At 39.0% G+C, this 131,343-nt stretch overlaps 1 protein-coding gene, 2 long non-coding RNA genes and 1 other non-coding gene across 5 annotated transcripts; 2 read left to right on the top strand and 2 right to left on the bottom strand.

Moving 5' to 3' along the window:
* The first annotated feature begins 18,318 nt into the window (after positions 1 to 18,318).
* LOC123594718 lies at positions 18,319 to 116,457 on the top strand. 2 transcript variants are annotated; one of them, XR_006710851.1, is made up of 7 exons: positions 18,319 to 18,625; positions 27,764 to 27,840; positions 106,028 to 106,110; positions 106,553 to 106,739; positions 107,718 to 107,928; positions 108,840 to 108,903; positions 109,024 to 116,457. It is a non-coding gene; the product is annotated as an uncharacterized LOC123594718 (long non-coding RNA). The 2 variants fall into 2 exon arrangements; XR_006710850.1 differs by lacking the exons at positions 108,840 to 108,903; positions 109,024 to 116,457 and having other exon boundaries at positions 107,718 to 108,099.
* BEX4 (brain expressed X-linked 4) lies at positions 43,278 to 43,637 on the bottom strand. Its single transcript, XM_045471621.1, has one exon. It carries the CDS (start codon positions 43,635 to 43,637, stop codon positions 43,278 to 43,280), a length of 360 nt encoding a protein of 119 aa, XP_045327577.1.
* LOC123595608 lies at positions 104,474 to 104,580 on the bottom strand. Its single transcript, XR_006711276.1, has one exon. It is a non-coding gene; the product is annotated as a U6 spliceosomal RNA (small nuclear RNA).
* A 1,927-nt stretch (positions 116,458 to 118,384) lies between the features above and the next one.
* On the top strand, positions 118,385 to 119,361 carry LOC123595095. The gene is made up of 3 exons (XR_006711036.1): positions 118,385 to 118,400; positions 118,452 to 118,455; positions 119,241 to 119,361. It is a non-coding gene; the product is annotated as an uncharacterized LOC123595095 (long non-coding RNA).
* The last annotated feature ends 11,982 nt before the right edge of the window (positions 119,362 to 131,343 follow it).

Genomic DNA, 131,343 nt, shown 5'->3' with positions numbered 1-131,343 from the left:
CTGACACATTGGAGTGCTTGGGTGCCAAATCCCACTCAATTTCCTGGAGTCCTTACTGGGTTGAACCTCCATTCTTTTCTGAAGCCTGTCTGCTTTATAGTGACCCTTAACACAGGTGAGACTGCTCTAGGATTGCTTGAGCTACAGTGTCTTGCAGAGTTTTTAGCAAAACAGCTCCTTTTGTTTTTAATCCCAGGACCCTTCCTCTAACTAGGAGTCAGACATGATGAGGTTATTTTGGGAGTAGGACCAAGGTATAAGTATGAGTAAAAAAAGTGCTGTAGTCAGAGTTGCTGCTTTAGGTCTGAGGACTAACTAAAGTTTTGTCTTCCTTCTCTTGTGAGATAATCTCTCCCTGAAGGCGCCTGGCAGGCTTGTCCTACTGGTTCAGAAGACTGAATATGCATAAATTGCACAAAACAATACAGGAAACCGATCTAAGGGAATAGTTTCCTTCACCCCATCCCATCCCCAGTTGAAATGTGAAAAAAGAAAAAAAGACTGGAACTGTATAAATGCACTAATAGAAAGGCTACTATGTAAATGTTCAGAATTTTATTTCCCCTACAGAACAAAAACTATCTTTTCTTCCTGACAGCTTCACATACTTGTGTTTAACTGAGACATCATGTTTTAATATTTAATTGATTTCCTGATTATTACTAAGGAGCTGGTGTTGTCCAAATTCTGCTATCGACTCAATAGTCTTCAACAAATCTTTTTATTTCTCTAGTATCATGGCAAGCAATTCCAAAACGAAAATGCATGATGTAGATTGCACTCCAAATGTTTTCTCAAAGTCTTGCATAATCACCTGCATTAGAATCACCTTGGAGAGCATCTTTAAAATAATGATTTCTGGGGCTGACCTAAGACTCATTGACTGGAAGTGGGCTGTAAAAGTAACAGCAAGTTCCTCTAGGGGATTATGATACACACTGAAGCATGAGGATGACTGGTATATACAGTATGCTTTATATTGTTTCAAATATGAACCCTAAAATAATTAGGAGACAATATGGATGAATTTTATTGAAATTCAGAGAGGTCTACAACAGTATTTATATTTTTAAGTATGAACTATGAAAAGATTGACAGATTTATACATAAAATTTAAAAGATTCCCCTTAACGAAATACAAGATAAAAAGACAAGGGAAGAAATGTAATATTAGATACATTTTTTCTTGACTGAACACCATGTTTGGCCATGCATTCACTCCTAATATGAGTTAAATATATTCAGGTTCCCTTTTTGTGGTCAGCACACAAAATGGTTAGCCAGTCCTATGCTTTTTGGCTTTGTTTTCATTTTTTCATTGTGATATAATTTGAGGGGGATCTTCATGTCTCCAAACTATTCAAAGTTGCAACAGCTGGATGGATGCTAGTTGGGCTCTACTCTGGTTGGAGTGAGATGAACTTCTATGTCCTCATTGCACCAGTTCTACAAGACAGGGTAAATCCATTCTCCTGGTTCTCAGAGGGGCTGTGCTCAGGTAGTCACTGAGGTAGACTTGGCTGTGCTCACCCAAGTCGCTCCTCCTGAGAGTGGCTCTGACTATGATTTCTCTGTTCCAGCCTGCAACAGGCACAGACTCTCTTAAGATGATGGCTGGCCTGCCCTGGACATACTTGGAGGACAACACCTGTCCTCATTGCAGATCAGAGCAGTTTACCTTTGCTTCCTTCTCTTCTTCTCTTTTAAGGAACTTTGTGTATGGGATGAGATAAAGCCCCAAAGATTCATAACCAGAAACATTGGTTTATGATCATCTTTGTCTATGCAATTGTCTGAACTGGGTTTCGCTAGGTAACTTGGAGATAAAGCTGAAGAGGTTGACTTTTCTTTCAGAGTCCAGTGAAGTAGCTCCCAAAACAATTGGGATGAAAATGGGTATAGATTTCAGGCAAGACCTCTATCATTCTCCTACTATCCAGCTTGCTCAGACTCCCAGAAGGCCTCGGTTGTGTCTGGGCCTGTTGGTGTGGTTCTGCAATAACTCTGTGTGTGTCTGGTGCAGTGCTTCTGATGTCTGTATCAGCCCTGGCTCAGGGATATAGGAAACCCCAGGTAAAGGAAGCTTACAAGAGTATGTGGTCCTACAGTTCAGGAGAAAAGGGGTGTCACCTCCTGTTTGAACAACATCCTTGCACTGTGGGCTCAGCCCCCAACTTGGGGGCCAGAGGAGTTAAGTCATAAGTTGGTATGAAGATGCTTTTGAAGGCATTGATGGTAGAGGAAACAATTGTTACCGTTGCTTTTTTGGTCTGTCATCTGAGGAATTATTACCACTTTTTATTTTTCATATCCTGAAAAACTGGTTGGGCAATAAGGTGAAGATAAAATTCAAGTTCTTGGGTTTAGGAAGCCAAAGTGGTTAAGTGTATGGCCATGGAGTCAGAAAAAACTTGGGTTCCAAGCTGGGCTCTTTCCCTTACAGCGTGTAACATTGCATTAATCACTTATCATTTTTTCTTGGAGGACACCTACTATCTTTGAGACTAGACCATTCATGGGCTCTCTGGAAATGGAACTCTTAGACCAAAGAGGAAATTTCCTCTCCATCACCATCACTGCTGTTACCATCATCATCATCATCATCATCATCAATGTCATTATCATCATCAAGGGATGGTATTGAGTGAATATTCAGTGGATTCCTGTTGGGTACAGGCCACATACTGTGAAGATTTCTAATGATCAATGAGCAAGCCCTGGAAACCTATCATCTGAAAAATGAGGCCAGTATAATGGAAAAGCAGTGGCTAGAATTGGATTCTCTATGTATAAAAAGTGTGAGCCCAGAGTGGTCCATTCATCTCTAAAATGAGTATGACTCTACATAAACCCACAAGACTGTTGTGGGAAGTAAGTGCAGAAAACTATGAAATTCCTGGCTTACAACAGGCCCTCATAGAACGTTAGATCTTTGATCATCATTATCAACATTATCATCATCATCATTATCATCATCAGGTGATGCTGAGATAATACTCAAATACAAACTCAGAAAGTCTGTGCTTCCTTGACTCCATATCACCCTTCCAAAGCAAAAGTCTATTCTTGTTCCTTTCATTCAACCTCATCCCTTGCATAAAAGAAGCAAATATTGCATAAACTAAATGGAATAACTGTCATTCATTTAGAATTATAAAATAAATAATTGAATTCCATATACATTTCCAGTATTTATGCACTCTGGTGGCATGTGTGAATTGTAGAACGAGAAAATTTCCCTTTTTACATTTCCATGTTATTTAGCTACCTGCCTTAAAATTTGAAATCATGAGGAAAGTCTTTCTTTCATGAATTACAAAATATGATGTAGAAACATCTCACTGACATGGAAAGGTATTTCTGACCATCATACTGTTTCATGAAAAAGCCAGCTGCAACACACACACACACACATACACACACAGAAAAAGAGAAATATTAAAATACTTCTAAATGGCATTATTATGGAAAATTTATAGCTTCCTCTTTGTTCTCTGTATTTCCAGTTTTAACTGTTTCAATGAGCATATGGATTTTTTATAATTAGAAAAGGATCATAAAGGTGAAAGTAGTATAATTCTGTTTCTCCTATCTCTTTAGCTGAGATAGGGCCTGATGGCTCTTCCAGTTCTTTGCATTCTGTTCCATCTTACTTCTGAGAAGAACCTGGTATAAGTGTTAGACCTCTGAGGGTACTGGCTGAGAAGCTTCCCCTCTCTGGGCCACTCTCCCTTGTGTGAAATGCTGTACTTCTGTCTTTGGTCACAAGGTGGCATTTCATAACTACTTTCTAAATATTCTACTACAAAGTGATATTAATTTTTCAAAAATAAAATAGCAATAAACATAATTTTCAAAGAACATTATGAAACTGATTCCTAATTCTGCTTTTAAAGATACACAGATATAGAAAAATACTGGTAGGATATACCTTCAGTTACATTTGCCAGAGCTTCCAAATTTACATTTCATTTATTTACTCATTCACTGGATGCCTACTGTGTATCAGACTGTGCTAGACAAAATCAGTTTATCCAACCCAGACTTTTCTCCTGAGACTCTATATTCAATTCCTGCTAATACTGGCCACATGGACTAAGATAAATGTTAACCGACAATATTGCGTAACTTTGTATGGACACATACTCATCACTTAGCGAATTTATCCCTTAATCCTGGAGGCTAACCACGTAAAGTGGAGGCAGTATGAAAAAAACTGGGAAAGTTTAGGTTTAGAGTAAGAAAATTTTCATTGAAATGGACATTTTCTTATTTCATAACACTTGTAATTGATCAAAAGGATTCTTAGTAACCTAGTAAATGGATTAATAATATAAGGTTTCAAATACAAGACATACCTTTACATCTAGGGTTGAAAGTCAGAGTCTATATTACACATTTGACAGCCATTGATGTAGATGATTTCCATGGTCTGCTTCCTTTCCTTCCTTTATTGAGCTCCTGCTAAGTGCCCTGTCCCTTGGCTAGGTCCTGAGACACAGCAGTGAACAAAAGAAAGTTCCTGCCTTTATGATGTGCATATTCAGATAGACACTCTTTCAAAAAAAATTGAAGTAAAACTTACATACAGTGAAATGCACAGATCCTAAGTGTATACAATTGTGTGTAAAATAGGACATTTCCATTACTCCAAAAAATTTTCCATCACTCCAAAAAGTTTCCTGTCCTTTTCCATAGTGTGAATATACTACAATTTGTTTATGTACTCAGATATTTTGAACATTTGTGTTATCTCCATTTTTGTCTATTATAAATATAGCTGCTATGAACATTCTTGCATAAGTTTTTTTTTTATGAATATGTGTTCTTATTTCTTTTGGGTAAATATCTAGTAGTATAGTTGCTGGGGTATAGAAAGAGCAACTGTTTGACATTGTATGAAATTGCCAGCAGTTTTCCAAATTGGTTGTACAACATTTTGTGCTCATACAAACAATGTATGAGAATTTCATTGCTCCACATTCCACCAAAATGTCAATGCCATGAAAGAATGAAGGTGAGAGAACTATTCTAGATTAAAAGAGATTAAAAGACATACCAACTAAATATAATGTTTGAATAAGGATGGTAGATAAGAAAATAGTATTACATTAATACTAAATTTCCTGAAGCAATCATTGTATTGTGCTTGTTTAGGAGACTGTCCTTATTGTTAGGAGATAAAATGCTGAAGTATTATAATATCTGTGATTAGCTTCAAAATGTTTCAACACGAAGAAAGAGAAAGTAAATATGTAGCATAAGAGAGAAAGCAATTGGCAAAATATTAATTGCTGAATCTAATTTAGATGAAGGGATTACAAGTATATGGACATTCACTTTATTATTCTTGAAATATTTTGGAGGTTTGAACTTTTTCAAAATAAAAAGTTAGTGAAAATGGGGGGAGGTGGTAGAAGAAAGCATAGATATCTGGTCAGCTCTCCAGAAGAAAAGGTGGCTAATGAGAATCTAGAGTCAAGATTGACAAATTCGGTTATCTGCAAACATGAGGTGATAGATTATGCAAATTTAGAGGAACACAAAGACAGGGGCAGCTGCTTGAACTCTGCTTGTGGAAATAGTTTAAGAAATCATTCCAGAGGCCAACTTGTTGGGACAGCCCACCACATGTCATCAAGACTTTTTTGTAAAAGTTAAAATAGCAGGGCACCTGGGTGGCTCAGTTGATTGATCTCCTGACTCTTGATTTTGGCTCAGGTCATGATCCCAGGGTTGTGGGATCAAGCCCATGTCAGGGTGGAGGGTGGGGTGGGGCTCAGCATGTAGTATGTTTAAGATTCTCTCTCTCTTTCTCTCTCTCTTTCTGCCCCTCTCCTCCTCTCACATGCTCTCTCTCTCTCTCTCTCTAAATTAAAAAAAATAGGGGCTCCTGGGTGGCTCAGTCAGTTGAGCATTGGACTTTGGCTCAGGTCATGATCTTGTGGTTCATGGGTTTGAGGCCTGAGTGGGGTACTGTGCTAACAGCTCAGAGCCTGGATCCTGCTTCAGATTCTGTATCCCCCTCTCTCTTTGCCCCTTCCCTGCTTGCTGTCTTTCTTTCTCTCAAAAATAAATAAACATTAAAAATTAATTAATTAAATTTAATTTAAAAATAGCAATATCTACACACCATGGATAGGATTAGATTATTGTGGGAGGAAGAGTGGAGCTTGAGAACATCTAAATATCCAATTAAAGGAAACGACCTTAGAGAGTTAAGACAAAAAATATATAGTTTAATAAGAAGAATTGAATATATTGTATGAGATATTGGTGATGTGAAAAGACTATGTGAACTGCTTTGCCAGCAGGGAACATATCAAAAAAGGGGAGTCACGGAGACCAAGGTTGGACCTATCCCATTCAGCCACCATCCAAAACAGGATGAAAACAGTGGCCAGAAGCCCTAGAGCAAGTGTTCACAGTCAGGAAGAAAATACAGCAATGGTAGGAATGGAGTAACAAGCGGTGTGAGGATGCAGCAAGGATGGGAGTAAAGCAAAAGAATCCAAAATAAGAGTAACGTAACCTGTATTTACAGCAAAGCCAAAGGTGAAACTGGACTCAGACTAGAAATATATCAGGACTATAGTATAGTGGTGTACATAAAGTTACCCTCCAAGAACAACATTTTATACTAATGTTCTAAACATTCCACAAACGGAGTTCATCTCCAATAACAGCTAAAAACTGATATGAAAATATATTAAAAAAATGTTTTTTATTTGTCAGGTTCTTCTTTGAGAATTCTGTAAAGGTAGAATGAAGATTTCCCAAAGTTATGCTGAATTCATAGAGCTGTTTAAGGATTATTGAATATGACATTCTGGAATCACCTTAAATTTTTTTTAATGTTTTTATTTATTTTTGAAGGAGAGAGAGACAGAGCATGAGCGGGGGAGGAGCAGAGAGAGAGGGAGACACAGAATTTGAAGCAAGCTTCAGGCTCTAAGCTGTCAGCATAGAGCCTGATGCAGGGCTCGAACTCACGAACTGTGAGATCATGACCTGAGCCGAAGTTGGACGTTTAACCGACTGAGCCACCCAGGCGCCCCTGGAATCATCTTTTTTTTTTTTTTAAGTATATTTATTTATTTTGAGAGAGAAAGAGTGAATGCCTGAGTGTGTGGGGTAGGGGCAGAGAGAGATGGAGAGAGAGAATGCCAAGCAGACAGTGTGGACCCTGATGTGGCTTGAATCCATGGATCATAAGATCATGACCTGAGCCGAAATCAAGAGTCAGACACTTAACAAACTAAGCTACACAGGCGTTCTTGGAATCAGCTTTTTGTAGGATAGGACAATACTTTAGGTGGGGAGCTCAGAAAGGAGGCTGTTGAGTAGTTTAAGGCAGGTACAATCAATAGGTTTTGGTAACTGATTGTATGTGGACACTAAGAAAGTCTGGTTTAGGAAGCTTGTTGAATCTTAGTGTTTTAATGTAACTTAATTTAATTTAATTTAATTTAATTTAATTAATTTAATTTATTTTATTTTAGACCAATATAGTTAACATATGGTGTTATATTAGTTTCAGGTGTACAATATAGTGATTCAACAATTCCATTTTCACCCAGTGCTCATCATGACAAGTGCACTCCTTAATTTGCATCACCCATTTACCCATCCCCCCCAATCACCTCCCTTCTGGTAACCATCAGTTTGTTCTCTATAACCAAGAGTCTATTTCTTGGTTTCTCTCTCTCTCTTTTCTACTTTGCTCCTTTTTTCCCCTTAAATTCCACATACGAGTGAGATCATATGGTATTTGTCTTTCTCTGACTCACTTATTTTGCTTAACATTATACTCTTTAGCTCCATCCATGTCATTGTAAGTGACAAGATTTCATTTTTTTCCGTGGCTGAATAATATTCCAATGTATATATCACTCCTTTATCCATTTATCTATTGATGGACATGTGGGCTGCTTCCATAATTTGGCTATTGTAAATAATGCTGCTATAAACATAGGGATGCATGTATACCTTTAATGAGGGTTTTGTATTTTTTGGGTAAATACCCAGTAGTGTCATTACTGGATTATAGGGTAATTCTATTTTTAACTTTTTTGAGGAACCTCCATACTGCTTTCCACAGCGGTGGCACAGTTTGTATTCCCACTAACAGTGTAAGAGGGTTCTTTTTTCTTCACATCCTTGTAAACATTTGTTGTTTCTTTGTTTTTGGCCATTTTGACAAGTGTGAGGTGATATTCATTGTAGTTTTGATTTGCATTCCCCTGATGATGAATGATGTTCAACATCTTTTCATGTGTCTGTTGATCATCTCTATGCCTTCTTTGGAGTAATGTCTGTTCATGTCTTCTGCCCATTTTTAATTGGATTATTTCGTTTTTGGGTGTATAGTTGTATAAGTTCTTTATATATTTAGGATACTAATCCTTTATCAGATATGTCTTTTGCAAATATCTTCTCGCATTTAGTAGGTTGCCTTCTAGTTTTGTTTCTTTCACTGTGCAAAAGCTTTTAATGTTGATGTAATCCCAATAGTTTCTTTTTGCTTTATTTCTCTTGTTTCAGGAGACATATCTAGAAAAATGTTGCTACAGCCAATGTCATCAGAAATTACTACCTATGCTCTCTTTTAGGATTTTTATTATTTCACACCTCACATTTAAGTTTTTAATCTATTTTGAATTTTTGTATATGGTGTAAGAAAGTAGTCCAAGTTGGGGTGCCTGGGTAGCTTAGTTGGTTAAGTGTCGGACTTCGGCTCAGGTAATGATCTCACAATTCGTGGGTTTGAGTCCCGTGTCAGGCTCTGTGCTGATAGCTCAGAGCCTGGAGTCTGCTTCTGATTCTGTGTCTCCCTCTCTCTTTGCTCCTCCCCTGCTCATGCTCCATCTCTCTCTCTCTCTCAAAAATTATTGAATAAACATTAAAAATTTTTTAGAAAGTAGTCCAGGTTAATTCTTTTTCATGTAGCTGTCTAGTTTTCCCAGCACTGTTTGTTGAAAAGACTGTTTTTTCCCCCATTGGATATTCATTCCTGCTTTGTCAAATATTAATTGACCATATAATTGTGGATTTATTTCTGGGTTTTCTATCTTCTTCTATTGATCTATATGTCTATTTTTGTGCCAGTACCATACTGCTTTCATTACTACAGCTTTGTTATATAACTTGAAGTCTGGAGTTGTGATACCTCCAGTTTTGATTTTCTTTTTCAAAATTGCTTTGGCTATTCGGGGTCTTTAAGGTTCCATAAAAATTTTAGGACTGTTTTTTCTAGTTCTGTGAAAAAATACTTTGTATTTTTATAGGGATTGCATTAAATCTGTAAATATCTTTGGGTGGTATAGACATTTTAAGAATATTTGTTCTTCTAACCCATGAGCATGGAATATTTTTCCATCTCTACATTAATTAAGATAAAGATCCCAGAGAGATTTTGGGTAGGGAGAGAGAACTGAAAGAGAAGACATGTAGTACAAGGTAGAGAATATAGGTGGTGAAGTCCAAAAGTAAGTTGAATAAAATAGCATGGAGCTCAAAAGAGAGATATATGGTAGAGACACAATTTTGGAAGTCAATGTTTATATGACAGTGTAAATCATAGGATCATTTGAACATTGTAGTAGGCTGAATATTGTTCACCAAGGATATCCAGTTTCTAAATCCCTGGAACAGGTAAATTTTACCTTACATGGTAAAAGGGATCCTGCTGATGTGATTAAGTTAAAAATCTTGTGATGGGGAGATTTTCTTGGATAATGCAAGTGGGTCCTAAATGTAATTGTAAGTGTCCTTATAAGAGAGAGGCACAGGGAGATTAGATTTGACTTCAGAAAAGGAAAAAGCAATGTGATAATGGAAGCAGAAAATATAGTGGCACAACCATAAGGCAAAGAATGTCAGCAGTCAACAGAAGCTGGAAGAGGAAAGGAATGGATTCTCTCCTGGATCCTTTAAAAGGAATCAGACCTGACAACACCTTGAGTTTAGCCTTGTAGAACTCAAAATTTGGAGTTCTGGCCTCCAGAATTCTAAGAGAATACTGTTATTTTAAGTTTGTGGTAATTTGTTGCAGCAACAATAGGAAACTAAACACTAAAACATTTTCGTTTTGAGAATAAAAAAAAAAAAAGTCTGTGAAAGAACTCAGATGGATACCAGTATTTCAGGGGGCCTATAGCTTACCGGCCCTCAATACAAGTGGTGGTGTCAAACGGATCTGGATTCAAATTCAGGTCTGCTCTTAGTAGCAGTGTGATTATGGGCAAGCTATTTAAACTATATACCTACGTTTCTCTGTAAAATTGAGACAATAACAGAGCATCTGTCAAAGATCTGTTGTGAGGATTAAAAGCAAATATCCAATTATGCCCCAGTGCATTGTAAGAACTTCATAAATGGTGATTTTGGAGATCCATATGTATAAGCATGAGTTACAGCTATTATTGTGTAGTTAGTAAACATTTTTAATGTGGAGATGAATCAACAATGCTATTTTTTTTTGGAAGAGTTGTATTACATTGTTCAGCTGAGTTCAACAATGTATGAGAGCATGTGGAGGCTTGGTGGCAAAGCTTGCACTGTTAATAAAAAGTTATTAACAGCATTCATTTAGACTGCTGTATGTGTGTGTTGCATATATATTTTTGGGAAAAAATAGGTCAAAATGCAACTTGTTAAGGATGTGAGATGGCATCAAAATCTTTTTCTACTTTAATAGTTACTTTTTCTATTAAGATCTCTCTCCTTCCTGGTCCCCTTAAAAATTTCAGGTATTTACACAGAAGTTAATTATAGTTACAATGCTAATGATAAGCTCCCTTTACATATGAACATAAACTTAAACTGATTTTTAAATTTCTTGCTTCTTTCTGTGGTGCCTGGGTGGCTCAGTTTGTCACATGGGCCCTCTCCATCCTCCAAAGAAAGGTGAGGTAAACTACCTAAGACCCTCTGCCTTTCCCCCTAAAGGGAGGTGATGTTGCCCGAAACAATCTTTTCTTTTGATAATAACTTCTTTGTCCCACCCTCATGCTTAATAAAGCCAATTTTATCTTCAAATTTATTAGGTTGATTTTTTTTTTAACACAGGTCAGAAGACTTACCTGAATATGTTAATTATAGAGTGGCACAGGATTTAAGTTCAAGCTAAAACATTACATTCCTTACTATATCCCACACAGTTTGTATCCCACAGATCAATCTATAAAGCTAAGTACTGTGTACAGCATCATTATTTCCCATATATTATGCCCAGTTAAAACAAAAACATCTTTTTTTTATCATGGTTTACTAAGTAGTGCCTAATAAGGTATATTACTACCTTGATATCATATACATATTAAGCAAACACCCCATCATGGCAGGAATATACTACTCTCTACCTTGGGATAAATTTTTTAAAAGAATCTTTCTTTTGATATTTGGCTCCTGTTCTTGTTATGGGACTGAATGCTTACTGTAATTTCATTACAGCTCTTGCAAGTTGTGGTAGCTTCACTACTTGCAGTAGTGGAGCATTGCAAGCTCCTCCTACCTTTCACGCTGTTTGGTGGACCAGCGACAAACGTGCTTGGAAATTTCCGTCTTACAAAAACATGTGAAAAGGTAGTAAGTACATAATGCCATTTTATTGGTTCTCAGGTCTGTTCTGATTGAGTTCTCATGAGCCAAGTGCTTCATATTTGTAACCTTCAATCTATTTCTTCTACTTTGGGATCCATTATGACCCTCATGCCTACAGCAGTGGTTTTCAAACCTTAGCGTACTCATAATCAAATGGCCGACTTGGAAACACAAATAGTTGGGCCCCACCTCCAGAATTCTGATTCATTTGGGCTGGAGTGGGGCCTGAGAATCTGCAATTCTAACAAGTTCTTAGGTGATGCTGCTAGTCTGACAACAATACTTAAGAACTACTGGCCTTAGGGGTCCCTGGGTGGCCTTGTTGATGGAGCATCTGACTCTTGATTTTTGCTCAGGTCATGATCCTGGGGTTGTGGGATCAAGCCCCACATCAGGCTGAATGTGGAGCGTGCTTCAGATTCTCTCTCTCTCTCTCTCTCTCTCTCCCCCTCTGCCCCTCTCCCCTGCTCATGCACACATGCTCTATCTTAAAAAACAAAAAACAAAAACAAAACAACTATTGGCCTTAAATAATAATTGGTAGGCACTCAATAAATTTCTTGAATAAATGAATCTTTTTTATGTTTATTTTTAATTTTTTTTAACATTTATTATTTTTGAGAGACAGAGAGAGACAGAGCGCAAGTGGGGGAGGGGCAGAGAGAGAGGGAGACACAGAATCTGAAGCAGGCTCTAGGGTCTGAGCTGTCAGCACAGAGCCTGCCATGGGGCTCGAATCCATGGACCATGAGATCATGACCTGAGCCAAAGTCGGATGCCTAACCGACTGAGCCACACAGGCACCCCTTGTTTATTTTTTTGAAAGAGAGCTAACGAGTGGAGGAGCGGCCGAGAGAGAGAGAGAGAGAGAGAGAGAGAGATTGAGAGACAGAGAGAAGATCTGAAGCAGGCTCTGCACTGACAGCAGAAAGCCCAATGTGGGGCTTGAACCCAAGAACCATGAGATCATGACCTGAGCCGAAGTCAGATGCTTAACCTACTGAGCCACCCAAGTGCCCCAAATGAGTCTTAACAGTAACCATTTGAAATAGATCAGAATTACCTTTTACAAATAGGATACCTGAGTGACAAAAAAGTTAAGTTAATTGTGTGTAGGGACCAAGGGCTGGCTCCCCCAAAATGTGCCACTTGAGTATATTGATTATTTTACTTTAGATTTTATTTTTAAGTAATCTCTACACACAACATGAAGCTTGAACTCACAATCCTGAGATCAAGAGTCACATGCTCTACCAACTGAGTCAGCCAGGTTCCCCTGCATATTGTATTTTAAATAAAAGGTACTTCAGAGATGGCCTATGCAGGAAGGTTCAGATCTTCCTCTGTCCATCCTGAAAGCAAGAAATAAATATCCCATGTGAAAGGCATTCTCCCTGTACCAGGAGACAAAGAGACATATTTATCACCAGAGATGAGAAATTTAGAACTGAAAAGGCTGTATAAACAACCCTTGTTACTTTTTACTAATTAACTACCTGAGTCCAAATTCTGTTTAGAATTCCTTACGAATTGAAGCTCCCAAAGTCGTTTTCTTTTTCCTGTCAATTCCTCACAGATTATTATTGTCTCCTTGTCTAAAAAGTATAAAAACTGCCCACCTTGGTTACTTCTTTAGGTGACAATTTCATTATTGGGGCTCTGTGCACACATAATAAAACTTTGTGGGTTTTTTTTTTCTGTTAATCTGTCATATGTAAATTTAATTCTTAGTCCAGCTGCAAGAACTTGATAGGCAGAGAAGAATTTTCCCTTACCTTCATGTGCAAGGTAAGAATTTAATCCAATTTGTCTAAATCCAAAGTCACGGTTTTTAACAACTATGTCATGTTGTATCCTCAGTGCCAATTCAATGGCTTTCACCTTAGAATATTAGAGAAGTTGTTACAACCACCAGTGTTTGAATATTTTTTTACTATTAATATGTTCAATTATTTTTTATTTTTCTTCTATGTACATATATTACTGCAATCAGAAAATTCCATGAAGATTATTATAAATACCTCAAAACAAAGTAATATTATAAAGCATGTTAAAATACAAATAAACAATGCAATGCAATATTTACAACATGTATTACAGATTTGGAATTAGCCTTAATATTTTAGTAGCTCTTATAACTCAATAGCAAAATGAAATGCCAACAAAGGAAAAAAATGGTAGCTACAAAATAAAATATATATACTTATTTGCAGTTTTTGGGATTGCAATCCAGGAAACACAGATATGAACAACATCAAAAGCATGCTCCAGAGAGACAAAGAAAGTTAGAGTTTTTGAAGAGGAATGAGGAGATTTATATAGGTTGTTTTGAAGAAAATGCAATTGGTGCTGGTATTGCTACAGTTACACTAATCTATGTTTGACTGGTTCCTAGGGCTAGTGTTAGGCAGAAAGTCCATTTATGTCCATTTTATCATATAGCAGATGCCTTGTCTTTTAGCTGAGTTGAGTAAAAATTCTGATAATTTGAGACAGAAGATGTGCATGAGCCCCACCTCTTCAATATCTTCCCAGCTGGCCCCATTTTAAATTATTCTCTTAGCAATGGTTACTCCATCTTATTCTTTTCATTGTCAGAACTAAAGATATGAACAGGAAATTTACAGTAAGGGAAACATAAAGGACCAATAAACAAGCAGAAACTGAATAGTGAAAGAAGTACAAATGAAAACAAAATAAACCCTTCCTTTCCCTATCAAATCAGAAAAGATTAGAAAGACTGATATGATAAGATTCTGTGTTTGGGTGTCAGTAAATAGGACTAGCACATGTTGCTGGTGGGAATAATGTATAATCACAATTTTTATAAAGGTGAGGTTTGTTTATGAATGTCAATTAGAACAATAATGATAATACTAAAACTTGAAAGCAACACAAATATGCATGAGTAGAGGATTAACTCAAAACATTATTAGACACATCGAAAGAAATAGTATACAGAAAATCAAAATAATTAGGAAGACTTCTGATTAAATGTTGTAAATTGACTACAAGCTTTTATCTTACCTTTTTCATAAGATCTCACAAGAATTAATTAAACTGAGACCTACATTAAAAAAATCTTTTTATTTTGGAATATTTTTTTAAATGTTTATTTCTTTCTAAGACAGAGAGAGACAGAACATGAGTTGGGGAGGGGCAAAGAGAGAGGGAGACATAGAATCTGAAGCAGGCTCCAGGCTCTGAGCTGTCAGCACAGAGCCCAATGCGGGGCTCGAACTCACGAGCTGTGAGATCATGACCTGAACCGAAATCAGTGGCTCAACCGACTGAGCCACCCAGGTGCCCCTATTTTGGAATATTTTACAAAAGAGTTACAACGATGGTAAAGAGAGCTCCTGTATACTCTTAATCCAGATTTCCCAAATATTAACATATTTCACCTGTTAAAATTAAGAAATTAACAGTCAACACTATTAACTAAACTAGACACTTTATACAAATGTCAACAAGTTTTCCCAAAAGTCCTTTTTTTCTGTTCCTAAGGTTTAATCCAGGGTACTAACTGTATTTATTTAACATGTCTCCTGATTCTACATTTTCTGAAAGTTGTTCTTTTGTTTCATAACCTTGATATTTTTTTGAAGAGTACTGTCAGCTATTTTAGAGGATGTCCTTCAGTTTGGGCTTGTCTGATGTTTTCTCATGATTATTGAGATTATGGGATTTGGGGAAGAATACTACAGAGGCAATGTGTCCTTTCCTGTGATGTTCTGTGATATGATTCATGTGATATGATATCAACATGATTTATTAGTGATGGTGTTAACTTTGATTCCTTGACTAAGATGATGTCTGCCAAGTTCTTCCTTTGTAGGATCTTTCTCCATTTTCATATTCTATTTCTTAGAAGTGAGTGAGTCACTAAGTCCAGGCCATACTCAAGAGAAGGGAAATTAAGCTTGACCTCCTGGGGGGAGAAGTATCAAATAATTTGTGGGTGTATTTTTTTTAAAAAAACATAGTAATTAATTAAAATTTGGAGAGGAGATACTTTGAGGCTATGCAAATATCCTGTTTCTCCTTAAAGTTTTACTCATTAAGTTTAGTATTCATCAGTAGTTCTTACATGCAACAATTACTACCTTGGTGTTCTAATGGTGATTTTCTATATCTCTCATACTGACTACATTTATTACTTGGAATTATTTAGTAAGGAAGTTCTATTTTATCTATTTTTCTATCTATTTGTCTATCATTTATTTATCTATCCATCTACCTATTTATCATCTACCTATCATCTATATATCTATTTATATCAGTGTGGATGTTGTTATTCTTTGTGATATAATTCAATAATATCTTTATTTTTTTCAAATGGATCCAGTTTTGGCCACTAGAAGCTTATTTGGATTGGCTTAAGTTCCTTTGATATGCCCAATGTGTTAAGCAGAATTTTCAAGACACCCCAAAGATTCCTGTTTTTTGGTTATCCAGTAAAACACCAATCTAGGTACTGCTGTAAGGGGATTTTTCAGATGTAATTTAACACAATAAGCTGACTTTAACCTTGGGAAATTTTCCTGGATTATTCTGGTTGGCCCAAAATAATCACATGAGCTGTTGAAGCATAGAATCTTCTCTAGCTGGTGGCAGAAGCGGAAGGCAGAAAAGAAAAGGAGAGAAAGTTAGGGATATTCAAAGAATGAAATGTATTTAATTTATCATTGCTGGCTTTGTAAATGGTGGTGGCCAAAAGTGAAGGAATATAGGGAGTCTCAAGAAGCTGAAAACAACCTGCAGCTAACAACCAGGAAGAAAACAGGGACCTCAGTCCTACATCTGTATGGAACTGAATTGTGTTAACAACTTGAATGAGACTGAAAGCATGTTCTTTCTCAGAGTCGCCAGACAAGAGCCCAAGCTGGTTGGCCCTTAATTGCTGTTTTTTTGTTTTGTTTTGTTTCATTTTTTTGAGACTGTAAGTAAAGAATCTAGTTGAACCCATCTGGACTTCTGTTTTAAGCCACTAACTTGATGGTTGTTATGTAGCAATAGAAAATGAATACACTTGCATACTGTTTTTAAATCACATCCTTACTTTCTGGTACTATAAGATGTTCCGGGTTAATCTTGTATTTTCCCTTCTCTGGCTCAAGAATCAGCTGTTTCTCTAAGATGTCCTGATTCCTTTTATTAGAAAGTGGTATTTAGAAGTGAAGATCTTGGCCTTACATGTGTTCATTGCTAGAGGGACAGCATTGTGTCTAGACCTTCTCAGTGGACAGAACTAGTAAATATATCTACACTACTCTGTGTACACACACACACACACACACACACACACACACACACAAGTTCATATTGATATCTCTAACTCTAAAACTTTCTTCTGTGCAACTTCTTTCTCTGACAGTGAGAAACTTGGCTCCCATTATCTATATTAACTTATTTGTTCAACCCTCATATGCATGCAATGTATTTCTATACATGTAATAAATTGCTATATAATATTCGGTGAGAAACAAATATACCAACTAGAGTATGGTTCTTTTTGTCTTTAGCTTTGCAGTAGTCAGTCAAAACACTGTTTTCCAAAGTTACTTAGGTCAGCTCCATTATTCTTCATCCACTTTAGTGAAGTGACGGCATACATTTTGCTATGGTCTGAATGTTTGTGTCCCCATCACCACCAAATTTATATGTTGAAATCCTAATGCCCAGTGTGATGATATTAGGAAGTAGGGCCTTTGAGAGGTGCTTATATCATGAGGGTAGAACACTCAAGAATGAGGTTTGTGTTCTTATAAAAGAGACTCCAGGGAGCTCCCTAGTCCCTTTCACCATGAGAGGACACAGTGAGAAATCAGCAGTCTGCAATGCAGGAAAGGGCCTTCGTCAGAATCCAAACATGCTGGCACACTTGTTCAAGCCTCTAGAACTGTGAAAAATAGATGTTTATTATTTATAAACTACCAAGTCTATAGTATTTTATTATAATAGCTCAAATGGACTAAGACACATTTATAATACAATTAAATGCATTTGTTACAGTCTGTATTCCATCCTGGTTCTTCTTACAGTCTGGCCGATTTAAAAAAATTTTCCATGCATATATCAAGGTTTCTCAACTTTGGCATTATTGACATTTTAGGCTTGATCATTCTTTGTTTGGATGGCTGCCCTGTGAATTGTTGGATGTTTATCAGTATTCCTGGCCTCTACCCACTGGATGCCAGTAGCACACACCTCCACAGTGTGAGAACGAAAAATGTCTGCAGACATTGCTAAATAACCCCTGGTGGGCAAAAAAGCTCCCAGTTGAAAAATACTGGCATAGGGAAAGAGTCACCTTTGGTGGTGGTGTATGTTCTATGGGTTTTAACATGTACATTAACTACAACAGTAACATATAGCAGAGTTTCACCACCCTAAAAATTCTCTTGTGCAGACTCTGTTATCAGTCACATCCATCACCCCCAGCTCCTGGGAGCCACTGAACTGATTCTGATTCTATAGTTTTTCCTTTTTCAGAATGTCATAAACTGTGATCATATTATATGTAGCTTTTTTTTTTTTTACTAAATTTTAATTTATTTTTGAGAGAGAGAGAGCACTAGTGGGGAGGGGGAGAGAGAGGGAGAAAGAGGATCCCAAGCAGACTCCAAGCTGTCAGCATGGAGCCCGTTGCGGAGCTTGAACCCACAAACCATGAGATCATAACCTAGGCTGAAACCAAGAGTTGTACCTTAACTGACTGAACCACCCAGGTGCCCGCTATATGCAGCCTTTAAGATCTGATTTTATTCACTAACATAATGCTTCAAATTTATTCATAAAACAAGAGTTTGTTTCTTTTCATTGCTTAGTAGTATTCCATTTAATGGATGTGCCAAGGTTTACTTATATATTCACTTGTTGAAGGACATCTGGATTGTTTTCATATTTTGGTGGTTATGAATAATACTATAATGAACATTTTGTGTACAGGTTTTTGTGTGAATACACACTTGAAATTCACTTGGACAAATATATACAACTGAGATTCCTGGGTCATATGGTAAGTGTATGTATGATTAACTTTATATTAAACTGTGGATATGTTATCCAAAGTAGCTGTATCATTTACATTTCTACAAGCAACGCATGGAAATTCCTCTTGTTACAAATCTTCACAAGTATTTGCAATTGTGGAGTTTTTCAATTTTATCCATTCCAATAGGTGTACACCGGTATTTCATTGCGGTTTTAACGTGCATTTCTCTAATGACTAACAATATCAAACATATTTTCATATGTGCTTAGGTACCATTTGGATATATTCAGATATTTTGACAATTTCTTAATTGAGTTTTTTTTCTTTTGGTGTGTTTTAACAGTTTTTAAAAATATTCAGGAAATGTGTTTTATAAAATATGTAATCTGAAAATATTTTCTCCCAGTGTGGCTGTCTTTTTACTCTTTTAACAGGTCTTTTATGTAGCAAAAGATTTTCATTTTGTTTAAGTTCCATTTATCATTTTTTTTCTTTTACGGATGTCATACATAAAAACTTTTCTTTTGTTGTCACACCTTAAAATTCGTTGCCAAAGTCAACATCACACAAATATCTCCTATGTTTTCTTCCAGAATTTATATTTTTTGCTTTACATTTACATTTAATACATTTACATATCTGTTTCATTTTGAGTTAATTTTTCTGTAAGTTCTGAGGTATGTGTTGCAGTTCATATTTTTGGTTATGCATTTCTAGTTGTTTTTGTTTTATTTATTCTTTTCCAATATCTGATTCTTGGGGTTTCCTACATAGAAAATAATGTCATCCACAAGAAGGAAACTTTACTTTGTTTATTTGTTAAAGTATAGTTGACACAGTGCTACATGGTATAATTTTATTTTTACATTCCAAACTACATGCTTTTCATTCCTTTTGTTGTTGTTGTTGTTGTTTTATTGCACTTGATAAGACTTTCATTATGATGTCAAAGGTGACTGCTGAGAGTGGATATGCTTGCCTTGCTCCCAGACTTGAGAGAAAATATTCAGTCCCTCACCACTACATATGTTACCTGGATGTTTTTGTAGAAGCCCTTTATCAGGTTGTGGAAGTTAACTTCTATTTATACTTAATTGAAAGTTTTTATCATTAATAGATGTTGTATTTTGTCAAAAGATTTCTCTGCATCTATGGCTATGCTCATAGAGTTTTTCTTGTTTAGATTCTTAATGTGGTGGGCTGATTTATTTTCAAATATTGAATTAGCCTTTCATTCTTGGAATAAATCCCACTTGGGGAGAGAGTGAGAGTGAGAGAGAGAAAGAGTGAGAAAGAGAGAGAGATTTAATCTGGTAATATAAGGGATACTACTCTTTGTTTTCTTTATTTGTACTATATTTCTCTGGTTTGGTTGTTGTAAAATGAGTTGGAACAGATTTCTTCCTCTTCTGTATTAGTTTTCTATTGCTGCCACAAAACATTACCACAAACTTAGGATATTACTTTAAATATAAAGGTTTTATATTATTTCACAATTATCTAGGTCAGAAGTCCGACATAGGTCTCATTTGCAAAAAATAATGATGTTGGCAGAGCTGTATTCCTTTCTGGAGGCTCTTGGGAAACATCTCTTTCTTTGCTCTAAAGAATTAAATTATTTTTATGCTTTCTATTGCTTTGCTCATAATTTCAGGTTTAATTAGTTTTTTTTAAGTTTATTTATTTATTTTGAGAGAGAGAGAGAGTGCACGAGCAGGTGGGGGCAGAGAGAAGGAGAGACAGAATCCCAAGCAGGCTTCATGCCCTCAGCACAGAGCGCCATGCGGGGCTTGAACTCATGAACTGTGAGATCATGACGTGAACTGAGATCAAGAGTCAGATGCCTAACCCACTGAGCCACCCAGGTGTCCATAATCACTCCCTTTAAAAGGAGAAAGATTTATATGACTGTTAACAAGTTAAAGTCAGAGAAATTCAATGCATGATAATGCTTGGATGCATTACCATTGCTGGCTTTGAAAATGGCATGGACCAAATGCAAGGATATCAGAGAAACCTCTAGCAGCTGAGAGCAATGCCCTGTCAAAAGTCAGCGAGGAAAAGTAAACAAAGGTATGGGGACATTAATCCTACCACTTCAAGAGATTGAATTCTCCCAACCACCTGAATAAAGTTTGAAGGGGATTCTTCCCCCTGACCCTCCAGATAAGAGGCTAGAACAATCAACACCTTCATTTTAACCTCATGAGATCCTAAACAGGAAACTAGCCAAGTCCTCCCAGACTATTGAGCTATAGAACTGAGAGTTAATAAAGAGATGTTGTTTTAAGATGCTGAATTCATGACAATATGCTACAGTAGTAGAAAATGAATATAACCACAAACATATTTTGTATACATTTCCCACAAAGACATTTTCCTACATAACCACAATATAAATATCAAAATCAGAAAATTAACACTGATGATATACTACTACCATCTAAACTCAGGCCCCAATAATTTTTTTGCCAGTTATTCAACAATATCTTTTACACTTGATCTTAGCCAAAAGGCCGAGAAGCGATCAACAATATCTTTTATAGCAAAATGACATTCTAGTTCAGAATCACCTGTTACATTTTGCTTTCAGATCTCTTTATCTCCTTCAGTATAGAATATACCCTCCATTTTTTTCTTGACTTTCATGAATCTGTAAGTTCATGAAGCTACAAGTCCAGTTATTTTCTACAGTGTCCTTCAATTTGATTTTGCCTGATCATTCTTCTAGAATGGATTCATATGTTATGCATCTTTGGCAGGAATATCACAGAAGCATTGCTTTGGTGTGCTGTTTATCCTATCAGGTGACACAATTTCAATTTGTTCCATTACTTACAATGTCTTCTTTGACCATTTGTTTAAGGTGGTGACTTCCAGACCATTCCAGTGTCTTTTCCCTTTGTAATTATTAAATATTTTATGGGTAGGTATTTTGAAACTATCTAAATGTTTATTTTTATATTTATTTATTTAGATACTGAATCATATTTTTTTTGATCCAATGGATTACACTATCTTCTATCATTATTTAATTTGATACTCATATTGTCCTTTATTTGATTTGTAGGAGCCTGTTAATACTGCCTTATATGTCCTTTTGGTATGCCATCATTTTTTTGCCACTTTGTTTTCTGGCATTGCAATATGTTCCAGGCTCATTATGTTCTTTACCTACCACAACCATGTAATCAGCCATTTCTCCAAGAGTTCTTATTCTTTTTATTCAATAATAGTATTTAAAAGACACGATGTGGACACTAGGTCTGTTTCTATTGGCATACTGGGCCCCTGGGCTCTCTCAGTGGAAAGAATTAGGCAATATTTGTATATACATGTACACACACAGACATAGGTACTCACACTTATATGCATTTACACACTTACATGTATATTTCTATATTTCTATATCTTTATCAATTGAGAGCCATATAGGTATCCTCTTCAGATTACTAGCAGGCTTCTGCATGGACATGTTTCTCACCCTGCTCAGATCTGAAATCCTGCTCAAGTCTGCCACATATTGCCTCCACATGGACACTCTCTTCAACCAAATAAAAAGAACCCAATGCTCCTCACCTGGATAGTTTCCTACCTAGGAAGCTCTCTTTACAGTCTTAGGCACTAAATCTTTACAATGAGTCTCTCTCCAAGGTTGCCCAGGTTGGATGTCTTCTTCACCCTGCTCAGGCCAATATAACTCTGTTCTCTCCTCTGGCAAAAACACCTATCTTCCTTTTCCCTATCTAATGGTGTTAGAACTGAATTGTCCAGGAAGAGAAGGGAAGGGCTGAGGAAAAGGAAAACAAATATATATTTTTGTTAAATAAAGTCATCAAATTTTTATTCATCATAATAAATGTACTCTTTAAAACCCATCACCTATTTCAGCCATCCTTCCATCCAATTCTCCTCTAGTAACCATCAGTTTCTTCTCTATAGTTAAGAATCTGTTTCTTGGTCTCTCTCTCTCTCTCTCTCTCTCTCTCTCTTATTTGATTATTTGTTTTGTTTCCTAAATCCCACATATTAGTGAGATCATATGGTGTTTGTCTTTCTTTGACTGGCTTATTTTCCTTAGGATAATCCTCTCTAGCCATGTTGTTACAAATGGTAAGATTTTATCCTTTTTTAATTTTTTTAATGTTTATTTATTCTTGAGAGAGAGAGACAGAAGAGTGTAAGCAGGGGAGGAGCAGAGAGAGATGGAGACACAGAATCTGAAGTAGGCTCCAGGCTCTGAGCTGAGAGCCCGACATGGAGCTTGAACCCACAAACCACGAGATCATGACCTAAGCTGAAGTCAGACGCCCAACCAACTGAGCCACCCAGGCACCCCAAGATTTTGTTCTTTTTTATGGCTGAAAATTATTCCATTCTCTCTATATAAACACCACTTCTTTATTCATTCATCAGTCAGTGCACACATGGGCTGCTTCCATAATTTGACTATTGTAAATAATGCTGCTATAAACAAACATAAAGGTGCATGTATCCTGTTGAATTAGTGTTTTTGTATTTTTTGGGTAAATACCCAGTAGTGTGATTACTGGGTCATAGAGTAGTTGTATTTTTAACTTTTTGAAGAAACTCCACACTGTTTTCCACAATGGTGGCACCATTTTGCATTCCCACCAATAGTGTAAGAGGGTTCTTTTTTCTCCACATCCTCACCAACACTTCCTATTTCTTGTGTTTTTTTATTCTATTTTAGCCATTCTGACAAGTGTGAGGGGATATCTCATTGTAGTTTTGGCTTGCATTTCCCTGATGATTATTGACGTTGAGGATCTTTTCACGTGTCTGTTGGCCATCTCTATGTCTTCTTTGTTCATGTCTGCCCATTTTTCAATTGGGTTATTTGTTTTTTGGGTCTTGAGTTGTATCAATTCTTTATATATTTAGGATACTGACTCTTTAATGGGTATGTCATTTGAAAATATATCCTCTCATTCAGTAGGTTGCCTTTTTGTTTTGTTGATTTTTTCCTTCACTGCGTAGAAACTTTTTATATTGATGTAATCCCAAAAGTTCATTTTTACTTTTGTTTCCCTTGCCTCAGCAGACCTACCTAGAAAAATGTTGCTATGGTTGATGTCATAGAAATTACTACCTGTGCTCTCTTCAAGGATTTTTGTGGTTTCAGGTCTCACATTGGTCTTTAATCCATTTTTTAAAACTCTTTAATGTTTATTTATTTTTGAGAGAATAGAGTGTGAGTAGTGAGGGGAAGAGATAGAGGGAGACACAGAATCTGAAGCAGGCTCCAGGCTCTGAGCTTTCATCACAGAGCCAGAAGCGGAGTTCGAACTCATGGACTATGGGATAATGACCTGAGCTGAAGTCGTATGCTTAACTGACTGAGCCACCCAGTTGCCTCAGTCTTTAATCCATTTTGAGTTTATTTTTGTGTATGGTAAAAGAAAGTGGCTTAGTTTCATTCTTGTATGTAGCTTTCCAATTTTTCCCAACACCATTGTTTGAAGAGACTGTATTTTTCTCATTGTATATTCATTCCTCCTTTGTCAAAGATTAATTGACCATATAATATTGGGTTTATTTCTATTTTTCTAATATTCTATTTGATTGATCTATTTTTATGCCAGTACCATACTGTTTTAATTACTACCATTTTCAATGATATAACTTGAAGTGTGGAATTGTGATGCCTCCAGCTTTGCTTTTCTTTTTCAAGGTTCCTTTGGCTATTTGGGGTCTTTTGTGGTTTTATACAAATTTTAGGATTGTTTGTCCTAATTCTGTGGAAAATGCTGTTGGCATTTTAATAGGGATTGAACTAAATGTGTAGATTACTTTGGGTAGTATATACATTTTAACAATACAGAAAAACCTTGGTTTGCAAGCATAATTCATTCCAGAAACATGTTTGTAATAAAAAGCACTTGCATAACAAAGTGAATTTCCCTATAAGAAATATAATACACAGTAATAAAAAATACAAAATATAAAAAAATAACAAATTAACCTGCATTTACCTTTGAAAAGCTTTGTGGCTGATGTGAGGGGGACAAGACAGAGGAGGTTATTGTGTATGATGAATTTCACTACCACTAATGTAATCACCGTTATCTATTGGCTCAATGGAATCTTTTTATTTTCATGCAGCTTTAACAAGGAATCTATCCAATGACACTTCCTTTTGCCTCCTTTTTAGGATTTCATGGAAATGTAACATTACTATGACGATCACCCAAAATCCTGCAGCGAGAGAGAGAAAGAAAGAGAACAGTTGTGATCAGAACCAGTTGTGATCATGTGGTGTTTGGCATCACGTATTAGTCCTATTGCAAGACATCGCTCATTTATCAAATTAAAATTTATTAGAAATGTTTGCTCGTCTTGCAGAACACTCACAGAACAAGTTACTTACAATCCAAGGTTTTGCTGTATTTGTTCTTCCAATCCATGAGCATAGAATGTCTTTCCATTTCTTTATGTGGTCTTGAATTTCTTTCATCAGTGTTTTGTAGTTTTCAGAGTAGAAGACTTTCACCTCTTTGGTTAAGTTTATTCATAGATATTTTATTGTTTTGGTGCAATTATAAATGAAATTGTTTTCTTAATCTCACTTTCCACTCCTTCATGGAAATGCAACAGATTTCTGTATAGGAATACAACAGATTTCTGTAAATTAATTTTGTATGCTGCAAATTTACTGAATTCACTTATCAATTTTAGTAATTTTTTTGGTGAAGTCTTTAGGATTTTCTATATTGAGTATCATGTCATCTGCAAATAGTAAAAGTTTTACTTCTTCTTTACCAATTTGGATGCCTTTTATTTCTTTATGTTGTCTGATTGCTTTGGTTAGGACTTCTAGTACTGTATTGAATAAAAGTGCTAAGAGTGGACATAGTTGTCTTGTTACTGACCTTAGGGGAAAAGCTCTAAGTTTTTCCTCACTGAGTACGATGTTCACTGTGGGTTTTTCATATAAGGCCTTTGTTATGTTGAGATATGTTCCCTCTAGACCTACTCTGTTGAGGGGTTTTATCACGAATGGATGTTGTACCTTGTTGAATGCTTTGTCTGAATCTATTGAAATGATCATATGGTTTTTATCCTTTCTCTTATTGATGTGACATATCATGTTGATTGTTTCATGAATATTGAACCACACTCTTAATTCTTTTTTATTATTGAATTGTATGAATACATTACCAATCTAAAACTATAAAATATGTTGTGTTTAAGTTAAACTCAAATGTAAATGGAGCTTATGTGCTGTGAAATTGTTCAGGACACAGCACCTGATCACAAAACAAGCACTTTCTTCATAATAAGGTGGGGATATCTTCTGCCAATAATTCCATTAATATGACGTTAATGTTGTCTCTGACTACATGTAAGCAGAATAAGCAGAAGAGGAGTCAGTAAAACTTCTGCTCCCAACTTTGTGTGGGCAGAAAGAAGGTGTAGTTGTAAGCCAATAAACAAATAGCTTCTTCTGAGCTTCCAAGATTTCTGGAGATGCACAATTTAAACATTAACAGAAGTCACTTAGGCAGAGTGAGGGTGGGCCCCTGCTGTTACCCTAGTACCTAACTTCCTGAGAAAGTAGCCCCTGCCTTCCACACACATACTAGAAAGAGGAAGAAGACAGACTATCCATTGTTAAGGACCATAAGAGTGGTTGAGACTCCATGTGCCTCAATGCCCATCAATGACAAAGATAGGAGAGTTCACTTCCAAGTAGCATGGTCTCAGATGCTGTGTTGTCAGTGCTAGGCCTTGAGGAATGAGCAGTACAAGGATTTGGGAGGAAGAGGAGATCAAAAGAAGGAAGGGGAAAAATTGAACTCTAATAGTAAGCCCACTTTCATTCCTTACTATGTCTTCCTTACCAAATTAGTTTATCTTCCCCTTTATGGGTGAGAGTATTCCTGCTTTGTTTGAAAACCTGTAACAGCCTGTCTGAAGGCACCTTCCAAGGGAGACCAATTGTCTTCATTCTTTCCCCATTGCCTTCAGTCACTCATTTTCTCTAAATCTATAACCCGGCATGCCAGGTGGGGAGGGAGGACACTATAATTATAAAAAATGAAATAGACAGCTCATACATCAGATGAATTGCAGAATTTTATTCTCTCTCTCTCTCTCTCTCTCTCTCTATATATATATATATATGTATATAAAATAACCTATTTCAGTCACATTTTTGGTTGAGGTCTCAAGATAATTGGTTTCCACTACTGTCAAATTCCAAAGTGTAAAACAAGGTGATAAAAACAGGTCATGCAAAGGACTTGGATGAATACTGAGTTGGTTACCCCTAGATAACTACACATTTTTAGCCTACAAAAGACATTTGAGAGGCCAAAAATATTGTCAGAGATTGAAGAGGATTTTTAGCGAGAACTATTGGCATTTCATGAGTGCTTCCACTGTAGAGAAGGAGTTGCTGATCTTCACTGTCACCTCAGTCCTAAGACAAAAAAGTCAATGGGTCTATTCAGTGTCCCCATAACTTGTTAACACAGTAGGTATCTAACTCATCCCTGAGAAATCTAAAAGGCAAGACTAATTTTTTTGACATTTCAAGAGAAGAGCAAGTAAGAGATTTTCAACAATGGAGGACGCCCTAGAGAACCAAAAAAGGGAACCACACAAGGGAAAGAGTTAACTTTAGATACCTTCAAAACATAGAAAGTGCCAGTACTATATGGCCATAATGGTACCAGTTAAACAAGTTATACAATTATACAATTGTTATTTCTTTTCTGCCTTAATTGAACGGAAACTATTTTGTGACTACAACTGACAGGAGGATATTTTTACTTACAGACATGCAGGGAAGTCATGGGACATACCCTAGATTCAACTCAAGGGACAGGAGAACTAGTGTGAAAAAGTAGGTTTACATAGACAGCAGGTAAAAAAAAATGTTTTATTATGGTATCCTACAAATCCTACTTTTTCAATTTATTTGTTACTTCGGCAAATCTTGAAAATATGTGTGAGAATATTAAAGCTGGGAAATGGCATAATTTTAGCTACTTTTTTTCAGGCATGCTTTCAATTCAGGTCCATTGCATTGCTTTTCCCTCTGATTGGAAGACTCTATCCTCAAATATCTGCCTAGATCACTCCTTTGCCTCCTTCAGATGTTTCCTCCTGAGCTTTGTCTTGTTTTTCCAACAGGAATTCAAGTTCTATGAAAACATTTTTTTGCTGTTTTGTTTAATGTTGTGATTCCCCAATACCTAGAACAGCACCAGGTATGTAGTACATGCTAAACAATTAAATTAATAAATTAAATTGAATTCATCAATATTTTTGCACATAGCAGAGATTCTAAATTCAATGTGTTGTCTCATGCAGCTAGATTCTTATTGTTTGCTCAGTTGGTTGACTGAACTACGGCCTCCTGATGGATGACACAAAATGTTGGTGTATCAGAAATTGCTTAGTATGATGTAAATAGTCTAAATAGTTATGGAAAAGGGAATGTTGGAGTGTGATTATCATGTATTACATACTCATCTACTTCCTAACTGTGTCCAAAACATACCTAGTAAATGGCAGGCCTGGGATTCAAGCTTATATTCCTTATTCTTAGATGACAAGACTGGTTGTTACGAACTTTTGTCATATGGTACCCCTGCTTTATCATGCATAGGTGGAAATTAACTTCTTAATAGGGAGGGATGTTGGAAATAAAATGCTTCCCCCTTGGGCTGAGAGGCCTAGTTCTGGGAGTTACATTAATTTGCTGGTTCCCAAGTTAGCATAACACAAAGAAATGAGAAAAATATATTGAGTGACACAGATTTCTTTTCAGAAAGAAAAGAACTTTGTCATATATATATGTCAACTTTGTCATATAGTAAAAGACTTCTTGATTTTTTGAGAAACTTCCATACTGTTTTTGAGAGCAGCTGCACCAGTTTGTATTCCCGATGAACTCTTGCCATGTGCAACAACATGGATGGAACTGAAGGTAATTATGCAAAGTGAAATAACTCAGTCAGAGAACGACAGATATCATGTTTTCTTTCATATGTGAAATTTGACACACTTAACAGAAGATCATGGGGGGAAGGAAGAGGAAAAAATAGTTTCAAACAGAGGGAGGCAAATCGTAAGAGACACTTAAATACAGAGAACAAGTTGAGGGTTGATGGGGGGGTGCAGGGAGAGGAAATGGGTGATGGGTATTGAGGGGGGCACTTTTTGGGATGAGCACTGGGTGCTGTAATGTAAGCAATGAATATAGGAATCTACTCCTGAAGCCAAGAGAACACTGTATACACTGTATGTTAGCTAACTTGATAATAAATTATATTAAAAAAAGACTTTGGGGCACCTGGGTGGCTCAGTCGGTTAAGTGTCTGACTTCAGATCAGGTCATGATCTCACAGCTTGTGAGTTCAAGCCCCATGTCGGGCTCTGTGCTGGCAGTTCAGAGCCTGGAGTCTGCTTTGGATTCTGTGTCTTCTTCTCTCTCTACCACTTCCCCGCTCACGCTGTCTCTCTCTCCTTCGAAAATAAATAAACACTAAAAAAAAAAAAGACTTCTTTTGCCTAAATATGTCCATGTTACTGTTTATATATTTTTGTTTTATTGGGAGATAATCAAACTGTTTTATTTATTAATAATAAATTGTTCCATCTGGTTATTGATGTTCTCCTTTTTAATACCCCAAAAGGAAACTTTATATATACCCTTTAGTAGTCAAGCCCACCCCCCACCCCCCACCAGCTACCACCGCTATTCTACTTTTTGTATCAACAGATTTGTCTATTCTGGGCACTTCATATAAATGGAATCATATAACACGTGCCCTTTAGGTTTGGTTTTCATTTAGATAGTGTCTTCAAATTTACCCACGTTGTAGCATTTATCAGGACTTCATTCCTTTTTATGTGTATTGAATATTTTATTACAAGAATATACCACATTTTGTTTATTGATTTGTCAGTTGATGGATATTTGGGTTGTTGGCACTTTTGCTATTATGAACATTTGTGTACAAATATTGTGAACATATGCTTTCAATTATTTTGAGTATATACCTACAAGGAAATCGTTAGGTCACATGGTAGCTCTATGTATAACTTTTGGAAGAATTGCCAAACTGTTTTCCATGGCAAGTGCATGGTTATACATTCCTATCAGCAATGTATGAAGATTATAATTCTCCACATCTTCATGAATACTTGTTATTGTTTGCTTTTTGATAATAGCCTTGCTAGTGGATGCAAAGTGCCTAAAGGACACATCTCCAGTGGTCCTGTTCTTATCTAACCTTTCTTCTGAAATTGGTCCTCCTGACTGATTTACTACTGGACCAGAGTCTGTCATTCACTTGGAAATGTTTGGCCTAATGGTCAGAAACCAGTTACATTTACATTGCTCTCTACATATGTCTTGTTACTTTCCAAATCAGTTCTTGGACCCTGGCATCCTTTTCAAATCCCCTTATCAGAAAGGACCTGAATATGTCATTTACATGAAGCTGTATTTGACTAGTTGTGATGATTGTGGGAAACTTCCAAGAATGAAAAAAGAGAGAAGATACCCTATGTGAAAGACACAGAGTTTTCAACTTCTTTCAGGGGCCTTGTCCTTTTCCTTGACTGCTGTGACAAGACATTTATTTGTGTTTTTCCTTATAAAAACACTGTCCCTAGTTGTAGATGGTATAAATGCTTATGTAAAAAGCTGCAGGGAATCTAGAATTAGCGACTAGAATTAATAAATGAATTTAGCAATGCCATAGGATATGAGATTAATATAGAAAAAATAAATTGTATTCTTATGTAGTAGCAGCAACAAACAATCGAGAAATTAAATTTAAAAATTCCATATATAGCAGCAACAAAACCAATAAAATATCTAGGAGTAAATGTAACAAAATATGTCCCTAAGACCCCCATAATGACAACTACAAAACGTTGCTGGGAGAATTTAATAAGATTTATGTCAATGGAAGTCATACCATGTTCACATATTGAAAATCTATTAATATAGTTATTCTCACCAAATATATATATATATATTCTCACCAAATATATATATATATTCAAAACAATCCCAATAAAAATTCTTGTAAGCTTAATCTTAATTGAGGTTGTGGGAAGATGGCAGCATAGGAGGATGCTGGGTTCACCTCGTCCTGCTGATCACCTCATAGATTCGATCCATATCTGCGTAAATAACCCAGAAAACCGCCAGAAGACTAGCAGAATGGACTCTCCAGAGCCAAGTGTAGACAAGAGGCCCACGGAAGAGGGTAAGAAGGGCAGAGAGGTGGTACATGCTACATGGACTGGCAGGAGGGAGCCAGGGCCTTGGAGGGGCAGCCCACCCGGCAAGGTGGAATCCCTGAGTCTGGCTTGCAAAAGCGGAAAGGCTGGACTGCATGAGTTCTGACAGCCAGCAGGACTTAATATCTGGAATGTTATAAGTCAACAGCTCTGTTCGGAGAGTGGGAGGGCGAGAGGACACCAGGAGGGAGAGGTGTTGAGCCCTGGAAGACAGAGCTCAGCTCGGCGGGGAACAAAGGTACTGGACAGCGCCATCTCCCTCTCCCGTCCCCAGGGGAAATTCCAAAGGGAACCAGTTCCCTTCACGTAACTTGCTTGCACCATGCGAAAACAAAATGCTGTGCTTCTGTGGATCCATCCCTCCAACGGGTGTGCCTCCTTCCCAGTGTTGCAGGGCCACTCCCACGGGGGACCACCGATGGCAAAGCGAGCTGTCCTCCTGTCCCTGTGCACCTTTCAGATCCACCCCGGCTCATACACCAATCAAAGTAGCCCCACAAGCCTGGCAGTGTGCAAGTAGCCCATACAGGGACCACACCACTCTACAGTGAGTCCTGCCTCTGGGAGACGGGAAGATAAGGTACACACCAGTCTGACTGTTGCCCCAGTGGTAGGCTGGGGACAGACATCAGGCCTGACTGCGGCCCTGCCCACCAACACAAGTAAATCCAGACAGCACAGGGGAAGAGCCCTGCAGTTCCCTGCCACACCAGAGAATATCAAAAATGATGAAACAGAAGAATTCTCCTCAAAAGAAACTCCAGGAAGTAGAGACAGCTAACGAAGTTATCAAAAAGATTTAAGCAATATAACGGAACAAGGATTGAGAATAACAGTAAAAAAAAAATTAGTCGCTTGGCTTCAAAAAAGTATAGAGGACAGCAGAGAATCTATTGCTACAGAGATCAAGGGACTAAGGAATAATCATGAGGAGATAAAAAATGTTTTAAATGAAGTTCAAAATAAAATGGAAGCAATCACAGCTCAGATTAAAGAAGCAGAGGAGAGAATAGGTGAATTAGAAGATAAAACTATGGAAAAAGACGAAGGTGAGAAAAAGAGAGATAAAAATATCCAGGAGTATGAGGGGAAATTAGGGAACCAAGTGATGCAATCAAATGGAACAATATCCATATAATAGGAATTCCAGAAGAGGAAGAGAGAGAGAAAGGGGCTGAAGGTGTAATTGAACAAATCATAACTGAGAACTTCCCTGATATGGGGAAGGAAACAATATTGAAATCCAATAGGCACAGAGAACTCCCTTCAGATGTAACTTGAATGGATCTTCTGCACGATATACCATAGTGAAACTGGCAAAATACAAGGATAAAGAGACAATTCTGAAAACAGCTAGGGATAAACACGCTCTAACATATAAAGGGAGAAACATAAGACTAGTGGAAGACCTATCTACTGAAACTTGGCAGGCCAGAATTTAATGGCAGGAAACCTTCAATGTGATGAACAGAAAAAAATATGCAGCCGAGAATTCTTTATCCAACAAGTCTGTCATTCAGAATAGAAGGAGACATAAAGGTCTTCCCAAGCAAACAAAAACTGAAGGAATTCATCACCACTAAACCAGCCCTACAAGAGATCCTAAGGGGCATTCTGAGTGAAATGTTGCAGGGACCACAAAGTACCAGAGACATCACTACAAGCATGAAACCTACAGACATCACAATGACTTTAAACCCATATCTTTCCATAATAACACTGAATGTAAATGGACTAAATGCTCCAACCAAAAGACATAGGATTTCAGAATGGATAAAAAAACAAGACCCATCTATTTGTGTCTACAAGAGACTCATTTTAGACCTGAGGACACCTTCAGATTGAAAGTGAGGGGATGGAGAACTATCTATCATGCTACTGAAAGTCACAAGAAAGATGGAGTAGCCATACTTATAGCAGACAAACTAGACTTTAAATTAAAGGCTATAAAAAAAATTAAAGGCTATAACAAGAGATGAAGGAGGGCATTATATACTAATTACAAGGTCTATCGATCAGGAAGAGCTAACAGTTATAAATGTCTATGCACCAAATACGGAAGTCCCCAAATATATAAAAAAAATCACAAACATAAGCAACCATATTGATAAGAATGTGGTAACTGCAGGGGACGTTAATACAACACTTACAACAATGGAAAGATCATCTAGACACATGGTCAATACAGAAACAAGGGCCCTGAATGATACACTGGATCAGATGGACTTGACAGATATATTTAGAACTCTGCATCCCAAAGCAACAGAATATACTTTTTTCTCTAGTGTACATGGAACATTCTCCAAGATAGATCATCTACTGGGTCACAAAACAGCCCTTCATAAGTATACAAGAATTGAGATCAGACCATGCATACTTTCAGACCACAATGCTATGAAGCTTGAAATCAACCACAGAAAAATGTCTGGAAATTCTCCAAAAGCATGGAGGTTAAAGAACACCCTACTAAAGAATGAGTGGGTCAACCAGGCAATTAGAGAAGAAATTAAAAAATATATGGAAACAAATGAAAATGAAAATACAACAATCCAAACGCTTTGGGATGCAGCGAAGGCAGTCCTGAGAGGAAAATACATTGCAATCCAGGCCTATCTCAAGAAACAAGAAAAATCCCAAATACAAAATCTAACAGCACACCTAAAGGAAATAGAAGCAGAACAGCAAAGACAGCCTAAATCCAGCAGAAGAAGAGAAAAAATAAAGATCAGAGCAGAAATAAACAATATAGAATAAAAGGAAAAAACTGTAGAGCAGATCAACGAAACCAAGAGTTGGTTTTTTGAAAAAAGAAACAAAATTGATAAACTTCTAGGCAGGCATCTCAAAAAGAAAAGAGAGATGACCCAAAATAGATAAAATCATGAATGAAAATGGAATTATTGGGGCGCCTGGGTGGCGCAGTCGGTTGGGCGTCCGACTTCAGCCAGGTCACGATCTCGCGGTCCGTGAGTTCGAGCCCCGCGTCGGGCTCTGGGCTGATGGCTCAGAGCCTGGAGCCTGTTTCCGATTCTGTGTCTCCCTCTCTCTCTGCCCCTCCCCCGTTCATGCTCTGTCTCTCTCTGTCCCAAAAATAAATAAATGTTGAAAAAAAAAAAAAAAGAAAATGGAATTATTACAACGAATCCCTCAGAGATACAAGCAATTAGCAGGGAATACTATGAAAAATTATATGCCAACAATCTGGACAATATGGAAGAAATGGACAAATTCCTAAACAACCACACGCTTCCAAAGCTCAATCAGGAGGAAATAGAAAGCTTGAACAGACCCATAACCAGTGAAGAAATTGAATCAGTCATCAAAAATCTCCCAACAAATAGGAGTTCAGGACCAGATGACTTCCCAGAGGAGTTCTACCAGATGTTTAAAGCAGAGACAATACCTATCCTTCTCAAGCTATTCCAAAAAATAGAAAGGGAAGGAAAACTTCCAGACACATTCTATGAAGCCAGTATTACTTTGATTCCTAAACCAGACAGAGACCCAGTAAAAAAAGAGAACTACAGGCCAATATCCCTGATGAATATAGATGCAAACATTCTCAATAAGACACTAGCAAATTGAATTCAACGGCATATAAAAAGAATTATTCACCATGATCAAGTAGTATTCATTCCTGGGATGCAGGGCTGGTTCAACATTCACAAATCAATCAACGTGATACATGACATTAATAAAAGAAAAGATAAGAACCATATGATTCTGTGAATCGATTCAGAAAAGGCTTCAACAACGTTCCTTAATAAAAACCCTCGAGAAAGTCGGGCTAGAAGGAACATACTTAAAGATGATGAAAGCCATTTATGAAAAGCCCACAGCTAACATCATTCTCAATGGGGAAAAACTGAGACCTTTTTCCCTGAGATCAGGAACATGACAGGGATGTCCACTCTCACCGCTGTCGTTTAACATAGTGTTGGAAGTGCTAACATCAGCAATCAGACAACAAAGGAAAACAAAGGTATCAAAATGGGCAAAGATGAAGTCAAGCTTTCACTTTTTGCAGATGACATGATACTATACATGGAAAATCCGATAGACTCCACCAGAAGTCTGCTAGAACTGATACATGAATTCAGCAAAGTTGCAGGATACAAAATCAATGTACAGAAATCAGTTGCATTCTTATACACTAATAATGAAGCAACAGAAAGACAAATAAAGAAACTGATCCTATTCACAATTGCACCAAGAAGCATAAAATACCTAGGAATAAATCTAACCAAAGATGTAAAAGATCTGTATGCTGAAAACTATAGAAAGCTTATGAAGGAAATTGAAGAAGGTATAAAGAAATGGAAAAACATTCCGTGCTCATGGTTTGGAAGAATAAATATTGTCAAAATGTCAATACTACCCAAAGCTATCTACACATTCAATGCAATCCCAAACAAAATTGCACCAGCATTCTTCTCGAAGCTAGAACAAGCAATCCTAAAATTTATATGGAACCACAAAAGGCCCTGAATAGCCAAAGTAATTTTGAAGAAGAAGACCAAAGCAGGAGGCATCACAATCCCAGACTTTAGCCTCTACTACAAAGCTCTAACCATTAAGACAGCATGGTATTGGCACAAAAACAGACACATAGACCAATGGAATAGCATAGAAACCCCAGAACTAGAGCCACAAAAATATGGCCAACTAATCTTTGACAAAGCAGGAAAGAATATCCAATGGAAAAAAGACAGTCTTCTTAACAAATGGTGCTGGGAGAACTGGACAGCAACATGCAGAAGAATGAAACTAGACCGCTTTCTTACACCATTCACAAAAATAAACTCAAAATGGATGAAGGACCTGAATGTGAGACAGGAAACCATCAAAACCCTAGAGGAGAAAGCAGGAAAAGACCTCTCTGACCTCAGCTGTAGCAATTTCTTACTTGACTCATCCGCAAAGGCAAGGGAATTAAAAGCAAAAATGAACTACTGGGACCTCATGAAGATAAAAAGCTTCTGCACAACAAAGGTAACAACCAACAAAACTAAAAGGCAACCGACGGAATGGGAAAAGATATTTGCAAATGACATATCGGACAAAGGGCTAGTATCCAAAATCTATAAAGAGCTCACCAAACTCCACTCTCAAAAAACCAATAATCCAGTGAAGAAATGGGCAAAAAACATAAATAGACACTTCTCTAAAGAAGACTTCCAGATGTCTAACAGGCACATGAAAAGATGCACAACGTCGCTTCTCATCAGGGAAATACAAATCACAACCACACTCAGATACTACCTCACACCAGTCAGAGTGGCTAAAATGAACAAATCAGGAGACTATTGATCCTGGTGAGGATTTGGAGAAATGGAAACCCTCTTGCACTGTTGGTGGGAATGCAAACCGATGCAGCCGCTCTGGAAAACAGTGTGGAGGTACTTCAAATAATTAAAAATAGATCTATCCTAGACCTAGCAATAGCACTGCTAGGAATTTATCCAAAGGATACAGGAAGTGCTGATTCATATGGGCACTTGTACCCCAATGTTTATAGCTGCACTTTCAACAATAGCCAATTCATGGAAAGAGCCTAAACGTCCATCAACTGATGAGTGGATAAAGAAATTGTGGTTTACATACACAATGGAATACTACGTGGCAATGAGACAGAATTCAATATGGCCTTTTGCAGCAATGTGGATGGAACTGGAGAGTGTTATGCTAAGTGAAATAAGTCATATAGGAAAGACAGATACCATATGTTTTCACTCTTACGTGGATCCTGAGAAACTTAACATAAGACAATGGGGGAGGTGAAGGAAAAAAGAAAAGGTTAGAGAGGAAGGGAGCCGAAACATAAGAGACTCTTAAAAACAGATCAGGGGCGCCTGGGTGGCTCAGTTGGTTGAGCGTCTGACTTTGGCTCAGGTCATGATTTCACAGTTTCGTGGGTTGGAGCCCGCATCAGACTCTGTGCTGACTGCTTGCTCAGAGCCTGGAGCCTGCTTCAGATTCTGTGTCGCCTTCTCTCTCTGCCCCTCCCCCGCTCACACCTTGTCTCACTCTGTTTCTCAAAAATAAATAAATGTAAAAAAATTAAAGAAAAAACTGAGAACAAACTGAGGGTTGATGGGGTGTTGAAGGGAGGGGAGGGTGGGTGATGGGTATTGAGGAGGGCACCTTTTGGGTGAGCACTGGGTGTTATATGGAAACCAATTTGACAATAAATTTCATATTTAAAAAATAAATTAATTAATTAAATTAAAAAAATAAATCTTAATTGAAAAGGAAAAAAAATTCTTGCAGGCTTAAAAATAGATCATTTACTGATTCTAAAACTTATATGAAAATTCAGGGGACCTAGAATATTGAAAGCAATTTTAACAGAGAAGAACAACGTTGCAGGACTTTCCCTACCTAATTTCAAGACTTACTCTAAGGCTACAGCAATCAAGACAATTTGATATTGGTGAAAAGATAGACATAGTGATTAGTAAAGCAGAATAGAAAGTACAAAAATACAGCTACATATGCATAAGTACTTGATTTTTGACAAAGATAAAAAAGCTATAGGATGGAGAAAGGAAAGTCTTCTCAACAAATGGTGTTGTATTAGTCAGATATAATATGGGAAAAATGAACACCAAGGTTTACTTCACATTCACACAAAAATTAACTTAAGATGGTTCATAAAACAAAATGAAAAGCCTAAAAAATATAAAACTATTAGAGTAAAATAGAGGAGAAAGTCTTTATAACCTTGGTTTAAGCAGCACATTATTTAAATAGAACACAATTATAAAAGGGAAAATTGATTAAACGGACATCATAAAAATTTAAAAGCTTTGGTCTTTGAAAGAAACAAGTAAATGAAAAGGCAAACCAAGACTGAGAGAAAAATTTACAACATATATATCAACAAAACTGAATACAGAATTTATAAGGAAATCTTGCAATTCAGCAGTAAGAGGATGAACAACCAAATTTAAAAATTAGCAAAATATTTGAACAATTTTTTTTCACAAAAGAAGCTAGATGAATGACTAATGAGTACATGAAAAGATGCTGAACATCACTAGTCATCAGAGAAATAAAAATTAAAGCCACAAGATACTATACACCCTTTAGAATGGTTAAAATTTCCAACAAAGACATGAAAATATGTTCAACATCTCTCATAATCAGGGAAATACAAATCAAAACTACAATGAGATATCACCTAACACCCATCAGAATGGCTAAAATCAAAACACAAGAAAGAACAGGTGGTGGTAAGGACGTGGAGAAAGAGGAACCCTCGTGCACTGCCAGTGGGAATGCAAACTGGTGCAGCCACTCTGTAAAATAGTTATGGAGGCTCCTCCAAAATTTAAAAATAGAACTACTTTGTGAGCCAGCTATTACAGTACTAGGTATTTACCCAAAGAATACAAAAATACTATTCAAAGGGATACATGCACCCCAATGTGTATATCACCATTATCTACAATAGCCAAACTATGGAAAGAGTCCAAATGTGCATCAAGTGATAAATGGATACAGAAGTGGTATATATGTAGAATGGAATATTACTCAGTCATAAAAAAGAATGAAATCTTGCCATTTGAAACAATGTGGATGGAGCTAGAGAGTATTATGCTAAGGAAATCAAGTCAGTCAGAGAAAGACAAATACCATATAACTTCACTCATATGTGGAATTTAAGAAACAAAACAAACGAGCAAAAGTAAAGAAAAGAGAGAGAGGCAAACCAAGAAAGAGACTCTTAACTATAGAGAACAAACTGATAGTTACCAGAGGGGAGAGAGGTGGTGGGATGGGTTAAATAGGTGATGGGGATTAAGGAGTGCACTTGTTGTGATGATCACCTGGTGTTGTATGGAAATGTTCAATCACTATATTGTACAGCTTGAAACTAATATTACACTGTATGTTAACTACCTGGAATTTAAATAAAAACTTTTAAAAATTAAAAATATTAACAAAAAAACCCTAACCACACCGAGTAATTATAAGGATGAGGAAAGTTGGCACTCTAATACTCTACTCATGGGAATGTAAAATGGTGAAACCACCTTGGAAAACAGTTTGGTAGTTTCTTTCTTAAAAATTAAACTTACAACTTCTATATAATGTTGCCATTTCATTCCTAGGTGTATACCCAAGAAAAATGAAGACACGTTTACACAAAAATCTGTGCATGCATATTCATATCAGCTTTATTTGTAACAGCCAACAACTAGAAATTATCTAAGTGCCCATCAACAGATGAAGGGATAAACATTCACCATATCATGAAATATCACTCAGCAGTAGAAAAGAATATGTTATTATTGCATGCAAAATCATTATATTGACTAAATGAGGTCAGAGAAAAATTAAAAAAAGTGTATGCTCTGTGATTAACTTTATATAAAAAATACTGCAAAAATCAAAATATAGTGACAGAAAGCAGACCAGAGTTTGCTTGAGGATGGAGGTGGAAGTGGGGGTAGACTACAAATGGGAAGAAAAAGACTTTTGGAGGTGATGTAAGTGCTTGCTATTTTCATTGTGGTTATGGTTTCATAGGCTTACATGTATGTAACACAGATCAAATTGCATAGTTTAGGTACTTTCTGAACTTTAGTTATACCTTAATAACGCTAACATAATTACTTACATGTAGACACAGACTGAAAAGAGTAGAAGTAATAACTTGTTTTGTGTTTTCTTCTCGTGATATTTCGTTTGTTTTTACTTTTTTTCGTTATAAGTTCAATTTTTTCCTTGCTGGCCTCTTTAAAGACTCCCTCAATGATATCTCAATTTTCTGTAATTTGAAGTTGACAGCATATGCTTCTGAAAGGCTCTACTCAGAGATATCTCCTTTTTCTTTTTAATTACTTAGCTTCTATCCTAAGCCCTGTTTCAAAATCTATAAAAATATACACATGTTCCTCAAGAAACTAAACATGAATATATAAATGACTGATAGGGATGAATGCCTTAGTCCTTTTTGTTGTTCCTAGTTGATTCACTTTTCTTTGGTTTTCATATTTCTTTTATTTTCTTACTGGCCTCTTTAGGGACATTCCCCAATGACATATTTCAATCATCACCTTAAAAAGTCAGAATGTACTGTCCACCAAGATTGACCCTCCCATGGGATGTATAAGTTAATGGAAGTGTTCACTACAGCAACTCAGTGCTCCTTCAATTGCCTTGTTACTCGGTAAATTTTACTTTTTCTCTTGGTTTTTATTTTTTTCCAGGAAGTTCTGTTCTCACTCTTTCACCCTTGCTGAAACACTCAGGAAAGCGTGCTTCCTTGTTTATCTTCAATCATGTTCTGATTATGATCCCTGAACTTTGCTGCTTCTAGAAGGTTCTATGCTCATACTACCTTGGGGGTGGGCTCCTGAATGGCTCAGTCAGTTAAGTGTCCGACTTCAGCTCAGGTCACGATCTCATGGTTCATGAGTTCGAGCCCCGTGTTGGGCTCTGTAATGACAGCTCAGAGCCTGGACCCTGCTTTGGATTCTGTGTCTCCCTCTCTCTCTCTGCTCCTCCCCTGCTCACACACTCTCTCTCTCAAAAATAAATAAACATTAAAAAAAAAGAAATACATTTTTAAGGCTATAATATTTCCTACAAGTAAAACTAAAACTAGTTTTTTAAAATAATTTTTTAAAGTTAATTTATTTTTTTAAATATTTTTTTTTCAACGTTTATTTATTTTTGGGACAGAGAGAGACAGAGCATGAACAGGGGAGGGGCAGAGAGAGAGGGAGACACAGAATCGGAAACAGGCTCCAGGCTCTGAGCCATCAGCCCAGAGCCCGACGCGGGGCTCGAACTCACGGACCGCGAGATCGTGACCTGGCTGAAGTCGGACGCTTAACCGACTGCGCCACCCAGGCGCCCCTAAAGTTAATTTATTTATTTTGAGGGGGGAGAGGCAGAGAGAGAGCACGAGAGAATCCCAAACAGGCTCCACACTGTCAGCACAGAGCCTGATGCAGAGCTGGATCCCACAAACCATGAAATCATGACCTGAGCTGAAATCAAGAGTCAGATGCTTAACCAACTGGGCTACTCATGTGGCCCTCAAAAATAATTCTTTTTTTTTTTTTAAGTTTATTTATGTATTTTGAATGAGAGAGACAGAGAGAGAGAGAGCAAGTGGAGGAGGGTCAGAGAGAGAGGGAGAGAGAGATAATACCAAGCATGCTCCACACTGCTAGCACAGAGCCTAATGTGGGGCTTGAACCCACAAACCATGAGATCATGACCTGAGTTGAAGTCGGATACTAAACCGACTGAGCCATCCAGGCACCCCTCAAAATAATTATTAATGCTACTGGATGATGGACTATGATGTTTTTTGTTCTTTTTTTTAATTTTAAGTTTAGTTTGAGAGAGAGAAAGGTAGCACAAGCAAGCAGGGGAGGGGTAGAGAGAGAGGGAGGGGCAGATAGAGAGGGAGAGAAACCCAAGCAGGCTCTGCGATGTCAGCCTGCAGCTCAACACAGGACTTGGTCTCAAAAAACGTGAGATCATGACCTAAGCCGAAATCAAATCTGATGCTTAAACGGCTGAGTCACTTAGGCACTCCCTAATTTGTTTTTTAAAATTGATTGTTGTGAGCCACAAAACTGATTTCAATAGCCATAATGGGTGGCTATTATCACCGTGAAGAAGACTGGGTTGTCAGGTCTTTAAAATTTCTTTCTGTTCTTTCAAAAAATTTAAAGCATCTACATTGAAAATATACAAAAATATTAAAAACACCCTCAATCTTACTGAGTCTCCCTGATACCCTCCTTAGCTTGTTATCAGTTACAAAAGTTAAATATTCTGTATTTCCATATAACAGTCTTAGAGAAAATGGCCCAAGCCAGTTATATAGCAGGGGGTAGCCTTGGTTCTGAACATCTCTGAACACCAGTACCCTCATCTGCCATTATCCCTACCACTCTTATACCGTTCTATTTTAAAGCCCTGTACTTTTCCTTTTTAATGTTTTTGTCCATCAAATTCAGGTGATATTCATCCTATTATTTTACTTTATTTTTCACACTTAATAATACAACACACACATATGTACTTAGATATATACATATATATGTATATATATATGTATATGTGTGTATGTGTGTGTGTGTGTATATATATATATATATATATATATATATATATATATATATGGCCTCAGTGTACATTAGATTTACGAGGAAAGCATGTTAAAAAATGAAGATTCTGGGGGCGCCTGGGTGGCTCAGTCAATTAAGTGTCGGATTCTTGATTTTGGCTCAGGTCATGATCTCATGGTTTGTGAGATCTAACCCTGCATCAAGCTCAGCACTGATAGATAGCATGGAACCTGCTTAAGATTCTCTTTTTCCCTCTTTGCCCTCCCCTGCTCACACACTTACATGGTCTCTCTCTCAAAATAAATAAAATAAAACTCAAAAACAAATGGAGATTGTGGCATGCCCATCTGTGAGTCTGGAGAATAGAAGCCAGCTGTTCTACATTAAAAAGCTTAAAAATCTCCCCTGGGATGCCTGGGTGGCTCAGTCGCTTGAGCATCCAACTTCAGCTCAGGTCACATGATCTCAGTTTGTGAGTTCCAGCCCTGCACTGGGCTTTGGATCTTCTGTTCCCCTCTCTCTCTGCCCCTCCCCCACTCTCTCCTTCTTAAAAATAAATAAATAAATAAATAAATAATAAAATATTAAGGGGCGCCTGGGTGGCGCAGTCGGTTAAGCGTCCGACTTCAGCCAGGTCACGATCTCGCGGTCCGTGAGTTCGAGCCCCGCGTCAGGCTCTGGGCTGATGGCTCGGAGCCTGGAGCCTGTTTCCGATTCTGTGTCTCCCGCTCTCTCTGCCCCTCCCCCATTCATCCTCTGTCTCTCTCTGTCCCAAAAAAAAAAAAACAAAAAAAAACAAAAAAAAAAACGTTGAAATAATAAAATATTAAAAAAGTGCTCCCCTCTCAAGGTGTTTTTTATGCAGGTGGTGGCCTCACTCTGAAAAACAGTAGGGCATACATTCTTAAAATAATATCAGATGTTATGAATATGATCCTTCCTTACTCATTGGATGGTAACAACAACAACAAAAAGTCAAAGACAGTTGTGGTTTTGAGTCTAGGCAGCTAGGTGAGGACAGATAGTAGCAAAAAATAAAGACTAGGGTGAAAAAGGAAGATTGCTTTTTAAACTGATTTATTCATTTCATATTATGAAAAGAATAGTTTTTCCTAAACCTGGGTGAAACTGCCCTACTGGACAGAAAGTTTTACACTGAGACAAAACAATATTTAATTACAAACTGCTAAGTGGAAACACCAACAGGTTTACCTAAAAACTAAATCACAAACTGCAAGCTTGTAGAGCAGAGGCCACATTATTAACCGCAGGGAAAACCTTACAATTCAAGGTATAAGGCAAAAGTCATAATGATTATCAGGTTCAGGAGTTTGGAAGTGCTTATGATGCCTCATTTGCTGGTCCTTAGTTTTTCTCCTGATTTCCATCATCTGCCCTAGGAACTTTTCCACATCATCTCCCACTTCATTATGATCAATATGCCTGTTGGGTATGGCCCATCGAAAATTAGGGACAAGTCGTCTCATTCGCCCCAGCCTGACATTTCGTCCATGCTTCTGGCCTTCACCTCCTCTCGAATTGTGTGCTTCCTCACCATTCTGTAGGAGGCCTTGTTCTTCTCCGTTTTCCTGCTGGGCATTTTCCATGTTGAGATTTTTCACCGTTTGTTTCTCTTTGGACGCCATTGCTCCTAGGAGATAAGAGACCAGAAAAAGGACTATTTTCTTGGGACGAGCAGCACCGAGGACAGAGGCCCTTACTACGCCTGTTCCAAAATTCAGAGCCTTGGATACCAAAGGCTTTTTAAAATTTTACTTTCCCACCATAGAGGCTCCCTACGCTTTCCGGCAGGTCCCCAGTCTGAGCCTTACCCCCTCCCGGTCGCTCCTCTCCCAAAGCCCACCCTTCTCCCAGCCGATCCATCTCCACGCCTCTGCAGGCACCAAGATGGAGAGGGGCTGGTTGGTGGGAGGAATTTGGGGTCTCAGGGCTTTCCACACGTTACCTCCACCCGCCTCCCCACTGTCCCCCACAACGACCTGGGCCTATCCTTGCAGTCTCCTCCTCCCGATTCTCGCCCCCCCTGAGCCGACAGGACACCTACACCCGCACACCTGCAGAGGGCAGGGGTGGGGAAGCGGGGACTGCTGCAACTCAGTGCTCGGCGCCAACCCGACGCCACCCAGCCTCTCCTGGGCCCCCCGAGACCCCACGGCCGTCCCACCCCCACCCCCACCCCCGGACGCCCCATCCCCCGCGCTGACTACCATTTTCTACACCAAGAAGGACGGGGGCGGGGCCTGAGTGCGAGAGGCAGGTGTTTGCGAAGGGTCATCGCCTCATGGCGGTCCAACCCTCCGCCCTACCATTTTCTGCGGCCAAACGCGGGCCACAGCTTGGCGTGAGGGCTGTGGTTCTTTCGCAGTTCCGCCCCCGGGCAGCTGGGACCCGAGGAGGTCTCCGTGGGCCGCGTGGGCTCTTGCACCCTGGCCCAGGGGACTCTCCCCCTCCTCCAGGTCCCTTACCTGCTCCCCCTCCAATTCCTACTCTTTGGGGCTTCCCCTGGCCCCCACGCTCTCAGGGCCACGAGGAGCAGGTACCGAGAAGGGAACGAGCGCCGGCCCGGTCTGACGCTAGAGCTAGGCGCTCGAGTCACCATTGGCAGGTCATGTGAGGCCTTCGTCACCGCGAGCGGCACCGCCCCCATCCCGTGCCCGCTGCTGCCCGCGGGGTGGTGCAGAACTGGTTGGCCTGCGCACCTCCTCTCTGCTGCATCGTCCTTCTGAGCAGCACCAGGCTGGACTCTGTGACTCTCCCCTCTTTGTATATTCCTTGGCTTTTCTCTGCCTGCCGGGGAAGGGCAGTATCTTCTTAGAGGCCTGTTGGCCATTTCCTGTCCTCCTCTGGGAACTTGCTTCTTCCTCTCCTTTGCTCCCAGGCTACATCCCTCCCCGCGTCGGGTTTAGTCGCAAAAGTTAAGGGGGTGCAGAAAACTTGAGTAGTGAAGATAATCACATTTTAATTCAATATCTTAAAAAACAAAATTTATGCAAGAACATCTATGAGCAAGATGTCGCACCTACCCTGCTCCCAACCTGTGGTCCTCCTGCTACCAATGCCCACCATTTTCTCTATACCAAAATGTTGGGGGTGGGGGTCAGGAAAGGAGGTGTAATTTTTTCTAATTCTTCTTAATACTCTTTTGTTCCCTTTTCGACTAGAATGTCATTCTCTTTATAGTTTACCTTAACTTTATTCTAACTTTTGTTATGAAAAAAATTAAAACATATGCAAAAATAAAATAGTAGAATGAAAGCCACTGTACTCATCACATAGCTCCAACGGGTTAACTCATTGCCAATGTTACTTCATGTGTATCCTTACTCACTTCCTACTCTTAGAAATTATTTTTGAAGCAAATGTCGGTCATAATATCATTTTGTGCATAAGTATTTCAAAGTACATGTCTATAAGGACTCTCATATGTATTTATGTATTTATAAAATTTATGTATAACATATCATATGTATATTTATACCACAATACCATTTTCCCACCTAACAATTAATAATTCCTGAATACTGTTTTATGTCCAATCCGTATTCAAGTTTTCAATTCTGTTATAGGTTTTTAACAGTTTGTTTTGACTAGGGTCCAAATAAGACTGAATGCTGCTTTCAAGATACTCTTTTTGTCTTTGGCTTTGACAGTTTGACTATATTGTGTCTTGGTGAGTGTATTCTGTAAGTTCATGTCTGATATTGAACCTTTTAATTGAATTTTTAATTTCAGCTACTGTAATTTTCAGCTCCAGAATTTTTGTTAGTTCCTTTTAATAATTTCTTCCTGTTTTTTCATGTTCCCCATTTGGCAAGACATTAATTTCCTGGTTTATTTTAGTTCTTTTTCTGTGGTTTCCTTTAGCTCTTTGAGCATATTAAATTCAGTGACTTAAAGCCTTTCCCTAGTAAGTCCGGCTTCCTCAGAGTCAGTTTTTACTAATTTCATTTTTGTTGTGAATAAGCCATACTTTCTTTGCACATTTCATATTTTTCTGTTGTTGCTGAAACTCGACATTTTGAATAGTATAATATGGCACCTCTGGAAATCATATTCTCCCTCAGGATTTGTTGTTGTTGGCTGTTGTGGATTGTTGTTTGTTTGTTTAGTGACTTTTCTAAATTGATTTTGTAAAGTCTGTAGTCTTTATCATGTCTGCCACTGAAACCTGTGTTGCCTTAACTTAGTGATCAGCTGGTATTTTGACAGTTACTTTAAATACCTGGAGCCAGTAAAAGAAAAAAAGAAGAAACACTCCCAGTATTTGCAGATTGGTCTGTGCTGGTGAACTCGTTCACTGCTTAGCCAGACCATTTTCAACTCTGTATTAATTTTCACTTTCTTCTTGCACAGAGTCTGAAGGCTAGCTGGAGGTGAAAGGCCTCCTCAGGTCTTTGAAACAGTTGCATTCCATCCTGGGCATATGTGTGGTCTTCTCAGTCTCCCTGTATATTGGGGAACTTTTAAAAGCCCTTATTTTCCCATGTATTTACTTTCCTAGCCTCTTCCTCCCAGTTTTCTCATTCTATTTATTTTTTGACCTTGGTACTGTCCTTTACCCCAGGCTGCTGTGTCTAATATCCAAGCCTTTAAATGCTTTTGACAAAAGTCACTCTACTCCTGGGAAGGCTCTAAGGCAAAATAAAGGGAAACCTTGGTGTCTTCTGTGAGGAGGACCAGCGAGATGGTCAAGACCCACAGATACAATTGAATAAGGTCCATAATGTTCCTTCTGGTACTAGCAAACTTCACTAGCTGATCTGGAGTATTGAGGATGATAGCCTGGTAATTTTTTTTTTAATTTTTTTTAACGTTTTTATTTATTTTTGAGACAGACAGAGACAGAGCATGAATGGGGGAGGGTCAGAGAGAGAGGGAGACACAGAGTCTGAAACAGGCTCCAGGCTCTGAGCAGTCAGCACAGAGCCCGACGCGGGGCTCGAACTCACGGACCACGAGATCATGACCTGAGCCGAAGTCGGCTGCTTAACCCACTGAGCCACCCAGGCGCCCCGATAGTCTGGTAATTTAAAATGTCATGGCACTCTCTTACTACAATGCAGGAGCTTTTATCTTAAACTAGTTTGCCCCTGGTTGTTTTAAGTTTTTATTAGATTCCAGAGTCCTGCAAAAGTTGATACTGACCATTTTTGACATGGAATCTTTGAGTTCCCTACTCTACCATTTTTGGTGATGTCTTTATATTTTTCAGTTCTCTACAACATAATGGCAGCATACAATTATTTTTAAAAACTACCTTCTTTAAAAGAACAGTACAATATTATGCTTGCTTCTTCTCACAAATTTTAAAATAGAGTACTTAATTAATTATACTGTTTGGTACTTTGCCACAAATAATATTTGATGTGTTTGACATGATTTTAAAACATTCTTTTGTTTAGTTGTTCTCTGGCATGTAGCTGTGGAAACTTCATATTTCTAAATATGTTGAAAAGTTATATACAAGTTTAAAAATGATAGATGAACATCAAAACATAAGTTTTGTTATCATTGTGAGTAGTAACTATTTGGGTATTGTTTGAGTGCTTCTAAAAACAATAAGTAATGCAATTGAAAAAATCATGTTTGTTTAAAATAAATTTTCTTAAGTTTAAAAGGTTACTAGTAAACCTTTTACCTCATGCTTTTTTTTCCCTTTTACCTCATGCTTTTACCATGTCTGCCAAGAGGAAACATTTCCTCCCTTAAGTCTCTTAAAAATAACCAGGAAAAAAATCAGTGAAAAAGTTAGTATATATCTTTCAAAATTCTTCCCTCTCCCCTAACAGACAAGGCATGGGCTATAAGACAAACAACCTAAACTTGAGTCCACAACTCTGCCACTGTTTCTGTGTATCTAAACAAGTCATTTAACTTCTCCCAAGTCTACTTTACTAGATTTAACCAAATTGACTAAATTTAACAGTGTTTGGACAGATTGCATGGGATAATGTACATAAAGATGCTTGTAAATTATAAGGCATATTCACATATGTTACTATTAATAACTATCATCTTCCTGAAACACACACACATGCACACACAATGAGGTGGGTCTGTTAGCCAGGAGCCAAAAGATTTGGCAACTTGGGCAAAAATGACAAGGTGGAAAATAGTAATGTAATCCATGAACTAAGAAGCATGGAAATATTTATTAACAGAGAAATATTATTAATAGGAAAATCAAGAATTATGGTGCATTTCCATAATAAGAACACTATGCACAGTTAAAATGAATGACCTACATATACATATAGCAATGAGTGAAAGTCTTAAACATGATAAACCTGAGAGAAACAGGTTGAAAACACAATTCTTTGCCAATGTGTTTGACAGTGTAAAAACTGTCAAAATGTTTACATGTCTAAAAGTAATTCTATATATATTTTAATATTTTTATATTTTATATGATATACTTTAAATTTTTCAAATATATTTTACATACTTAAATTTAGGTATATACATATATAGGCAAAGTGTAGAAACATATGTGTAAAGATATATACCAACTTAAGAGTGTGGTTACCTCTGGGGAGAGAATGGGGTAAATGGAGATGGAGGCTAACTCAGCTATATTAAAATCATGTGATTGTTTAAAAATTCAATGTAACAGTCTTCATATATTTCAGAGCATGAGGTAACTGTATTTTTATTATTTTTTAATATTTACTTATTTTTTAGAGAGAGACAGAGGGTGAGTGCGGGAAGGGCAGAGAGATTGGGAGACACAGAATCAGAAGCAGGCTCCAGGCTCTGAGCTGTCAGCACAGAGCCCGACGTGGGGCTCAAACCCACGAACCGTGAGATCATGACCTGAGCTGAAGTTGGACCTTTAACTGACTGATCCACCCAGGCGCCCCAGTAACTATATTTTTAATGACAAAAATGAAAGCCAAGACTTATTTTTAGGCGAAAAAAGAGTTTTGGATCCATATACATCACGTGTTTCTACTAAACATATTCATAGATACATGTGGTTCACTATATGCAGAGTAAAAAACTTTTAAATCTAAACACTAACTTGTTTCACATTCGATATCATTTTGATGATCTATTGCTATGTATCAAACAAGACCCCAAAATAGTAGCTTAAAACAATATATTACTTTTATTAGAGTTATAATAATCATCACCACCATCATCATTTCTTTTTTTTCTTGAATATTTTATTTTATTTTTTTCTTCAATATATGAAATTTCTTGTCAAATTGGTTTCCATACAACACCCAGTGCTCATCCCAAAAGGTGCCCTCCTCAATACCCATCACCCACCCTCCCCTCCCTCCCACCCCCCATCAACCCTCAGTTTGCTCTCAGTTTTTCAGAGTTTCCTATGCTTTGGCTCTCTCCCACTCTACCCTCTTTTTTTTTCCTTCCCCTGCCCCATGGGTTTCTGTTAAGTTTCTCAGGATCCACATAAAAGTGAAACCATATGGTATCTGTCTTTCTCTGTATGGCTTATTTCACTTAGCATCACACTCTGCAGTTCCACCCACGTTGCTACAAAGGGCCATATTTCATTCTTTCTCATTGCCACGTAGTACTCCATTGTGTATCTATCTAAACCACAATTTCTTTATCCATTCATCAGTTGATGGACATTTAGGCACTTTCCAGAATTTGGCTATTTTTGAGAGTGCTGCTATCAACATTGGGGTACAAGTGCCCCTATGCATCCGTACTCCTGTATCCCTTGGGTAAATTCCTAGCAGTGCTATTGCTGGGTCATAGGGTAGGGCTATTTTTAATTTTTTGAGGAACCTCCACACTGTTTTCCAGAGTGGCTGCACCAATTTGCATTCCCACCAACAGTGCAAGAGTGTTCCCGTTCTCCACATCCTCTCCAGCATCTATAGTCTCCTGGTTTGTTCATTTTGGTCACTCTGACTGGCATGAGGTGATATCTGAGTGTGGTTTTGATTTGTATTTCCCTGATGAGGAGCAACGTTGAGCATCTTTCATGTGCCTGTTGGCCATCTGGCTGTATTCTTTAGAGAAGTGTCTATTCATGTTTTCTGCCCATTTCTTCACTGGGTTATTTGTTTTCCAGGTGTGGAGTTTGGTGAGCTTTTTATAGATTTTGGATACTAGCCCTTTGTCCGATATGTCATTTGCAAATATCTTTTCTCATACCATTGGTTGCCTTTTAGTTTTGTTGATTGCTTCCTTGGAAGTGCAGAGGCTTTTTATTTCCATGAGGTCCCAATACTTCATTTTTGCTTTTAATTCCCTTGCCTTTGGGTATGTGTCATGTAAGAAATTGCTACGGCTGAGGTCAGAGAGGTCTTTTCCTGCTTTCTCCTCTAGGGTTTTGATGGTTTCCTGTCTCACATTCAGGTCCTTTATCCACTTTCAGTTTATTCTTGTGAATGGTGTGAGAAAGTGGTCTAGCTTCAATCTTCTGCATGTTGCTGTCTGGTTCTCCCAGCACCATTTGTTAAAGAGACTGTCTTTTTTCCACTGGATATTCTTTCCTGCTTTGTCCAAGATTAGTTGGCCATACGTTTGTGGGTCTAGTTCTGGGGGTTCTATTCTATTCCATTGGTCTATGTGTCTGTTTTTGTGCCAATACCATGCTGTCTTGATGATGACAGCTTTGTAGTAGAGGCTAAAGTCTGGGATTGTGATGCCTCCTGCTTTGGTCTTCTTCTTCAAAATTCTTTTGGCTATTCGGGGCCTTTTGTGGTTCCATATGAATTTTAGGATGGCTTGTTCTAGTTTCGAGAAGAATGCTGGTGCAATTTTGATTGGGATTGCGTTGAATGTGTAGATAGCTTTGGGTAGTATTGACATTTTGACAATATTTATTTTTCCAATCCATGAGCACGGAATGTTTTTCCATTTCTTTATACCTTCTTCAATTTCCTTCATAAGCTTTCTATAGTTTTCAGCATACAGATCTTTTACATCTTTGGTTAGATTTAGCCCTAGGTATTTTATGCTTCTTGGTGCAATTGTGAATGGGATCAGTTTCTTTATTTGTCTTTCTGTTGCTTCATTATTAGTGTATAAGAATGCAACTGATTTCTGTACATTGATTTTGTATCCTGCAACTTTGCTGAATTCATGTATCAGTGCTAGCAGACTTCTGGTGGAGTCTATCGGATTTTCCATGTATAGTATCATGTCATCTGCAAAAAGTGAAAGCTTGACTTCATCTTTGCCAATTTTGATGACTTTGATTTCCTTTTGTTGTCTGATTGCTGATGCTAGAACTTCCAACACTATGTTACACAACAGCGGTGTGAGTGGACATCCCTGTCGTGTTTCTGATCTCAGGGAAAAAGCTCTCAGTTTTTCCCCATTGAGGATGATGTTAGCTGTGGGCTTTCATAAATGGCTTTTATGATCTTTAAGTATGTTCCTTCTATCCCGACTTTCTCAAGGGTTTTTATTAAGAAAGGGTGCTGGATTTTGTCAAAGGCCTTTTCTGCATCGATTGACAGGATCATATGGTTCTTATCTTTTTTTTATTAATGTGATGTATCACGTTGATTGATTTGCAAATGTTGAACCAGCCCTGCATCCCAGGAATGAATCCCACTGGATCATGGTGAATAATTCTTTTTATATGCCGTTGAATTCGATTTGCTAGTATCTTATTGAGAATATTTGCATCTGTATTCATCAGGGATATTGGCCTGTAGTTCTTTTTTTTGACTGGGTCTCTGTCTGGTTTAGGAATCAAAGTAATACTGGCTTCCTAGAATGAGTCTGGAAGTTTTCTTTCCCTTTCTATTTTTTGGAATAGCTTGAGAAGGATAGGTATTATCTCTGCTTTAAACGTCTGGTAGAACTCCCCTGGGAAGCCATCTGGTCCTGGCCTCTTATTTGTTGGGAGATTTTTGATAACTGATTCAATTTCTTCGCTGGTTATGGGTCTGTTCAAGCTTTCTATTTCCTCCTGATTGAGCTTTGGAAGCGTTTGGATGTTTAGGAATTTGTCCATTTCTTCCAGGTTGTGCAGTTTGTTGGCATATAATTTTTCATAGTATTCCCTGATAATTGCTTGTATTTCTGAGGGATTGGTTGTAATAATTCTATATTCATTCATGATTTTATCTATTGGGTCATCTCCCTTTTCTTTTTGAGAAGCCTGGCCAGAGGTTTATCAATTTTGTTTCTTTTTTCAAAAAACCAACTCTTGGTTTCGTTGATCTGCTCTATGGATTTTTTTAGACTCTATATTGTTTATTTCTGCTCTGATCTTTATTATTTATCTTCTTCTGCTGGGTTTAGGCTGTGTTTGCTGTTCTGCTTCTATTTCCTTTAGGTGTGCTGTTAGATTTTGTATTTGGGATTTTTCTTGTTTCTTGAGATAGGCCTGGATTGCAATGTATTTTCCTCTCAGGACTGGCTTCACTGCATCCCAAAGCGTTTGGATTGTTGTATTTTCATTTTCGTTTGTTTCCATATATTTTTTAATTTCTTCTCTAATTGCTTGGTTGACCCATTCATTCTTTAGTAGGGTGTCTGTTAACCTCCATGCTTTTGGAGGTTTTCCAGACTTCTTCCTGTGGTTGATTTCAAGCTTCATAACATTGTGGTCTGAAAGTATGCATGGTATGATATCAATTCTTTTCTACTTATGAAGCGCTGTTGTGTGAACCAGTATGTGATCTATCTCGGAGAATGTTCCATGTACACTCGAGAAGAAAGTATATTCTGTTGCTTTGGGATGCAGAGTTCTAAATATATCTGTCAAGTCCATGTAATCCAATGTATCATTCAGGGCCCTTGTTTCTTTATTGACCGTGTGTCTACTTGATCTATCCATTGCTGTAAGTGGAGTGTTAAAGTCCCCTGTGATTACCACATTCTTATCACTAAGGTTGCTTATGTTCATGAGTAATTGTTTTATATATTTGGGGGCTCCGGTATTCGGCGCATAGACATTTATAATTGTTAGCTCTTCCTGATGGATAGACCCTGTTATTATTATATAATGCCCTTCTTCATCTCTTGTTACAGCCTTTAATTTAAAGTCTAGTTTGTCTGATATAAGTATGGCTACTCCAGCTTTCTTTTGACTTCCAGAAGCATGATAAATACTTCTCCATCCCCTCACTCTCAATCTGAAGGTGTCCTCAGGTCTAAAATGAGTCTCTTGTAGACAGCAAATAGATGGGTCTTGTTTTTTATCCATTCTGATACCCTATGTCTTTTGGTTGGCACATTTAGTCCATTTACATTCACTGTTATTATGGAAAGATATGGGTTTAGAGTCATTGTGATGTCTGTATGTTTTATGCTTGTAGCGATATCTCTGGTACTTTGTCTCACAAGATCCCCCTTAGGATTTCTTGTAGGGCTGGTTTAGTGCTGACGAATTCCTTCAGTTTTTGTCTGTTTGTGAAGACCTTTATCTCTCCTCCTATTCTTAATGACAGACTTGCTGGATAAAGGATTCTCGGCTGCATATTTTTTCTGTTCATCACATTTAAGATCTCCTGCCATTCCTTTCTGGCCTGCCAAGTGTCAGGAGGGAGATCAGTCACGATTCTTATAGGCCTCCCTTCATGTGTTAGGGCAAGTTTATCCCTCGCTGCTTTCAGAATTTTCTCTTTATCCTTGTATTTTGCCAGTTTCACTATGATATATCATGCAGAAGATCGATTCAAGTTACGTCTGAATGGAGTCTCTGTGCCTCTTGGATTTCAGTGCCTTTTTCCTTCCCCAGTTCAGGGAAGTTCTCAGCTATGATTTCTTCAAGTACACCTTCAGCACCTTTCCCTCTCTCTTCCTCCTCTGGAATACCAGTTATGCATAGATTATTTCTCTTTAGTGCATCACTTAGTTCTCTAATTTTCCCCTCATACTCCTGGATTTTTTTATCTCTCTTTTTCTCAGCTTCCTCTTTTTCCATAATTTTATATTCTAGTTCACCTATTCTCTCCTCTGCCTCTTCAATTCGAGCCGTGGTCATTTCCATTTTATTTTGCGGCTCGTTTATAGCGTTTTTTAGCTCCTCCTGACTATTCCTTAGTCCCTTGATCTCTGTGTCAATAGATTCTCTGCTGTCTTCTATACTGTTTTCAAGCCCAGTGATTAATTTTATGACTATTATTCTAAATTCACTTTCTGTTATATTGTTTAAATCCTTTTTGATCTGTTTGTTAGCTGTTGTTATTTCCTGGAGATTCTTTTGAGGGGAATTCTTCCGTTTGGTCATTTTGGATAGTCCCTGGAGTGGTGGGGACCTGCAGGGCACTTCCCCTGTGCTGTCTTGAATAACTGGAGTCAGTGGGCTGGGCAGCAGTCAGACCTGATGTCTGCCCCCTGCCCACCTCTGGGGCCACAGTCAGACTGGTGTGTACCTTCTCTTCCCCTCTCCTAGGGGCACGATTCACTGTGGGGTGGCATGGCCAGTCTGGGCTACTTGCACACTTCCAGGCTTGTGGTGCTGCAGATCTGGTGTATTAGTTGGGTGGATAGGCAAGGTGCACGGGGGCGGGAAGGGCAGGCTTAGCTCGATTCTCCTTCAGTAATCCGCTTCAGGAGGGGCCCTGTGGCATAAGGAAGGAGTCAGACCAGCCGCTGGAGGGGTGGCTCCACAGAAGCACAGCATTGGGTGTTTGCGTGGTGCCAGCAAGTTCCCTGGCTGGAACTGGTTTCCTTTGGGATTTTGACTTGGGGATGGGCGAGGGAGATGGCACTGGTGAGCGCCTTTGTTCCCCGCCAAATTGAGCTCTGTTGTCCCATCCTGGGCTGAGCAACTCTCCCTCCTGTTGTCCTCCAGCCTTCCCGCTTTCTGAGCAGAGCTGTTAATTTATAACCTCCCAGATGTTAAGTCCTGCTTGCTGTCAGAACACACTCCGTCCATCCCCTCCCCTTTTGCAAGCCAGACTGGGGCCTCTGCTTTGCAGAGGAGGAGGCAACCCCTCCACCCCGGCTCCCTCCTGCCAGTCCGTGTAGCACACACCGCCTTGCCGCCCTTCCTACCCTCTTCCGTGGGCCTCTCATCTGCTAGTCTTCTTGCGGTTTTCTGGGTTATTTAGGCAGGTGTAGGTGGAATCTAAGTGGTCAGCATGACGTGGTGAGCCCAGCGTCCTCCTACACTGCCATCTTCCCCCAAATCCCTCTTCCACCATCATCATTTCTTATAGTTCTGTGGGTTGACTAGGTTCAGCTGGGTGTTTTTCCCATGACATCCCTTACAAAGTTGCAGTTAAATCACAGCTTGAATTTTGACCATCTGAAGACTCGAATGGACCTGATCTCCTGGCAACGGATGCTTGCCGGTGACAGGGAGCTCAGCTGGGGCTGTTGACCCCATTGTCTAAAGTGTCAACATTAAACTAAAGTGTTTCAGTTACCTATTACTATATAACAAACCACAACAAAATTTGGAGTAGCTTAAATAACACCAAACAATAATATCTTTCATGATTATGTGGATTTACTGGACTCAGCTGAACAATTTTTCTGCTCCTTATGGACTTTTTGGGGATGTAGCAATTTCGAGTTTCAACTGATGGAATAACCAGAGTGGCTCCATTTACATGATTGGCAGCCAGAGATGGAATAATTTTCTGTGTCTGATTAGTACATTTTCCACAGCAACTTATTAGAAAGCAAGCAGGAAATACTGCATAAACAGTTCTGCCATTTGTATTTGGTTTACATAGTATATTTAAGACCTAATTTCACACCCAATGTATAGAATTACACCTTTCTCTAAATGCCTGAGTGGTGTTCTGACATATTTATGCACTCTGTAAAGTTTTGTATTCAATAAGACCCTAATTGATGGACATTTAGGATGAATCCATCTTTTGTGGGCTACAGAGGAAAAAGTGGTGAGCAGGATAGCACACAGCTACTTGAACAGCTTATATCCTAGTGGGTTGCATGCAGAGGAGAGCAGGCCATTACAGAAGGAGTGATAAGTCTAATGAAGTGGGAGGGGTTACTTGTCCAGAGTGGATAGGACCCATGAACAATTACTCCACAGAGTTCTGTTTTAGGCCATCAGACCCAAGTCCAGGCTTACCCTGAAGAAGTTCATTCCAGGGGTAGCATCATATAGAGGAAAGAACACAGCTGAATCAAGGGATAAACAATCTGCTGGTTAATTTTGGGTTCTGTCATGCACTTACTGAAGATTCTTATGTTGAGAACTCCTTGGTTCTCATTTTAGGCCACCTTCCCCCTTCATGCCATGATCTCTCCTTAGGCACCAATCTCATCTTTACCTATATCTTCAGTTGACACCCACCCATATATGATCCCTGAATTTTCCTCTATAGCTCAGTCTCTGATCTAAATATCTTGTTACATTGTTAATATCACTACTGGAGTGTACAAAAGTATCAAGAAACCAAGATGGCCCATTGTGCTCCCTGCAAAAAAAAAAAAAAAAAAATATATATATATATATATATATCCATTATGTGTTGTTCATTTCAGTTAAAATTACCATCTATTACAAGGATGATCAGGTGAGTCATCTGAGAATCCCCCTAACAGTTCTCTCTTATACCTCCCATACAATTTTCATATCTTTCATCTGTTCATTAATGAATATGTTTATTCATCTAGTAGAGAGAGGAATATTGCTGTATCAGGGGAGAAGGGGGATAATTACACAATCACAATCACAGCCATAGAGTGGGTTATCCATTGCAATGAGAAGAGGCTGCCTTACTAAGATTTTTCACAAGAGAGAAAGGAGGCACCATAGTTGGTGATGTGGGTAAATTGGTAGGTTTGGTCGTGGGAACATATAAACAATCTCTTCTGTGATAGCATCTACTTTTCCAAAGAAACAAAAGGTCTAAAGATCAGTTGATAATGTTGAGGTGTGAGATAGTGTTGAAGGTTTGTGTAGAGAATAGGTGTTGTGCCACAATGATCTCAGATATTGAGAAAGTATATTGACTATGAAAATGTGGTAAGACTACCAGCCAGGTCTGAATATTGCTCCATACCTTGCATTAGCTTCCCTTACACCTTAACTCCCACAACTCTCCTACTTTTTCTACCAGGTTCCAGCCACACTGGCTTTTTTTTCATCTTTTTTTGGAAGAAGTCATGCTCACTCCCACTTCAGAGTGTGCTGTTCCCTAGTCTAATGTCAAAAGATCTTCATACACACACAACTCTTCCTTGTCATCCAGGTCTCAGATGAAAAGTTACATCCATAGTATGGCCTTATCTAGTGATAAAGCATGGCACAATTCCAGGGATCATCATGCATAGCATAGTCTAAGTACATGATGCTCTTTGAAGTTGTTAAACTGGATGGCCCTGGACATCCTTCACTGTCCTCTCCATAAAATGCTATTTTCTATCCTATTTTCCTGTTTTATTTTTTTCATGGCACTCTTTACCCACTGAAATTATATTGGTTATTGTTTACTTTATCTGTATCCAAAAGAGAATGTAAACCTGATAAGGGGAGGGGACTTTCTTGTCTTATTGCCTAGCAGTTAGGCAAAAAGTAGACTCTCAGTAAACAAATGTTGCATGTCTGGATTTTTATCTACCAAATACATGAAAACAGAAATAGGTACTTAAAGTTGAGTGGCAAAAACATCGATGTTAGAATCGAAGATCACAATATGTGAAATATTTAAAGAAGTGATACATGATGTATTCATCAGTTTTCAAACTATAGTAAACATCAGAATCTACCAGGGAAACGGATTCCTGACCCTCAAACCCCAGGGAACGGGTTCAGCAGGTCTAGGGTAAAATTTCAGAAGTTGCAGTTTTAAAAAAGATCCAGGTGACTCCAGTTGCCTGTGGCTCATGCTTATACCAACACATACCTTTAAAAATTGTGTTTTCCTAAGGAAAATTGCTTTTATACCATTAATCTGTTACCTATCATGCAGAGTTCTTATATCTTCAATTTGACTGCTGGAGTGATTAGTGGGAAACTAATCGTCTAGGACCTCAGATTGCTTTTTCAGATGGGATCTCATTTAACTCTTGGTAAACTATTGGATCCAATTTTTGTTTTTGACCATTTCTTTGAGCATTTTTAACTATTTGTAAGGATTAATATTTCATGATTTCTACTCTTTCTTAGAAATCTTCCAAAGAACAAGGAGAAAATTTACCTCTTATTTTTAAATAGAATAACCCCATTCTATCTTGCACAACCACATGGGAGAATTGGGCTTTTTTTTTTTGGTAAAATTAACATATGGGATCTCATTGATCTTATTTTTCCTATATCTTAAAACACCTTGTTATTTGTCATGCTAGGAATTATTTCATTATTAGTAAATTATTCCCAGCTCTACTAAAACGACTTAAAAAATAAGAGAAAGAAAAGATTGATGGAAGAGCTTACATTAGAAATAATGCAATAATAAAATAAATAATACCACATATCAATCACCATTTAGTTTTTTTACTGCATTGTCCAAAGTATTACACCATCTTTCAAAAAGATATAGAAGAAATTAAGAGACTCCATCTTTGCATTTATTTAACATAGCTTTCACTGAACAAAAATGATTTTTTTTTCATTTTTCTTCCCAGGCTGGCAAAGAAAAGTAAATTGACAGAGAAATTCGTTTTACAATTATTAGATAAGAAAGTACAGTGACATTAATACTCTAAATGCCATTACTGATAGTGAAATTGATATCTCAAACTATGAGTCTTCAAATGATAATATCTTAGATGATTTTTCAAACCTCAAAATCAATTACTGAATAGTGTACTTCTAAGGACCAAAATGATAAGTGGTGTTCTCAGTTTGTCACTTGCCATACGATATGTTGCAGCAAGAAGTAGGAAACATCCCAATTTGCTCAAAGGATGTGGGACAATTTTTTGTCATCTTTTATGATATTGGATATTTAATATATGGCTAGTATTTAATCAATAAGGTTTCTAAGTGAACAAATGCTGAATTCAGGTAAGTAGAGGGAAATAGATCAGGTATAAATAAAAAGTGTCATTGGACTGGTCATTCTAATTGGTGTTTATCAATCTAAAAATAAAAATGTCTTGCAATTATGGAGAAAAGAAGATGGCAATCCTCCCTTCAACAAAATTATGAGCTGTTAATGTTTTGAAAATTTTCTGTCTTGATGATATAAAAAGAACTAGAAGTAATGATAAGACAACTTATTGGGGATATAAGTGAGGAAGAAGTGAAAAATCAATACCTACAAGATGGATATATTCCAAGTTCAGGGATGAGAGTTGATAAGGAGTGAGCTGCATTCAAAGGACTATGTCCTTTTTGAGTATAAATACTTTCAAAGCTAGGAAAATGAGGAATAAAATTTTGGTTTGATATGTTTAAATTCTTGTTAAATTTTCTGATTCAGTTGTTCTTCATTATCCCTTTATTTTTACTTCTATGAATTATTCATAAAGTGACTTAATACAAAAAAAACATCAAATGGGTATTTTATACCCAGAAGGTGATGATGATTTTGTCTGGGTATTCTGAGGGTTAACATTCTAAACACTACTGAGTGACTGGGATAACTCAATATTTTTACCTTGTTTAATGGATGAGGCTGGTGCAAGGGAAATGACCTCTCCAAAGTGCCTTCATGATGGGACCTCTTGACTCTCATTTTAATGTTCTGTCTAGTCAATATCACACCTTGTGCTTCGTTATCACCTTCTGTGCCTCAAGATGGAAGTTTACAGATTTCTCCGTTAATCTAGAAGTCAAAGTGAGACAACTGAAAATCTTTGAAATAGAAATGTAAGGGAAGATTTTCTTCCCCTGAGACTCAACTGGAGGATTATTCAACTAAGTGGAAATGATGTAATAACATTCTTTCTCCAGGGCTCTATCAGGTAGCCAATTATATCATAACAAATTGGCACAGAAAATCATGTGGGCATGTAATGAATTTGTATGCATATCCCTTTGTGCTGTTAAATTTTCAAGTATTCTTTTTGGTAGTCAAACTTCATTTCATGTCCAGGACACTTCTTTTAAAGAATAGAAGAGGCAAAGTGGGAAGGGAACTGGCAATTCCTAAAGTGCTTCACCGGGTTCCTAACGCTGGTGCTTTAAAAATGAAGAAAGGTGAGAGTCAGAGTAGGTAAATATCATTCCCAGGGTCCAGTTAGTAGAAGGCTGAGGAGACCTCGCCAAGAGTTGTCCGACTCCAGGGACCATGATCTCACCACTCTCCCACTGCGACCTCCTTTTGAGATGGTGGCCTTGCAAGAATGAGGAATGAATGAGTTTACACATTCTGGGCAGGGCGGGTTCATGTTGGGTGTTATAGATTAGTAGGGGACTTGTACTAATACATATCTTCCTCCATTTGAAGATTTCTGATAGATACACAAGGGAGCTCATGTGAGAAGTCTGGGGTAAAGATATAGATTGGCTTTTGCATATTTCAATCCCATTCGGTGCATACTACCTGCATGGTGGCCATGCAGTCCTTTGCTTTTTCTGGGCCTCATTACCCGATCTGCAAGCTAAAGTTCCTTGACTAAGTGTTAAGGTCTGCTTCTATTCGGTTTTCATAAAAGCTAAAGATGGCCACTTAATTTTTGGATCTTGCAAAGTGAGTCAGAATTCCTCATCAATCACTCCATCATGCTGTGCATCTTGCGTTCAAGTTATACCAGACTGTCTCCTGACTGTGCACCCCAAGCACACTGGGTACATTTTCATTTCCATGATTTTGTATAGCCAAGAATGTCCATACATGCATTCCATTTCCTTTCACAATCCTACTCCTACTGTAAGATTTAGCCGAAAATCCACCTTCTTCTCTGATGATTTTTACTGGCATTGCCTGATATACAATATTTGCTAAGGAAGGGAATGCCAAAAAAAAATGAGGGCATTAACCAATGAAGGTTTAATATCCTGAATGTGTAAAGAGCAGTAAATATCAGAAAAGATGGTTAATTGTAATATTAATTAGGGAAATGGAGTTGAAAAAAACAAAGAGTAATATTTCACAACCATCAATTAGCAAGACTTATTTTAAAATTCTCTAAATACCTGCGGTGCCTAGGTGGCTCAGTCAGTTATGTGTCTGACTTCAGTTCAGGTCATGAGCCCACAGCTCATGAGTTTGAGTGCCATGTCAGGCTTTGTGCTGACAGCTCAGAGCCTAGGACCTGCTTTAGATTCTGTGTCTCCTTCTCTCTCTGCCTCTCCCCCACTCAGGCTCTGTATATCAAAAATGAATAAATGTTAAAAGAAATTTTAAATTCTTATTTTTGATATGACATATAAATGAGAATTTCTTTTTGCTTTGAGTATGACGTATAAAGGAATATTTTCAAAGTTACAGAGACGGAAGGAGGCAAACCATTAGAGACTCTTAAATACTGAGAACAAACTGAAGGTTGATGGGAGGTGGGGGAGAGGGGAAGTGGGTGATGGGAATTAAGGAGGGCACCTGTTGAGATGACCACTGGGTGTTGTATGGAAACCAATTTGACAATAAATTACATATAAAAAATAGATAAAATGCTAATAAATAAATAAATGTTATAAATTAAAACAAAATAAATAAATACAAGTATTTATATGAAAAAATAACAATATTGAAGTACAAAAAAATGAGAATTTTCGTCTGCTGCTAATGGCAATTTAAAAAGAAGCAGAGACAGAGGAGGAAGATGGCAGCGTAGGAGGACGCTGGGCTCACTGCGTCTTGCTGACCACTTAGATTCCACCCACATCTGCCTAAATAACCCAGAAAACTGCCAGAAGACTAGCAGAACAGACACTCCAGAGCCAAGTGTAGACAAGAGACCCATGAAAGAGGGTAGGAAGGGCGGAGAGGTGGTGCGCGCTACACTGACTGGTGGGAGGGAGCCGGGGTGGTGGAGGGGCAGCCCTCCGGTCAAAGCAGAGCCACAGAGTCTGGCTTGCAAAAGCAGGGGGGCAGACTCTGTGAGTTCTGACAGTCAGTGGGACTTAATATATGGAATGTTATAAGTCAACAGCTCTGCTCAGAGAGCCGGAGGGCTAGAGGACAATGGGAGGGAGAGTTGTTGAGCTGTGGAGGACAAACCTCAGCTTGGTGGAGAACAAAGGCGCTGGACAGCGCCATCTCTCTCGCCCATCCCCCAGCCAAAATCTCAAAGGGAACCAGTTCCCCTCATGGAACTTGCTTGCACTGTGCAAACACCCAACGTTGTGCTTCTGTGGATCTGTCCATATGATGGGCCTGCCTCCCTCCCGGTGCCACAGAGCCCCTCCCCCAACAAACCACCAAAGGCAAAGTGAGCTGAGCCTACCCCTTCCACCCTGTGCACCTTGTGGATCCACCCCGGCTAATATGCCAGATCCCATAGAAGCAGCACCACAAGCCTGGCAGTGTGCAAGTAGCCCAGACAGGGGCCACACCACTGCACAGTGAGTCCTGCCCCTGGGAGAGGGGGAAGATAAGGTGCACACCAGTCTGACTGTGGCCCCAACTGTGGGCCGGGGGCAGACATCAGGTCTGACTGCGACCCTGCCCACCAACACAAGTGACTCCAGACAGCACAGGGGAAGAGCTCTGTAGTTCCACACCACTCCAGGGACTATCCAAAATAACGAAACAGAAGAATTCTCCTCAAAAGAAACTCCAGGAAGTAGAGACAGCTAACAAATTGATCAAAAACGATTTAAGCAATATAACTGAACATGAATTTAAAATAATAGTCATAAAATTAATCACTGGGCTTGAAAACAGCATAGAGGACAGCAGAGAATCTATTGCTACAGAGATCAAGGGTCTAAGAAACAATCATGAGGAGCTGAAAAAATGCTACAAATGAGGTGCAAAATAAAAGGAGGTGACCACAGCTCGGATTGAAGAGGGAGAGGAGAGAATAGGTGAATTAGAAGATAAAATTATGGAAAAAGAGGAGGCTGAGAAAAAGAGAGATAAAAAAATCCAGGAGTATGAGGGGAGAATTAGAGTTCTAAGTGATGCGATGAAATGCAACAATATCAGTATATTAGGGATTCCAGAGGAGGAAGACAGAGAGAAAGGGGCTGAAGGTGTACTTGAACAAATCATAGTTGAGAACTTCCCTGATCTGGGGAAGGAAAAAGGCATTGAAATCCAAGAGGCACAGATAGCTCCCTTCAGAAGTAACTTGAATCGATCTTCTGCATGACATATCATAGTGAAACTGGCAAAATACAAGGATAAAGAAAATTCTCAAAGCAGCTAGGGATAAATATGCTCTAACATATAAAGGGAGAAACATAAGACTAGTGACAGAACTATCTACTGAAACTTGGCAGGCCAGAAAGAAATGGCAGGAAATCTTCAATGTGATAAACAGAAAAAAACATGCAGTCGAGAATCCTTTATGCAGCAAGTCTGTCATTCAGAATAGAAGGAGAGAAAAAGGTCTTCCCAAACAAACAAGAACTGAAGGACTTCATCACCACTAAACCAGCCCTACAAGAGATCCTAAGGGGCATTCTGTGAGTGAAATGTTGCAAGAACCACAAAGTACCAGAGACATCACTACAAGCATAAAACCAACAGACAGCACAATGACTTTAAACCCATATCTTTCCATAATAACACTGAATGTAAATGGACTAAATGCCCCAACCAAAAGACGTAGCGTATCAGAATAGAGAAAAAAAACCAAGACCCATCTATTTGTTGTCTACAAAAGATTCATTTTAGACCTGAGGACACCTTCAGATTGAAAGTGAGGGGATGGATAACTAGCTATCATGCTACTGGAAGTCACAAGAAAGCTGGAGTAGCCATACTTATATCAGACAAACTAGACTTTAAATTAAAAGCTGTAAAAAGAGATAAGTAAGGGCATTATATAATAATTACAGGGTCTATCCATCAGGAAGAGCTAACAATTATAAATGTCTATACGCCGAATATGGGAGCCCCCAAATATATAAAACAAGTAATTACAAACATAAGCAACCTTATTGATAAGAATGTGGTAATTGCAGGGGATGTTAATACTCCACTTACAACAATGGATAGATCATCTAGACACAGGATCAATAAAGAAACAATGGCCCTGAATGATACATTGGATCAGATGGACTTGACAGATATATTTAGAACTCTGCATGCCAAAGCAACAGAACATACTTTCTTCTCGAGTGCACATGGAACATTCTCCAAGATAGATCACATACTGGGTCACAAAACAGCCCTTCATAAGTAGAAAAGAATTGATATCATACCATGCACACTTTCAGACCACAATGCTATGAAACTTGAAATCCACCACAGGTAGAAGTCTGGAGAACCTCTAAAAGCATGGAGGTTAAAGAACACCCTACTAAAGAATGAATGGGTCAACCAGGCAATTAGAGAAGAAATTAAAAAATGTATGGAAACAAATGACAAAGATAATACAACATTCCAAACGTTTTGGGATGCAGCGAAGGCAGTCCTGAGAGGAAAATACATTGCAATCCAGGCCTATCTCCAGAAACAAGAAAAATCCCAAATACAAAATTTAACAGCACACCTAAAGGAAATAGAAGCAGAACAGCACAGACACCCCAAACCCAGCAGAAGAAGAGAAATAATAAAGATCAGAGCAGAAATAAACAATATAGAATAAAAAAAAACCTGTAGAGCAGATCAGTGAAACCAAGAGTTGTTTTTTTGAAAAAAGAAACAAAATTCATAAACCTCTATCCATGCTTCTCAAAAAGAAAAGGGAGAGGACCCAAATAGATAAAATCATGAGGGAAAATATAATTATTACAACCAATCCCTCAGAAATACAAGCAATTGTCAGGGAATACTATGAAAAATTATATGCCAACAAATTGGACAACCTGGAAGAAATGGACAAATTCCTAAGCACCCACACACTTCCAAAACTCAAACAGGAAGAAATAGAAAACTTGAACAAACCCATAACCAGCAAATAAATTGAATCAGTTATCAAAAATCTCCCAACAAATAAGAGTCCAGGACCAGATGGCTTCCCAGTGGAATTCTACCAGACATTTAAGGCAGAGATAATACTTATCCTTCTCATGCTTTTCCAAAAAATAGAAAGGGAAGGGAAACTTCCAGACTCATTCTATGAAGCTGGCATTCCTTTGATTCCTAAAGCAGAGAGAGACTCAGCAAAAAAACAGAACCGCAGGCCAATATCCCTGATGAATATGGATGCAAACATTCTCAATAAGATACTAGCAAATCGAATTCAACAGCATATAAAAATAATTATTCACCATGATCAAGTGGGATTCATTCCTGGGCTGCAGGCCTGGTTCAACATTCGCAAATCAATCAATGTGACACATCACAATAATAAAGAAAAGATAAGAACCATATGATCATGTCAATCGATGCAGAAATAGTATTTCACAAAATTCAGCATCCTTTCTTAATAAAAACCCTCCAGAAAGTCAGGATAAAAGGAACATACACAAACATCATCAGCGCCATTTATGAAAAGTCCACAGCTAATATCATCCTCAATGGGGAAAAACCGAGAGCTTTATCCCTGAGATCAGGAACACGACAGGGATGTCCACTCTCACCACTGTTGTGTAACATAGTGTTGGAAGAGCTTGCAATCAGACAACAAAAGGAAATCAAAGGCATCAAAGTTGGCAAAGATGAAGTCAAGCTTTCACTATTTGCGGATGACATGATATACTTGGAAAACCCGATAGACTCCACCAAATGTCTGCTAGAACTGATATATGAATTCAGCCATGTTGCAGGATACAAAATCAATGTACAGAAATCAGTTGCATTCTTATACACTAATAATGAAGCAACAGAAAGACAAATAAAGAAACTGATCCCACTCATAATTGCACCAAGAAGCATAAAATACCTAGGAATAAACCTAACCAAAATGTAAAAGATCTGTATGCTGAAAACTATAGAGAGCTTATGAAGGAAATTGAAGAAGACATAAAGGAATGGAAAATCATTCAGTGCTCATGGATTGGAAAAATAAATATTGTTAAAATGTCAATACTACCCAAAGGTATCTACACATTCAATGCAATCCCAATCAAAATTGCACCATAATTCTTCTCAAGGCTAGAACAAGCAATCCTAAAATTTGTATGGAACCACAAAAGGCCCTGAATAGCCAAAGGAATTTTGAAGAAGAAGACCAAAGCAGGAGGCATCACAATCCCAGACTTTAGCCTCTACTACAAAGCTGTCATCATCAAGACAGCATGGTATTGGCACAAAAACAGACACATAGACCAATGGAATAGAATAGAAACCGCAGAACTAGACCCACAAACGAATGGCCAACTAATCTTTGACAAAGCAGGAAAGAACATCCAATGGAAAAAAGACAGTCTCTTTAACAAATGGTGCTGGGAGAACTGGACAGCAACATGCAGGAGAATGAAACTAGACCACTTTCTCACACCATTCACAAAAATAAACTCAAAATGCATAAAGGAACTGAATGTGAGACAGGAAACCATCAAAATCCTAAATGAGAAAGCAGGAAAACACCTCTCTGACCTCAGCCACAGCAATTTCTTACTTGACACATCCCCAAAGGGAAGGGAATTTAAGAGCAAAAATGAACTATTGGGACCACATGAAGATAAAAATCTTCTGCACAACAAAGGAAACAATCAATAAAACTAAAAGGCAACAAACAGAATGGGAAAAGATATTTGCAAATGACATATCGGACAAAGGGCTAGTATCCAAAATCTATAAAGAGCTTACCAAACTCCACACCTGAAAAACAAATAATCCAGTGAAGAAATGGGCAGAAAACATGAATAGACACTTCTGTAAAGAAGACATCCAGATGGCCAACAGGCACATGGAAAGATGCTCAACACCGTCCCTCAACAGGGAAATAGAAATCAAAACCACACTCACATACCATCTCACGCCAGTCAGAGTGGCCAAAATGAACAAATCAGGAGACTATAGATGCTGGCGAGGATGTGGAGGAACGGGAACACTCTTGCACTGTTGGTGGGAATGCCAACTGGTGCAGCCACTCTGGAAAACAGTGTGGAGGTTCCTCAAAAAATTAAAAAATAGATCTACCCTATGACCCAGCAATAGCACTGCTAGGAATTTACCCAAGAGATACAGGGTTTCTGATGCATAGGGGCACTTGTACCCCAATTTTTACAGCAGCACTTTCAACAATAAGCAAATTATGGAAAGAGCCTAAATATCCATCAACTGAAGAATGGATAAAAAAATTGTGGTTTATATACACAATGGAGTACTACGTGGCAATGAGAAAAAATGAAATATGGCCTTTTGTAGCAACGTGGATGGAACTGGAGAGTGTGATGCTAAGTGAAATAAGCCATACAGAGAAAGACAGATACCATATGTTTTCACTCTTATGTGGATCCTGAGAAACTTATCAGAAGACCATGGGGGAGGGGAAGGGAAAGAAAAGTTAGAGAGGGAGGGAGGCAAACTATAGGAGTCTCTTAAAAACTGAGAACAAACTAAGGGTTGATGGGGGATGTGAGGGAGGGGAGGGTGGGTGATGGGTATTGAGGAGAGCACCTGTTGGGAGGAGCACTGGGTGTTGTATGGAAACCAATTTGACAATAAATTTCATATTAAAAATAAAAATAAAAAGAAGCAGAAAAGCTTGAGGGTACAATTTTATATTTTCAGACAGATCTTATTCATATCCTAAGAGTCAGACATTCCATGATTAGAGATATAACACTTGGAAACATGTGTGTGTGTGTGTGTGTGTGTGTGTGTGTGTGTGTATGCAGAGAGAGATCTAAATTTCCACCAAGAAGAAATAAGGTAAAAGTAGAGTATACACTCATACAAGTGACTAGTATACTCTGGTACTGGTTACCCTTCCCTACTCCACACATGTAAATGAAAATAATTCAAATCTTCTTGAGCAATTGGCTCCTTTATCATCGTGTAATACCTCTTTTTATTCCTGATACATTTTCTTGCTCTGAAGTCCTCTTTGTTTGAAATTAATATGACTATTCTAGCTTTCTTTTGATTATTGTTAGCATGATATGTCTTCCTCTAAACCTTTAGTTTTAATCTACCTGTGTCTCTGTTTTTAATATGGGTTTTGTGAAGACAACATATAGCTGGATCTCTTTTTTGTTATTCTTTTTGTGTTTTTTTTTTTTTGTCTACTCTCAGTCTCTGTCTTTTAATTGGTGTAGGTAGGCCATTGTTGTTCAAAGTGATTATTGATATGGATGGACTAATATGTACCATATTTGTTATTGTTTTCTATTTTTTGTCTTTCTTCTTTGTTTCATTATTTTCCTTTTTTTCTGTTTTCTCTGGTTTAAATTGAATATTTTATACGATTCCATTTCCTGTCCTCTCTTAGCGTATCAATTATACATATTTTTACATTTTTAGAGGTTGCCCTTGAATTTGCAATATACATTATAACAATCCAAGTCCTTTTTAGAATAACACTATACCACTTAAAGAGTAGTGCAAGTATTTTATAACAGAATGTTCCCAATTCCTCCCTTCCATTATTTATACCATTTATGTCATCCACTTAATTTATCCATAAGTTATAATCACCAAATACGTTGTTGCTATCAATAGTTTAAACAAATGATTATCTGTTAGATGAATTAAGATCAATAATAAGGACAAATTTTATTTTACTTTCATTTATTCCTTCTCTAGCACTCTTCCTTTCATTATATAGCTCTGAGTTTCTGACCTATATCAGTTTGTTTATCTCTAAAGAACTTTTGAAATATTTCTTGCAGAAGAGGTCTACTGTTTACAAATGAATTTTTCTTTGAGAAAGTCTTTATTTCTCCTTCACTTCTGAAGGATAACTTCACTGGTCCAGAATTCTAGGTTGATGATTTTTCTTCCAACAATTTAAGTATTTCACTTAAATTCCACTCTGTTCTTGAATGCATGATTTCTGAAGAGATATTCAATGTAATTTTTATCTTTTCTCCTCTATAGATAAGGTCTGCCCACCCCCAGTTTCTTTCAAGACTTTCTCTTTGTCTTTCTACAATTAGAATATGATGTTTTCTTGGATGTACCAGTCTACTGATAAGCCCATGAAAAGTATTCTTCATTTCTGTTACAGTTTTTCTTTTTTATTTCTGTCGTTTCCTTTTTTTAAAGTTTTTATTTAAATTCCTTTTAGTTAACATACAGCGTAATGCTAACTTCAGGTGTACACTATAATGATTCAACACTGCCATACAACACCAAGTGCTCATTACAACAAGTGTACTCCTTAATCCCCAGCACCTGTTTAACTCATCTCCCCACCTCCCTCCCATTTGGTAACCATCAGTTTCTCCTCTATAGCTAAGAGTCTGTTTCGTTGTTTGCCTCTTTTTTCCTCTTTTCTCATTTGTTTTGCTTTTAAATTCCACATATGAGTGAAATCATACAGAATTTGTCTTTCTCTGACTGACTTATTTTTGCTTAGCATAACACTCTCTAGCTCCATCCACTTTGTTATAAATGGCAAAATTTCATTCTTTCTTATGACTGAGTAATATTCCATTGTATATATGTACACGCCACTTCTTCTTCTCCATTCATCAGTCAATGCACACTTGGGCTCTTTCCATAGTTTGACTATTATAGATAATGCTGCTATAAACGTTGGGGTGCATGTATCCCTTTGAATTAGTATTTTTGTGCTCTTTTTGTAAATACCTAGTAGTGCAATTGCTGGATCACAAGATAGTTCTATTTTTAATTTTTTGAGGAACCTCTGTACTACTTTTGAGTGCGGTAGCACCAGTTTACACTTCCACTAGCAGTGCAAGAGTGTTCCTCTTTCTCCACACCCTTGCCAACACTTATTGTTTCTTATGTTGTTAATTTTAGTCATTCTGACAGGTGTGAGATGATATTTTATTGTAGTTTTGATTTGCATTTTTCTGAAGATAAGTGATATTGAGAATTTTTCATGTGTCTGTTGGCCATTCGTATGTCTTCATTGGAAAATGTCTATTCATGTCTTCTTCCCATTTTTGAGTTGGATTATTGAAAATAATTCTTCCCATTTTTCAATTGGATTATTTGTTTTTTGGGGGATGTTAAGTTGTATAAGTTCTTTATATATTTTGGATGCTAACCATTTATCAGATATGTCATTTGCAAATATCTTCTCCCATTCCATAGGTTGACTTTTAATTTTGTTGATTATTTCCTTTGCTGTACAGAATCATTTTATTTTTAAGCTTTTTAGTTTTATTTTTATTTTAAGACCCAATAGTTTATTTTTTCTTTTGTTTTCATTGCCTCAAAAGACATATCCAGGAAGAAATTGCTATGGCTAATGTCAAAAAGTTTACTGCCTGTGTTCTCCCCTAGGATTTTTATGGTTTCAGGTCTTACATTTAGGTTTTAATCCATTGTGAATTTATTTTTGTGTATGGTGCAGGAAAGTGGTCCAGTTTCATTTTAGTTTTTGCATGTTGCTGTCCAGTTTTCCCAACAGTATTTATTAAAGAGACTGTCTTTTCCCCATTGGATATTCTTCCCTGCTTATTGAAGATTAATTGATCTTATAGTCGTGGGTTCATTTGTGGGTTTTTTATTCTGTTCCATTCTATCATTTCCCTTTGATTCCTTCTTAGAGTTTTTATGTCTCTGCTTACATTACCCATCTGTCTTGTATGTTGTCTGCTTTTTCCATTAGAGTCCTTAGCATATTAATCATACTTGTTTTAAATTCCCAATATGATAATGTACATGTTCCTGCTATATCTGAATCTGATTTTGAGGCTTGCTCAGTCTTTCCAAACTGTGTTTTTGTATTTTTTCATGCCTTGTACTTTGTTTGAAAGCTAGATATAATGTTCTAGATACGTGGAACTGTAGTAAATAATCCTTTAGTGAGAGGTTTTATGTTTGTCTGAATAGGCTTAGGCTATGTTTACTGATGAGGGAGCATAGTGCAAGCTGAGAGCAACGTACAAGCTAGCACCCCCCACACAACTGGTGGAATATGTGTGATATTCTTTGAACACACCTGGCTACCCAAGAACAAACAAAAGGGGTTTAAGTGCTTGTCATGGTGATGTGGGAAACTAAGGCAAATGAAACATTAAATTCCCTTACTGCCTACAACCCATTGAAAAGCCCTTGAAACAGGTAGAGTGACCGCCCTCTAGAAGCTCAGCTGTGTTGATGATGACACTTTGCTAGGGGCAAAAGGGATTTCTGATTTCTTCTGATTTCTGAAGCCTCAAAATCAGTTTCAGATATAGCAGGAACTTGTACATTATCATATTGGGAATTTAAAACAAGTATGATTAATATGTTAAGGACTCTAATGGAAAAAGCAGACAACATGCAAGACAGATGGGTAATGTAAGCAGAGAGATACAAACTGTAAGAAAGAATCAAAGGAAAATGATAGAATGGAACAGAATAAAAAACCCACAAATGACCCACGATCACTATACTGACACCCTCCCCCCCCCCAGGATCCTGTAAGTCTATTTTAACATATAAAAATTCCCTTGGAAACTTCCTTTATCTTAACTTCCCCAAGATATATGCTGGCAATTGTACTCCAGGCATATAGCCCCCCGATATGCATCTGAAGGGTCTCATGACTGAGGTTTCACTAAGCGGTAATAAATGATGATTTGTCCTAACAACAGCTAGCCCCTCAAGGTCTCGGAAACCTTGCCTCCACAATTCCTTAAAGATTTACTCTATCTCTAACCCCTCCCAACCTGAAGGTATATAACCAGTTACCCATTACAACTCTAGGGCAGCTCTTTCTGCACATGGGTCCTGTCCTCGTGCTTTAATAAAATCACCTTTTTGCACCAAAGATGTCTTTAAGAATTCTTTCTTGTCCATCATCCCTGAACCCCACCATCACCCCCAAGCCCCATCATTTACTGCTTGCTTTCCTATAGTTTTCAGAGGCTAAAATTTCCATAAACATTGGTTTTTCTCTCTCCTATTGTGTTTCGGTTTCCCTAGGGACTTTTCTTAAATAAAATATCAGACATACAGTTTTTTCAGTTGTATTCCCCTATAATTATACAAAAGCCTTGTTGACGTAGTGGTAAGATGTGGGGTGGGGTAAGCATCCTATAATCCTCTGATATGGTCAGAGTTTAGTGAGCCTGTGACCCTGGGCTTTGAACTTCTCAAGTGTTTCTCAGTTTTTCTGTGTTGAGATGGGAAGGCCAGAGGTGGCTGGAGTTCAGTGTTTTCCTTCCTTCACATGAAAGACTAGAAGGGACGGGAATTGGGTATTTCCTTGCCTGCATGTCAAATACTAAAGGGGTTGGAGTTGGGTATTTTCTTTCCCTCAGGTCAGTTAAGTTCCAGTAAAACCACAACAGACTTTGGAAAAATAGTTTCCCTTGAGGGCAGGATTTGTTAAGAATGGAGTGCTCTGGGGGTGTCTGGGTGGCTCAGTCAGTTGAGCATCTGACTCTTGATTTCAGCTCAGGTCATGATCCCACGGTTCAGTTCGTGAGTTTGAGCCCGACACTGGGCTCTGCACTGAGAGCATGGAGCCTGTTTGGAATTATGTCTCCCTCTCTCTCTGCCCCTCCCCCACTCACTCGCTATCTCTCTCTCAAAAATAAATAAAAAAATAAACTTAAAAAAAGAAGAAAGCTCTGGATGTATTGCTTTCTTTTTTTTTAAATATCATGTTTATTTTTGAGAGAGAGAGGGAGAGAGAGAAACAGAGCACAAGCAGTGGAGGGGCAGAGAGAGATAGAGACACAAATCAGAAACAGGCTCCAAGCTATCAGCACAGAGTCCGATGAGTGGCTCAAACTCATGAACTGTGAGATCATGACTTGAGCCGAAGTAGAATGTTCAACTGCCTGAGCCACCCAGGCACCCCTGGATGCATTTCAAAATGACTACATTTTCTCTTGCCATACCAGAAGCATGAAGGGATTTTTCTTTAATCTTCACTGTGAGAACTTGGTAGAGCTCCTGTAGGTAAAACTCATGAAAGTTTTGGAGCCCTTCCTGATATCAGGCACTCCTTGAGTTGTTAATTCTCAGACTTGCCCACACTGGGCTTCCAGAAATTTGTCAATTATAGTTTATGCTTTCCTTTGTCGATACTGGTTTTAGCAGGGGTTTTGCTCCTGGGTACTACTCTGGGGAATTCTGATCTTCTATATCTGTCTGTATGTTTCTCCAATCTTGGGGGGCAGTAATTTGTCTTGTGACCTCAATTGTCTGAATGATCTAAGAAGAGGTATTGATTTTCAGTTTGTTCTGCTCTTTTCTTGTGAGAACTGAACTGGAAACTTCCAAGCTCATTACATGCCAGACTGGAACTCAAAGTATATACACTTTGGCTTATGCTAATAATTGCCAAAGGGTGATATCTTAGGTGTATTTAGGGTTTTTAGAACAGATACAAATGCAGGCAGGATGTCATATTATGGTACCTGAATGCTGAGCCAATGTATGCAGGTGAGGAAGTATTCCAGTAAGAACCAATTGTGCAAACATAGTTGTGATGTCAGTCAAGTGCTGCTAAGTCAGATCTCTGGTTTATCCACTAAGAAGATCCTTAAAATATTGTGGGGACATGATACAGGGTATCCCCACCTCCCAGAACCCCATATATTATATAAAGTGGACTAGTCCAAGCATGCTGTGTGATTGGTACATACTTCACTCAAAGCAAACTTGGAGTCTCTTTACCAAAATAGCTCCTTAAATAAGTTATTCAGTGTTCTGGGTCTCTCCCATGTATACAGGAGTTATACATGCTGTTAAACTTCTGTTTGTCTTTCTCCTATTAATGTGTCTTATAAAAGAAACAAAATGGGTCTTGAAACAAAGCAAGTCATAGTCTGAGAAGGTAATTGACTGGATACTTTTGCAAGTCCTATGGCCTTAACCCAAGTGGACTCTACTGAAGTTCAGAGAGGAGATGTATACTTTTCAAGGCTCTGCAGCTTGGGAAGAGGCATTACAAGGATTGTGATACTGATTTTTTCTTACTCTCTTCTACCACACTACTTTCTCTGAAGACAGTTACTTTCCAGGTCTCAAAGTCGGATTTGTGTCAACTTATTTGATGTGAAAATTGTGGTAGAATCTTGAAGTTTAATAGGACAGGTACACTAGGTAGACAGTTGTATGGATAATTTTGGGGCTGAACACAGACGTGTGAAAATGGAATATTTATGTAGGTTTCCAGTGCCTGCAACATAGAGGTTGCTTATAAATAAGTAGTGGTAGGATAAATGAATGCAATGTTGATTTTGGAGTGATGAGCCTCTTTCCAACCCTTTCCTAAGTATTTGAGATGGAGGCTTATTTCATATTTCCTGGTTTAGAAGCTGCTTTGTAAAAATTATTTAATTTTTTGTTGCTTTGACAATGTAAAATATCAACTCTGGGTGATAATGGGTGTGTCAGTACAGTTTCTTTGATTGTAACAAATGTAGCACTCTGAGGCATGATGTTGATAGTGGGGGGAGATTGTGGGAGTACAGGAACAAAGGGTATATGGGAACTCTCTGTACTTTCTGTTCAAGTTTGCCTTGAACCTAAAACTGTTCTACAAAATAGTCTATTTAAACAAGCAAAAATGTTTATTGCTTTCATTTTCTCTCCTTGCTATTGAAGCATTATGCTGGATAAAATTTAGAAAGTAGAGGTCTTTCACCATCTGGTGACAAGCACTGGAACTGCAACTTGTACCTCAGTTAACAGATTAGGAGGGGATGAGGGAGGACCAGGGGTTCCTTAAATCTACCAAATGTACCTATATAGATGTGAAATGTGGCACAAGACCCTGTACTGTCACTTCTGTCTGTAAGCCTTATGATAGACAGACCCTGTCTGATTAGCAATGTTTGGAATGATGCTATACACAGTTTCTAATCTGCCTTTTTCCACTCCAATTCACAATTAGTTGTAGATGTATTTTTAAATAAGTAAATCTTTCTCTACAACAATTCTTCAAATACATTTAAGAGCAAATTCTCACCTCTCATTTAAAAAATATTTTTTTCTTATAATTACATAAGTAGTAAATCCTAGTTGTAAGGCAAATTCAAGCAGCATAAAAAATTTAACTTTATATTTCCCCACAGCTCTGGTGATATTCATTTCTGTAGTTTTGTGTATGTTTCGGCCAAATATATTTAGGTGAATGTAATTATATGTATAATAATTCTTATATAAATATCAACATGTCATCAATTATTAATAAAATATCAATTTATTAAAAGCAAGATCTTTTGTAGGAGAGCATCCTGCACACCCAGCCCTTTGAAAATACTGAATTGAATGTTTGCTCATTGTCCTGTCAATACAGAAGAGTCAGAAAAACTAAAGGCTGAATGTACTTCAACTTCATCTGAACTGTTAGGCCTTCAAACTCTTAATTTCTAAGTCATCCCTTTTCATCATTAATATGAACTTGTTTCTGTCTCTTCTTCCAATAAACAAAGATATTAAAAAACTCTTCCCTATGAGTCAATTCCCCTAAGATCCACTCTCTCCTTTTCTCATTTTCACAAACAACAAATTTTTCAAGGGGGGGAATGTATTCACTGTCTCCACTTTCCAATCTCCCTATCATTCTTCAAACCACCCCTGTTTATTGCCTCTCCATTATGCTGAATCTGCTCTCAAGGTTAGCAATGTAAACACTGTTATAAAACCCAAAAGGGTTCCTTTCAGCCTTTATCTATAGTTTAAGCCCATATTAATTTTTATTGTTTTTGATGAAAACAATAAATACTCCTTTTTTTGTTGTCGTCGTTGTTGTTGTTGAAAAAATGCACACTTGCAGGAAAATAATTGGTATAAAACGAAGAATCCAAACTCCTCCCTGGACCATATGAGAATAAGTTGCCAACGTTATACCCCATAGCTCCCAAATACTTTAGTGTGTATGTCTTACAGATAAGAACATTCTCCTATATTAGCCACAAGACAACCATCAAAATCAGGAAATTATCATTAATAACACTTACCACAAGCTAATCTTAAGACCTTGTTTAAATTTTGCCAAATGTTCTAATAATGTTCTTCATAGCAAAAGGATCCAGGATAGAATCCTGTACTGTATACAATTGTCATGTCTCTTTGGTTTCCCATAGTCTAAAAAATTCTCCAGTTTTGCCTTGACTTTAATGACCTTGACATTTTTTAAGATTGTGGGCCAGTTATTTTGTAGCCCACATCTTGATTTGAGTATGTCTGATGTTTGGTAATGATTATATGTAGAGATATTATAGAAGTGATGCTGTGTTTTTCACATTGTACCCTAGAAGACAGTGTGTAATTTGGATTTTTTTAGTTATATATTGTACTTTGATTACTTTATTAGAGTATTGTCTCCCAGGTTTTCTCACTGTAAGGATACACTCTCTGCAATCAATAAGTATTTGATGATGCACAAAGGTACTGTTCTTAATCATTTGAAATTAATTATTTAAATATATTTATTAAATATATTTATATCATGGACTCATGTTTTCCTGTGTAATTGAATTGGTTATATATAATATATCCTATCATATTTGTTTTGTGCTCAAAATTGTTCCTCTTTGGGCTGCTTTTTGTGTCCTTTGGATAAACTCTCAATCTTTGAGAAGATATGCTCTCAATTTTCCTTATTATCTGGCACATTATATGCCAGAAACAATTTGTATTTTCCCTGCTCCAAACCTGGAATTAATTTTTTTAATTAAGAAATTAAAATTAATTTCATCAAGAAACCCTGGTTCATTATAGTGAGCATAAATATTTAAAAACCAAAATATAGTCACTAGGTGGGCCCAACTGCTTTTTGAGTGTTGCTGTTTCCAGGTCCTCTTAGTGGACAGAGCTAGGGAAGACACATACACACACAATTTTCCATTGGATGTTCTTTCCTTCTTTCTCAAAGATTAGTTGGCCATACACTTGTGGGTCCAATTCTGGGTTCTCTATTCTATTCCATTGGTTTATGTGTCTGTTTTTGTGCCAGTACCATACTGTCTTGATGATTTCAGCTTTGTAGTAGAGGCTAAAGTCTGGGATTGTGATACCTCCTGCTTTGGTTTTCGTCTTCAATATTACGTTGGTTATTTAGGGCCTTTTGTGGTTCCATACAAATTTTAAGATTGTTGTTGTAGCTCTGAGAAGAATGCCAATGCAGTTTTGAATGGGATTGCATTGAATGTGTAGATTGCTTTGTCTAGTATTGACATTTTGACAATATTTATTCTTCCAATCCATGAGAATGAAATGTTTTCCATTTCTTTGTGTCTTCTTCAATTTCCTTCATAAGCTTTCTATAACTTACAGCATACAGATATTTTACATCTTTGGTTAGGTTTATTCCTAGGAATTTTATAGTTCTCGGTGCAATTGGAAATAGGATCAGTTTCTTTATTTCTCTTTCTGTTGCTTCATTATTGGTGTATAAAAATGCAACTGATTTCTGTACACTGATTTTGTACCCTGCGACTTTGCTGAATTCATTTATCAGTTCTAGCACACTTCTGGTGAAGTCTTTCGGGTTTTCTATGTAAAATATCATGTCGTCTGCAAAAGTTAAAGGTTTTTTTTTTTTTTTTTTTTTGCTACTTTTGATATCTTTTAGTTCATTTTGTTGTCTTTTTGCTGATGCTAGGACTTCCAACACTGTGTTAAACAGCAACGGTGAGAGTGGACATGTCGTGCTCCTGATCTCAGCTCTAAGTTTTTCCCCATTGAGGATGGTATTACCTGTGGGTGTTTCATATATGGTTTTTATGATGTTTAGATATGTTCTTTCTATCCCTACTTTCTTGAGGGTTTTATTAAGAAAGGATGTTATATTCTGTCAAATGCCTTTTTATGTATCTATTGGCAGGATCATATGGTTCTTATCTTTTCTTTATTGATGTGGTGTATCACATTGATTGATTTGCAAATATTAAACTAGCTCTGCAGCCCAGGAATGAATCCCACTTGATCATGTTGAATACTTATTTTTATATGCTGTTGAATTTGATTTGATAGTATCTTCTTGAGAATTTTTGCATCCATTTTCATCCGGGATATTGGCCTGTAATTCTCCTTTTCAGTGGGGTCTCTGGTTGGGGAATAAAGGTAATGCTGGCTTCATAGAATGAGTCTGGAAGATTTCCTTCCATTTCTATTTTTTTGGGAATAGCTAGAGAAGGATAGGTATTAACGCTGCTTTAAATGTCTGGTAGAATTACTGAGGGAAGCCATCTGGTCCAGAACTTTTATTTGTTGGGAGATTTTTCATAACTGATTCAATTTCCTCACTAGTTACAGATCTGTTCAAGTTTTCTATTTCTTCCCGTTTGAGTTTAGATAGTGTTTGGGTGTCTAGGAATTTGTCCATTTCTTCCAGGATGTCCAGTTTGTTGGCATATAATTTTTCATAGTATTCTTTGATAATTGCTTGTATTTCTAAGGAATTAGTCATGATAAATCCATTTTCATTCGTCATTTTATCTATTTGGGTCTTCTTTATTTTCTTTTTGAGAAGTCTGGCTAGGGGTTTATAAATTTTCTTTATTTTTTCAAAAAACCATATCTTCATTTCATTTTTCTGTTCTACTGGTTTTTTATTCTATATTTATTTCTGCTCTGATCTTTATTATTTCTCTTCTTCTGCTCGGTTTGGGGTGTCTTTGCTGTTCTGCTTCTATTTCCTTTAGGTGTGCTGTTAGATTTTGTATTGGTTATTTTTCTTGTTTGTTGAGATAGGCCTGGATTGCAATGTATTTTCCTCTCAGGACTGCCTTTGCTGCATCCCAAAGGGTTTGGATTGTTGTGTTTTCATTCTTATTTGTTTCCATATATTTTTTAAATTTCTTTTGTAATTGCCTGGTTGACCCATTCATTCTTTAGTAGGATGTTCTTTAACCTCCATGCATTTGGAGGTTTTCCACACTTTTTCCTGTGGTTGATTTCTTTTTTTTATTATTTTTTTATTTTTTTATTTTTGGGACAGAGAGAGACAGAGCATGAACGGGGGAGGGGCAGAGAGAGAGGGAGACACAGAATCGGAAACAGGCTCCAGGCTCTGAGCCATCAGCCCAGAGCCTGACGCGGGGCTCGAACTCACGGACCGCGAGACCGTAACCTGGCTGAAGTTGGACGCTTAACCGACTGCGCCACCCAGGCGCCCCTCCTGTGGTTGATTTCAAGTTTCATAGCATTGTGATCTGCAAGTGTGCATGGTATGATCTCAATTCTTTTATATTTATTGAGGGCTGTTTTGTGTCCCGGTGTGTGATCTATCTTGGAGAATGTTCCATGTACACTCGAGAAGAATGCATATTCTTCTGCTTTAAGAACAAAAGTTCTGAATATATCTGCCAAGTCCATCTGGTCCAGTGTATCATTTGGGGCCATTATTTCTTTATTGATTTTCTGTCTAGATGATCTGTCCAATGTTGTAAGTGTAGTATTAAAGTCCCCTGCAATTACCGCATTCTTACCAATAAGGTTGCATATGTTTGTGATTAATTGTTTTATATATTTGGGTGCTCCCGAATTCCATGCATAGACATTTATAATTGTTAGCTCTTCTTGATGAATAGACCCAGTAATATATAACACCCTTCTTCATGTCCTGTTACAGCCTTTAATTTAAAATCTAGTTTGCTTGATATAAGTATGGCTAGTCCAGCTTTTTTTTTTTTTTCTTCTAGTAGCATGTCTCCATCCTCTCACCTTCAATCCGAAGGTGTCCTCAGGTCTAAAATGGGTCTCTTATAGACAAAAAATAGATGGGTCTTGTTTTTTATCCATTATGATACCCTATGTCTTTTGGTTGGAGCATTTAGTCCATTTACATTCAGTGTTATTATTGAAAGATATGGATTCAGTGTCAATGTGTTACCAGTAGTTTTCATGCTTGTAGTGATGTCTCTGGTCCTTTGTAGTCTTTGCAACATTCCACTCACAGAGTCCCCCTTAGTATCTCTTGTAGGGCTGATTTAGTGGTGATGAACTCCTTCAGTTTTTGCTTATTTGGGAAAACCTTTATCTCCCCTATTTTGATTGACAGGCTTGCTGGATAAAGGATTCTTGGCTGCAAATTTTTCCTATTCAACACGTTGAATATTTCCTTCCACTCCCTTCTGGACTGCCAAGTTTCATTAGATAGGTCTGCTACTAGCCTTATGTGTCTACCTTTGTATGTTAAGACTCGTTTATCCCTAGCTGTTTTCAGAAATCTCTCTTTATCTTTGTATTTAGCCAGTTTCACTATATATCAGGCAGAAGATCAATTCCTGTTATGTCTGAAGGATGTTCTCTGAGGCTCCTGGATTTCAACATCTGTTCCTTCCCCATATTGGGGAAATTCTCAGCTATGAGTTGTTCAAGTACACCTTCTGCCCATTTCTCTCTCGTTTCTTCTTCTGGAACGTCTATGATACAGATATTATTGTTTCATTGAATCACTTAGTTCTCTCATTCTCCCCTTGTGGTCTAGAATTTTTTAATCTCTTTTTTCTCAGCTTTATCTTTTTCCTTGTTTTTATCTTCTATTTAACTTATTCTCTCTTCTGCTTCTTCAATCCTCGCTGTCACCACATCTAGTTTATTTTGCACCTCATTTATAGCAGTTTTAAATTCGTAATGACTTTTTTAATTCCTTGATCTTTGCAGCAATAGACTCTCTGCTGTCTTCTTCAAGCCCAGCTATAATTTTATGACTATTATTCCAGATTCTTGATCAGATATATTGTTTATATCTGTTTTGAGCAATTCTCTAGCTGTCATTTCTTCCTGAAATTTCCTTTGAGGAGAATTCTTCTGTTTTGTCATTTTGGCTAGTTTTCTCTCCCTTATATGTTTCAAAAGCTTTTATGTGTCCTGCACCTGTAAGCACTATGATATTAAAGATGGGTCATACACTGTCCAGGGCCTCGCCCTTCAGGAGGTTTTTTTTGGAGTGTGTTACTTGCTTTCCCTTGTTGTGACTCTGGTTGCTTTATCTCCCTACTTGTAGTGATGTTTGGATGCTCCATCAAGTGTGCTTTGATTTGTTCATTGAAGCAGCCCTGGAAAAAAAAATTAGAAAAAAAAGAAAGAAAAAAAATGGGGCCGGGGGTGGTGGTGGAAGAGGCCTTATCCCATACAAAGGGAGAAATGACAGGGGCAGGGAAAAAGAAAAGAAAAGAAAATTGATGAGGCAGAGAAACTATACCGCTTAATCCAGAGAGAGAGAGAGGAAAATAAAGATGGAGATATAGAACAGGTATAAAGAGAATAGATTAAATATGTCTGCTTAAACAAACCAACAACCAAAATAACCAGACTAGAGGAGGGAAGAAATAAGGAAAAAGGAAGAAAAAAAATATATATGCAATAAGAATTGTCTAAGAATTAAATCAGAAAATTCCAAACTTCTGGGTGCCTTGGAACAGGTGGCAGTGCCGGTCTGGAGGAGGGGATGTCTGGTTGGTCAATGTCAATCTCGCTCCAGTAGGTACCCAGTTACCAGGCGGGGAGGAGCGTGGTTTGGTGTAGGCGGTACTGCCTATACTGTGGGCCTGCTGTCCATTCCTTGAAATCCCACCTTGTTGGTGATGGGGAGAAAAATAGCGACAAGCTTGTCTCTCCTCCCTGGACCAGGTGTCCCAAATATTCTGTTTAGGCATTCTTCATGGTGCTGTGCAGGTGCGAGTGGCCCATTTTTTGTTTGTTTGTTTGTTTGTTTGTTTTTCCACTCCACAGTCTCCTGTTCCTCCTTGGGGCTCTTCTGAGATTCAAACCTAGATATCCTAAAGGATCCTGCTCCACACGCTCTGGTTGCAAGGCAATACCACTCCTCCCACTGAAGGGCCTCCTCACAGTGCCACTGGCATGAACAAGGTGATTTGTCCTGCTCCTCTGACTCCTGTACCTCCATGGTGCTTGGCTGGGATTTAAACCCTGATGTCATAAAGGGTCCTGCTCTGTGTGCCCTCATTCAGGGGAAGTGCCACTCCATCCTGCTGATAAATGGCTAATGGCTGGCGGGTGCAGGCAGAGTCTTTTGTCCTTTGAATGGCTAAATACCTTCTTCCCACAGCATTAGAGGGAGGGGATTGCTTTCTTCTACTGTGGACTCTGCTTCTGAACTGGTTACTGAGGCCAGGCTGGCTCCCCTCCTCCCCAGGTGTGCAAACAAGGCAGCCAGCCCCAGTCCTGAGAAAGCCCCACAGTTAGAGATTGGATCTTTCCCTGTTTTTTCCCGATCCTGGTCCATGGTTTTTCTCTTGTCCAAATACAGTCCTACACTTCCACAGCCTCTCTTTCTCTTCCTTTTGTCTCTCTGCAGAAGTGGACCCCTCCCCTCCATGCCTAAGTCATCATTTTATCTCTCCCAGTTTGCAACCATGCACCTACAGCCTGCCAGGTTGTCTCTTTGCGCCCCTGGAGATGTCTCTGTCACTCAGTAGCCCAGATTCTTGGAATTCAAAGTCCTGGCCTCTAGACTGCTGTCTGAGTGATGAGGGAAGTTCAGGTATTCCTACTTCTCCACCATGTTGGATCTCTTTTGCCTGACTGATCATCTTCTTATTCATCCACTCAACCTATATTGATTGAAACTCACAATGAAGGATTACAGGGAAGATGAAAGAAGTTAGTCAAAGTAAAAAGAGGACAGGGTGTGAGAGACTGTTCTGGACAGAAGGAAACACACTTTGCAAAGCCTCTGAGAGAAGCGTGACACACACATGGAGCAGAAGGAAGGGAAATATGGCCAGGACTCAGAACCCAAGGCAGAGAGAACATGACCTAGCAACCTTAATCTTAGGTATTAACCCTGCAGAAATGCAAAATTATGTTCATAATGAAACCTGCACACAAATGTTCATAGTCCCTTCATTTATAATTGTCAAAGCTTGAAACAACCTAAATATCCTTCAAATAGAAAATGGATAAACAACTGCAGTTCTTCTACACTTTGGAATACTACTTAGGAATATTAATGAACAAACTATTTATATAGAAAATAGCATGGATGAAACTGCAATACATTATACTAAGTGAAAAAAGCCAGATTTAAAAATTCTTCACTATGTATGATTTCATTAGTGTGACATTCTGGCAAAAAAAAAAAATATATATATATATATATATATATATATATATATATATATGAGCAATAAACAGATAAGGGTTGCTAGTAGCTGGGGTGGGCATAATGGGTGACAATGAAGGGGACAGGGGAATTTTTAAGAAAGATGGAACTTCTCTATCTTAATTGTGGTGGTGGTTACTCAATTGTTTGGATTTGTAAGACTTTCAAAATAGTACACTGAAAGTAATAAATTTAACTTTATCTAAATTACAGTTTAATGAAAATAATTTTAAAAGTTTATATTTTGTTACTCGAAAAGCAGATCATGTTATACTGGGATTCCAATATGGTGCCTAGAAACCAAATCAATAAATCAGTCAGTGAGTAGACAAATGTATCTATGCATCTATGTGCATTTGCATATGCATAGAAAAAATTTGCCAAGTAATAACAGTGATGATATTTGGGAAATGGGGTGTGAGAACATTTAGTAGATAAGACTTGTTATTTTAATTCCAAAAAAATAACATAGTGTTATGTTAGTTACAGGTATACAATATAGTGATTCAACAATTCCATAAATCACCTGGTGCTCATCACTGCAAGTATACTCCTTAATCCTCATCTCTTATTTCACCCATCCTCCCAACCCACTTCCCTTCTCATAACCATCAGTTTGTTCTCTATAGTTAAAAGTCCGTTTCTTGAATTCTCTCTCTCTCTACACATTCGTTTTGTTTCTTAAATTCCACATATGAGTAAAGTCATGTGGTATTTGTCTTTCTCTACCTGACTTATTGTCCTTAGCATTATGCTGTCTAGTTCCATCCATGTCATTGCAAATGGTAAGACTCCATTCTTTTTCATGGTTGAATAATATTCCACTGAATATGTATGCCACATATTCTTTATCCATTCCTTTCTAAATGGACCCATGGGTTGCTTTCATATCTTGGTTATTGTAAATAATGTTGCAATAAATATAGGGTGCATATATCTCTTTGAATTAGTGTTTTTGTATTTTTTGGGTAAATATCCACTAGTGTGTTTACCGAATCATAAAATAGTTCTATTGTCAACTTTCTGAGGAAACTCCATAGTGTTTTCCACAGTGGTGGCACCAGTTTGCATTCCCACCAACAGTTCACAAAGGTTCTTTTTCCTCTACATTCTCATTGACACTTGTTTCTTGTGTTTTGTATTTTAGCCATTCGATAGTTATGAGATGATATCTCATTGTTGTTTTGACTTGTGTTTCCCTGATGATGAGTGATGTTGAGTACCTTTTCATGTGTTTGTTGGCCATCTAGATATCTTTGAAATGCCTGTTCATGTCTTCTGCTCATTATTTAATTAGATTATTTGTTTTTTGAGTGTTGAGTTGTATAAATTCTTTATTTTGGATACTAATCATTTATCAGATATGCCATTTGCAGATATCTTCTCCCATTCTGTAGGTTTGGTTGCCTTTTAGTTTTGTTGATTTTTTTCTTTGCTGTACAGAAGCTTTTTATTTTGATGAAGCTCCAATAGTTTCCTTTTGCTTTAGTGTCCCTTTCTTCAGTAGACAGATCTAGAAAAATGCTGCTATGGCTGATGTTAGAGACATTACTGCCTGTGCTCTCTTCTAAGATTATTATTATTTCAGTCTCACATTTAGGTTTTTAATCCATTTTGAGTTTATTTTTGTGTGTGATGTACGAAAATTGTCCAGTTTCCTTCTTTTGCATGTAGGCAACCAGTTTTCTGAACATTATGTTTTGGAAGAGACTGTCTTTTTCCCATCAGATATTCATTCATTCATCCATTGTTTGAGATTAATTGACTATATAACTGTGGGTTTATTTCTGTTTTTTTTTTTTTTTTTCTGTTCCATTGATCCATGTGTCCATTTTTGTGCCAGTACCATACTGTTTTGATTACTACAGCTTTGTAATATAACTTGAAGTCTGGAATTGTGATATTTACAAGTTTTTTTTTTCAAGATTGCTTCAGTTATTCAGGGTCTCTATTGCTCCATACAAAACTTAAGATTGTTTGTTCGTGTTCTGTGAAAAATGCTGTTGGTATTCTGATAGCGATTATGCTAAATGTGTAGATTGTTTTGGGTAGTATAGACATTTTAACTTGTATTTGTTCTTCCAATCCATGAGCATAGGGTGTCTTTACATTTTCTGTGTCATCTTGAATTTCTTTCATCAGTGTTTTACACTTTTCATAGTTCAAGTCTTTCACCTGTTTGGTTAGGTTTATTCCTAGGTGTTTTATTATGTTTGGTGTTATTGTAAATGAGATTGTTGTCTTAATTTCTTTTTCTGATGATTCTTTATTAGTGTATAGAAATTCAACAGATTTCTGCACATTGATTTTTTATCTTATGACTTTACTGAATTCATTTCAGAGTCCTAGTAGTTTTTTGTAGAGTCTTTTGGGTGTTTTATATATAGTATCATGCCATCTGAAAAATAGTGAACACTTTATTCTTTTTTACCAATTTGGATAACTTTCATTTGTTTTTGTATGTTTGATGGCTGTGGCTAAGACTTCTAGTACTATGTTGAATAAAAGTAGTGAGGGTGGACATCCTTGTCTTGTTCCTGCTCTTAGGGAAAAAGCTCTTGGTTTCTCTCCATTGCGTATGATGTTCACTGTGGGTTTTTCATATATGGCCTTTATTATGTTGATGTATGTTCTCTCCAAACCTATTTTGTTGAGGATATTTATCATGAATGGATGTTGTATTTTGCCCAATGCTTTTTTCTGAATCTATTGAATTGATCATATAGTTTTTTTTCTTTTCTCTTATTGCTGTGCTGTATCAGGTTGATTGATTTGCAAATATTGATCCACACTTGCATATTGGGAATAAATTCCACTTGATCATGGTGAATGTTTTTTTAAATGTATTCTTGGATTCAGTTTGCTAGTGTTTTGTTGAGTATTTTTGCATCTATGTTCATCAGAGATATTTGTTTGTAGTTCTCTTTTATTGTGGTGTCTTAATCTGGTTTCAGTATCAGGGTGATACTGGCCTCATAGAATGAATTTGGAAATTTATCTTCCTCTTTTATTTTTTTGGAATACTTTGAGAAGAATAGGTATCAACTCTTCTTTATATGTTTAGTAGAATTCACCAGGGAAGCTGTCTGGTCCTGAATTTTTGTTGGGAATTCTTTTTTAATTTTTTAAATATTTATTTATTTTTGTGAGAGAGAGACAGAGCATGAGTGGGGGAGGGGAAGAGAGAGAGGGAGACATAGAATCCGAAGCAGGCTCCAGGCTCTGAGCTGTCAGCACAGAGCCCAGTGTGGGTCTTGAACCCACAAACTGTGAGATCATGACCTGAGCCAAAGTCAGACACTCAACTGACTGAGCCACCCAGGCTCCCCTGAAAATTACATTTCTTTCTGCCTCCTTCTGCCCCTTCATGGTGTTGCTTCACACTTGGTCTTCCTTCCCAAATCCAGGCCCAGAGTGAAAAGAAGAAATTATCAGGAGGGCAATCCATATAATCAATACTTTACTGCCATCTTTAACTATGTCCTGAAGATAAACTTCTAACAGGGAAATTGTTGTTGCAAAGGATGTGCACTTATGTAGCCCTTTAAAAAGTCCTGCCATACTGACACACAGAAAGATAGTTCTATTTGGCTCCCTCAAAGTAGAGTCATGTGAGAAAGGCCGCAGAGCAGTGAAGAAAGCAGTAATGCTAAAGTCGTGTCACACGGGACAGGCTCTGGACTGTCATGGACCTACTCTCAAGCCACTATCATGGCCAGAAGATGTGGAAGTAATAAATCACACCTTGCACACAAGAACAACCTGAGGTGGCATGTGTGTGGGGGGAAGGTCATTGCTTGAAGAAACACAGGACATAAAATCAGCAGGTCTGAGATACAGTGGCAGTTTTATTAGATTCATTTTTATATAAAACCCAAGCATGAAGACCTTTTTTATTAAAAGGTTGGTGTCCACTGTGGTACAACAGGAGACCATGCCAACATCATGTTGTAAGCAATTTTACTGAGATATAATTTAGACAATAGAGTTCATACATTTTAAGGGTACAAATTGATGATTTTAGTAAATGTATGGAGTTATGTAGTCATCAGCATAAGTGAGCTTTAGACATTTCCATCACCCCCAAAAGTCCCATCATGTTAGAATTCCACTAAATCTTGCACCCACCTTCAGCCCAAGGAACAAGAGATGTGTTTTCTGTTTCTACGGATTTGTCTATTTTTGATATTTTATATTAATGCAATTACAAAAAAAATGTGGTCTTTTGCATATTTGGCTACTTCACATGTTTTCATGGTTCATGCATATTGTATCATGTGTCAGTAGTTCATTACTTTTTATGAATGAATAATCTACTGTGGATATGTTTTATCTATTCATCTACTGATAGTCATTTAGGTTACTTTTACTTTTTGGCTATTATGAATAATTATATGTGCATTTGTTTACAAGTTTTTATGTTGACATGTGTTTTCACTTCTCTTGGGTATATACTTTGGATTGGAATTTATTGGTCGTATGGTAATTATGTTTAACTCTGAGGGACTGCCATACTATTTTCATGACCCTGACAGTCTTGAGGGGTACAGGCTTGGTTTGTTGCTTTTCTCATGATTAGACTAGGATTAAGGGTTTTCTGAAAGAATACCACAGAGTTGCAGGGCCTTTCTTGTCACAACCTACCTGGGAGGACATAATACCCACATGATGTCCCTGGAGATGTTCACATTCATTGCTAGTTTAAGGCGATGTTTGCTGAATTTCTCTATTGTACAGTAACTATTTTCCATTAGGGAAATTATTTCCATTTCCCTACTCTATTCTTCAGAAGTGAGGTATTAAGTTTGCCCTGCCCTATATATATGCATAGGGAAATAAAGAGGAAGGTGAGGAGGGAAGGAGAGAAGGGTGGAGAGAAAGAGAGAGAAAGAGAGAGATTGAGATTGGTTGATTATGAGGAATTAGCTCATGCCATAATGGACAATAAGAAGTCCCATGATCTGGTGACTCTTTGCTTGTGACCCAGCAAAGCTGATTATGTAGTTACAGTCCAAATCCGAAAGCCTGAGAATCCAAGCACAGATGGTGTAAATCCAAGTCTGATGGCAAGAGAAAACCAATGTCCAGTTCAGTGATTAAGGCAGAGAGAACAAATCCTCCCTTCCTCCACGTTTTTGTTCTATTTAGGCCCTCAATGGATTGGATCATGCCCACCCACATTGGGAAAGGTGATCTGGTTTAATTAATTTACCAATTTCAATGTTAATTGCATCCAGAAACACCCTCACAGAATACCCAGAAATAATGTTTAACCAGATATCTGAGCATCCCAGGACCCAGTAAAGTTGGCACATAAAATAAAACATACACCTCATGGAGGGAGCATATCCACATGTACTATTTGAAATTGTTAAATGAAGATAACTTGACACCTTTCAACCATCTTTTTATTAATTCAAGCATTTACTTAATTAGCATGGATATGTGTATATTTATTATATAGGCTGGGTTACTGAATGGACACATCCCCCGAAACGTCCAGCACTATGATTTATGTTGTGCAGTATAAGTATTTTGGCTTAAGATCCCAGAACATGCAAAAGAGTTCCCTATCACCACCATTATTTTTCAGCACTGTCTTAGTCCATTCAGGCTGCTAGAACAAAAATAGCAGCCTGGGTGGCTTATAATGATAGGAATTTATTCTCATAGTTCTGGAGGCTAGAAGTTCAAGTCCATGATGACATCATGATTGGGTTATAGTGAAGACCCTCTTCTGGGTTGCAGACTGCCAACTTATGCTGTATCCTCACATGATAGAAGGGACAAGCAAGCTTTCTGGAGCCTTTTTAATAAGGGAAGTAATCCCATTCATGAAGGCTCTGCCCTTGGGACCCGATCACCTTGTAAAGACTCCACTTCCTAATACCATCAGTTGGGGGTTATGGTATATGTATTTTGGGGGGACACAATCGTTCAGATCATACTAAGCACTATTACATTGTCTAATTATGGTATATTAAAGAATGTTTTTAGATGGTGCATTTAGCCATGATATAATATAAAAACAACATTATAAATTCACTTGATTTCATTGCATACTTGGAAATCCTTTGAAAAAAGGGAAAAAAAGACAAAGTTTATTGAAAGGATCATGGAAATTTATTGCTACCATTCAGTAAACCTATTAGCAAAATTCCTTATGATGGAGCCAAAGTATGTGAGGTAGAGAAAAACATTTCCTTTATTTGAAAGCCCATTGTCTTGGGCACAACCTTCCCCATTCTCTGACTCTGACTCTATGGAAAGTATTTTAAACTCTAGATATAAGGTAACTTATAGCATTGTAATATAATATTTGTTTATACACAAGCAAATGAATTCTGTCTTAGAAAGGAAATCTTTGTCTTCATTTGAGTCTTCATTTCAACACTCATGATGTACAAATGTGACAAAGGTGGTTGCTGACCTTGTTAAGATTAATTTCAGTAGAAACATGGAGGGACACAGCCCTATTGGTTGAAGGATAAAGGTGAGGCAAAGTTTTGAGATGGTGTGTATTGTCAATGGGACAGACACAGTGCTGTACTAGACAAAACCAGGTAGAGATGGATCCAATGAGGACAACCAGTCCAGTTACAAAGGCCCTCCATAGTTTTGTTCATCTGAGCTGAGTGCATGGTGAGCAAACTTGGGCACTACTGTGCTAGTAAGTAATGGGACCAGAGCTCAAACCCAGATCTCCTTTACTCCAATGCACTTACCCCTAGCCACTACGATTTGGTGCTTTCCTTTGTAAGTGAGGTCAGCATAAGGGAAGGGACTTTACACATCCAGAGGAAGGGGCTTCTTGTGTGTGTGTAAGGAAGTGGGAAGAGAGGCAGATTCTAGATTACCACAGCAAGTTAAGGCTGAGGCTCTGGTTGGGCTAAGTGAAGTGTGGCTGTCTGTGCTCATACAGGGCACTATCTCACACACTTGGAATTTGTACAGGGAAACATTTGTCATAAACCAAGCTTTCAACCCTTTTCTACTCAAGCTTAGTTTAGTGCTCAGTCCATTACAGAATGAGTGCATCATAGTTTTGTCGGTAGAAAGTTAATTTCCTTTCCACTGTGGATATTCATCTCTGCACTATCGCTAGCTCCTGAAAATGGAGTGGCCCGCTGATAGGACAAGAACTGCTTTGTATCCAGCCACATTTGCTTTGAGAAAGTAATAGGTGGTACTTAAACTGGGTCTTGGTAGATCAATAATTTAGGCACGTTAAAGTTTTCTTTCAAGATTCCTTATGAATATGTCTGAAAGTCACTTAAGTTTTGGTTTAAATTTATATAGTCTGGCTTAAATTTAAATTTAAATTTTGGCTTAAATTTATATATATAGCATTGCCTATAAGCAAACATGTCATCATATAGACTTCAATTGTAATTTGCTTTAAGAGGAAGCTCTTTAACTTGAGAAACAAGGGATTATGTTCTTTGAATGTTTCTGTTCAGGTTTTGCCTATCATACTCTTGCAATGGTTAATTCATTTTCCAAGATGAATTCAAAGATAGCTTTCTTTCTTTGTTAGAAACATCTGTGTGATACGCTTTAAAAGAGGAGAAATGAAGACAAAAGAGTTGGTCCAAATAGTCACAGTAAATTGAAATTCGATTTTAAGCAATGTTCAAGTGTCAGGAAGGGAACGCCAAAAGTTAACTGTTCATCAGTGGGCTGTGGAGTTGCTGGTTATCTATGTTTTTCCCTCCATACTTGAATGTATTTTCCACACTGTCTAAACTGAGTGGGAATAGCTATGACAGTCAGAAACAAAGCCCATAATGATATACTCAATGGGAAGAGTAAGAGAAAGACATGGGTTCTAGTCTGGGCTCTGCCAATGGCAAATGGCAGGATGGGGCACTAAGCTCCCCAAGCCTCAGGCCCCCCATCCAGGGGCTGAGCAGAGGACCCTCCCTCACAGGGTCCTTGTGGGCAATTGATGAAATCACAAAAGCAGCATAGGTCACAGAGGTGTTTTGGTCTCAGCCATGCCTGGGAGGTGAGGCTCAGCTTCTGCATCTGTAAAGAGGGGGAAACACCATGTGGACCTCTGCAGTTATGTCAAGAGATTCAACGCTATTATGTAGATTAAAAGATAAGTCAGTGTCATATTATGCACTGTTAATAAGAATGTAGAGAATGATTATATGTAATGATAATGTAATAGAGAATTTTGCTGGCTTCTTTAATTTTTCCTCTTTTCCAAATTCATTTATACACTTTGGAAATATATTTTCAACAGTATTCCACAAAATAAATCGTTTAAAACTTGCAACTCTACCTCTAGAATATTCACGTGGTCTTTGCCATGGAAAACCGTGTGTGGTAAAAAGAAGAGTCACATCAGAGCTCTCATTGGATCTTTTAGAGGAGGAAGCATCAATCCGCAGCCTCCACAGGTTCTCTACAGTACGTGCCCCAGTTGTTCTCTATGGAACAGCTCTGCAGTTCCATTACTCAAATGGCCTGTGTCCTGGGCATCCTTCTCAAAAGTGGAAGAGGTGAATCCTGGGGCAAAGCTCCAAATAAGCCATTTGAAAGCTTTAGGGTTCTCAGCGCATTGTGTGAAGCCACAGCCCATGAGAAATTTTGAACTCACTCCCATTGGATCCCTTGCAAATGAAAAAAGTGTATCTGGCAATGGTGAGCCAGTGGAGTTACCAGATGACTAAGGATAATCAAACCACTAGGCTGAGGACACTTCCCACAGGAAGCAAGGCTTAAACTGAGACCTGAGGGGTAAGGGGGCACTAACCAGGGAAAGAGGGGAGCATGGAGCTAATCTGAGACCCTAACTGGGTATCACAGTCAGGAAATACTCTATGACTTGGTTTGTCCCTGAGGAAATCCCGTGTGGAGATCCACTACCCGGCTGTTGGGCATCTCTGGAAAACTGTGTGTATCACAGCGCAATGGTAGAGGTACCTGAACCCCTTCTCCCTTTGCCCTGACCCCAGGCCTGCAGTATCCACCAGTGTTCTCAGCAAGTGTGATACTAGTCCTGTGTTTTACACCTGTGGAACCATAAAGAAGAAAACTACTGAGAAAAGGGATTTGATTATGATTTTCGTTTTACATACACTTTGACCACTCGCAATGCGTTATTCCTCGCAATAACGTTTGATAGATATTGGTTTCATTTTCTCTGACAATTGTTTTGTTTGGAGGAAATTCAGAAATTGGTGGTCACTGCCATCTAGTGACCGGGTCGAGAATAGCGTCTTGGACATCATGTAGCAGGAGGCCTTGGAAGGAGGTAGAGGAGAGCCCCATCACAGGGAATTTTCTGGACGTTTATATGACAAACTCAGCATTAAAGGGTGACTCAGACAGAGCCCAAGGACAATAAACCCCATGTCAGGAAGTTTTCGTCAGTCCCTCTCACCAATGATTCCCAGAAATCTGCACCTATGTGTCTGTGAGAATGTGAACTATATAAATATGTGTACATACATACATATAGACATATAGACATACACACACACACACACACACACACACACACATATGTAGTTGAGGTGCATTAAAACGTTATTTTTGTAAAGAAATTCCCAACAAAGAATATACTACAATCTTCTGTAATTTTATCTGTTATTTTTCTGATTTCAAAATTAATATAAATGTCCTGAAAATAAATGCACTGCAGAATGTATATTTATTAGGGAATTTTTCTTGTATATTTGCCTATCCTTCATAATTAAATTTGTATTTTCCAGCTATTATTTTCTGTGTAGAGTCACAGGAATGTATATATTTCTTCAAAATTTGGATTGCATACTATACTTCAATATGCTTTATACATACATATACAGACATATAAATATACAATTTGTTTTTTTATTTTTATTTTTATTTGAGAGAAAGAGTGGGAGAGCACATGAGCATACACTCACCCATGCGAGCAGGGGAGGAGCAGAGGGAGAGAGCGAGAGCGAGAGAGAGAGATATTCGTAAGCAGGCTCAGCACAGAGCCTGATGCGGGGCTCCATCCCATGTCCCTGGGATCATGACCTGAGCTGAAATCAAGAGTCGGAGGCTCTACCAACTGAGCCAGCCAGGCACTCCATGTTTTTATTCTTCGATCTTTATATATGTGACTGTGATGGATAGTTTGAATTGCTTCACTATGGACTTTGAACAACACTTTCCCAGGTAATCAGATTTATTTACATATGATAATAATAAACATTTGTTTCTAAAATATGTTCCAAATATTTTTCTAATAATTCACATTTCTTTATATGTAATGTTTTGTTTGGGATAGACAAGGTGTTTTTTTTTTTTTTTTTTAACTCCCCTTTAACTTGTCTAATTAAATTTGTAACGTAAAGTGTTTCCAGGTTGCACATCTAGTTTTAACTTACTCTGGTGTGTATATCATGTCCACGGGGTTTTCAAACAACCCACCCTCTTGGTGCTGAAGATGACTGTGGAAGTGCAATGCTGGCCCTTCAGCCTAGAGGCCTGGATATAGGGCCCCTTTGATTGGTCTGTCTGAAGCCAGGCGTGTGGCCTAGGCAGAAGCACAGGAAAATCAAACCTCCATGGCAGGAATGAAATTATGATTTATAGAATCACTTTGATCCAGATGCACATTACATATCCCCCTTAAGCCACACAAGTGTTCAGATATCATCCCCATTTTTCGATATAAAGCTTTTCCCACTGTGCCCTGATGCCTTTATGGCTTTGAATGATTGAAGCCCGAGGGGACTGGTATTTGATGAAACCTTGTGTATTATTCACTTTTGCTATATTATTTTTAAAACACAAAATCAACGAAACTGGAAAGCCAAGGTATGCACCGTCAAAGTAAAAAAAAAAAAAAAAGTGTGAAAAGCTGGAAATAAATATGTGCAAACATTATTACAGACCTTGTGCTAATACGCATTAACCTAAAGGACTGTTGGTAACCAGTCAATAGAGAAAAAGAGCCAAAAGATAGGAATAAATAATTCACCTAAAAAGGAAAATGTTTCTGTAATAAACATTGGACAGATGCCAAACCATATTAACTGAAGAAGTGAAAATCTGGAGAAGTCAAAACAAGTGAAAAATGCAGTTTGCATAAAAGTACGTATGTGTTTGATAATTTAAAATTAATGTGTGTGCATATAAAATACTTATATTTTAAGGTGCATGATCACAGTACCTAAAGAGAATACATCTGGAAAATGAGCACCAATCTATTTATAGTGGGTATTTGTGGGTCACAGTGAAGGGATCATTTAGTTGGAGGGTGCAGAGTGATTTCATTGTCTAAATGTATATTTGTAGGGTTTAATATTTTGACATTAGGTAAGATTGTTTAAACTCTTAAAGTATACAATAAATAATAGAGGGAAAAGTTCACATATATTTTTACAGTTTATAAACATGTTCACTTGACACTGTTTTATAAAATTCAAAAAACTTCCACTCTTCACTTGAACAGTTTATCTGTGTAGGTGTGTTCACACGCTATCGTGTGCAAATTTCTTTTTAGCTCACTCAGGCTGGACTTGCCCTCTCAGGGCATAGAGACTTGGGAAAGAATTGCTGAAAGAAGGTGGGAAATTCCAGAGAGTTCTGGCTGATGCCCCAGAGCCCAGGCCCTCTCCTCCTCCTTTCCCTTATTGGTGCCCCTGATCCAAGACTTTCAGAGCTACGATTCTAGAGCTGACCACCAGAGGGCATTTGTCTACACTGACTATATTTTTATTTATTTATTTGTTGTTGCTGTCGCTTCATTTTTTTTAAAATTTATTTTTATTTTTTAATTTAAATTCAAGTTAGTTAACATACACTACAGTCTTGGCTTCAGGAGTAGAACTCAGTGATACATCCCTTACATATGTCATCCAGTGCTCATCCCAAAAGGGCCCTCCTTAATGCCCATCACCCATATAACCCATCACCCACACCCGCCCCCCCTCCAGCAACCCTCAGTTTGTTCCTATGCATATGAGTCACTTATGGTTTGCTTCCTTCTGTTTTTATCTTATTTTTCTTTTCCTTCCCCGTATTCATCTGTTGAGTTTCTCAAATTCCCATTATGAGTGAAATCATACGATATCTGTCTTTCTCTGACTGACTTATTTTGCTTCACATAATATCCTCTAGTTCCATCCACGTTGTTGCACCTGGCAAGATTTCAATCTTTTTCATAGCCGAGTAGTATTCCATTGAATATACATACCACATCTTCTCTATCCATTCATCAGACGATGGACATTTGGGCTCTTTTCATAATTTGGTTATTGTTGATAGCGCTGCTATAAACTTTGGGATGCATGTGCTCCTTCGAATCAACATTTTTGTATCCTGTGAATAAATTCCTAGTAGTGCAATTGCTTGGTCATAGGGTAGTTCCATTTTTAATTTTTTGAGGAATCTCCACACTGTTTTCCAGAGTGGCTGCACCAGTTTGCAGTCCCACCAACAGTGGGACTGAAAGAGTATCCCTTTCTCCGCATCCTCGCCAACATCTGTTGTTTCCTGAGTTGTTAATTTTAACCATTCTGACAAGTGTGAGGTGGTGTCTTATTGTGTTTTGATTTGTACTTCCCTGATGATGAGTCATGTTCAGCATCTTTTCATGTGTCTGTTAGCCATCTGGATGTCTTCTGTGGAAAAGTTTCTATTCATGTCTTCTTCTCATTTCTTCACTGGATTATTTGTTTTTTGGGTGTTGACTTCAGTAAGTTCTTTATAGATTTTGGATACTAACTCTTTATCTGATATGTCATTTCCAAATATCTTCTCCCATTCCATCGGTTGCCTTTTAGTTTTGTTGACTGTTTCCTTTGCTGCACAGAAGCTTTTTATCTTGACGAGGTGCCAATATTACATCTTTGCTTTTATTTCCCTTGCCTCCAGGGAGACATGTCAAGTAAGAAGTTGCTGTGGCCGAGGTGAAAGAGGTTGCTGCCTGCTTTCTCCTGTAGGGTTTTGATGGTTCCAATCTCACATGTAGGTCTTTCATCCATTTTGAATTTACTTTTCTGGATGGTGTAGGAAAGTGGTCCAGTTTCATTCTTCTGTATATCACCATCCAGTTCTCACAGTACCATCTGCTAAAGAGACTGTCTTTTTTCCATTGGATACTTTTTGCTGCTCTGTCGAAGGTTAGTTGGCCATATATTTGTGTGTTCATTTCTGGGTTCTCTATAATATTCCATTGATCTATGTGTCTGTTTTTGTGCCAATACCATACTGTCTTCATGATTACAGCTTTGTAATACAGATTAAATCCTGGAATTGTGATTCCTCCGTCTTTGGTTTTCTTTTTCAACATTACTTTAGCTATTCAGAGTCTCTTCTGGATCCACGCAAATTTTAGGATGGTTTGTTCTAGCTCTGTGAAGAATACTGGTGCTATGTTGACAGGGATTGCATTGAACGTATAGACCGCTTTGGGTAATATTGACATTTTAACAATATTTGTTCTTCCAATTCATGAGCATAGAATGTTTTTCCTTTTCTTTGTGTCTTTTTCAATTTCTTTCATAAGCTTTCTATACTTTTCAATGTACACATCCTTTACGTCTTTGGTTGGGTTTCTTCCTAGGTATTTTATGGGTTTTGGTGTAATTGTAAATGGGTTCGATTCCTTGATATCTCTTTCTGCTGCTTCTTTATTGGTGTATACAAATACGACTGACTTCTGTACTTGATTTTATGTCTGGCAACTTTACTGAATTCATGTATCAGCTCTAGCAGTTTTTTGGTGGAGTTTTTAGGGTTTCCCACGTAGACTATCATGTCATCTGTGAAGAGTAAAAGCTTGACTTCTTCCTTGGCAATTTGGATGCCTTTTATTCCTTTTTGTTGTCTGATTGCTGAGGCTAGGATGTAAAGTACTATGTGAAACAACAGTGGTGCGAGTGGATATCCTTGTCGTGTTCCTGATCTTAGGGGGAAAGCTCTCAGTTTTCCCCATTGAGGATGATATTAGCTGTGGACCTTTAATAAATGGCTTTTATGATGTTAAGGTATGTTCCTTCTATCCTTAATTTCTTGAGGGTTTTTATTAAGAAACAATGCTGTATTTTGTCAAATGCTTTTTCTGCGTCTATTGAAGGGATCATATGGTTCTTATCCTTTCTTTTATTAACATGGTGTAGCACGTTGGTTGATTTGAGAATATTGAACCAGCCCTTGTAGCCCAGGAATGATTCTGACTTGACCATGGTGAATAATTCTTTTAATGTACCGTTGAATTCAATTTCCTAGTATCTTGTTGAGAATTTTTGCATCCAGGTTCATCTCAGATATTGACCTGTATTCTCCTTTTTAGTGGGGTCTTTGTCTGGTGTTGGAATCATGGTAATGCTGGTTTCATAGAATTAGTTTGGAAGCTTTCTTTCTTTCTTTCTTTGTTCCTCTTTCTTTCTTTCTTTCTTCTTTCTTCTTTCTTTCTTTTCTTTTCAGGAACAGTTTGAGAAGAATAGGTATTAACTCTGTTTTAAATGTCTGGTAGAATTTCCCTGGGAAACCTTCCGGCCTAGGACTCTTATTTGTTGGGAGATTTTTGATAACTGACTCAGTTTCTTTGCTGGTTTTGGGCCTGTTCAAATTTTGTATTTCTTCCCATTTGAGTTTTGGTAGTAGGTGAGTTTCTAGGAATTTGTCCATTTCTTTAAGATTGTCCAGTTTGTTGGACAATAGTTTTCATAGTATTCTCTTATGATCGATTGTATTTCTGTGGTGTTGGTTGTGATCTCTCCTCGTTCGTTCGTGATTTTATCTATTTGGGTCCTCTTTTCTTTTTGAGAAGTCTGGCTAGATGTTTATCAATTTTGTTTATTCCTCCAAAAAAATCAGCTCTTAGTTTCATCGATCTGTTCTGTTGTTTTTGTTCTTATTTTTTTAATTCTGTCTTTATTTCTGCTCTAATCTTTATTATTACCATTCTTATGCTGGCTTTGGGCTTTATTTGCTGCAACTTTCCTAGCTCCTTTAGGTGTAAGGTTGGGTTGTGTATTTGGGACCTTTCTTGCTTCCCGAGATAGGCCTGAATTGCAATGCAATTTCCTTTTAGAACTGTCTTCACTGCATCCCAAACAGTTTGAACAGAAAACTGTTATGTTTTCTTTTTCATTTGCTTCCATGTATTTTTTAATTTCTTCTTTAATTTCGTGTTTAACCCATTAATTTTTTATTAAGATGTTCTTTAACCTCCATGTATTTAGGGATTTTCCAAATTTTTTCTTGTGGTTGATTTCAAGTTTTATAGTGTTGTGATCTGAAAAAATGCATGCTATGATCTCATTCTTTTTGTACCTGTTGAGGGCTGTTCTGTGACCCAATATGTGATCTATTCTGGAGAATTTTCCATGTGCACTTGAGAAGAATGTTTATTCTGATGCTTTAGGATGAAAAGTTCTGAATATATCTGTTAAGTCCATCTGGTCCAATGTGTCTTTCAGAGCCGTTCTTTCCTTGTTGATTTTCTGCTTAGATGATTTGCCCATTGTTGTAAGTGGAGTATTAAAGTCTGCTATCATTATGGTATTATTATCAATGAGTTTGTGATTATTATGTTTGTGAATAATTTGATTTATGTTTGGGTATTTCCAAACTGGGGGCATACATGTTTCCAATTGTTAGATCTTCTTGATGGAGATACCCTTTAATTATGATTTAATGCTCTTCCTCATCTCTTGTTACATTATTTGTTTTATTTTATTTTCAAAAAAAATTAATGTTTATTTATTCTTGAGAGAGAGAGAGAGAGAGAGAGAGAGAGCATGAGCAGGGGAGGGGCAGCGAGAGAGGGACACAGAATCCAAAGCAGGCTTCAGGCTCTGAGCTATCAGCACAGAGCCTGATGTGGGGCTTGAACTCACAAGCTATGAGATCATGATCTGAGCTGAAGTCAGACGTTTAACCGACTGAGCCACCCAGGTGCCCCACAGTCTTTGTTTTAAAATCTAGTTTGTCTGATATAAGTATGGATATTCCAGCTTTCTTTTGACATTCATTAGCATAATAGATGGTTCTCCATTCCTTCACTTTCAATCTGCAGGTGTCCTCAGGTCTAAAATGAGTCTCTTGTGGGCAGCATATAGATGGATCTTGGGTTTTTTTGTTTGTTTCTTTGTTTGTTTGTTTGTTTGTTTGTTTTCTTTTCTCCACTCTGATACCCTATGTCTTTTGATTGGAGCATTTAGTCCATTTACATTCAGAGTGATTATTGAAAGATAAGAATTTAGTGCCATTGTGTTATCTATAGATCTCATACTTGTAATGATATTCTCTCCTCCTTTGTAGTCTTTGCAGCTTTGCACTCACAGAGCTCCCCGTAGGATGTCTTTCATGGGTGGTTTAGTGGTCACAAATTCCTTTAGGTTTTGTTTGTCTAGGAAAGTCTTTATCTTTCCTTCTATTCTAAATGGCCGCCTTGCTGGGTAAAGGATTCTTGGCTGCATATTTGTCCTGTTCAGCACATGGAATATTTCCTGCCACTCCCTTCTGGACTGCAAGTTTCAGTGGAGAGGTCTGCTATTACCCTTATGTGTTCTACCCTTGTAGGTTAAGGCCTGTTGTCCCTAACTGCTTTCAGAATTCTCTCTTTATCTTTGTATTTTGCCAGTTTTGTTATGATATGTTGTGGTGTTGAGCTATTTTTGTTGATTTTGAAAGGAGTTCTCTGTGCCTCTTTGACTTGGATGCCTGTGTCCTTCCCCAGATTAGGGAAGTTCCCAGCTATAATTTGTTCAAATAAACCTTCTGTACCTCTTTCTTGCTCTTTTTCTTATGGGACTCCTGTGATATGAATATGGTTTTCTTTCCTGGAGTCACTTAGTTCTCTAATTCTCCCCTTGTGATCTAGTAATTTCCTTTCCATCTTTTTTTTTAAACTTCATTTTTTAATCATAATTTTATCTTCTATTTCACCTATTCTCTCCTCTGCTTCTTCAGTCCTCACTGTCACCGTATCTAGTTTATTTTGCATTTCAATTATAGTATTTTTTAATTCATCCTGACTAGTTCTTAGGTCTTTGATCTCTGAAGCAAGGGTTTCTCTGGTGTCTTCTATGCTTTTCTCAAGCCCGTAAGATATTAGTCTTATGACTGTTATTCTAAATTCTATATATATTGTTTATATCTGTTTTGAGCAATTCTCTGGCTGTGATTTTTTCATGAACATTCTTTTTGGGAGAATCCCTCCATTTGTCATTTTGGCTAAGTTTCTGCCTTTTGCGGGTTTTAAAACTTGTTATGTGTCTTGCACCTGAGGATGCTACTATATTATAAAAGGGTCATATCCTGTCCAGGGCATGGTACTTCAGGAAGTGTTTCCGGTGTATGTTGTGTGCACTCTGTTGTTGCATTTTGGCTGCTCTATTCCACTTGTCTGTCCTCTGCAGACCTCCTCTTTTCTTGTAGGGGTGAAGTTTTTGGACCTTTAACTAGGTGTGCTTTGATTTGTTTGTTGAAGTGATATTAAACAAACAAACAAAAGATAAAATAAAAAAAAATGGGGGAAGCCTGATCCCATAAAAAGAGAAAAAAAAAAGAGGAAGAAAAAACCCAGAGAATCAAAAACTTATAAAGCTAATTCCAGAGAAAGGGAAAGGAAAATAAAGAAGAAGAAAGAGATAAGATGAAAAAAAAAACCAGAATAACAATGCCTGATGAAATATATACATATATATATTTGACCAAAAACAAATCAGAAACTATGAGCCTGGTTCCAAGAGAAAAAAAGAAGAGGGAGGAAAGAAAAACAAACAAACACAAAAGAGTTCTCTGTTGGTGCCTAGGGCTGTTGGCTGTGCTGGTCTGGGAGAGAGCCTGGCTGTATTGGGTCAGTCAGTCTTGCTCTAGTAAATAAGCTGTTGTCAGGTATGGAGGGGCAGGGTTTGATATCAGCGTCTCCCACCTCCACTGGACACAGCTGTGCTACTCTCTCAAGTCCAACTGTGTTGTTGTGGGGGAAAATGGTGACATCCCAATCTCTCCTCCCTTGACTGGGTGTCTCAAACCATGCAGCCTTTTCAGGCAGCCCTCACAGAAAAAAGAGGGCACTCAGCTTGTCCTGCTCTATAGTTCTGTGCCTTCTTGGCGCTTGGCTGGGATTCAAAACCCAGTGTCTTAAAGGACCCAGCTCAGTGGCTCCTCTCCCCTGCTCTGGATTAGCGCCTCTCCATCCTGCTGATAAAAGGCCTTTGGCCCCTGTAAGGTCTTTTGTCCTTGGAGAGGCAATAAACCCTCTTCCCAATGTTCTCCAGTAAGGGGACTATTCTCTCCCAGTGTGTCCCTGAGATCGCTACACCACAATATGCACTCTGGGGCTGGCTCCCTCTACCCCAGGAGCATGGCTCCTGGCTCCGCCCATGAGAAAGTCACACACTTAGGAAACCTCTGAGGTTTGGCTCCAAAGGCTGTTTGTAAACCAAACCAAACCAAACCAAACAAACAAACAAAACAAACAAACAAACAAAAAACTGGCACTCTCCGTATTTCCCATTCCCTAGTCCGTGGTCCAAAGAGGTTTTCCTCTTGTGCTAACTAGATGCTGCACTTTCACAACCCCTCTCTCTTTCTCTCCCCTTTGTCCCTCCACAGAAAGGGTTCCCTCCCTTCCATGGTTGTGCCATTTTATCTCCCCCAATTCACATACATGCACCTTGATCCGGCCAAACAGTCTTCCTTGAACAGTGGAGATCCTTCTTGCCACTCTGCAGATCAATTTTCTGGGTATCCCAAGTGATCTGACCTCAATATGACTGTGTTTGAGGGATGAGGAAAATCTCCGTCCCCCCACTTCTCTGCCATTTTTAAAGGGAAAAACTACATTTTTAAAAGGAAAAACCAATCTTTTCTTCCTATTCTCCTCATAGTGACCCACCAAATGTTTGCTGTTTCCTTTAGACCCTCCAGCTGTTTTGTGTGTAACCTCTTTGGAATGTGCCGGGGTTATTTCCTGCCATGTGGCTATTTTGAAATGTTTCTGTTACTTTACACTTATTTCAGAAAACCTCATATACAGTTGTCCCTTGAACAATGTGGAAGTTAGGGGCGCTGACCCCCTTCCCCCCTAGAGTTGAAAATCTACGTATAACTTTTACTCCCTGCTGACTGGAAGCCTTACTGATAACATAACTAGTCGATCAGCACATATTTTGTATATGTATTATATACTTTATTTAAAAAAATATTTATGGGGCGCCTGGGTGGCTCAGTCGGTTGAGTGTCTGGCTTCGGCTCAGGTCATGATCTCACAGTTCGTGAGTTCGAGCCTCGCATTGGGCTCTGTGCTGACAGCTCAGAGCCTGGAGCCTGCTTTGGATTCTGTGTGTCTCTCTCTCTGCCCCTTTACCACTCATGCTCTGTCTCTCTCTGTCTCTCAAAAAATCAATAAGTGTTAAAAAATATTTAAAAAAATATTTAATTATTTTCAGAGAGAGAGAGAGACAGACAGAGCACTGGGGAGGAGAAGGAGAGAGAGAGGGAGAGAATCCCAAGTAGGCTCTGTGCTGTCAGCACAGAGCTCAACACAGGGCTTGATCCCATGAACTGTGAGATCATGACCTGAGCTGAAATCAACTGTCAGACACTTAATTGACTGAGCTACTCAAGTGCCCCTATATACTGTATTCTTATAAGAAAGTAAGATGGAGAAAAGAAAATGTTATGAAGAAAATCGTAAAGAAGAGAAAATACATTTATAGGACTGAAGTGTAAAAAAGAAATATTCTTATAAACGGACCTGTGCAGTTGAACCCTGTGTTCAAGGGTCAACTGTATTGCAGAAAGAGTTAGTTGCAGCTATGCATGGCAGCGTCATCGTATCTCATGGAGCTCAGTTCTGGTCTCGATTTCTCTGTAGTATCTGAATGGCCCCAGAGAAACTCCTGTAGCTAAAACTCAGCAACCTTAGCAAAGGCAAGGAGCTGGTGACTATGTGGTCAGAATCCCCTTTTGAGGAAAAATGAAGGAACATCATGTTATACAATAGGCCACAGAATCTCCTATATTTGCAGTTACAAGTACTTGGGTCTTAGGCTTCCTGGACTCTGGTTGGCTTCCTGTGTAAGAGTGGTGCAGTTGGAAATAGCTCCTGGGGCATTAGGCTGGTCACAAAACTCAGGGGGAAGTAAGAACTGGAAGGTGTGTGTGTGTGTGTGTGTGTGTGTGTGTGTGTGTTTCCGGCTGCCAGCGCTCTCTTCCTTATGCCCCTGGGGAAGGGTTTTCCTATCAGGACTCCATCTTGTTTGTGTGGCCCTGACAAAGTGGTTTGGGGTCTGCTCTTGCCTTCCTCAGCAGCCCTCCTGGATCTTCTCCAAACCTCCAGCCTCAGACCCTCATAAGCGCCCTGTGAATACATTGGTGATGGGTCACTGCCTGCAGGTCACTCCATGGGTGGGTTGGTCAGTGCTGGTCCTCAGTCTCAGGACCCCACAGGCCAGGAGGGTTCTGGGCCCCCTCTCCAACTCCATCCAACAGGAACCCAGTAATCCCCCTTTGGATGGGAGGTGGCAAGTGCCCAGGCTGAGTGTTTTCCTTTCTTCTGAGGACATGACCCCAATGGGCCATGACACACCTATCCTAGTTCTACATGGAAAACCTCTCCTCCTATGGCTATGGTTATGACTGAGGTGAAATCTTACCCTTGGTGTATTCATCATGTTTTCTATTAACTATATTTTCTGATGGTTTGATACCACAAGAGCCTGTGGACCTGGTGAGGAACTAGGTCTCCTAGGGTGAGCTAATTCCTTGAGCTAGCAATCAATTTGCCTATGAGCATGGTTTTGATATGTAAACCAGCAAATCCAGAGCCCACACCCCCAGCCACCTCCTTTATCAAACTCTCACACCCCAGTCCAATATTCTCCTTTCCTTAAATCACCCCAAGTCCAGACACTGGACAACTAAGGGCCACCCTTATCACTCAGAGCCCACCAAAATTATTCCAACTTTTCAATCCAAAGTTTTACTCAGCATACTGATCCTGCTTCTCCCGTTCCTTTCCATAAAACCAGAATAAAGATTCTGGTTCATGTTTTCCCCTCATTCTGTCTGCCACCTGACAGCTCCACCAGGAGCTTCCTCGTGTGGCCCTGAGTGTTATTGTATGTCCCCTCCTCTTGGGACCTGTAGGTAATAAACTCGTCTTTCAAGGACATTGGCTCCATGTCTGCCATCTCACTGTACCTGATTACAGCAAATCTCAGGTATATTTTAAGACATCTAGTTGAGGTTAAAGGCCAGAGTCATGTGCTCCTCTCAGGTCCGGGTTTGGTATGTGGAGAGGGTCTTTTGGAGCCAGGGGGTTGTTGGAGATTAATGTTCTTGCGATTGATGTAAAGGTAGGAGAGTGGCAGAGAACCCAACATTATCCTTGAATCTTCACACCAACCACTCAGGCTAGATTGCGTTATGCTCTTGGAAGTTTCCCAAGGCTTCCTTTATGGCCCAGCATGTGACTTATTCTGCCATGTTTCATGTCAGTTAAGTAAATAAATTGGTTAATAACATTTTTAAAAAATATACAGAATGCTTCACAAATTTGAGTGTCATCCTTGTTCAGGGGCCATGCTAATCTTCTCTGTATCATTTCAATTTTAGTATATGTGCTGCTGAAGCAAGCACTTGTTACTAACATTGTTTAAATCTAATTCATCTAACTGAATTTTTGTTTCCCTGTTTTAGCTATCGCTCAGTGAGATGTGTTAAAATTTCCAGTTGTGATAGTGGATTTGTCCATTTTTCCATTTACTTCTGTCAGTTTTAGGTGTTAATATACTGTACCCAATTCCAATGTGTGGGTTTCCCCCCACACATATTCAAGCAAGTCTCCTACACAAGCTGGGTGTCTTATAAGGTAACTCAATTCTGACACCATCTGCCTGGAGATGGTATCAGATTCCACAGGTTAAGGGCTCATTCCCACAAGGCTGTCCTGTACTTTAGATGCTAATCTCGAGTCCAAGTTGTTACCTGTGCTTCTGACACTCTGGCTATAAGTCAGAGGTTCCCACAACCCCTTCCTTGGGTTCGATTAATTAGCTAGAGTGGCTTACAGAACTCGGGAAACTTGTTTATTCACTACATCACTGGTTTATTACAAAGGATATTAAAGAATAGGAATTGACAGCCAGATGAAAGGATACATGGGGTGAGGCCCCAAACGCAGAAGCTTCTGTCCCCGTGAGGTTTGGGGCACGACACAGTGGCACATGGAGACATTCCAGTTTACCAACCTGGAATCTCTGAACCCGGTCCTTTGGGGTGTTTCATGGAGGCTTAATTACATGGTCAAGATTAAATTATTTGCCATCGGTGATTGGACTCAGTCTCCAGCCCCTTGCCTTCCCTAGAGGTCAGGGAAGTAGGATGGAAAGTTCTAACCCTCTAATCTCATGGTGGGTTCTTCTAGCAACCAACCCCCAACCTTAGGTGTTTTCCAAAAGTCATCCCACTAACATAAAAAAGACAGATTTATCATTTTCAACATAGAATATTCCAAGAATTTTCGGAGCTTTGTAGCAGGAGGGACAAAAAGACCAATTAAGATGGGTATAGTAGCATACCCAATTAAGATGGGTATACTAGATTTCTGTTGGTTAATGTTTAAGTTGCCATTTCCCCTAATTTTCTGTATCAATAAACTTTACATGTATCTCTTTTAAGGTGCATTTGACGGAATTTTTATACAGCCTGATGTTTGCCTTTCGATTTGGAATATTTCATCTGCTTACATGTAATGGCATTAACATACATAATTTGGCTTAAACATGTCATCCTAATATTTGCTTTATATTTATTTTTACCTGCTCTAATTTCCTTTTCCTTTCCTTTCTTTTGAGATAATCAATAAGGCCTAGGTTTGGTTTTCCTCATACCCCTGTAGGCTTGACAAACACAGAGCTTCGTGAATCTGTGACTTGATGTCTTTGGTCACTTTTTAAACTTCCCAACTATCATTTATTTAAATATATCTTCTGTACTGTTGCCTTTCCTTTTTATCTGGGACCAATTGAACATACGTTGTTATTATTTTCTACGACACCTTCAACTCTTGTCCTTTCTCTTTCAGGATCCTCCATCATTTTGTCTCACCAGGCTTAATGCTGGGTATTTCTTCAGACTAATTGTTTGTTTATAGAATTCTCCATCCAAGTGGGTAACTTGCCTTTGACTCTTGAAACATAGCACCACACAGTCAGGGTAGATTCTGTTATTGCTTTAGAGCTCAGGTTGGAGTAGGGGGTTATAGACAGTAATTAACTTGTGCCAGGTCACCCAGCCTGGAAATGTCAGAGCAGGAACTAAGATCTCAGAATGGAGCCTCTGCCCAACCCTTCTTTGTGTGCTTGTTCTCTCCCGGGCTGAGGATGCTCCCTACCTCTCATCTTCCAGGAAGCAGATCCACAGTGGAGGTTTCCAAACTTTAAGCATGTTGTTGTTATATTTCTTTTTAGATGAAAAAAGTCAACGATATTTCTTCACTACCCATAAAAGTTATCACAGGACTTTTCTCTGTTATTCAGGCCATTGATGTGTTTTCTACCTTGATTTGGTTTTAATTTTGCTGTTTTTATACCGTTCTTCCTGATTTCAGAGTACATTGATAGACATCATTCCTTTCAAAGAGGACCTAGATACCTGGGTGTTTCCCAAGGAAGTATGAAAGCTGATACAAACATGGCATTTCTGGCATTCATCTTCATGAATCCATGAACAAGAGGGAGAAGCAGCAATGAATGATACTTATGTACAACCCCAAATAAGGTAGTGTTTAAATTCAAGTGAGTAAATTTTAAAGATATTATTGGATTTATTCAACAATCCATGAATTAGGCAGCATGCCATCTAGCAAATGGAAAGAAGTTCCTAAGAGCTGGTCAAAATGGAAGACCTTTATAGGCAGAAAGCAACAGGACAAGGAAATTAGTGACAAATAGTGGATTGTTTCAGACAAGGTGACCTTCCTTTTGGGGGATGGCAGGGGCCTATTAAGCAGATTACCTCACTAGTACTGACCAGGAGATGCCAGACTGACTAGTTAAGATTACATTCCTGAGAGAGGCTGAAACTGCAATTAGGTTAGGTATTAAGTCAATGAGGTGACCTGTATTAGGTGTAATCACCTGAAATTAGGTGACACAAGCTTAGCATTAGTGACTCCATTTGGGGCCTGTTGTCTCTTCTTTAACAATGTTAAGTGATCAGTCATCATGGTTGATTTGTACTAGGCAGTGGAATACGTAACCCTGTAGTTAACTATATCTTTTTTTTTTTTCCTACAACATGACAGAGTGTAGGCATTAATTAATGGTTGAGCAACCTTAATGGTAGTCTTGGTATTCGTGGGGCAAAAGTGTAGAAATCATTTTTAGAACTCATGGATTTCTTCTTTCTCTCCACTTCCCCACAGCATCCACTAGGCCAACGAACTGTACCATAGGAGGGGCCAGGGGCATTATTAAAGTTTTGTCCATGCTAATGTGGACATAAGGAAAGAAAGAATTACTCCATGGAGATAAATGAGGGTGAACGGGCAAGATGGAACCATGGGAGTAGGTTCAAGATCACAGTTCTGGCAAGACATATGGAATGTGCAGGAGAGACAGGTCAGGGCAGCTGTGATGGTCTTGTGTAGAGATGCTAGATTATTTTGCTGGGAACAGGTGAGATTTGTAACGTGTCCCTTTCTTTCTTTCTTTCTTTCTTCTTTCTTTCTTTCTTTCTTTCTTTCTTTCTTTCTTTCTTTTTCTTTCTTCTAGGAGTTATCTGCCTCGGTCACCTAAGGGTAGGTTCAGAGAAATGATGTAAAGGGATAAGAGTAGAGGATGGCTAAAAGCAAAGGTGAAAACTGCACCCAAGGCGATGGAGCAACTTTCCACTGGATGTCTCAGTTTGGCTCAAGATGAGTGCGGGAGATGGAGGTCGAGTCTCTGGAGACTTTATCTGAGGGGCAAGCAGGGTCTTCATGAGGTAGAATCTCCTGGAAATTTATAAAAGGAAGATCACGTCTAATATCTTAAGTGTTTATTTGGAGGAGAGCTTTGAATGGAGAGAAAGGGAATTTAATAAATCCCTATTTGGGGGAGCACCTGGGTGGCTAATGTCAGTTGAGTGTCCAACTTTGGCTCAGGTCATGGTCTCACAGTTAACGAGTTCAAACCCTACATCGGGCTTACTACTGTCAGCACAGAGCCGGCTTTGGATCCTCTGTCCCCCTCTCTCTGCCCCTGATCCACTTGAGCATGCTTTCTCTCTCTCTCTCTCTCTCAAAAAAAAAAAATAAATAAATAAATAAAACAATAAAAATAAAGAAATCCATATTTGGTACAAAATATGAAATTATGTCAATGATCCTTTTTTTTTTTAGCACTTTCTTTTCAAGCTCAGTAGGTGGTTGGAAAAGGATCTGTTCTCTAGTCTTAATTCCATGTTGCCACTCTTCTCTCCTATCCTCTCTTTTACCCCCTACATGCCTTATGGAAGAAAGTATGACAATACATGGCTACTGATTTCAATCCTGAGCCATTGCAGTGTACCCTTCACCCCTTTTGATGTATAAGAGAATGCTGAAGCCAGGGGAGTGGGCACAAGGAAAGGGGAGAGCTGGTTCTCCAGCACTTTTTCTGTTGCTTCTGCCACCTGTAGTTCCACTATGTGAAAACACAGGCCTAGAACTTTGTCCAGGATGCTGACACTGCCTCTGCATTGAAGGGTGTCAGCTCTAAGATGTGTAACGAGGAGAACCAGAAGGTTTGTGTCAAGGACATTACCTGCACCTAGTCCTGGGGAAGGAGGACAGGCCAGGGGTTAGCTGTCTTCTTTAGAATGAGAGTTCCTAGTGCTTACCACACCCCTCCTTTCTGTAGATATCTCTTCGTCAGTCATTCTGCTGTACCCTACTCTGTGTGGTATGAGTTGGAGCCAGAAGAAATGGAACATCTAAAGGTAATGCAGACTCAAGGCCCATTGTGTGTTCACACCCAGACCTACCTCTTCTTCCTCCAGCCCCCGATTTCCCTATCCCCACCAGAGCCTCACAGTGGCTCTCTCCATCTCTCTCTGCAGCTGACCATGAACAAACACTATGATGTCTCCCAGCAAACTCTTGACCTCCAGAGGCTCTGCTTTGGCCCAGGTACAGTTGACAGCAGTAATGCTAGGGCAGGGATCTGCCTGGGAGGGAGCCTTAAAGGATGACAATGTGGGGAGGGGTTGGTACTGGCCCTGGACCCCTCTCAGCCTTCCTATTGCCTCTTCTCAGATTGTTGAAGACTTGGTGGGCCATGATATTGATATAATCCTGAATTGAAGAAAATGCATGGCTGCCACCCTGAAGATCATTGAAAAGAGTTCCCCCTGATGTGAGGCTTTATGGCCAGTGCTGTTTTTATGGTAGAGGATGGTACGAATGGTGTGGAGGGAAGACTTGTTTCTGAGGCCCTAGATAGTAACTGTCACTCTAACTCCTTCTCACAAAAAGCTGTTGTCCTTGAACTCGATCAACAACAAACTGTACAGGCTGGATGGCCTGTCTGACATTATACAGATGGTCCCCACAGTCAAGATCCTGAAGCTCTCCAAGAACGAGGTGGGAAGAGGGAGCCAGATCAAAGTTGGGGTTGACGGTGGGTGGTAGTGTTTATCAGTGATGACAGGAGGCAGGAGAAGGTACCTGTGTGGAAAAGTGGGGGCTGGGGGTGCAGGGGCCCACATGTCTCTCTTTCCCTGGGACTCGTTTCCAGCTTCCTCCCCATATTTCTCAGCAGACGTCAGCCTGAGAGCTGGACAAAGTGTGGGAGCTGTGGCTAGAAGGGAATCTGTGACACCTTTCCTGGGGACCTCTGCCTCTGGGAGCATGAGCTACCTGACAGTGCCCATCTGCAGGAGGCAGCAGCTATGAGGAGGACCATGTGCCCTGACTTCTCTACTCTCTCTCTCACCTGTGCTTAGAGGTCTCCTTTCCTTCCTGTGACCTGCTTACCTGTTTTCCTGGTCTGGGGTCTGTTTCTTATCCTTCTGCACTTAGCTTTCCCTAACATACTGCTATGTTCTGACTGTTTGTGTCCCCCACCTCACCGCATTCATTTGTTGAAATCCTGACACCCAAAGATGATAGTATCAAGAGGTGGTTTTTTGGGAGGTGCTTAGGGCATGAGGGTGCAACCTTCCTGAATGGAATGAGTACCATTATATAAAAGGCTCCAGAGAGATCCCCAACACCTTGTACCATGTGAGGACACAGCAAAACGATGCCAGGAATGAACCAGGAAGAGGGCCCTCACAAGAAAGCGACCATGGTGGTGACTTGATCTAGACTTTCCAGCCTACAAAGTGGATAGCAGAAAATTATTGTCATTTATCAGATACCAACTTGGTAGTATTTTGTTATAGCAGCTTGAACAGACTAAGACACATGCCTTCCCATGAGTGTGTTCCAGGAAGCGGGGCTCCATCTCCTCTCCAGAACCAGAGTGACCACTTTGGGCCAGGTGATGGTGCCTTGGACTGAGAAGGGCCCTCAACCCCAGGGTTTCATGCTGAGACAGGCCTTCCTACTCCCTGCTGAGATGGTGCTTCCCTCCCTTGTTCTGAGAGGGACCCTCTTTTCCTTGAACCAAATGTGTCCCCTCCTCCAATTCCAGGATGCCATAGTGGCTTTTCCTGCCCATGCTGAGGGCTGAGGTCCTGGGGGGCTGCCATCATGACATCCGTTCCTCTGACCCAATGCCAGGAGCTGGGCCCTCCTTGAGACAAACCAGGGTTCCCTGAGTCAGGGAGCCAGAAGTGGGAGACTGCCAGGGAGCAGAGGACTTCCTGAGGCAGGAATGGAAGTCAGAGAGCAGAGGTGTTTGAGGAGACAGATGGAGAGGCTTCTCAGAGGCACTGTTCCTTCCCCACCCCCACACATCTCACATCATCCAAACCGGTCCTTCAGAGGATCCATGGGTAGCCCGACAACGAATATAATCCCTCAGGCAAGGAACCGACTGAGGCAGACACAGGTGTACTGGGGCCATCAGGAGGGAAGGCGGTGATCATAAGAGGGGACCGCAGGCCCTCAGCTTCATGCTGACCTGGGACTTGACCCTCTACTCCTTCTGGGGATGGTCGCCTGCCCCTGTGGCTGCCTTGTTCCCCATGCCCAGCTCAGACTGAGTTCACACAGGTGACAAACCTTCAACCAGCACCCATCCAGTGGGCCCCCAGCCCAACACCTGCATGTTTTTCATTCCTACCTTGGGTGCCAGGGTGTTAGGGAAACAGGCTGTGGGGTTTGATGGCTCTCACCCTAAATCCTTACCTTTCAAACTTGGGCCTATTACCTAACCTCTCATTTTCCTCATTTGCAGAAGGGGCCCAATAATATCCATCTCTTGGGAAGCTGTGAAAATTGAATCAAATAAACTTGTGAAGTGGCTGTCACAGAGTCTGCACATAGTAACATTCCTGTCACTGAGAGCAGATCGCTCCTATTGTTGCTCTCCCAATTCCTGACACCTCGATTCCCAGGAACTTGTGTCCCCTTCAGCATGAGTATCATATAAGATCCTGACTGGGGAATGCTGTGTGAGTGTGTCAAGCATGTGCAACTCTAAGGGGGTATTGTTGTTTGTTGTTGAAGTGGAAAGAAATTCTCAGGGTTCTGTTCATAACCTATTTTCTCTCTCTCCCCACCAAGTGTCATTGACATATAAGTGACATTCAACCACATTCACTTATTGTACCTTGTATCTGTACCTTCACCCAGACTTTCACTGCTACCCCTGTCAGCAATTCCAAGTGAGTGCTGTGTTTTGGGTGGCACTCCCAGCCCAGCCTTGGTTCAGGGGTGTGGGAATGTGGTTGTGTAGCCCTTGGGATTTTCTCAATATTGCAGAAAGCCAACAGGTAGATCCAAGGAGTCTAGCCTAGTGGTAAGGGCATGGGCTCTGGAATCGGAATATGGGTTCTCTTCCAGACCCCAACACCCACTATCTGTGCGACCTTGGTCAAGTCATAGGACCCCTCTGTGACCCAGGGTCTTCCTCTGAAAATGAGGATTATACAGTCCACTCCTTGGGCTGTTTTACAGACGAAATGAGAGTATAAAACCATCTCTGAGGTGTGGTTAAGCCTCCTAATCTAGCGAAACTGGTAGATAATCTCTCCAAAGGTGGTCTCTGTGGCAGGGGTAGAGGTATCAGCCAAGCAATCTGGGGGGGGGGGCAGGAACAGTAGGGGTATGAAAGGAATGTAGTTGCTGAGTGGCAGTGGAAGCAGGACCATTGTTGAGGGAGTGGGGCTGTCTATGTGTCCAGCTGTCCCAGGGCTCATGTTGGCCCAGTGTATGCATCGTGAATGATAACTCTGCTTGTGAGGGACGTCAGCCCTAAGGAGACCCAAAACACATTCTCTATCCCAGTTCCCACACCTTCCTGAAGCTTCTTGACCACCTTCTCTCAGGAGCAGCAGGAATGATGCACTTTTTCACCACCCAGTCTGGGATGAACCTCCAGTGGTCTAAGAAGTGAGTGGTCAGGCGGCATGCAGATAGGAGCTGGCAGGAGCCAAGAAGGCAATAATGGGAACTTGCAGGTAATTGTTTTGCTTGGTTATTTCACTCATTGTCACCCTGAACATTCCTGTCTCCATACACATTAAATTACCTAGTTGTTTTGAACAGGTTTACATTACTTTTATGAATTCTGTGGGCCTCATTCCTTTATTGACAGATGTTTTGGTTTCAGGAGTTTTCCCAGTACACACTGACACAGGGCTCATTCTACTGCATATGTTGCAGTAAATGTGGAGCCATATTTTCCTTGCATAGATTGGGAAATGGCAGCCCTAATGGATGTCATCTGACTTTTCTCTACCCCAGGGGACTTTGTGACAACCACTGGGACCACACTGGTTCTCACTTGGCCCAAGGTGAGGTCCGGTTATTCAGGCCAAGTGAATGGAAACTGGGTGACCTGGGGATGAGACTCAGGGCTCATGGCTCTGCTGATCTCCCACCTTCCTCCTTTTACTTCCTCCAGGCCAAGCACACGATTCCAGAGGAGGCCCTCACCTAAGCTGATTCAGGATGCTGAGAACACAGCCCTGACAAGAAACTCTTGGATGTGGTCATCTTTGTTGTGTTTCTCCTCCAGTCTAAGTATAACCCTGTGAAGGAGCAGGAGGTCTGCTTGGGGTTGGGAAGCCAACAGTTAACTGACACTAATCCACCCAAAGGGCTAGTTGTTGTGCATATTTGTCTCACTCAGAATTCCTGATTCTTTTGATAATAAAGAATGATGTTGCCTGTTATGTCAAATCCCTGCAAAATTCATTTTGAGGCAGGCATTTTTGTACTACAGGCAAAGGTAAAGTCAAAGAGGGTCAGAGACCCCTTGAGAACAGCGGGGTAGGGTCTCAAATCCTGGACCCCCTAAATCCCAGGCTGTGTGTGTGCTCCCTAGGGCCACGTAGCTGTCGAGGTGGGGAATGTTACCCTGGTAAACCTGGAGATGGTGTTCTGTGCCCCTAGCATATGACTAAAATGTTTTTATACAGAGAACAGTATAATTGCTTAGCCATACAAATGAACTTAGATACCTTTTGTGGGGCGGGAGGGAAATGGCATTAAAGAGCACATGAAAACCTGGGAACTAAAAATTACCCATATACATGGATGACATAGGATAAATGTCCTTGATATCGAAAGAAATCAGTAAAGAGATCATAAATTGATATTAACCTAGAATTGTTATTAAAAGCAATAAGAGTGTCCAACCAATCTATGAAAAGCTATACAACCACGATAACTATAAAAATGTAACTGCAAACATTAGATGAGATACTAAATGAGAAAAGAAAGCTGAAGATTGTTATTTTCAGTAAAATACACATACACACACACACAGAGAGAGAGAGAGAGAGAGAGAGGAGTCTATATCGATAGGTTGTGTATAGGAAATGTATAAAGTCATTACTTATAAAAGTCAGGTCAGGTATACACAATGTGGAGATGACCTATCTCTGAGAGGTAGGCATTTCCGTCTTTACCTCAGAGTCCCTTCCACTCCTTTGCTGGTGTGCAGGGCAACTTTCAGAGACTGCAGGGTTTGAAACTCATTTGTATGGGGAACACTCTTCAGGGTTAGTTCTGGGAGGTTCCATAGGTAGACCTTCCTTGATAACGCAGGAGAAAAGGGAAAAGAGATGGGTTTAGATGGAGGGTGAATGTTGGTGGCCCTTGAAGGGGGAGGGAGCTGATGAGGACTTAGCTCTTTAGCCCCATAGCTCCAGGGCAGCCCTCAGGTTGTGGCTGTCTTCAGTTGAAAACCAAGAGTGCTCTTGGGTCAGAAACTTCCCAGGGTCATGAGAGGATGGGCACAGGAAATGGTACCCAGAGAGCCTTGTGCTTCTCTACTTCACTTTTATTCTCTGTCTTGACTTTTTGTATTCCCCACCCTCAGCTGAGTTCATCTGTAACTTTGTACTGTCTGGCAGTTAATCCCCACTTCTATCATTCACACTTTGGCTGGGTGGTAGGAATAATTAAAGCAAGTATACTAACAACAATAATAAAAGATACCAACAATTATAGCACATATAGTAGATAAATTACTTGGTCAAGATAATGGAAGTACTGGTTCCCAGCATCAAACGCAGGTCTTTCTGACCCAAAAGCCCCTGCCCTAACCCCTGTGTATACATTGAGTGTTCTTCTGTGTTAGGCTGGAGGCCAGCACAGGGGAGGGAAGTCACCCAAGGTCCCGTGGTCAGTGATGGGTCTGGCAACTGGGACACATGCTTGATGACTCCCATCTTCTATAGTTGACCTGTTACTATTATTATTTCTCCCATATTATTTCTTCTTCCTGAGGGCTCAGTAAAAAATTGTTTCATCCATGTCAAAGTAGAAGGAAACTAAGGAGACAGGAAAGCATGAAGGGAATAGGAAATGATGAAATGGGACCAAAGTTCACTTCTTGCTGCTACATTTCCAGATAATGTTTCAAATCTTCTACTTTATGGGCAGAGGAGGCAGTGTGGTCCAGAAGTAATACACCTCAAGTCCTGCTACATGCCAGACATTCTTTGAGGTTTTCTCCCTTTCTTCTTACAAGTCTGGAAGTAGGCACCCTTAGTCCCATTTTACAGATGACCAACCTCAGACTCGCAGAGCTGTGTAAATGTTCCAGAATCAAACATCTACCCCTTGCCATCTGCACAGGCCAACCAGAAGTCTCCCATTTGGGTGATGGATTTTGAGGGCTTAAGGACTGATAGTGGGAAACTCTCCTGATATAGAAACTGGGCGGTGTCACGTCCTCATTTGGCATGAAGATGATGGTGGGGATGAAATCCTGCACCATGAGTCACGAGCCAAGAGGCCTGGCTATGGGGGCCACATAGACCGGCTGATTCGTGGGGTGTTGAATTGGACCCAGGAAGCAGCACAAATGGTTGCCTTTTGGAAAAGGAACCTGAGCTATAGGATATTAACATGGACAACTACTATATGAAAGGTGTTTTACAGTTCATCTCATTGAATCCCAACTACTCTATGCGAGACCAATAGTTACCAATGATCAGGGAACAGACATTAAAAGTTAAGTAACAAAATCCAAGAAACGGTATTGTAATTAAATTCTTTAATACACAAAGATTAGGTTCTTCCCTGTTTGTCCTATGAGCCATCATTCCACATCTCGGAAGGCATTATTATTCACTTGTTCTTGTTCAAACAGTGCACGGAAATACTTTTAAAATACGAAAACTCATTAAAAATAATCAAATGTTGTCTGCACAGCAAACATTAAAAGGCATGTGAAAAGCTGGGGGAGATCATTTCTAACCTACCTTCAGACACTTGTTTACGTATTCAATGTACAAAATATTCTTAAACAATAGAGATAGGTCAATGATATCAAGAGTGGATGCCCATAAGAAGGAACATAAATTCTTAATAATCACGTGAAAACATGCTACTCTAAATAAGTAAATAAATAGAAAATAAACCATATCAAGTGAAACAGGGATATCACAATGTATAAAGCAAAATATGACCCCATTTCTGCAAAAAGTATATATCAACATAGGTGTATAGGTATGAGTGTGATTAAATAGATTAGTGCAATACATACAGAGAAAAATTTGGGAAATAGGCACTGCTAAGTTAATAGAGACTATCTTTGTGTTATGGTGGGCAAAAGGTAGGGACAGAAGGGAGCGACATAACAATTTCAGCTTTTAAATATGCATTTTATATGTTTCTCGTATGTGTCAGACAAAGAGAAGTATTAACTGGCAATCTGACAAAGTATGGGGATAAAGTTTTGTGAAACAGGCATATCAGCAACTGAGTCACAAGATAATAGTGTAGCTATATGTTTATTTAGCAACTTAGAAACCTGTTCATATCCTGTAGAATGCAAATAGTATGCTAAATAGATGTCTATGATAATTCACTGTGTATGCATTGTTGGGGAGAGAGATATGTTTATTTTATAAATTTGCATTTTTATAGTGCCTGAAATATGGAAACATTGAATAAAATATCAAAAACATAAAATAATTGCGAGGTGATTACAAATATGATACATATTCATGGCCTTGGAAGCAGATCAAAACAATTTATTTGACAGTTTTCTGTATGTATATGTGTTTGTGTATGTTTCTTTGTTTCAAACTTCTTCACACCAATTATTCATACACTAAGTCATGCAACTTTCTACTTAGTTCACTGAGGGGCTGGATTTCCCGACCAGAGCTTGAGGATCCCAGGATGGGAATGAAAGTAGAAGGATTGGTGCCAGTGAGTAGAAAAGTCTAGAAATCTTGGCCTATATTATGGTATCTATTCACCTTCCTCCCTCACCACCAATACCACAGCCCTTTCCATCCCCTATCCTTTGCCAATCTCCATAGTTGAGACTTTCACACCTGCATTGCTGGCTCCGGTCATCAGGTAGCACTGTTCTCCATTTTCTAAAGCTCCCCTCCCCTGCCACCCTGGGCCTTTTTTATAAACAGAAACAAAATGTTTCTTCAAAGCACATTACAGAATGACAAGTACAGTATGATACAAATTCTTTATGAAAACTTTATATGTGCATAAAAAGACCAAAAGGACACATGCATGGTTTCGCTTCCTGTTTATGCCTACATCTACATCTAATTAATTAACTAACCAATTAATTAATTAATTCTATATTGGGTGTCTACTATGTGCCAGACACTATCAGCCTAAGACTACATCTGCATCGTAACCTTACCTCTCTTCATCTCCAGACTTGCATTGTTGGAAATGCCCACAGGAAGCAGCATGGATGTTAGTGCCCACCCCATAAGGTATGATCTCTCTTCCAAGCAAGATCAGTACAAGCTTGACCCCCGAGTCCTAGAAACCCACCATCCAAATGGGAAATTATAGGGTTGAGTGGGAGAGGTTGTAATCTGACAAAAGGTGCCACCTTACAACTCACACATCTGTACTTTTGCATAGGACTAGCAGACTATAACCTTCTCCTGATTAAACTTCACTCATAGAGAGTAAAGGATGAGTTGGAGGTTTTACTTCCCCTTTAGTCCTTTGCTCTGTTAGAATGGTACATTTTGGAATTGGCTTTATGTCTGTCATATCCCTAGGAGGGTGGTTCCACCCATTTAGTCATCTGACAGGTTGATCTGAGATGACATGGAGTTTCTGCTTCATGTAAGACCTTCTCTGTCAGTTATGGGGGTCTGGATCCATATCCACGGAACACAGAAAATAATAGATACCAAGTTCTCAAAGACAAGCACAGGACAAAGATTCTGGTCTGAACATCTAACTCTCCTGATTTAGTAAAATGGTTTTTACAGATTTCTCACATGATGGTTGCTCAGAGTTCCTCTTACACTTGACACTCATGTGACCCTTTTCCATCTCCTCTCCCACCTGTCCACAAAGGCACACACACAGTGAAATTCCTCTATAAGCTAGCAGTGAAGAAAACTTTTTAAAATATGATTTCAAATCCAGAAGCAATAAGAGAAAACAGTGATACACTTGATTTCATTAAAAATTGCACAGAAAAAAAAAAAAAGTTAGAGAGGGAGGGAGCCAAACCATAAGAGACTCTTAATAACTGAGAATAGGGGAGAAGGCGGTGGCATAGGAGGATACTGGGCTCACCACGTCCTGCTGATCACCTAGATTCCACCCACATCTGACTAAATAAGCCAGAAAACTGCCAGAAGACTAGCAGAAAGGACTGTCCAGAGCCAAGCGTACACAAGAGGCCCACGGAAGAAGGTAGGAAGGGCAGAGAGGTGGTGCGCACTACCCAGACTGGCGGGAGGGTGCCAGGCAGTGGAGGGGCAGCCCGCCAGGCAAGGCAGAGCCCCCAAAGTCTGGCTTGCAAAAGTGGAGGGGCCAGACTCTGAGTTCTGACGGCCAGCAGGACTTAACATCTGGAATGTTAAAAGTCAACAGCTCTGCTCGGAGAGCGGGAGGGTGAGAGGAAACCGGGAGGGAGAGGTGTTGAGCCCCAGAAGACAGAGCTCAGCTGGGCAGGGAACAAAGGCATTGGCCAGCACCATCTCCCTCTCCTACCCCCAACCGAAATCCCAAAGGGAACCAGTTCCCGTCATTGAACTTTCTTGCACCATGCAAACACCCAACACTATGCCTCTGTGGATCCATCCCTCTGACGGGTCTGCCTCCATCCTGGTGCTGCAGGGCCCCTCCCACAGGGGACCACTGATGGCAAAGTGAGCTAAGCCTGTCCCTCATGCCCCTGTGCACCTTTCGGATCCACCCCGGCTAATACGCCAGATTCCACCAAAGCAGCACCACAAGCCTGGCAGTGTGCAAGTAGCCCAGACAGGAGCCACATCACTACACAGTGATTCCTGCCCCTAGGAGAGGGGAAGATAAGGTACACATCAGTCTGTGACCCCAGCAGTGGGCTGGGGATAGACATCTGGTGTGACCGTGGCCACACCCACCAACATAAGTTACTCCAGACAGCACAAGGGAAGTGCCCCGCAGTTCTGAGCCACTCCAAGGACTGTCCAAAATGATGAAACGGAAGAATTCTCCTCAAAAGAAACTCCAGGAAGTAGTGACAGCTAACAAATTGATCAAAAATGATTTAAGTCCTATAATGGACCATGAATTTAGAAAAATAGTCATAAAATTAATCGCTGGGATTGAAATAAGTATATAGGACAGCAGAGTATCTATTACTACAGATATCAAGGGACTAGGAAACAGTCATGAGGAGCTGAAAAATTCTATCAATGAGGTGCAGAATGAAATGGAGGCGAGGGGAAGATGGCGGCCTAAGAGGACGCTGAGCTCACCGCGTCCTGCGGATCACTTAGATTCCACCCACACCTGCCTAAATAACCCAGAAAATCACCAGAAGACTAGCAGAATGGATTCTCTGGAGGCAAGCGTAGATGAGATGTCCAAGGAAGAAGGTAGGAAGGGCGGAGAGGCAGTGCGCACTACACGGACTGGCAGGAGGGAGCCGAGGCAGAGGGGCAGCCCACCGGCCAAGCAGAGACCCCAGCTCTGGCTTGCAAAAGCATAGGGGCCGGACGGAGTGTGTTCTGACAGCAAGCAGGACTTAACATCTGGAAGGTTATAAGTTAACAGCTCTGCTCGGAGAACGGGAAGGCTGGAGGACAACGGGAGGGAGAGTTTTTGAGCCCCAGACGACAGAGCGCAGCGTGGCGGGGAACAAAGGTGCTCGCCAGTGCCATCTCCCTCCCCTATTCCCCCAGCCAAAATCCCAAAGGGAACCACTTCCTGAGAAGGAACTTGCTTGCACCACGCAAACACCAAATGCTGTGCTTCTGTGGATCCATCCCTCAGGGGGTCTGACTGCCTCCAAGTGCCGCAGGGCCCCTCCCAAAGCGGATTTCCAAAGGAAAAGTGAGCTGAGCCTGTCCCTCCTGCCCCTGTGCACCTTGCCGATCCACCCCAGCTAATACGCCAGATCCCCAGCACCACAAGCCTGGCAGTGTGTAAGTAGCCCAGACAGGCCACGCCACCCCACAGTGAATCCTGCCCCTAGGAGAGGGAAAGAGAAGGCACACACCAGTCTGACTGTGGCCCCAGTGGTGGGCTGGGGGGCAGACATCAGGTCTGACTGTGGCCCCGCCCACCAACGCAAGTTATTCAAGAGAGCACAGGGGAAGTGCCCCGCAGTCCCGCACCACTCCAGGGACTATCCAAAATGACGACACAGGAGAATTCCCCTCAAAAAAAAGTCCTGGAAATAACGACAGCTAATGAACTGATCAAAAACGATTTAAACAATATAACAGAAAGTGAATTTAGAATAATAGTCATAAAATCAATCGCTGGGCTTGAAAACAGTATAAAGGACGGCAGAGAATCTCTTGCTACAGAGATGAAGGGACTAAGGAACAGCCAGGAGGAGCTAAAAAATGCTATTAATGATCTGCAAAATAAAATGGAGACAACCACGGTTCAGATTGAAGAGGCAGAGGAGAGAATAGGTGAACTAGAAGATAAAATTATGGAAAAAGCAGAAGCTGAGAAAAAGAGAGATAAAAATTCCAGGAGTATAAGGGGAAAACTAGACAACTAAATGATGCACTAAAGAGAAATAATCTATGCATAATTGGTATTCCAGAGGAGGAAGAGAGAGGGAAAGGTGCTGAAGGTATACTTGAAGAAATAATAGCTGAGAACTTCCCTGATCTGGGGAAGGAAAAAGACACTGAAATCCAAGAGGCACAGAGAACTCCCTTCAGATGTAACTGGAATCGATCTGCACGACATATCATAGTGACACTGGCAAAATACAAGGATAAAGAGCAAATTCTGAAAGCAGCTAGGGGTAGACGTGCTCGAACATATACAGGGAGACCTATAAGACTCGTGACCGATCTCTCTACTGAAACTTAGCAGGCCAGAAAGGAATGGCAGGAGATCTTCAATGTGATGAACAGAAAAAATATGCAGCTGAGAATCCTTTATCCAGCAAGTCTGTCATTTAGAATAGAAGGAGAGATAAAGGTCTTCCCAAACAAACAAAAACTGAAGGATTCATCACCACTAACCAGCTCTACAAGAGATCCTAAGGGGGATCCTGTGAGACAAAGTACCAGAGACATCGCTACAAGCATGAAACCTACGGACATCACATTGACTCTAAACCCATATCTTTCTATAATGACACTGAATGTAAATGGACTAAATGCCCAAAGAAAAGACATAGGGTATCAGAATAGATAAAAAAACAAGACCCATCTATTTGCGCTCTACAAGAGACTAAGTTTTGACCTGAGGACATCTTCAGATTGAGAGTGAGGGGATGGAGAACTACTTATCATGCCACTGGAAGTCACAAGAAAACTGGAGTAGCCATACTTATAGCAGACAAAATAGACTTTCAGTCAAAGACTGTAACAAGAGATGAAGAAGGGCATCATATAATAATCACAGGGTCTATCCATCAGGAAGAGCTAACAATTATAAATGTCTATGTGCCGAATATGGGAGCCCCCAAATGTATAAAACAATTACTCACAAACATAAGAAACCTTATTGATAAGAAAGTGGTAATTGCAAGGGACTTTAACACTCCACTTACAACAATGGATAGTTCATCTAGACACACGGTCAATAAGGAAACATGGGCCCTGAATGATACATTGGATCAGATGGACTTGACAGACATATTTAGAACTCTGCATTCCAAAGCAACAGAATATACTTTCTTCTCGAGTGTACATGGAACATTCTACAAGATAGATCACCTACTGGGTCACAAAACAGTCCTTCATAAGTATACAAGAATTGAGATCAGACCATGCATACTTTCAGACCACAGTGCTATGAAGCTTCAGATCAACCAGAGGAAAAGTCTGGAAAACCTCCAAAAGCATGCAGGTTAAAGGACACCCTACTAAAGAATGAGTGGGTCAACCAGGCAATTAGAGAAGAAATTAAAAAATATATGGAAATAAACGAAAATGAAAATACAACAATCCAAACACTTTGGGATGCAGCGAAGGCAGTCCTAAGAGGAAAATACACTGCAATCCAGGCCTATCTCAAGAAACAAGAAAAATCCTAAATACAAAATCTAACAGCACACCTAAAGGAAATAGAAGCAGAACAGCAAAGACAGCCTAAACCCAGCAGAAGAAGAGAAACAATAAAGATCAGAACAGAAATAAACAATATAGAGTCTAAAAAAACTGTAGAGCAGATCAACGAAACCAAGAGTTGGCTTTTTGAAAAAAGAAACAAAATTGATACACCTCTAGCCAGGCTTCTCAAAAAGAAACGGGAGATGCCCCAAATAGATAAAATCATGAATGAAAATTGAATTATTACAACCAATCCCTCAGAGATACAAGCAATTATCAGGGAATACTATGAAAAATTATATGCCAACAAACTGGACAACCTGGAAGAAATGGACAAATTCCTAAACACCCACACTCTTCCAAAACTCAATCAGGAGGAAATAGAAAGCTTGAACAGACCCATAACCAGAGAAGACATTGAATCAGTCATCAAAAATCTCCCAACAATTAAGAGTCCAGGACCAGATGGCTCCCCAGGGGAGTTCTACCAGACGTTTAAAGCAGAGATAATACCTATCATTCTCAACCTATTCCAAAAAAAAGAAAGGAAAGGAAAACTTCCAGACTGATTCAAAGAAGCCAGTATTACTTTGATTCCTAAACCAGACAGAGACCCAGTAAAAAAAGAGAACTACAGTCCAATATCCCTGATGAATATGGATGCAAAAATATTCAATAAGATACTAGCAAATCGAATTTAATAGCATATAAAAATAATTATTCACCATGATCAAGTGGGGCTCACTCCTGGGCTGCAGGCCTGGTTCAATATTTGCAAATCAATCAACGTGATACACCACATTAATAAAAGAAAAGAGAAGAACCATATGATCCTGTCAATCGATGCAGAAAAGTCCTTTCACAAAATTCAGCACCATTTCTTAATAAAAACACTTGAGAAAGTCGGGATAGAAGGAACATACTTAAACATCATAAAAGCCATTTATGAAAAGCCCACAGCTAACATCATGCTAAATGGGAAAAAACTGAGAGCTTTCTCCCTAAGATCAGGAACACGACAGGGATGCCTACTCTCACTGCTGTTGTTGAACATAGTGTTGGAAGTTCTAGCATCAGCAATCAGACAACAAAAGGAAATCAAAGGCATCAAAATTGGCAAAGATGAAGTCAAGCTTTCACTTTTTGCAGATGACATGATATTATACGTGGAAAATCCGATAGACTCCACCAAGAGCCTACTAGAACTGATACATGAATTCAGCAAAGTTGCACGATACAAAATCAATGTACAGAAATCAGTTGTATTCTTATACACTAATAATGAAGCAATAGAAAGACAAATAAAGAAACTGATCCCATTCACAATTGCACCAAGAAGCATAAAACACCTAGGGATAAATCTAACCAAAGATGTAAAAGATCTGTATGCTGAAAACTATAGAAAGCTTATGAAGGTAATTGAAGAAGATATAAAGAAACGGAAAAACATTCCATGCTCATGGATTGGAATAATAAATATTGTCAAAATGTCAATACTACCCAAAGCTATCTACACATTCAATGCAATCCCAATCAAATATGCACCAGCATTCTTCTCAAAGCTAGAACAAGCAATCCTAAAATTCTTATGGAACCACAAAAGCCCCCGAATACCCAAAGTAATTTTGAAGAAGAAGACCAAAGCAGGAGGCATCACAATCCCAGACTTTAGCCTCTACTACAAAGCTGTCATCATCAAGACAGCATGGTATTGGCACAAAAACAGACACATAGACCAATGGAATAGAATAGACACCCCAGAACTATACCCACAAACGTATGGCCAACTCATCTTTGACAAAGCAGGTAAGAATATCCAATGGAAAAAAGACAGTCTCTTTAACAAATGGTGCTGGGAGAACTGGACAGCAACATGCAGAAGGTTGAAACTAGACCACTTTCTAACACCATTCACAAAATAAACTCAAAATGGATAAAGCACCTGAATGTGAGAGAGGAAACCATCAAAACCCTAGAGGAGAATGAAGGAAAAGACCTCTCTGACCTCAGCCGCAGCAACTTCTTACTTGACACATCCCCAAAGGGAAGGGAATTAAAAGCAAAAATGAACTACTGGGACCTTATGAGATAAAAAGCTACTGCACAACAAAGGAAACAACCAACAAAACTAAAAGGCAACCGACGGAATGGGAAAAGATATTTGCAAATGACATATCGGACAAAGGGCTAATATCCAAAATCTATAAAGAGCTCACCAAACTCCACACCCGAAAAACAAATAACCCAGTGAAGAAATGGGCAGAAAACATGAATAGACACTTCTCTAAAGAAGACATCCGGATGGCCAACAGGCACATGAAAAGATGCTCAACGTCGCTCCTCATCAGGGAAATACAAATCAAAACCACCTTCAGATATAGTGGCCAAAATGAACAAATCAGGAGACTATAGATGCTGGATAGGATGTAGAGAAAAGGGAACCCTCTTGCACTGTTGGTGGGAATGCAAATTGGTGCAGCCACTCTGGAAAACACCGTGGAGGTTCCTCAAAAAATTAAAAATAGACCTACCCTATGACCCAGCAATAGCACTGCTAGGATTGTACCCAGGGATACAGGAGAACTGATGCATAGGGGCACTTGTACCCCAATGGTTATAGCAGCACTCTCAACAATTGCCAAATTATGGAAAGAGCCTAAATGTCCATCAACTGATGAATGGATAAAGAAACTGTGGTTTAGATACGCAATGGAGTACTAAGTGGCAATGAGAAAGAATGAAATATGGCCCTTTGTAGCAACGTGGATGGAACTAGAGAGTGTGATGCTAAGTGAAATAAGCCATACAGAGAAAGACAGGTACCATATGGTTTCACTCTTTTGTGGATCCTGAGAAAGTTAACAGAAACCCATGGGGGAGGGGAAGGAAAAAAAAAAGAGGTTAGAGTAGGAGACAGCCAAACGATAAGAGACTCTTAAAATATGAGAACATACTGAGGGTTGATGGGAGGTGGGAGGGAGGGGAGGGTGGTGATGGGTATTGTGGAGGGCACCTTTTGGGATGAGCACTGGGTGGTGTATGGAAACCAATTTGACAATAAATTTTATATATTGAAAAAAAAAGAAAAAAAAATGGAGGCGACCCCAGCTCGGATTCAAGAGGCAGAGGAGAGAATAGGTGAATTCGAAGATAAAACTGTGGAAAAAGAGGAAGCTGAGAAAAAGAAAGATAAAAAATCCAGGAGTATGAGGAGAGAATTAGAGAACTGAGTGATGCAATCAAACGGAACAATATGCGTATCATAGGAATTCCAGAAGAAGAAGAAGAAGAAGAAGAAGAAGAAGAAGAAGAAAGAACGGGGCTGAAGGTGTACTTGAACAAATCATAGCTGAGAACTTCCCTGATCTGGGGAAGGAAACAGGCAATGAAATCCAAGAGGCACAGATAACTCCCTTCAGAGGTAACTTGAATTAATCTTCTGCGTGACATATCATAGAGAAACTGGCAAAATACAGGGACAAAGAGAAAAATCTGAAAGCAGCTAGGGATAAACACACTCTAACATATAAAGGGAGACTGATAAGACCAGTGACGGATCTATCTACTGAAACTAGGCAGGCTGGAAAGGAATGGCTGGAAATCTCCAATGTGATGAACAGAAAAAAAAAATGCAGCCGAGAATCCTTTATCCATCAAGTCTGTGTTTTAGAATAGAAGGAGAGATAAAGGTCTTCCAAAACACACAAAATCTGAAGGAATTAATCACCACTAAAACAGCCCTACAAGAGACCCTAAGGGGAATTCTGTGAGTGAAATGTTGCAAGGACCACAAAGTACCAGTGACATCACTACAATCATGAAAACTACAGACATCACAATGACTCTAAACCCATATCTGTCTGAAATAACACTGAATATAAATGGACTAAATGCTCCAATCAAAAGACATAGGGTATCATAATGGATAAAAAAAACAAGACCCATCTATTTGCTCTCTACAAGAGACTCATTTTAGACCTGAGGACACCTTCAGATTGAAAGTGAGGGGATGGAGAACTATCTATCATGCTACTGGAAGACAAAAGTAGGCTGGAGTAGCCATACTTATAACCGACAAACTAGACTTTAAATTAAAGGCTGTATGTAACAAGACATGAAGAAGGGCATTATATAATAATTACAGGGTCTATCCATCAGGAAGAGCTAACAATTATAAATGTCTATGCACCAAATACAGGAGCCCCCAAATATATAAAACAATTAATCACAAGCATAAGCAACCTTATTGATAAGAATGTGGTAACTGCAGGGGACTTTAATACTCTACTTAGAACAATGGATAGATCATCTAGACACAGGATCAATAAAGAAACAAGGGCCCTGAATGATACATTGGATCAGATGGACTTGACAGATATATTTAGAACTCTGCATGCCAAAGCAACAGAATATACTTTCTTCTCGAGTGCACATGGGACATTCTCCTAGACAGATCACATACTGGGTCACAAAAAAGCCCTTCATAAGTATACAATAAGTGAGATCAGACCATGCATACTTTCAGACCACAATGCTATGAAGCTTGAAATCAACCACAGGAAAAAGTCTGGAAAACCTCCAAAAGCATGGAGGTTAAAGAACACCCTACTAAAGAATGAATGGGTCAACCAGGCAATTAGAGAAGAAATTAAAAAAATATATGGAAATAAATGAAAATGTAAACACAACAATCCAAACACTTTGGGATGCAGCGAAGGCAGTTCTGAGAGGAAAATACATTGCAATCCAAGCCTATCTCCAGAAACAAGAAAAATCCCAAATATGAAATCTAACAGCACACCTAAAGGAAATAGAAGCCGAACAGCAAAGACAGCCTAAACCCAGCAGAAGAAGAGAAATATTAAAGATCAGAGCAGAAATAAACAATATAGAATCTAAAATGACTGTAGAGCAGATCAATGAAACCAAAAGTTGCTTTTTGAAAAAATAAACAAAATTGATAAACCTCTATCCATACTTCTCAAAAAGAAAAGGGAGATGACAGAAAGAGATAAAATCCTGAGTGAAAATGGAATTATTACTACCAATCCCTCAGAGATACAAGCAATTATCAGGGAATACTCTTAAAAATTATATGCCAACAAACTGGGCAACCTGGAAGAAATGAACAAATTCCTAAGAACCCATGGACTTCCAAAACTCAAAGAGGAAGAAATAGAAAACTTGAACAGTCCCATAACCAGCGAAGAAATTGAAGCAGTTATCAAAAATCGGCCAACAAATAAGAGTCCAGGACCATATGGCTTCCCTGGGGAATTCTACCAGACATTTAAATCAGTGATAATACCTATCCTTCTCAAGCTTTTCCAAAAAATAGAAAGGGAAAGCAACCTTCCCGACTCATTCTATGAAGCCAGCATTACTTTGATTCCTAAACCAGACAGAGACCCAGCAAAAAAAAAGAGTACTACAGGCCAATATCCCTGATGAATATGGATGCAAAAATTCTCAATAAGATAATAGCAAATCGAATTCAACAGCATATAAAAAGACGTATACACCATGATCAAGTGGGATTCATTCCTGGACTGCAGTGCTGGTTCAACATTAGCAAATCAATCAACGTGATACATCACAGTAGTAAAAGAAGAGAAGAATGATATGATCCTGTCTATCGACGCAGAGAAAACATTTAACAAAATTCAGCATCCTTTCTTAATAAAAACCCTCGAGAAAGTCAGAAGAAGGAACATACGTAAACATCATGAAGGCCGTTTATGAAAAGCCCACAGCTAATATCATCCTCAATGGGGAAAAACTGAGAGCTTTCCCCCTGAGATCAGGAACACGACAGGGATGTCCACTCTCACTGCTGTTGTTTCACATAGTGTTGGAAGTTCTAGCATCAGCAATCAGACAACAAAAGGAAATCAAAGGCATCAAAATTGGCAAAGATGAAGTCAAGCTGTCACTTTTTGCAGATGACATGATATTATACATGGAAATTCCGATAGACTCCACCAAGAATCTGCTAGAATGCATACATGAATTCAGCAAAGTTGCAAGATACAGAATCAATGTGCAGAAATCAGTTGCATTCTTATACACTAAAAAAGAAGCAACAGAAAGACAAATAAAGAAACTGATCCCATTCACAATTGCACCAAGAAGCATAAAACACCTAGGGATAAATCTAACCAAAGATGTAAAAGATCTGTATGCTGAAACTATAGGAAGCTTATGAAGGAAATTGAAGAAGATATAAAGCAATGGAAAAACATTCCATGCTCATGGATTGGAAGAATAAATATTGTTAAAATGTCAATACTACCCAAAGCTATCTACACATTCAGTGCAATCCCAATCAAAATTGCACCAGCACTCTTCTCAAAGCTAGAACAAGCAATCCTAAAATTTGTATTGAACCAAAAAAGACTCCGAACAGCCAAAGTCATTTTGAAGAAGACGATCAAAGCGGGAGGCATCACAATCCCAGACATTAGCCTCTACTACAAAGCTGTCATCATCAAGACAGCATGGTATTGGCACAAAAACAGACACATAGACCAATGGAATAGAATAGACACCCCAGAATTAGACCCAGAAAAGTATGGACAAGTAATCTTTGACAAAGCAGGAAAGTATATCCAATGGAAAAAAAGACAGTGTCTTTAACAAATGGTGCTGGGAGAACTGGACAGCAACATTCAGAAAGAGGAAACTAGACCACTTTCTCACACCATTCACAAAATAAACTCAAAATAGATAAAGGACCTGAATGTGAGAGAGGAAACCATCAAAACCCTAGAGGAGAAAGCAGGAAAAGACCTCTCTGACCTCAGCTGCAGCAATTTCTTACTTGACACATCTCCAAAGGCAAGGGAATTAAAAGCAAACATGACCTATTGGGACCTCATGAAGATAAAAAGCTTCTGCATGCAAAGGAAACAATCAACAAAACTAAAGGCAAGCCACGGAATGGGAAAAGATATTTGCAAATGACATATCGGACAAAGGGCTGGTATCCAAAATCTATAAAGAGCTCACCAAACTCCACACTTGAGAAACGAATAATCCAGTGAAGAAATGGGCAGAAAACATGAATAGACACTACTGTAAAGAAGACATCCAGATGGCCAACAGGCACATGAAAAGGTGTTCAACGTCGTTCCTCATCAGGGAAATACAAACCAAAACCACACTCAGATATCACCTCACGCCAGTCAGAGTGGCTAAAATGAACAAATCATGAGACTATAGATGCTGATGAGGATGTGGAGAAACGGGAACCCTCTTTCACTGTTGGTGGGAATGCAAACTGGTGCAGCCGCTCTGGAAAACAGTGTGGAGGTTCCTCAAACAATTAAAAATAGATCTACCCTATGACCCAGCAATTATTGCACTGCTAGGAATTTACCCAAAGGATATAGGAGTGCTCATGCATAGGGGCACTTGTATTCCAATGTTTATAGCAGCACTTTAAACAATGGCCATGCTATGGAAAGAGCCCAAATGTCCCTCAACTGATGAATGGATAAAGAAATTGTGGTTTACATACACAATGGAATACTATGTGGAAATGAGAAAGAATGAAATATGGCCTTTTGTAGCAATGTGGATGGAACTGGAGAGTGTTAAGCTAGGTGAAATAAGTCATGTAGAGAAAGACAGATATCATATGTTTTCACACTTATATGGATCCTGAGAAACTTAACAGAAGACCATGGGGGGTGGGAAGAAAAAAAATAAAAAAGAGGTTAGAGAGGGAGGGAGCCAAAACATAAGAGACTCTTAAAAACTGAGAACAAACTGAGGGTTGATGGGGGGTGGGAGAGAGGTGAGGGTGGGTGATGGGTATTGAGGAGGACACCTGTTGGGATGAGCACTGGGTGTTGTATGGAAACCAATTTGACAATAAATTTCATAGTAAAAAAATTGCACGGCAAAAAAACAAAAAATCCCATGAGCAAACTAATGTGAAAAATTACAAACAGGGCACAATACTTACAAGTTAGGTCAGAAGGTTTGTATACCTTGTAACAGAGATTGTGGAAAAGCAAGGGCAAATCACAACATGTGAGGCAGCAAAGGCACTAGATACAAACAGGTGTTTCACCAAGAAAATGCTTCTTAAACATATAAAAGAATGCTAAATCTTACTCTTTTTTTAAGTTTCTATTTTAATCACCCAGTGCTCATCAGGACAAGTATACTCCTTAATCTCCATCACCTATTTCACCCATCCCCTCCACCTCCCCTCTGGTAGCCATCAGTTTGTTCTCTATAGTTAAGAGTCTGTTTCTTGGTTTATCTCTCCTGTTCTCTTTTTACCCTTTGCTTGTTCGTTTTGTTTCTTAAATTCCACATATGAATGAAATCATGGTATTTGTCTTTCTCTGACTGACTTATTTCACTTAGCATTATACTCTAGCTCCATCCATGTTATTCCCAATGGGAAGATTTCATTCTTGTTTTTATGGCTGAATAATATTCCACTGCATATATATCCCACTTCTTTATCCTTTCATCAATCGATGAGCACTTGGGCTGCTTCCATAACTTGGCTATAGTAAGTAATGCTGCAATAAACATAGGGGTGCATGTATCACTTTGAATTGGTTTTCTCATATTCTTTGGGTAAAAACCCAGTATTGCAATTACTGGATTGTAGGATAGTTCAATTTTTAACTTTTTGAGGAGCCTCCATACTGTCTTCCACAGTGATTGCATCATTTTGCATTCCCACCAACAGTGCATGAGTGTTGCTTTTTCTCCACATCGTCCCCAACACTTGTCATTTCTTCTGACTTTGATTTTTAGCCATTCTGACAGGTGTGAGGTGATATCTCATTGTGGTTTTGATTTGCACTTCTCTGATGATAAGTGATGCTGAGAACCTTTTCATGTGTCTGTTGGCCATCTCTCTGGATGTCTTCTTTGGAGAAAGGTCTGTTCATGTCTTCTGCCTATTTTTTAATTGGATTATTTGGTTTTTGGGTGCTGAGTTGTATGAGTTCTTTATAGATTTTGCATACCAACCCTTTATTGGACATGCCATTTGTAAATATCTTCTCCCATTCGGTAGGTTGCCTTTTAGTTCTGTTGTTTCCTTCACTGTGCAAAAGCTTCTTAGTTTGTTTGATGTAGTCCAATAGTTTATTTTTGCTTTAGGTTCCATTGCCTCAGGTGACCTATTTAGAAAAAAAAAAAAAGTCGCTAAGCTGACCTCAGAGAAATTACTGCCTTCTAGGATTTTTATGGTTTCAGGTCTCACATTAAGTCTTTAACCCATTTTGAATTTATTTTGTGTATGGTGACAGAAAGTGGTTCCAG

This window comes from Leopardus geoffroyi, chromosome X (genome assembly GCF_018350155.1).
Source record: "Leopardus geoffroyi isolate Oge1 chromosome X, O.geoffroyi_Oge1_pat1.0, whole genome shotgun sequence".
Classification (NCBI taxonomy): Eukaryota; Metazoa; Chordata; class Mammalia; order Carnivora; family Felidae; genus Leopardus; species Leopardus geoffroyi.
The sequence above is the reverse complement of the archived record's forward strand: the minus strand, read 5'-3'. Positions and strand labels throughout refer to the sequence as shown.

Coding starts and splice junctions, on each gene's coding strand:
- BEX4 (XM_045471621.1), bottom strand. CDS start 43,637: ATGGCGTCCAAAGAGAAACAAACGGTGAAAAATCTCAACATGGAAAAT.